This window comes from Meles meles, chromosome 6, assembly GCF_922984935.1.
Source record: "Meles meles chromosome 6, mMelMel3.1 paternal haplotype, whole genome shotgun sequence".
Taxonomy (NCBI): Eukaryota; Metazoa; Chordata; class Mammalia; order Carnivora; family Mustelidae; genus Meles; species Meles meles.
Genome location: NC_060071.1, coordinates 11,464,015 through 11,607,761, shown reverse-complemented (window position 1 = coordinate 11,607,761; position 143,747 = coordinate 11,464,015). Strand labels below are relative to the sequence as shown.

Genomic DNA, 143,747 nt, shown 5'->3' with positions numbered 1-143,747 from the left:
GTCCCATTACTGGCAACTCTCACTTTTTATTTCTAACTCCTGGCCCAGCTTCCATCCTGGGCCACACAGTCTCATCTCCACATTTAACAGCCAGAGCAATCCTGCCCAGAAACTTCAGTGGCTTTGTGTCTGGCTCCGAGTAAAAGCCAACGTCCTTAACAATGGCCTCCTCCATGGCTGACTCCCTGCTATCCCTCAGATACCCCTGGTTTCCACTGCTGTGGCCACACTGGCCTCCAGCGATGCTTTCCCCTGTGGTGGCTGTTTCTCTGCCTGAAATACTCTCCTCCCAGATATCTGTCCGAATCGTTCCTTCAGGTCTTTGCCTTCCCTGGCCACCCTGTCCAAAATGTCCACCTCCCTCTGTACCCCGCAGAGTATTTCCTTTCCCCACTTCCTGCTCTCCTGACACTTGTCATTATCCATGGACCGTATATTTCACTAGTTTGTTTATTTTCTGACTCTTCTAGCATACAAGCTCTGCTGGGCAGGTTTCTGTCTGTTTTGTTCACCGTGCTACCCCAATGCCTAGACCAATGCCTGGCAGATTAGCAGGTGTCCAACCGATGGTTATTGGATGTATGAATGTACTTTGTAATCCAAGGGCCCACTGAATGAGGCGAACGGAGAGGCACGGGTTTTAGAACGTGTGAAGCTCTCGCTTATTCTAGATGTGAGACTTTAGGCAAGTCTCTTAATTTCTTCACCTACAAAGTCAAATTATAACACCTGCCCGGAAAGGTTGTCATGAGGATTCACAAGGGCCTTCCCAGCACGTAGCCGGTGCGCAATCATGTCATTCTGGGGCTGTGAGACACGGCCCGGGCTCTTCTTGTTCTGCTAGCACCTATGTGAAAACCACGCTGGTCTTTCCTTCCCTGTATATTTTAAGATGTTGTGCTTTTGTGTTGATCATCAAAACATGATATTTGTGTGTATATGCATATATACATTTTGGAAAATCTGGGCGATCTTATAACGGAGTTTGGCTGTGAGATTTCAGAGCTTATCATCACATCGGTTTTTAGATGTGAAAGCCAGCCATTGATGTTCACATTCTATGAACGAAAATTTCACAGAAATTCCAATGGAGAAAAATCAGTGGGAGAAGAGGGTCGAGCGTAACGTATGGTGGCAAAAGCCCGCCGAACTCGGGAGGAACGTGACCTGCGGCGGAAAGGTATACTCACATTTCAAGAGGGAATTTGGTTCAGCAAAATAATAGAGTCCCAATGGCCTATCATGCTGAGTTAATGTTATTTTGAATTTTATTGTTTTTATTGTTATGGAAGAGCCCTGTGCTTATAGAATTTATACTCGGTTTTATGTTTGTACATATTTGGGAATGTAGCGGGGGTTCCACGAGGAAAATAGAGACTACTCTAAATGTTTGAAACAAAGGCAGCTTCACGCAGGGAAGCGGTACACAGGGGTGGGAATGTGGAGACCCAGATGGGATGCGTGTGTGCTCTGGCCGCCGGCAACAGCAGGCAGCTCCCTCCACTCGAGGCTGGAGGGGCAAAACATAGCGGTTTCAGAGGCCAGCCTGGGGCCCCCAGATGAAAGCCGAGACAATGAAGGGCCCATCTGGGGCACCTGGAGTTTTGCAGGAGATCAGCTCTTTCCAGAGAAACTGCCCAAGGCAGGTAGAGACAGGGAGAAATACTATGGTTTCTCCCTTTCCCTGGCTTTCATTTCTTCAATCATGTTTCCCATTGGCTGAATCCAGCGGAAACCAGTTGACATAGGAGACTGGGAAGTACATTTTGGGGATCAGCTCCTCTACACACACACACACACACACACACTTCCCATCCGCCTTGTGCAGCAGCTAGGTTGACTGGGTGATTTTGGTCCCCCAGCTCCAGGGGTGGACACTGACGGGTTTCACTGTCTAAATCGAGAAGGGTAACCCCACTCCCTTTGCCATGGTGATCGTTTACCTAAGTCCCGGTCTAAGACGAAGAACTCAGCACATCCTCAGGCCTCACTGGTTTCAAGCTAGACCACACTGTGTGTCCCCCAGCTATGAGCAAGAAAGCACAGAAACTCCAAGCGATCCCAGCAGCCAGTCCTCTGGCAGGATCGGGACAAGTGTGAGGCTGAGGCACTGTGCCAAGTCTCTCTCACACACACACATACACACGCACGCACGCAGAATCAAAGACTGACTACACAATTCTGGAAGTCATTATACTCCAGGGGTCCTCATTTGTTTGAACTACATTAGTTCCCTTCCTTGTTAAAGCCAGTTTGAATCACGTTTTCTGTTGCAACTGACATAATAATAAAAATAATTTAGGTCAGGATTGGGAGTTCAAAACAAAACAAAAAAAGTATGCTAAGGGGAGGGGTCTGCACCTTGTTCAAGTTTGAGAACCACGGTCAACTCCCCAGAGCTCACTCGTGCCATTTCTCCACTGAAGGGGAACATGAGTCCTGCCAAAGCGTGGTGCATGCTGGGACATGAGGCCTTTGCGGGCCAAGCTGAGACACGTAGTGCTTCTGCAGCAGCTCTAAGACTCACCCTTGGTTTTGAGCCAGGAGAAGGAGCAGATGCGTACGCGGTGAGGTGGGGACCTTCCTAATGCCGTGCGTGGAGGGCGCATCAAGTGTGGGGAGCCAGGCTCTCCTTTCAGCCACGCGGGCGAAATGGGATCCCCGTCCCCATGCCATTCTTCTCTCTTTCGGGGGAAAAACCACGTGCTCAGAACCTGAATAGGTTAAAAAGATTGTCTCACTTAGTAAGGGCCAATGCTTAGCTGCTGAACCTACTGACAAGAATGTCTGGCCTGAATTTCCTTAAAAAAAAAAAAAAAAGGCTCATTGAGATGATTTGCTCCTACCAAGAGAGGCCATGGGTCCTGTGATTCCTGGTGAAAACTCCTGGGCTCAGCTCCCGGTGAGGGAGGGAGAGTGGGTTGAAGCATTTCCAAAGCTGCTTCTGTCTTTTGGCAGCAAAGGATTCTAACCAACAAGTGTGTCCCTCTCTTCCCTGGTCTGGTTGCTGTGGGTTTCCTCCGGAGTAGCCCAAAGCGAGGGAGAGGGGTGCAGGGGAGCAGAGGGGCGTGCAGGCCTTCCTTGGGGAGCAGCAGCCTTTGCATGGAGGCTTGTCATGGAATTCCAGCTCAGTTTAACCTTTCATGTACACCTTGGAGGTCTAGGGTCTCCTGGGCTTTAAGCTAGCACTTTTGCCTTTGATGTGCCCAAAGGGCAATTTTACACCGGCAGCTGTCTCTGCAAACTCCCTCGCTCCCAGCATTTGACTTTGATTCAGGGAACTTGAGGGAACTTGGAACTGACCGCTAATGCATCCACGGAGGGCAGGGTCGGCTAACGTCCGTTTTCGTCTTCCTTTGTGGCGGTGGTGGAGAGACAGCAGCTGCTGGGCAGGAAGTATGACTTGGGGAGCCAAGGTGACAGGACGTTCAAGAGGCACGTTGTTCAGTTTCTTCTTTGGCTCTGCGTCTGAGTTCCCAGGGCATTGCCCTAGCATTTTGGCTTGGATTCTCAACCCCTTCCCCAGTCCCTCTCCGGCCGTGGAGTCTCACTCATCTCTGAGCTCAGGAAAAATTCATTGACTCTGCAAAACGTTTTGCAAAAGACATCAGCAGTCCAGACGCTGTGTTGCTGCTCATACAGCCGGACCAAGAAGCCCGACATCACTCTGAATGAGTGCAGGGACCATGAGGTCCGGCAGCGTCAGGACTTGGGTGCCCCATGGGCACCGGAAACCAGAGTCTGCGAGCGGTTCGGCGGCCGACCACCTGGGGAGACGCAGCCTTTCCTCTCTCGGGGTGGTTAGTTTAGGAAAACCATGAGTTGTAATAATAATAATTCACCATTTCCAATTTAGGGATTTTTTTTCCTCCTTCTTTGTAACTTCTCTTTACTTTGCTCCCACTGAGGTCACTAGGCCTTTCAGGCCTTTTGTTTAGAGGCTAACAAAAAGGAGCTTTCTGGATTTTATTCTCCCGAAGTGTGAGCCCCTAGGGAGATACTGGACAAGATGTTTGGTAGGGACACAAGAAAGAAAGCGGGGCTTCTTCTGCTTAGTCCAGAGTACGTGTGGTTGGCCTGGGAGGAAGAAGAGAGGTAAAGGGGACATAGACTATTTTTGGGGGGTGGGGGCTATCCCTGTGTCTTCTCTCCCCTGGGGGAGGCAGCCTGACCTGCGGGGGAATGGCTGCACACGATCCACGCAGACAGTTTCCATGCTGCCTCTGGACAGGGAGGGCCTTAGAGTGTTACCCAGGACATGGCATGGAAGGGACAGAGTAAGCCTCAGGACGTGGGGGAGATAGGCACCAGCAAGAGAGCGTCTCCATGAGGATGTGTGTAGGCAGATGCCCAGAGACAGATGAGGCACGAGTTGGTGGATATCTGCAGAGACAAATGACTCGGGGCCACAGAGTCAGCCTTTCTTCCCTTCCCCCACCCCATCCCCTACCTACCAGGTGCCTGGCACTGAAGCCCCAGAGAATGTTAACTCTATGCTGACCCAAGCTGGGGAGACCCTCCGATCGCATTAAATCTACACTTCTCAGCTGCCAGCACATTCCGTGTGGTTGCGTGAACTACACGAAATGCCTCTTTTGGGTGGTCAAGTGCCAGAACGGCGCCCTTCCCCTGGCTGAGCCAGCCCCATGTCCGAGTGCGTGGCTTCGCAGGCAGCACCCGCTGAAGGCCTCTGCTGTGTGCTGCTTCAACCTCTCGGCCGCATGCGGAGGCCCCGTGGGGGCTGAGGGCCACACTCTCTCTGTGTGACTTTGGGTCCCCTTTAGCCATGCACAAATGAGCATTTCTTACCCCCCGTGAAAGGGAGAATGATTCAGTGATGTTGCAGTTATACTGGGCTGGAAATGAGAAGATTTAGTCCTGAAATGCCATTTGCTCTCAGGGTGGTTGGAGGACAACAGTTAACCTTGGAAGCTCAGTTTCCCCATCTGGTAAATGGGACCAAGAGCTCCTACTCTTCCTCACACTGCTACAGTTTGGGTCCAATGCAGAGAGAGCCATGAGACTGCTTGGGGAACAGTGAAGTAGGGCCAGACCCCTGAGGTTCACGGAGCCACCGAGGGAGGGGAGATGCTGGTGTGATCCTTTGTGTGCAAGATGTGAGGGTCGGGGGGCGCCTGGGTGGCTCAGTGGGTTAAAGCCTCTGCCTTCAGCTCAGGTCATGATCCCAGGGTTCTGGGATCGAGCCCCACATCGGACTCTCTGCTCTGCGGACAGCCTGCTTCCTCCTCTCTGTCTGTCAAGTAAATAAATAAAATCTTAAAAAAAAAAAAAAAGATGTGAGGGTCGGGAGCCATGGAATCTGTTTAGTGGCAGACTTGGGGAGACTAGAGCAGGGAGGAATGAGCAGGAGCACCAAGGGGAACCAGGATGTGTACGTGTGTAGGGGGGTCAGCCTTTGCTGGGGCAGAGGAAGTCTGGGGCCACTGCTATTTGGCTATAGTATAAGCAGGTCCAGTTTGTGTCAGACGGCTTGTCCTAAGTGCCCACAGCTTTGGGGAGGTGAAGGCTGGAGACTGACCACAGCGACCTGGGCCCAGTCAGGAGAGAACAGCCATAGGCACAATAAGCAGGGGAAGCTGAATTTGGAGAACGATTGACCAGGGTGACGGAAGAGCTACAAGGTGTGCGGAAGGTGCGTGGTTCCCTCGGGCTGAGGGCGTCTAGCCAAGGAAGAGGTTTGGACCTCCTTGGACAGGGGGACTGGCCACCCAGTAGCAGAAGTTGACTGGTTCAGCCAGGCTGGAGTGGGTCGGGGTAGCTGGGCAAACACGGGCCACCCTTGGAGCGCAGCCATCGTCCACCGACGGCTGAGTGTGCAGGGGGAGACCCAGCACCTTGGAGTGGGAGGCTTTGAGAGCATGTCACCTGCCAGTATTGTGGCTTTGTTTTCCATGTCTAAGGGCTGCAGAAAGTTCTCACCAGACCAAGACTACCAGGCGGCAGAGGGACTGCGTTCTGAGCAGTGGGCAGTGCATGGATTGAGGGGGCAAGTTCTTAGATGGCCTCATGCCTCCTCCCCCTGGCTAGGGAAACCGCCGGAGATCCACCTCCTCAGTGTCCCTCCAGCGCCCTCTGCTGAGAGAGCTCATCTTGCGTTTATTGTGAAGGACCCTGTGCCCTGGGCCACCCTCCCACTTTTCACCCCCACTAGCTGCCTGCTTGGCCTAACCTTTCCCAAGCCAGCAGTGAGGCTGCTCCCGATTGTGCTCTCTGTGCCCAGCACAGGGGATCAGATCAATGCACGCTCTGTCTGCTTCTCCTCCCAGAAAGGGAACAAGGTCCATACAAGATTGCTCGGACTACACCATATACGCAAACTTCATAATTTTTCTTGTGATAGGCATGGTCCAGGTGGACCGTTATTTGTTTTTTTTTTTTTTAAGTTGACTCACTTTTTAACCCTTAATAAAATGACTTGAAAATGAAAGTCTGTAACACTTTCATTAATGGAAAATCAGTATAACTTGCTTCAGAGAAAGCAACTGCAAATACATTGAAATCAGTCTTTGTAAATCAGGCTACATACGTGGATAGTCGAAGACATAAGCGTGAAGGCTGTTGCTCCTTCGTAAAAAAGGGACGTTGGGAAGAAGTACCGATCTCTCGTTAATTGGCTCAGGAGGGCTGAAAGAGAATCGGAAAGGGATACTTTTTTCTATCCAGTATCCAGTGGTTTAACATGTGGTCACAGGTCCTGTCACCGAGTCCTTGGGTCATTTCAGATACCGTGGGAAGCCTGGACCCACAAAGTCTGGGACTTGGAGCCACACTTATCCGTCATGGATTCCTTTCCTGGGACAAGGGGCAAAATATTGAACATATTGGTGGACATGTCATTTAAGGAACTTAAAAAAATTGGGCACTATCTCTCAGGGCTTGAAAATACTCCTTAATTCAGAAATTGATGTGTGGCTGTGTCATATAGAAAGAAAATCAGGGAACTGGGAGGATAAAAGTGCAAAGATATTGATTCCAACGTAAAGGCACAAACAACCTCTATGGTCCAAAAGAGACAGATGATAAAATAAATTATGATACTGGGGCGCCTGGGTGGCTCAGTCAGTTAAGTGTCTGCCTTCAGTTCAGGTGATGATCCCAGGGTCCTGGGATAGAGTCTCCCATTGGGCTCCTTGCTCGGTAGGAAGCCTGCTTCTCCTCTGCCTGCTGTTGCCCCCTGCATGTGCTCACTTGCTCTCTCTCTGACAAACACATAAATAAAATCTTAAAAAAAAAAAAAAGTTATGATACTATCATAAAGTGAAGTGCAGTGTAACTATTATAAATGATATATATATTTAATCTTATTGGCACATTAAAAGATTTGATGTGTTGAGGATGAGTGAGGAAATGGAAAATTTTTTAAAGATTTTATTTATTTATTTGAAAGAGAGGGAAAGAGCACAAGTGGGGTAGGGGATAGAGGGAGGAGGGAGAAGTAGGTTCCCTGCTGAGCAGGGAGCCCAATGTGGGGCTCGACCGCAGGACCCTGGGATCATGACCTGAGCCGAAGGCAGACGTTTAACCGACTGAGCCACCCAGGCGCCCCCGGGAAATGGAACTTTTAATACGCTTTGGTCTGGGAGACAAATGGTAACACCTTTAGAAGGGTCAGCTGGCATATTCAGTGGAAATGTCACATGTCTCCTGTCCACGACCTAGCATTTCTAACAGGACCCTCTCCTACAGGGATATGTTTGTGAGTATCCACAAGCATGACTTCAGACAGGAAACCACAAAAAGTCCTACATCCCTTTCAGGGGGAGAAGTTGAACACGTTACGTACCTTCCTAACCGGTGAGTTTCTTCCACTAAACAGAGCACGCTCGGTCTCCTGTATGTGCTGACATGGAGGGGTCCATGCCACATTGTTCAGTGAGAAAGACAAGCTGCAAAACGAAGATGGCATCTTCCCATGAGAAAATGTAGACACGCATATATCGTGGGTTCTGTAGGAACGCAGGAACAAAGATTGGGCTAGTCCACGAGTCCATTCAATGGGTAACAGTGATCGCTTGTGGAAATCAGGATTGGGGAGGTAGGATGTTGGGGAAGTAGACCTACATGATGGCATGAGGGGTGACTCTGAGTACTGTTTTTACACCTTAAATAAAATAATCTTAATAGGGGGGCCTGGGTGCCTCAGGCGTGAAGGTCCTGGGATCGAGCCCCACATCGGGCTCCCTGCTCAAGGGGGAGTCTGCATCTCCCTCTCCCACTCCCTCTGCTTGTGTTCCTGCTCTCATTGTCTGTCAAATAAATAAATAAAATCTTAAAAAATAAAATAATCTAAATAAAGTGGCATGCTATCTCTTTCAGGTTAGATTTCATTTTATAAAATTCTGTCAGTAATTTTAGGAAAAAAAAAAAAACCCCAGGGTCATGTGTGGAAATGCACACACACACACAGACACACACACATGGGTGAACTGACCAGGAAAAGGGTTTACATTTATAGCATAAGTTAAAAGAGAGAACCAGGTCACAGAATGCTATGATCCCGTTTTTGTCTAAAATAAGTCTATATCACTATATATGTATAGAAAAATCACTGCACAAGTGATTTTGCAAAGAAATGTGAGAGTTTTTCTCTAAGGGTATTACAGGTAATTTTTGTTTTTCTTTTTGTTCATCGGTACTTTCTGGTTATCTGTAATGAACTTAGATTAAAAAATAAAGGAAGGAAGGAAGGAGGAAGGGAAGAAGGAAGAAAGGAAAAGAAAGGAAGCAAGACAAGAACCCAGAGCCGAGCCCGACAGGGACGACAGGTGCAGAAAGCAGGTCTCCAGCACAGGTGGGAATCTGAAAAATCCTGGCTGTGTTGTCCTCGCTCGACCTGCTCCAGCAGAAATGGCCACGCTGTCCTTGGGAGGTCCTGCCACCCACGTTCTCAGAGGCATGTTCTGGCCTTCATGTCTCTTGCAGGGACAGCCGTGGCCTCGCACATCCCTCAGGCTGCTGGCGCTCTGGGCCATTCTTCCCGGCTCCTCAGTGCGCAGAGGTGTGAAGAGGAGGCCGGAGCTCAGTGTGTTTGGCCTGTCTCCGCAGGTTACACTTTTATTAGCCACAAACCTAGGAAAAAAACCCCCCAAAACAACAACAACAAAAAACTCAAGCCGGGGAAAGATTTCTATTTGGGGCTGGGAAACTAGGCCACTTCTAAGATCAGTGACCTACATTTGCAGCTATAGAAATTTAAGATGAAAAGGCAGCTGTGACTGTGTCTGGTGGTGGGGGGGTTGCAAATCTCCATCAAGGGGCAGGGCGGCGGCGGGAGGAAGGCAGGGAGGAAGGGACAGAGAGAGAGGGAATTCTGAAGACCTTCTGTCTTTGAAATCCTTTTCAGCCGAGCTCCCAATATTTAGTCACAGAAGAAAAACGAGTATCCCAGCTGTGTATTTGTTTTCCTGGAAACGCTGTGTTTGCTAACTTGCGGCTCTGGCGGCAGGTAAAAAGAAAAAAAAATCCATTCCCACTCTGAGGCCTGTTAGAAAAATGACAGCTTCCCAGGCCCCCTCCAGCCATCCACAAAAACGGGCCTCGGTGCCTCGTGCTGGCTGCTTTGTGTGATAGACTTCTGAGAAACTGTTTGCTTGACCACATCGATCCAGGACTCTTGACAGCGGACCCCGTGGAGCATCGAAGGTTAATGGGCTCTCAGGGCCCGAGTGCCTATGAATCTTGAGGTGGTGGTGGTGGGGCGTGGGTGGGGAGCCGTTGCCCAGAGGAAGGGAAATACAATGACAGCTGTCCACGGCGCGTCTGATTAGCCACAGCTGCCTCGCGGAGGCGTCTGCAGGGTCAGGGCTGATGTTTGGAGGGCTAGATGGTCACCCAGGCCTGGTGGTTAGCTCCGACGGGGGTTCTCTGCCTTCGCTAAAATGTGGAGGCCAAGAGGGGGCAGGATTCAGAGCCACAGAAGGGATTTCTGACATCCTCGAGTCTCTGCTTCGTCCCTGATCCTGGTGCACCGAGCTTTGCCACGTCCCAGGACAGGGGTTCGAGCCATCGTGTGCGGCAGAAGTAACTCACCCCGAGAGCGGTCCTCATGGAGCCCAACCTCTCCAGACCCACCCCAGGCTGGATGGGGTTGGTATGAGCGAGAACGGATCTGTTGTCCTTTTCTTTTTCTTTTTTAAAAGATTTTATTTATTTAATTGACAGACAGAGATCACAAGTAGCAGAGAGGCAGGCAGAGAGGGAGAGGGGGAAGGAGGCTCCCCACTGCAGAAAGCCTGATGCAGGGCTCAATCCCAGGACCCTGAGATCATGACCTGAGCTGAAGGCAGAGGTTTAACCCACTGAGCCACCCAGGCACCCCTGTTGTCCTTTTCAGTCTGTAAGCCTGGCCCACCAGAGGCAGCGTCATAGCAACGCATTCCGGAAACCCCTCATAGTTTTGGTCAGGCAACTAAAAGAGCAGAACAAAGGAAAATCAAAACAAAACCCAAAACATGGATGAAGGCGCATGTTCCTGGAGATACAGCAGGAAAACCTGAGACCCGGCCTCTCCTCTCCTGGAGCTTCCATGGGAACACAGGGACACATACCGGGCAGCGTTCATTCCCTGACGTTCTGTAATGGATTCCCACAAACTCAGTGGCTTCAAACAACAGGGATGTTTTCTTTCTCCCTCTCTCAGTTTGGGAAGCCAGAAACCAAGGAATCAGAGGGCCACACGCCCTCCCAAGCCTCCAGGGGAGAACCGGCTCTTGCTTCTTCCAGCTTCGGGGAGCTGATGGCATTTCTGTGTCTGCCTCACCCCAACGATACATCACTCGTGGTCACTTGCCTTCTCCAGATTTCCCTCCGCCCTTCTCTTATAGGGACACTCGTCATGGGGTTTAGGGCTCAGCTGGATAATCTGGAATGATCTCATCTTAAGAGTCTTCATTACATCTGCACTTTTTCCAAATAAGGTCACATTTCCAGGTTCTGGGTGGACACATCACTTGGGGGCCACCCTCCAACCCACCCCGTGTTTTCTCAGTGCCGGCTGTGAGGCCACGCAGTGTATGTCCCTGAATTACGGCACTGATCTCAGTAAGTCTCTGCAGTAGGTATCCTGTGCCCATTTTAAAGACTGTGGAACTGAACTGGCTTTCAGGGAGTTTAAGTGACTTGTCCAAGGTCACACAAGAGTGGGAGCCAGAAGATAGACAGACTTGGGTCTTATTTCTCAAGCCTGTGGAGTTTTAGATACACCCAAATAAGGGTCATTTTCTCCAAACCATGGCTGCTTCAAGTCCCCTTTGCTTCAAAACTGTTTTACAATCCACACAAGAAGGCCGCCTCCTTATAGTCTTGTCACAGCTAGTATATAGGTGGTTTTAGGCAACTGTATTTTTGTATGACGTAGCACCCAGAGGAAATTCTGCTTCCAATGAACGGGTCCCAGGGTCTGATGAATCATAGCCTATGGACCCCTCAAAGCACCGATTCCTCAAGATCGAAGTAACCTGGTTAAACCCAGCTGAGGGCTCTGATATGCAATGGAGAAGCCGAGGTGGAGGTAAGACCATGCAAAATGCCCCCCAGGGCAAGGAGGGTGGTCACACTGCTGGCACAACCCTTCTGCTCTGTCCCCTGATGTCTGGAAGGCATGCAGGTGCAGGCCCATGAACAGACCTAAGCATATGGAGTCCGTGTGTGAGCTTGCACACCCGCAAATACATCCTTCCTGTTCCCCCTAAATTCAGTCTGAGCCACGCTCTATGGATTGTGCCCACCAGCTGTCTTCTTCTGTCTCCTTTGCTGGCATCGCGCGCCCCCCTCCCCCTTTTTGCTAGTGGCCATGTGACATCTGGAAATGCAGGCGTACCTGGAGGGGAAACAATTGTTGACCTCCTGGAGACTTGAAACGATGAAAGCAGCTGTGATAGGACACCGCTGTGCCTAGAGATCCCTGCCTCTGGATGCCCTGGGGGTAACTGGGGCCATTATCTGAATCTGGTGCTACTTACACACTGTCTGATACCGGGAATTATTACAGCAAAAAAGTAACACGTGTCATACCATAGCAGGATGCATTGGGGACTTTTCACCGGTTATCTCATTTAATTCTCACCACAATGCTATGAGGCAGGTACTGTTGGTTCCATTTTATAGATGAGGACACCAAGGCACAGAGATGTGGAATAACATACCTGAGGACACACAGTAAACATGAGAGATAGGATTTGAACTCAGAGCCATGTGCCTAACTGCCACACCAGGCTGACTCTCAGTTGAATGGGCATCAGGGAATCCCGCCTCTCTTTTCCCCTAGGAAGGCCCGTTCTACACCTGCTTTGCTGGTTCTTTCTGGAATGGAAAGGGTATTTCTGCTGAATAAGTATCCTCAGCTCCTAGGGCCTTGGGCACAGAATAGATATTTTCCCATTGGAAAGAGGATGGTACATTTAGTATTTGGGAAGAAGGAACATTTAGAATGCCTTGCTTCTTTTGGAGCACTGAGTTGAGCAGGATCCTTCAGCTCTGATCAGCTAGTCATGTCTGCAAGAATGCCTTGCTTCTTTTGGAGCACTGAGTTGAGCAGGATCCTTCAGCTCTGATCCGCTAGTCATGTCTGCAGGGGGCTTGGGCAGGATGAAAGAGCATGAGTGCTGTGTTTGCCATTGCTGCCACGGTGACCAACGAGACATTCAGTCCAACAGAGAAAAGGACTTGACTGACAAATTGGGTGGCAGTGGAAGGAGCATACTGCTTTTAAGTTAATTTTACTCCAGGTGTTATTCCGTGGGATAAAAAGAGAGAGAGAGAGAGAGAGAATGAATGTGTGTTTGGAACAATATGATATAAATGGCAAGGATGGTGCACCTGTGTGAGATGGTTTTTCCATGTCTCTTGCTATCCTAACTACCATATGGCGGGGGAGCCCTGTTGCCATAGGTTAAGGGGAAGCTTTAACTTAGCCCAAAATAAATGTCTGCAGACTGGAGATTAATTGATTTTGATCTAATGGGATTTTACTGTTTGGTGTCTATCTAACAAATATTATTTCTTGACGAAGGCATTCTGATGTAGAGGCTTAAAAGGACACTTGATAAATTGCTGAGCCAGCTGGTGGGTTTCTATTTACTCTCCAACTCCTGCCCGTATCACTGCTTGCCAGCACATTTCTTGAAACTGTCTTGTTTTATGCGTCCTGATCATTGAGAGTTATTGGTTCCTTGGTTCACCAGGAAACTGCAGTTCTAGTTCTGGTCATTTTTGTGGGAAGAGCTCCTTGAAAAGCTTGTTTGGGAGACACTCCAAGAATAAGAATGTGGCCTATTTCAATGCCCTGGAAGTATGTTTCTTGGTGGGGTGTTGATGAGCTGGAGGTCACTGTCAGCCTCCAAGGTGGTTCTCCAAAACTCAAAATTATGCTCTTAGAAAGGATAAAAACCACATGATCATTTCAATAGATGCAGAAAAAAACATCTGACAGAGTACAACATCCATTCATGATAAAAACCCTCAACAACGTAGGGTTAGAGGGAATATACCTCAACATAAAGCCTTATATGACAGACCCACAGCTCATAGCATACTCAATCAGGAAAAACAGAGAGCTTTTCCCTAGGGTCAGTAACAAGGCAAGGATGTCCATTCTCATCACCTTTATTCAACACAATACTGGAAGTCATAGCCACAGTAAGGAGAAAACAGAAAGAAAAGGCATGCAGATTTGAACAGAAGAAGTAAAAACTTTCACTCGTTGCAGATGACATGATACTATATATAGAAAGACTATAGGCTCCACCAAAAAACTTCTAGGACTAATAAATGAATTCAGTTAAGTCACAGGATACAAAATCAATGTACAGAAATCTGTTGTTTCCATATACCAGTAATGAGAACGCAGAAAGGGAAATAAAATCAGTCCCATTTACAATTGTACCAAAAATAATAAGATACCTAGGAATAAACTTAACCAAGGAGATGAAAGACCTGTACTCTGAAAACTATAAAACACTGATGAAAGAAATTGAAGATGACACAAAGAAATGGAAAGACAGTCCATGTCCATGGATTGGAAGAACAAATATTGTTAAAGTGTTCAGACCACTGAAAGCAGTCTACAGATTCAATGTGACCCCTATCAAAATACAGCAGAATTTTTCACAGAAGTAGAAAAAAGAGTCCCTAAAATAGCCAAACTAACTTTGAAAAAGAAAAAAACAAAACTGGATGCATCACAGTTCCAGACTTCAAGTTATATTACAAAGCCATAGTGATCAAAACAGTGTGTCACTGGCATAAAAATAGACACACGGATCAATGCAACAGACTGGAAAGCCCAGAAATAAACCCATAATTATGTGGTCAAATAATATTTGACATAGCAAGAAAGACTATGCAATAGGGAAAAGGCAGTCCCTTCAACAAATGCTGCTGGGAAAACTGGACAGCTACATATGAAAGAATGAACCTAGACCACTTGCACCTTACACAAAAATAAATTAAAGTGAAAGACCTAAATGTGAGATAGGAAACCATAAAAATCCTAGAGGAGAGCACAGGCAGTAATCCCTTAGACGTTGGTTACAGCAACATTTTTCTAGATATGTCTCCTGAGGCAAGGGAAATAAAAGTGAAAATAAATTATTAGGACTATGTCAAAATAAAAAGCCTCTGCACCAGGGCACCTGGGTGGCTCAGTGGGTTAAGCTTCTGCCTTCGGCTCAGGTCGTGATCTTAAGGTCCTGGGATCAAGCCCCACAGTGGGCTCTCTGCTCAGCAGGGAGCTTGCTTTCCCCCCCTCTCTGCCTGCTTCTCTGCCTACTTGAGATCTCTCTCTTTCTCTGTGTCAAATAAAAAAAATCTTAAAAAAAAAAGCCTCTGCACAGAGAAGGAAACAATCAACAAAACTAGAAGGCTACCTATGAAATGAGAGAAGATATTTGAAAATAACATATCTGATAAAGGGCTAGTATCCAAAATAAATAAAGAACAGATACAACTCAACACTCCAAATAACTCAATTAAGAAATGGGCAGAAGACATTAACAGACATTTCTCCAATGAAGACATCCAGATGGCCAACAGACACATGAAAAGATGCTCAACATCGCTCATCATTAGAGAAATACAGATCAAAACTACAACAGGACCCCATCTCACACTTGTCAGAATGCCTAAAATAAGCAACACAAGAAACAACAAGTGTTGGCTAGGATGTGGAGACAAAGGGACCCTCATGCACTGTTGGTGGGAATGCAAACTGGTGCAGCCACTCCGGGAAACAGTATGGAGTTTCCTCAAAAAGTTAAAAATAGAGCTACCCTATGATCCAGTAATTGCACTACCGGATATTTACTCCCAAAATACAAAAAACACTACTTCAAAGGGATATTTGCTCCCTACATTTATTGCAGCATTATTTACAATAACCAAATTGTAGAAGCAGGCCAAGTGTCCATCGACAGATGATGGATAAAGAAGATGCAGTGTACAGATATATAATGGAATATTATTCAGTCATAAAAAATGAAACAGCGTGTATGGAGCTAATGAGTACAATGCTAAGTGCAATAAATCAGAGAAAGACAAATTCCAGGTGATTTCACTCATATGTGGAATTTAAGAAACAAAAGAGGAAAGGTAAAAAAGAGAGAGACAAACTAGGAAATGGACTCTTCATTATAGAGGACAAACTGACGGTGACCAGAGGGGAGGTGGGTGGGGAGTGGGGGAGGGCACTTGCCGTGACGAGCACCAGGTGTTATATGGAACTGCTGAATCGCTATATCGCACACCTGAAACTAATATTAAACTGCATGTTAACTAACTGGAATTAAAATCTTTTTAAAAAAGATTTTATTTATTTATTTGAAAGAGAGAGAGCAAGCGAGAGAGCTCGAGCAGGGGTAAGGGTAGAAGGAGCAGGAGAGGCCGACTCCCCACTGAGCAGGGAGCCCAATGTAGGGCTCGATCCCGGGACCCTGGAATCATGATCTGAGCAGAAAGCAGAGACTGAACTGACTGAGCCACCCAGGCTCCTTACAATAAGATCTTAATAAAAAAAACATGCTCTTAATAAATGAAAGCTAGTCCTGTCTTGCTACTAGCAGTTTCCAGGGTGTGGGTCAGAGAAGCACGCCACACATCTCCAAGGTGTGTTGGGATTTCATAAAGCTCCAACGTGTTTGTCTTTGTTTCCATTTCCTTCTCTGGCTCCCTTTGCCAAGGATCCTGGCAAAATTGAATATAACTGATGCTTTTCTCCCTAGCCTTTCCTGCTGTAGCTGTTGCTCTCTGTAGAAGCTGTCCACAAGTCTTCTGGGGAGAGGGTCTCGAGACCCACCACTTTCAAGGAGTAAGGCCTGCCTTTGCAATTTCTATTCTGTGAACTCACTTTAATTCTCTCAGCAAATCTCTGCGCTATTTTAGAGAGAAGGGAAACCGAGGCCCCGGGGAGGTCAAATAACATCGCTGGCTTCCTCCAGAATGAGAACTTGCGTTCAGCACGGGTCTGAAGTCCACACGCCGCCTCCCTCCCGCCCGCTGACCCCTGTTTTCTCTGGCTGCCCCCTACAACATCTGCTTTCAGCAGGCTCTATTTTCCTAGCCATTATCTTTTGTTCTTGTTCATTTTCTATTCCATTATTTCCCTCCATGGCAGGGTGCTGCCTCTTTAAAATACAAGTCCCATCACACTGCCCCTTAGCCTAAAATTAGTCATGTTTCTGCACTGCTTTCTGGACAGAATCCAAGTATGGTCTCCCAGGCCTGATCTGGCCTTTGCTTTTCTGGCCATTTATTTCTGGCTCTGCCCCTCCCTTCCACTCCCACCCAGGACTCTCTTCCCCTGGACTCTGCACAGGGTGGTGGGCAGCACCGAGGGTTCCCTGACTCTTACCATCATTCCTTTGCCCCGGACAGTCTGTCCTGCCTAGAATGAGCAAGGTTCTGCCCAACCCTGAAGATTCAGCCAAGGAGTCACTTCTCTGGCAGGCCATTCTCGTGGTGGTTGCCCCCCTGTGCTGGGCTATTCTGGGCAGGACCCCTTACAGCCAGACAACTGGGCTCTGATCACCCAGTGCCCGTGCCCTCGTCGGGATCATGCCCTGAGCCTCAGGGCCCAGGAATATTCTATTCACAGGGCTCCTGCTTGCTTCCAGGGCCTGAGAGGTTGGGCTGCACATGTTGAGGTCAGAGAAACGGTTGCCTTTAGGAAGTCATGTGGACTTACACTTATGGGCTGGGCAGGACACAAGTGTGCGTGGGAGGCCTTCTGTGATGTCCTATGAGGTCACGATGGAAACATAAAGAGGATAAGCTGGGCGTGGGGAGCACCCTTCTCCTGGGTGCTGCGAACACTATGCTTAGTCTGCACGGACCACTGATCCTTTTACCCTCCCTTCGTCGTCCGTCTGTCTGTCCGTCCCTCCCTCCCTCGCACTATTCCTCCCCTGTCTCCCTCCTTCTGCCCCTCCTTCCTTCCTTCATCATGGTACAAAACACATAACATAAAATTTACCATCTTAACCCTTTTTATTTATTTTATTTTTAAAAAGATTTTATTTATTTGACAGAGAGATCACAAGGAGGCAGAGAGGCAGGCAGAGAGAGAGGGGGAAGCAGGCTCCCTGCCGAGCAGAGAGCTTGATGCGGGGCTCGATCCCAGGACCCCGAGATCCTGACCTGAGCTGAAGGCAGAGGCTTTAACCCACTGAGCCACCCAGGCGCCCCAACCCTTTTCTTTTGAATAAGGAGATGAATAAGGAGACACTTGCGGCTGCGCTCTTTAATGTAAGCGGCAGCAGAAGAATTCTGGAGATCAGACCAGACCTGAGCAGCTAAGGCCAGGGAGTTCAGTTGTGGTCGAGAAAGAGTGAAGTCTGGATCCGAAGGCCAGTTCTGGGTGGCTGGATGAGGGGGCCTTGTTCAGAATGCAAGATCAGAAGACAGTATCTTTGAATTCTTGTCAGTATCTTGAAAAGGGACTTTTCAGTTGGGGTCCGGGGAGGGTTGTGGCAAGGGCCAAATCCTTGCCAGCACCTTGCCGCTGATGGCTATGCCAGGAAAATCACCTCCTTACTTGCCTTGGCTCACTTTCCAGGACCAAACTGGGTTTGTCCCTGGTCAATACACTTTAAGAGAAGAAGTGACAAGCCTGGGTTTTCAAGAATAAGGTAACAGGGGTCTGGGCCTGTGCCATAGAAGGAGCTGGAGGTATTTGTTTTGACGACAAGATTTAGGGGGCCAAGGTAATTGTCTTCAAATCAATGATGTATATATAATTCATATAGAGCAATAATGCTATGTAAATAATGAGGGAAAGAGCTCAATGTTGCAGAAATATAATTAAATTTATTCTTAGATACTGTCTATATGCTGACAAATGTTGTCAATTGTGTACTGTTCTAAATTGCATCTTTTAAAAATACATTTTGAACAGTTTTCTGGTGGAATATAGAAATTAAACATGTTTGTATTTTTTATTTATTCATTTTTAAAAAAGATTTTATTTACTTATTTGTGAGGCACAGAGAGAGCGAGAGAGCATGAGCATCAGGGAGAGGGAAAAGTGGACTCCCCACTGAGCAGGGAGCCTGATGTGGGCCTTGATCGCAGGACTCTGGGATCATGACCTGAGCTGAAGGCAGACGCTGAACTGACTGAGTTACCCAGGCATCTCTATTTTTATATTTTGAATTCAAATCTGGTAACCTTAAACTCTCTCATTAATTCTAATTATCTGTAGAGGCTTTGAGTTTTCTACATACTTCATAGTCTATTCTCTAAACCACAATGGCTTTGTTTCTTCCTTTCTAATCCTTGTTTATTTTCTTTCTTGAAGAAAGAAAATTCTTTTTATTATTCTGTTTTTTTTTTTTTTTGAGGCCTCAAGAGCAGAGGGTCAAGTTAATTATGCTTCTTAGTTCATGGTGCATGGTGAATTATCATAATTGATTCATGCAAGGCACCTCTCTTGAATTATTTATTTATTCCCCATTTCTGGCACTCCCACTGCCCTCCCCACACTCCCGAGGCAACCGCTCGGGCATGGTTAATCTACGTGTGTTCCTTTGTATATATTCTTGGAAGATAGACATTATTGTTTGGTGGGAACATTTTTAATTTACACAAATACATTATATTATATAGGTCATTCTGTTTATTTTTGTATTAAACAATATATGAGAACTTAACCTATAGTTTCTAAGTGCTTCGTAGTAAATCTATCATATTTTGCTTCTTCCGTTTCTCAGTAATGGATGTCCAGAAAAACCTTTTGCCACACAAAGGTAGCCACAATAAACATCTCCATAAATATCCCCTTATAGACCTGCAAAAGACCATATTTGGAATTTGTAGCTGGGAGTGGACTCATGGGCTCCTAGGGATTCATATTCCTAATTTGATGAAGTAGTCCACACGGTACTTGTGAACACTTGCCACCAGTCATGTATGGTGTTTCTGTGTCCACGTGACCTCCAATCTGTGGCATGTGCCATTTTCCTAATGGCGCCAGTCCAATACATGTAAAGGGATATTTCATTGCTAATTTGCATTTCTTTACCTAATGAGTTTGAGCATATCTTCACATACTTCACTTTTTTTTTTAAAGATTTTATTTATTTATTTGGCAGAGAGAGCACAAGTAGGCAGAGAGCCAGGCAGAGAGAGAGGAGGAAGCAGGATCCCCGCTGAGCAGAGAGCCCAATGCGGGACTCGATCCCAGGATCCTGAGATCATGACCTGAGCCGAAGGCAGAGGCTTAACCCACTGAGCCACCCAGGCTCAGTTCGGGGCTTTCTGTTTTATAAAATGCTGACTTTTATTTTTCGTCATTTTTCCATTTGGTTCCTGTTCTTTTGTTTCCTGTTGATTTATAGACATTCCTAGTATATTCTAGATATTATCCCCTTGTTGATTTTAGTCATCGCAAATATCTTTTCCTATTCGGTCCGCTTCTTAAGTTTGCACATGATGTCGGTTGTAAAACATAAATCTTTCATTTTGATGAATCAGTTTTATCTATGTGTTTGCCTTATGATTTATATTTTTGAAAATTTGTTTACAAAGTCCTTCCTTGCCCCCAGATCATAAGAATTTTGTCGTGCATTTTCTTTGATTAACTTTATGTTCATACTACCTTTCATATTTAGGTCTTTGATCCATCAGAAGTCTACCTTTGTATGGAGTAGCAGGTTTAAATTCAGAGTTAAGGACCCATTCTTTTCCAGCTGATTTATGGTGGCACTTTTGTCACCTATTCCATTCCTAAACACACCCATGTGTGTGTATGTGTGCATTTATACGTGTGAGTATTCATGTGTATATGTACATAGGTTTAGCCTGAATCTGTGGGTTTAACCTGAGCTCTTTATTCTCTCCCATTGGCCTATTTATTTTTTCTCTACTACTAAAATATTTTTGGTTAATATGTAAGTATGCCTTTGTAGACTGTCTTACTTAAGTTAAGCCAAGATCCTTTCTTAACTGTACTTTTAAAAGGTGATCTACTGGGGCAGTTGGGTGGCTCAGTTGATTAAGTGTCTGCGTTTGGCTCAGGTCATGATCCCAGGGTTCTGCAAAGGAATCTTGTGTAGGGCTCCTTGCTTAGCAGGAAGCCTGCTTCTCTCTCTTCCTCTGTCTGTCTCTCTGCCTGCTCTCTTTCTCAAGTTCTCTCTTACAAATAAATAAATAAAATCTTAAAAAAAAAGTGATTTACATATTCACAAATCTTCATTCTTATATGTTGTAAAGTAAATTTATTGAATTCCTTAAAAATTCCGAATAGAGTGGTGTCTGGGTGGCTAAATTGGTTAAGCGTCTGCCTTTGGTTCTGGTCATGATCCCAGGGTCCTGAGATCAATTCCCCTATCTGACTCCCTGCTCAGTGGGGGCTCTCCTTCTCCCTCTGCCCCTATCCTCCCTCATGATCTCTCACTCTCCCTCTCTCTCAAATAAAAAAATAATCTTCAAAAAATCCAAGCAGATTGCATAGGATTTATACATTACTTTGGTCAGAGTGTATATTTTGTAATAATAATTTATAGCATTCAAGAAAATGAAATGCCACATCTCTGCATTTAACTAGATACCTTTAAATATTCTTTACTGAATTTCAAAGTTTCTCCATAAATGTATGTTTTTGGCAAAGATTTTTCTTTCTTTCTTTTTAAAGATTTATTTATTTTGTTGGGGGGGGCATAGGGAGAAGGAGGGAGAGAATCTCAAGCAGACTCCTCACAAAGTGGGAAGCCCCATATGGGGTTTGACAACCACCTTGAGATCATGACCTGAGCCAAAATCCAGAGTTGGATGCCTACCAACTGAGTCACCCAGGTGCTCAGCTTTTTTAAGATACTTTCTAGTTGTATTGATTCAGGGAATTTTGTCTTATTTTTAAATATATTTTCTTTATGGTTAGAGGGTTATGTAGAGAAAGACTCAAGCTGATCAATCTTGTAGGTTATGTCTCTCTTCTAGGCTCTGATTAGATGTATATGAGGCTACTCTTGTCTCTATATTTCTTATATTTTCTTTCATACTTACCACATGTTTCTCCATGTGCTGCCTTTTAGATAATTAATTCTCTCTTCAGCTGTGTCTGAGGTGCTCCGTCTCTGCATGTACTTTTAGAAAAGAAATTTTTCTGGGGTGCCTGAGTGGCTCAGTGGTTTAAAGCCTCTGCCTTCGGCTCAGGTCATGATCCCAGGGTCCTGGGATTGAGCCCCGCGTCGGGCTCTCTGCTCCGTGGGGAGCCAGCTTCCTCCTCTCTCTCTGCCTGCCTCTCTGCATAGTTGTGATTTCTCTCTGTCAAATAAATAAAATATATATATATAAAAAGAAAATTATCCCAATGTTATCTTTTTTCTAAAGGTAGGTTTATTGAGATATAATTTACATCCAGTAAAATTCACCATTATTAGTTGTTTGGTTTGATGTTTTGACAAAATTATACAGTAGTGTAATCATCGCCACAAACAATACACAGAGCATTTCCATCCTCTCAAAAACTTTCCTCCAGATCTTCCATAATCAATTCCCTCTATCCTCTCCCAGCTCCTGGAAGTTACTGAAGTATTTTCATTCTTTATAGTTTTGTCTTTTCCAGAATGCCCCCTAAATGGAATCATATAGTATACACAGCTTTTTATGTTTGGCTTCTTTCACTTAGCATGCTTTTGAGATTCATCTGCTTACCAGTAGTTCATTTTACTTTATGGCTGAATAGTATCCCATTGTATAGATGTACCACAGTTAACTGTTTTTCAATTGACAGAATTTGAGTTATTTTCAGTTTTTGGCTATTATGAATAAAAAATGCTGTGAACACTTGCTTGCAGGTATTTGTGTAGACGTAAGTTTCACTTGTTATGCATAAATACCTTGGAGTAGGATTTCTGGATCGCAGGGTGAAGGTATGTTTAACTTTATAAAACACTGTTAGAACATTTGCATTCCTACTGGCAATGTATGAGCATTTCAATTTCTCCAAATCTATGTCAGCACTTGATATTGCCAGTCTTCTTAAGTTCATCTGCTGTAGCTGGTGTATAGTGTTTCTGCAATATATTTGCAATTTCGATTATTTTTCATTCTAGATGTTCTGTTCATTTTTATTCAAATCTGCTTCATCCTTTTTAGCTATGCTTGTTCCTTGACTTGCCTTCACTGTTGAAAAAACAGTGGCTCAGTTGGTTGGACGACTGCCTTCGGCTCAGGTCATGATCCCGGAGTCTCGGGATCGAGTCCCGCATTGGGCTCCCAGCTCCACGGGGAGTCTGCTTCTCCCTCTGACCTTCTCCTTGCTCATGCTCTCTCTCACTGTCTCTCTCTCTCTCAAATAAATAAATAAAATCTTTAAAAAAAACATACCAAGCTTACTTTATATTCTGTGTCCAATAATCCCCTTACCTACCATGTTTTTTGGGTCTCACTCTGTTGTTTTTTCAGCTAGCTCCGGTTCATGATTACTTGTTGTAGACGATGAACTCATATTATTCGGATCTTTATCTAAGGAAATGCTTTGAGGGCTGACTTCCCTCCAATAAGGAAGTCATTGCTTGCTGTCAGGTGTCTGGGGAATCACTAACCAAGGACTATTTGAACTACATTCTCTCCTTGAGGTTCTTCAAATCAAGCAGGTAATTTTCTTTCAGTCTGAACCTGCATGAGTCAGATTTGAGAATACAAAGTCTCAGGGGAGATGTTCATTCTTCTCTACTCGCTGCAGAGGTTTAAGACAAGTCATTTTCCTTGTAGTCCTCAAGGAGTGGGTTTGTTTCTAGATCATTCTTACACTAAGGGATAGCTTTTAAGGTCCCAGCTTTTTGTTGGGGGTGTCAAATTACATGTTCTACTTTGAGGGAGACCTGGGCTTTGTCTGCGGGCAGGAAAGGGAGGAAAGGAACAGAATTGGGCAGACAAAAAAATCCTGTGTGCTGAAAACACTATCTTACATGAAAATCACATTAGGGGCACCTAGGAGGCATAATCGGTTAAGTGTCAACTCTTGGTTTTGCCTCAGGTCATGATCTCGGGGTCATGGGATCGAGCCCCATGTGGGTCTCTGTGCTCAGGGTGGAGTTGACTTCAGACTCTCTCTCTGTCCCTCCCAACTGTGCTCTCTCTCTCTCTCTAAAGTAAAATAAAAGAAAATCACATTAAACACACTCCCAATGTGAGGAAAAGCAAAGGCCTAGGAGTAGGAACAAAATCCTTACAAGCTTACCTAAAGGCACGGTGTGAGTTGCCTCTAACACTTCACCAACATCTTCCTGCAACAAGACTCCCACATCATTTTCTTGTTCTAGAACTGTTCCTCAAGTTCTTCGCATGGTGCCAGGAGAGGTCAACTAGCAAAGCATTTAATTCCCCCTTTCCCCCCAATTAAATATGACTAATATATGATGGAAATAATATGGTAGAAATTAACAGCTCAGATATGAGAAAACATCTGGGACTGTCAGTTACTGCCAATTCTAGTAGAGACTGAGGACTCTTTCAATATAACAGGATTCTGTAAGCAGGATGAATTTCTTTCTTTCTTTTTGCCTGATGAACTTGTTAGGATAAATTACCAGAAACAGAATCATAGGGACAAATGTATGCTGATTTTTAAATTTGGAGAGGTAGCACCTAATTTTTCTTCAGTTACTGTCTTATCAGCAGAGTATGAGCATTCCTTTTCCTCCATATGCTAGTCAAATACCAAATAGAATTTAAAATTTGCTTATATAGACTTGTAGTCTTGTAACATCTCTCATGAGTTAGTTCTCGCATCTATAAATATTCAATCAAATCCTATGTTCAAAGGTCTATTGGGCCAATTTTTCTTCTTTTGAGTGTTTTTCTCTATTCTCCATCTTTTCAAGATGGCGTCTGGGTATAGGTATAGGTGTATGTGATATCATGCCAATAAGGCGTCTTATTGCCATCATCTGGATTCTTGATGACTGCCCTGGAGAGGATCTTTGTGCTGCCCAGTCAGTGGGTATCTTACTGGTATCTGCGCTTGTATCTGTCAAAGGTGGGGCCTATTTCTACCCCAAATCCCACTGGCTAGTCCCTCCTTGGGATCTTGTAGACCTTGTAGATCTCTCTTCACTTTTCATCTGAAAACTCTGTCTTCAGTGGCTCACCTTTCTTTCCCTCTGTAGGGTCACTGCAGGCCTGCTGACTCACAACGTTCTACTTCTTTCTGCATTCCTCAGTGGTGAAGGTTCTGGTTGCTTTCTCACTGGAGAAGCATCCCAAAGTGGCCAACTTATATTCTTGGAAGCAACACAGATAGACTGCCCAGCTCAGCACTTAGTAGATATGCAAACGATGTTGATTTTCCCTCCCTTCTCTTTCTGTAGTAGGCAACCACATGTCTGGCTCTGATTCTCTTACTAACCCAACATGCTAGAATAGTGGATTAAAGAAGGAAAGGAAATGGATTCACTGCTCAGAGGTAAACAGCCCTCTGTCCCCCCCCCCCCCCCCGCCCCCAAAGCTATCCACCTCTAGACTTTCTTCCTTGACTGTATCTCTATTTTAGCATGGTGGTAGAGGGAACCTCCTTTCTCTGCTCTTCATGTTTCCATGTCATAAGACCACTAGAGGAACACTCCAGCTTTTTTCTAATGCTTCACTTAGTCCTCTGAAGATGAGGGGCTTGGAGAAACTCAACACCTCCTCGTTCCTGAGACATGCAGAGCCCCTCCTCTGCCTTGGGGCTCCCTGCTGTAAGTCTTATAGGGACAGGATCTGGTCCTGCTGAGCCAGCCTGTGTTTGCTCAGGGTCACCTGTGATCCGGTAGGCAAGGCAGTCAGTGGTGGGGTTCTGTACTGGGGAGCCATAGTCAGTATCTCTCCCTGTTTCTCTCTCTCTCTCGTATAATCCCCCGTGGATGCATTAAGTTGTTTTCATGTTTTACTATTAAAACACAGGCTTTGTAAACATTCTTGTACATATTTATTTCCTACTTGTTTTGATGAACTCGTTAAGATAAACTGCTCAAAGCAACATCACAGGGTCAAATGTATGCTAATTTTAAATTTGGAGAGGTATTACCTAATTTTTCTTCCGTTACTCTCTTGCCAGCAGTGTGGGAGTTCCTTTTCCTCCATACCCTTGCCAACACTGGCTGTAATTAATTAAAAAAATCTTTGCTCATCTGCTAGCTGAAATATTGTTTTAATTTCCATTCATTTTATTACTAGTGAGCTTGAACATCTTTTTCAATTTGTTTTTCTTCCTTAATTTGCTTGTGCATGTTCTCTGCAAATTTTTCCATTAGGGTGGTTTTTCCCTGATTTGTAGGATTTATTTTTGTGTTAGGGATCTTGGTCCTTTGTCGATGGCAGATTAGAGGAGTGGGTGAGAGCTTAGGTTTTCAAGATGTGACTTTGGGCTAAGATGCTCAAAATCTGCTGTTACTTCTTCATCTATAAACTAGTCCTTATTTGGCAGGTATAAAATATTACTCTTTTCCCCTCACACGTGCCACCTCAACTACACCCCTCTGAGGATAACTGGGAGATTCGGTGTTGGTAGCAGTCATGATGGGGCATCTACATAATAGTGACATATCCAGAGAAGGCAGGACATATAAAGAGAAGAATCAATGCGGGGGAAAGTAGAGCAAGAAGATTGAGGGCAACAGCTCCACTCTGGGGTGTTGGGAAGATAGATGGGCTAAACATTTTTTTTTAAACATTGTTTTCTGGGTGTTGTATCCCTTCCTTTGTAGACTCTGGTTCTGCCCCCTTCTCTGAGCTATTTATTCAATAAAATCCTTTTTCAGAGCTTTGATTCAGAGCTGCATTTCTTTAGTACTTACCTCTGTGTGATGCTGGATTTCAGGAGAGCAAGAAGGCTCACCTGACCAGGGTATTAACTGCGACGGGGCACGTGAGGTGCACTTTGCAAACATTTTCCTTAATCTGCTATTAGTCTTTGTACTAAGTTTATGGCATTTTGCCATAAAGGAAAAACGTGTTTTAACTTCAGATACTTAAAAATAATATCTCTGAAGCTTGTGATGATGTATTTGTCCGCAGGTAACAGGAGACATAACACAGAGGGGCTTACACCATAAACAGATGTATTGGCTAATATAATGGGAAGTCTAGCTGTGGGATGGGTCTCACACCAAGTGTTCTTTCCACCTTTCAGACTATCAGAAACATCTTAAGGCTGATTTCTTTTGTTGATCTAGAACTCCTGCCGGTGATTAGGTCTTCACTCTCCTCTTATTCATGTTCAGGGCAGGGGGTGAGGGGATAAGGACAGAACAACTGACTTGCCCTGTAGATCTTTCTTAAAAGAAGAAAATTTTCTTCCAAAACACATCAAACATCTCACTGTATCTCAGAAGGTGCGGATGCTCTATCACATAAGCCAGCATTGGCAAAAAAGAAGGGTATTATGCACTTGGCTTAAATGGGGTTCTCATAGTGTGTTCCCAGACCAACAGCTTCAACCCTTCTTTGAAATGAAAGTTCCCAGGGCCCCACTGCAGATCCACGGATCAGAAATTCTCTCCAGCTGGTTCCGATGCCCCATCAAGTCTGAGATCCACTGGCTCAGGGCCCACCACTGGAGCTGTGTTGGTCATGTGCCTTGAAATCACATAGAGTAGTTAAGGGAGTAATAGATGCCGCCCCAGACAAAGCTGAGTTTCTGTGAGGTGGGAAGGGAGAAATGAAAACTGGAGAGATGCCAACAAAGTCCACTACATGGGACAAATAGGCCATAATTCAAACCCCAGATGACCTTTTATTTTTAATTTTTTAAAAGATTTTATTTATTTATTTGATAGAGACACAGTGAGAGAGGGAACACAAGCAGGGGAAGTAGGAGAGGGAGAAGCTGACTTCCCATCTAGTGGGGAGCCTGATGCGGGGCTTGATTCCAGGACCCCGGGACCATGACCTGAACCAAAGGCAAGCGCTTAACCGACTGAGCTACCCAGGCGCCCCCTCCAGATGACCTTTTAAATCTAACTTTTTATGATGTGGGGCTTAATCCTAGGACCCTGGGATCATGACCTGAGCTGAAGGCAGACCCTTAACTGACTGAGCCACCCAGGAGCCCCTAAATCTAACTTTTTAAATTGAAAAATTAATACATGCACATAGCAAAATTTTCTAATTGTGGAAAGGTATAGAGGTAAGCATACAATGCTCGTGGTTCTATACTTGCTTTCCTCATTCAGTATATCAGGGAGATTGTCTTTTGCCCACACCCATAAATCTGTCTTTCTAAAAGTTGTATATTATTTGCTTCACGAATATGCCATAATTTATTCTGTCAGTCTCCTACTGATGGGCCTTGAACTTTTTTCTAATCTTTTGTTAATATAAACAACGCTACAATGAACACCTATATCCGCATATCTATGCTTGAGACCAAATGTCTACACGTGCAATTTCCAGCTCAGGGAGAGGTCTATTTCAAAGTTTGATACTTATTTGCCAATTATTCCCCATTGGAGTGGGACCAGTTTACATGCCCACCAACAGTGTACAAGATCCATTTTCCACCAACTCCAGGTAATACCACACTTCTAGATTTTTGGTTATCTGAGAAGCAAAAATTTATTATTTTAATGCAGATCTTTTTATTTGTCATTTAAATCGGCACTCCCTTATATATAAGGAAGGTTGGGTTAATTTTCCATATTTTCTTATGCGTAAAATTCATCTTTACATCTTCCTCGAGGGGCCAGCCGCACAGATAATACATATATGTGGTTTCCTCAAAAGTTTCTGGCTTAAGCGTCACGCAAAGAAGGGTCTTTTGAACTCTAAGATTTTAAAGTGACATTCTAATGGAAAAGAGAGTAAATAAATTGGAGTGATAAAGAAGGTCAGTGCTGTTCTATTTGCAAAAATACGATGTTGGAGAGGCGAACCATAAGAGACTATGGACTCTGAAAAACAACCTGAGGGTTTTGAAGGGTCAGGGGTGGGAGGTTGGGGGAACCAGGTGGTGGGTAATAGGGAGGGCACGTATTGCATGGAGCACTGGGTGTTGTGCAAAAACAATGAATACTGTCACGCTGAAAAAATAAATAAATAAAAATAAAAAAAATACGATTGTTCAAGACGTTTCAGGAATGCATGTCTTGGGCACAAGCAGATTTCTTTACCATCCAAATGCCTGGGTATGCGAAGCTCCATTGATCACAGATGTTCTACGGTTAGTCTGAGCTTTCGGTGGAGATCCGAGTTCTCTGTCTGTCGGACGAGGTGTTTACCGTGCTGGTGGCATCCCCCACAGGACGCCCCCTCTCTCCCTGCTGTTGTTTACTTCCCATTCCTGGTGCCTAGCTGGTCCTCTGTAGGTAGCTTTCAAATACCAGCTCCTCTGGGTCTTGTTAAAATACTTTATCAACGCCCATCTTTCTCTGCAGGGGTGACCTTTAACTCAGCTTTGCTGTCACTACCTGACTTGGATAACCTCCAAAGGAAGGTTGCCATGGCGATTCCGCATTCAGCTCAACCAAATCTGGCTTCTGTATCTTATTAAATGTTCCCTAAAAAGGAAATCACACAGAGATACGGACGATGAGGGTCATTCACATGTAACCAGGATGCGCTCTCCCCTGTCTCCCTTCCCAATCACCAGATCACCATCCTCTACTCTGATACCATGAATTCAGCCACCGCTGAATTCCTCCTTTCCCTCGTCCCAGCTGTTGTGGTAAATGCTTACATTTTAGGGGGTGAAGGGGTCGGGGATGATTATGGCAAATGTCAATTTGCCTTTCAGAAGACATTCTTTTGCGGTTCAATTCGAACACAACTGGCAAATGTCAGAAGTGGATGCATAATGAGGCCGTGTTAGAGACACTAATTGGACGGATATTCTTTTTCCTTCCATCTTCTTCTTCTTCTTCTTCTTCTTTTTTATTGTGGTATTTTTCTCCTTTTCCTGGGGACTCTGTTTTCACAGTGACTCTCATTAAATCTGAGGAGATAATCTCCTCTACATGACCAGCTCGGTGCTCCTTGTTCTGGGAGAGGAGCTGGAATGCGAGATTGCTGCTGGGGACTTTGAAGAGGTTGTTTTGTATTCCCCCCATGGTTGAAAGAAGAGGGGAGAAGGCAAGAAATATGTGACCCGCCAGCGTCTGCGGGAGGATAGATCAGGTTCTCAATCCTTTGCTAACAGTCTTTCTGGCGTAGGGGATGATTGGGCATCACGGAAGATAAAGGTCACTCCCGGAAAGGGCAGGTGCTGCCTATGGTCCACGGGTCCCCCTGCCTTTAGAAGCAGAGGCCCCACATCTGCTCTGAGAGGAGGGAAGGTCTGACTCTCTGGCTGGCACCCAGGGCAGAGGGGATGGGCATGTGGGCAGGAAGAAGAGAGGGCTCCGCTGGTCCTCACCTGCTCTCAGAAGGTCTTCCCCCCATACTTCTCTGCTAGGGCTGCCGTAACAAAATACCACAGACTGGGCAGCTTGAACACCATTTATTCCCTGGCAGTTCCAGAGCCAGAAATCTCAGATCAAGATGGCAGTCCAGTCCTTCAGAGACCTCTTTCCTTGGCTTGCAGATGGCTGTCTTCTTGTGTCCTCACATGGTCTCCCAAGTGAGTATCTACGTCCTAATCGCCCCTTCTTATAAGGACACCAGTCATATTGGATTGGGGCCCACCCCTAGTACCCCATTTTACTGTGATTACCTCTTTACCAAATACCGTTGTATTCTGAGGTGCTGGGGCTTAGGACTTCAACATAAGAAATTTGGTAGGACACAGTTCAGCCCCAAATAGTCATCTGCTCCTGACCAGCCCTCTTTTCTAGGCCACTCTTGTCTCCATGCTGTGTTTTGTTGGGAGGAGCAACCAGCATTTTATTCTGGAAGCATGTCTCAGAAGCAAACCAGATCAGTGTCTGGGATCTCATTTTTACAGATGTCAGTTGCCGTTATGATGAAATGCTACAAAATTCGATGTTTAAATGATACAATGATCTGCTGTTAAAAATAGAGCATAATAGGGGCGCCTGGGTGGCTCAGTGGGTTGAGCCGCTGCCTTCGGCTCAGGTCATGGTCTCAGGGTCCTGGGATCGAGTCCCGCCTCGGGCTCTCTGCTCAGTGGAGAGCCTGCTTCCCTTCCTCTCTCTCTGCCTGCCTCTCTTGTGATTTCTCTCTGTCAAATAAATAAAATCTTAAAAAAAAATAGAGCATAATATAATGTTCCAATAAAATAATTAAAGCTGTAGGTTAAGTCCTTCATTATACCCTCTCTTGGCTCTCTGATCTCTTCTGCTGTGTTCTGCAGAGCCCTAATTAATACACCACATGAAATATTATTGGCTTATTGTTTGTTTGTTCCTGGTGTTGGAAGCTTCATCTGGGCAAGAACCGTGATTGGTTTCTTCACCCTGTATCCTGACCACTTTACACAGGGCCTAGTACATAACATACGTGCTTCAAAACAAATGGTGTGTATGGACTATTACGCAGCCATCAAAAAGAATGAAATCTTGCCATTTCATTGGATGAAATGAAGGACATGGATGGAGCTAGAGTGTATTCCACTAAGCGAAACAAGTCAGCCAGTGAAAGACTGACAGTGAAAGATACCATATGATTTCACTTGTGTGGAATTTAAGAAACAAAACAGATCAACATAGGGGAAGGAAGGAAAAAAAAAAGAGGAGAGGCAAATCATAAGAGACTCTTTTTATTTAAAAGATTTTATTTATTTATTTGATAGAGAGATCATAAGTAGGCAGAGAGGCAGGCAGAGAGAGAGGAGGAAGCAGTTTCCCCACTGAGCAGGGAGCCTGACGTGGGGCTCAATCCCTGGACCCTGGGATCATGACCTGAGCCGAAGGCAGAGGTTTTAACCCACTGAGCCCCCCAGGCGCCCCAAGAGACTCTTAACTATAGAGAACAAACTGAGGATTGCTGGCAGGGAGGTTAGTGGGGGTGGTGGGGTAAATGAGTGATGGGTATTAAGGACGGCACTTGTTATGATGAGCACTGAGTGTTACATGTAAGTGAAGGATTACTCAATTCTATACCTGAAACCAATATTACACTACCTGTTAACCAACTAGAGTTCAAATAAAAACTTGGAACAAACAAATAAATGCTAAGTAAGTGAATTCATAGACACTCTTAGTCTCCCTCTGTTAGAAAAATGACCACAACTCAGGTGCCTCTCTGGCAAGTCAGCGTCCAACTTCTGCACACATCTGGAAAATCTACCCACAAGCTCGGAAGGAGGACCTTCCACTGGAGGGGGGGTCGCCACCTCGTCCAGCTGCCTTGGCCCTGGACTTAAACCCTGGCTCTTCCCTTTGTCTTCTGAGGGATGAACACAAACATGCATCTGTTTTTAAAAACTTCACCAAAGCTTGAAGGATTTGTGCTAAAGAAAATGAAACCCTAAAAGTGGTCTTGAGGTTTCACTTCCTCAAAGTGTATCATCTCCAGGTCTCTGGGTTCCTGCCTCCAGCCCCCTCCCCCCCACCCTCCCCAGAGCAATCTTTTTACTGAGCCCCAGGCCTGTCCCCAGGTTGTAAGTCCCCTCCTTCCACAGTTGAATCAATCTGGTGTTATCACCTCAGTTCTGGAGCACCCCCCCACCCCCCATGCCTGGCAAGGCCAGAGCTGTTGTCAAAACTGTCTTTGGAAGGGGATCTCCTGCCTTCGGTGAAATTCTCCTGTTAAGCTCTTGCACCTAGAGACCCACATCCCGATCATAGCATTTGCTTCTGGACACTTACATGGGGACTTGTGTCTGCACCCTGGAAAACAGCCAATGAAATGGCTTTTCCCAACACCAGGCAGAGCCTGCCCCAAAGAATAACCACAACTTCTGCCCCCAAACCCCTAGACATGACTATTCCAGGTTTTGGCTTCTAGCTCTCTGAGTCCCAATCAAGATATTGGGGTTCAGTGTCAGGGACCCTGGTTTTGCAGGTCTCTTTGCCCATAAACTTGGGTCAAGCTGATATTCTAAGACATTAAGGGACAGCGGGCTGGCCCAGAAAGTCTCAACTTATAGGGGCAGTAGGATTGCCCAGAGAGGCATGGCTGGCACAGAAACAGCATGGTCTCTGTCCCCTGATGCTTAGACGGGGGACTTAGAACATATCCCCATGCAGAACTGAGTAGGGAAGAAGGGAGGGTCCCAGAGTCAGTCCTGGATGGTCATTACCATTCCCACCCCTTCTCTTAACTCTGCAAACACAGGACAAAATCAGGGCTCACCGTGTCAGGTCCTAGAGACGGCTTTTCTGGGGACAGGGGTAGCTGGGGCTAGGCCCTTCTCCTCGGAGGAGTGGAGGGGATCTTGGAGAATCCATCTCTGGGTCTGCCTGCCCAGGAAGAGGGGCAAGGAAATGGACTGGGTGTAAAGCTAGCGATTATGACATTGGAATTACCTGCATTCTCCGGGTCATCAGCTTTCACTGTGTTCCCAACGCTGTTGAAGGATTGCACACAAATGTTCTCATCCCATTCTTACAGGTAGCTGTGAGTTACTAAACAGAGAAATGAGTGATTCCAGGAGACCAAGCTCACACTGCTAGGTTGAGTCATGGCAAGACTTGAAGTCTGGATCCCTTGATTCCAAAACCTGCCCTCTCAAGGGTTCTCAATGGGTTCTCACCACTCTTCCTTAGTGGGTGGAGAGAGAGGGCTCCTGAGAGAGTTCTTAAAAACTCACACCTGAGAGGAGGAGGCTGATAAATAAAAACACTTTCATGGCAACAGCAGCCATAGTCTCAGTTCCCTGGGTCATTGGGAGGACCTCGGGAGTCTACAGGAACCCATCCTGAGCATCTGCTGTGTGTTGTGTAGGACGAATGAAGGTACTAGCTGTAAGGGTTCCAAGTCCCTTATGAGCTCGCCCCATAAATGACCAGCTCTGGGGAAGGCCAGCTCCATCTGCACAGGAACATCCTTTCCAGAACTACCCCACCGCCCATTCTAGTTTACAACCTGACTCGTAGGGACAGGGTCACCCCTTGTCCCCACCATGACCCCAGGCAGCCCCGTCTCCCCTCCTTTCAGGCTTGGTTCACCTTCTAAAGATGGTAGAAAACAGACCCCACCCCAGCTTGCTGCTCGTGACCACTTAGAGGGGGACATCCTATTTTTAAAAGATGTTAAGGTCTCATCCTGTTGTTGTCACTTAACAATCCCTGTCTTTGCGGTCCCTGCTCCACCACAAACCACAACAAGTCACCTCAAACTAAACAAGATCAGTGGGGTCCCACAGGCAACTCCATTCCAAGGGAGTCGAGAACCCCAGGCAGCAAGTGTGTTCATGGACACACTGAGGGTAGAAGCTGGAGGCTGGGTGACTACCCCTAGCTGCACCGACCCCACCCTGGGGCTGGGAAGAGCAAAATCATTCCTGGGCCTTCTGCCAGACATAGACGCAGTGGAGAGCTGGCCTGAAGGACATTGAGGAAAGGGACAAAGGAAATACCAGCAGATGTCTGAGTTGACAGTTGACACCAAAAACCAGATGGCATCCCCACACCCACCACAGAGGTCCTCAGGATTTGGGCACAGTCACAGGGAGGTGAGGACATTCTGAACTGAGTCAGAGTTTCTCTCAGCCTTAGGCTCGAAATAGAAATAAACCCGAGTTATAGACAGATAGGCGAGTCTCGTTACTTGCACACTGATTGAGGGGGGACCCTTGTTGCAAGATTTAAAGGCCCTTTCTTCAGGAAGCAGAACTCCAGCCTTTTACAGACTGGATGTCTGAGCAATAAGGAGGGGCCGGTCCTGAATTAGGGGAGGGGGACACAGACTTGTATGGGTAGAGGCAGAGTGGGAATGGGGAGGGAGCGCTTGGTGGTGGTGGTGGGAAGGGCAATTTCATGTTTTTATCCCAGGGCAGGGGCTGAGGAGACAGAGGCCAATGTCTCAGCATAATGTAGATTATCCAGGACATAATCTGCCGTAATGATTTTCTTGTAGAATCAGGAGAAATCTCTGAACCTGGCCAGTCAGGCCCCCTTCCTGGGCCGCCAGCACTGCTCTGCATCTCCTGGTTCACATGGCTTCTTTGCTTTTACAGCCATGCCTCTGGAATTTGCCTACATTGGCACTTGCTGGGCCAGCCTCTGACAAACAGCTTCTCAGTGAATGCTCCGATAGGTGTGCTCTGTGATAAGGGAATCTGAAATAAATTTGCTAAGCCTCAGTCAAAATGAGGAAAGAGAAAGAACCAGAAAGAAAGAAAGGATAAAAGGAAGGAAGGAGGGAAGGAAGGGAGGAAGTCAGTCCATGATTTTCCAGCAAAGGAAATCCACGTTTTATTCTTTTAGAATGCATTCTTTTAGAATGGATACCGGAGAGCTAAATCTATCTTTTAATTTCTTTATGCCTTTTATTTCCATCTTGAAAACACCAGAAGACATAGAACAGGTGCAGCGGCTTCCATGACCTCCTTCCTATCAAGTAACGAGCGAGGCAGGATCGGTTTGCACTTGCCGCGTGGCCTGCCACAGAGGGAAGGCTGCTCCTGACCAAAGTGTTCTACTAATACTCTCTCTTGGAAATGATTCAGACGGGAACTCCCTTGAACGCCACTTTTTGTGATTGTCTAGGATGGTGTAGTTTGCTTAATGTGTGCAATTATGAAAATGGCTCTTGTTAACAGTAAGCCTGGCTGGTTTCCACAACAATTCTGTTTTCTTGCAAGAAGCTAGGGGATGTGTCCATGGCTGGTCTATCAGGACCCTTACAGCTAGAAGGTGGAAAAAAATGGGTCTACAATGATTTCCAGCCGTGGTGCTTAGAACCTTTACAATCCTTAGAATCTTCAGAGTTTGTCCTTAAGAGGAGAAGGAAGGCAGGAAGCCCCTCCCCCACCACTTTTCAAATGGAGGGGTTCTGTTTGCTGATTTGATTTGGAGGGGAAAAGATCTAGGTTGCTGAAAAAGGTTTAAAAGCCATGTGGCTAGGACAGCCATGAGTGGACCATAAAGCACAAAGTCTTCACTCCACAGGGAAAGATGGAGTGTCGGGTTTTTGGTTAACTTTGGCCTTGATCAGAAGTGTCCTGATCGGAGTCACATAATATTGTGGAGGAAGCCAGTCCCCTGGGTGGGGAATGACGCCATGGAAGTGATGTGCCCTCTTCTGCTGGTTCTGCTTTGACTCAGGGTTATGACTAGATAGAGTAGCCCTGGTCTGAGTCAACTGGTACTTTAAGCAGGCTGGACCGTCCCATTGAAAGACACAGCAGCTTGGGGGGTGGTATGTGCTCACAGGGCCAGCCAACCCACCTTTTCCTGTTTGATCCCAGCATAGGCTTTGGGGTCAGGAACACCAGTTTTCTTGGTCGGCCATTCATCGACTCTGTGACTGTGGCAACTAACACTTTGAACTTAAGCCTCTTCATCTGAAAAGGTGGGGAGGACAGAGCCTACATTGTGAAGTTACCGTAAAGTGCAATCAGATCACTCACATGTAATGTGCAGCATGCTTTCTGGCAAAAATTAGAGTCCCACTGAATCATCATCATCATCATCATCATCATCGTCATCATCATCATTATCTCAAGAGTGGATGGCCTCTTGTTCATTGCCTGAGTGGTGCGGGGGCTGCAGTGAGCCCTTGGGGATGTGAAATGTGACACATGGGAGCACAGTCCAATTATTCAAGGATGAACTCCAAATTCTTTTTTTTTTTTTTTTTTTTTTAAAGATTTTATTTATTTATTTGACAGAGAGAGAGATCACAAGTAGGCAGAGAGGCAGGCAGAGAGAGAGGAGGAAGCAGGCTCCCTGCAGGGCAGAGAGCCCGATGCGGGGCCCGATCCCAGGACCCCGAGATCACGACCCGAGCCGAAGGCAGCGGCCCAATCCACTGAGCCACCCAGGCGCCCCTGAACTCCAAATTCTGTCTTGCTCCTTCAGGAAGGGCAAGTTCTGCCCACTGGTCCCTTGATGATAAGTGGCCCTTGGACATTTGCTGGAGAGGCATGAACAAGATGACTCTATTAGGCAATTTTTTTTACAAAACTGAGGTAAGGGACGCCTGGGTGGCTCAGTGGATGAAAGCCTCTGCCTTCAGCTCAGGTCATGATCCCGGGGTCCTGGGATCGAGCCCCGCATCGGCTCTCTGCTCAGTGGGGAACCTGCTTCCCCCTTTCTTTTTGCTTGCCTCTCTGCCTACTTGTGATCTCTGTCTGTCAAATAAATAAATAAAATCTTTTAAAAAATTGAGGTTAAACTGGTATACAAGGTTATATAAATTTCAGGTAGATGACATTATAATTTGATATCAGTGTGCTACAGAACGATCGCTCTAAAGAGTCTAGTTACTGTCCATACCCATAGCACTGGCACTCTTTACTTGTTTCACGTGCCCCCTCCCTTCTCCAACCCCCATGCCCCACACTCCCACTGGTAACCACCAATCTGTTTTCTGTATCTATGAGTTTGTTTTTATTCTGTTTTTTAGATTTCACATAGGTTTGAAATCATATGATATTTGTCTTTCTCCATCTGACTTATTTCACTTAACGTAATACCCTCTAGGTCCATCCATGTTGTCGAAAATGGCAAGATTTCATTCTTTTTTTAATGGCTGATTAGTATCCCATTGTATAAGTGCTACATCGTCTTTATCCATTCATCCACTGGTGGGTGGATTTAGGTCCTCACCATTTCTTGGCAATTGTAATAATGCTGCCGTCAGTGACGGTGCCTTCGTATTTTTGAACCAGTATTTTTGTATTTGGATAAATACTCAGAAATGAAATAGTTGGATCATATTGTAGTTCTAGTCTTAATTTTTTGAGGAATCTCCATGCTGTTTTTCATACTGTCTGTACTAATTTACATTCCCACAAACACTGTATGAATGTTTCCTTTTCTCCACATCCTCTCCAACACTTGTTCTGTCTTCTGTTGTTGGTAGTGGCCATTCCGATCAGTGTAAGATAGTATCTCATTGTGGCTTTGATATGTATTTCTGTAATAATTAATGATGCTAAGCATCTTTTTCTGTGCCTTTTGGCCATCTGTATGTCTTCTGTGGAAAAATATTTATTCAGGTCCTTTTTTTGTAGTTGTGTGAGCTCGGATATTAGCTATATAGATATTAGATATTAGATATATGTATATATATCTAATATATCTATTATAGATATATATATCTAATATAGATTATTATTATTAACCCCTTGTCAGATGTATGACTTGCAAAAATGTTCTCCCATTCAGTAGATTGCCTTTTCATTTTGATGATGGCTTTTTTCTCCCCAACTACACAGAAGATTTTTGTTTGGTAGAGCCCCATTTGTTTATTTTTGCTTTTGTTTCCTTTCAGTCTGGAGTCAGAGCTACAAAAATATCACCTATACAATAATGTTGAGGAGATTATTACCTATGTTTCCTTCTAGGAATTTTATGGTTTCAGGTCTTACATTCAAGTCTTTAATACACCTTTGACTCCATTTTTGTATATACTATGAGATAGTGACCTAGTTTCACTCCTTTGCAGGTAGGTATCCAGTTTTCCAAACACCATTTATTGAAAAGACTGTCCTTTCTCCATTGTATATTCTTGGGTCTTTGTCATAAAGTAATGGCCCATTTACATGTGGGTTTAATTTTGGGATCTCAATTTTGTTCTGTCGTTCTGTGTGTGTTTTGATTGTTATAGCTTTGTAATATTGTTTGAATCAGGGAGCATGATACCTCCAACTCTGTTCTTCTTTCTTAAGATTGCCTTAGCTCTTTGGGGTCTTTTATGGTTCCATGCAAATTTTAGAATTATTTGTTCTAGTTCTATGAAAAAATGCCATTGGAATTTTGATAGAAATTACATTGAAACTGTATTATTTCTTTGGGTAGTATGAGCATATTAGCAGTAGTAATTCTCCCAATCCATGAGTATGAAATATCTTTCCATTTACTCGTGTTTTCTTCAATTTTTTTCTCAGTGTTTTATAGTTTTCAATGTAGATATCTTTTACCTTCTTTGTTAGATTTATTCCTAGGTATTTTATTCATTTTGATGGAATTATAAATGGGATTATTTTTTATAATTTCCCTTTATGATAATTTGTTATTAATGTACAAAACCACAACAGATTTCTGTGTGTTGATTTGGTATCATGTTACTTTAATGAATTCATTTATTAGTTCTAACAGTTATTTTGGTGGAGTCTCTAGGTTTTCTAGATATAATATGTCATGGGCAAATAGTGAGTTTTACTTCTTCCTTTATGATTTGGAAGATTTTTTTTTTCTTATTACTATTTCTTTGCCTTGCCTAATTGCTGTGACTAGGACTTCCAATACTGCGTTGAATGGCAGTAGCAAGAGTGGGCATTCTTCTCTTGCTTTGATCTTAGAGGATGATCTTGAACATCATGTTAGCTCCGTATTAGTTATATATATAAACATATATATATGTTTAGCTATGGTTCCTCTAGAGGTTCCCTCAACAAGATGGGTACCTGGTTGAGAGTTTTTATCCTAAATGGATGTTGAATTTTGTCAAATGCTTTTTCTGCATCTATTGAAATGATTATGTGGTTTTTATCCTACACCATTTTGTGGTATACCATGTTGATTGACTTGCAGATGTTGTGTATTTTCTTGTTGTAAAGTAGTGTTTTTCTTTTCAGTTTAGAGAAGTCCCTTTAACATTTCTTGTAAGGCTGGTTTAATGGTAATGAACTCCTTTAGCTTTTGCTTATTTGGAAAACTCTTAATAACCTATCCTTCAATTCTGAATGATAATCTTCTAGGGTAGAGAATTCTTCACTGGAAGCTTTTACCTTTCAGTACACTTTCTTCTGGCCTACAAAGATTCTGTTTAGGGGCGCCTGGCTGCTCAGGCTATGATCCTAGGATCCTAGGATCAAGCCCCTTGTTGGGCTCCCTGATCAGTGGGGAGTCTGCTTCTCCCTCCTCTTCTGCTCTGCCCCCCTCACCCTGCTTGTGCTCACTTTCTCTCTCCCTCTTGCTCTATCTCTAAAATAAATAAATAAAATCTTTTTTAAAAAAGTCTGTTGATAGCCTTATGTGGTTTCCCTTGTATGTGATAAGTTGTTTTTTTCCTTCCTGCTTTTAAGCTTCTCTCTTTATCTTTAATTTTTACCCATTTAATTATATAGTGTCTTGATGTGGCTCTCTTTAGATTCATCTTATATAGAACTCTCTGTGCTTCCTAGACCTGTATGTCTGTTTCCTTCTTCAAATTAGGAAAGTTTTCAGCTGTTTTTCTCAAATAAGTTTTCTGGTCCCTTCTCTCTCTCTTTTCTCCTTCTGGGATCCCTGTAGTGCTAATGTTCTTTCATTTGATGTTGTCTCAAAGTCCCCTTGAATTCTCTTCATTTTAAAAAATTCTTTTTTCATTTTGTTTCTCTGTCTGGAGCTCTATTGCTTTCTTTTCCAGCTTGCTGACCTGATCTTTGGCTTCATCCAGTCTGCTGTAGAACCCTTTTAGGGTATTTGTCAGTTTAGTTACTATATTCCTCAGTATTATTCTGTAACTTCTGTTTGGAACTTTCTTATATTTTCTATCTCTTCACTGATGGTCGTACTCTGTTAATTCTTCTCCCAAGTTCAGTGAGCGTCTTTGTAGTCATTATTTTGAGCCTTTTTCAGGTAGATTGCATATCTCCATTTTATTAGTGTATTTTTCTGTTGTTTTGTCTTGGACTTTCATTTGGAACATATTCCTCTGTATCCTCATTTTGCCTTTCTGCATTTGTTTCTACGTGTTAGGCAAATCAACTACCTTTCCCAGTCTTGAAGGAATGGTCTTGTGTAGAAGATATCATATGGATCCCAGAAGCACAATCATCTCTGACTACCAGAGCATCGCTCAAGGGATGTCCCCTATGTGGGCTGCATACGCCATCTGTCTGAGGCATAGGGGCCATGTCTATGGCATAGAGGTAGGTAAGACTGGCACCTGGCTTGGCTGTAATGTGCAGTTGTGCTATGGTGTCGGGAGAGGCAGGGCTAGAGGCTGGCCCATCTGCGACCTGCTGTTGTGCTGCAGAGGTGGACAGTGTTCTCAGCTGAGTAAGCCCACCAGCTCTAGCATGTTAGAGAAATCATTTCAAAATGGTGCCTACCATTGCCAACATTAGCAAAATAAAATGAGGTTGTAAATATGGTGTCCACCAATGACTCTGTCCCTGGAGGAAGTCTGAATAGTTTCCTACCTCTTTGGCAGGTGGTTTAAGGCTAATAAGGGGGCCTTTTTCACATACAGTGAATTAATGCCTAGAACTTATGCTGAGTCCTAGGGTGAGAAAGTCTGTGCATGAACCCTTTAAGACTGGTTTCTCTGTTCCCTACAATTCTATGGTTTTCCTAGACATAATCCACAGTGTTTTTCAAAGCCTGGCATTTAGGGAGCCTGTTCTTCTGGTGAAGGATATAAAGGTTGAGTTATCTGATGTGGAACATAAACCCCTCCTCCTCAGGATGAAGTTCTGTGTTTTTGAGACCCCTCCCAATTGTGGATTGCCATGTTTGGGATGTTGTTTTGTTTTAGTTTTTGTCTTTTTGGTGTGGTAGTGTTTTTATCTCTCCTACCTCTCTTGATACTGTCCTTTTTGGCCTTTGTTGTGGATGTTCTGTTCATTCAGTTTTCTGGTCTTTTTCAGAGGTAATTATTCTATATATAGTTGTACATTAATTGTATCCATGGGAAAAAGTGAGTTCAGGATTTTCCTACACTGCTGTCTTGAACTCAACTCCCCATTAGGCAGCTTTTAAAAGAGCATCTTTTGAATTGTCTCTCTCAGCCTGGTCTTGGGGAGTTGAAACAGGATCAGCTGTGCCCAGTGTTGTGAACTTCATCAAATCTGGCCTATTATAGAAGCCAAAATGCTTAGTGGATTTCCTGGGGGGAAACAGCACAAAATAACAGAGAGTGGCTTGAGAGAAGAAAAAAAGGGATTTATTCCTTCAAGGAGAACATTGAACATTCAGTCCAAACACCCCCGTAACTAATTCATTACTTTACACCAAGCAGACATCTTTTAAATTAGGCGGAATACAAATGAGTCTTGTTTTGTGCCATTAATTTCAATGGCTTTACACAATATTTGAATCACTGGTTTTTCTTCTCCTTTGGAGGCAGACCAAATCAGGCTGAATCTACTCACATTAAAAGCCATTCATGGGACCCAGCCAGCCCCATCTTGCAGATGGAATGCCATATGTTTTGGCTTGCCCCCCCATATGGAACAGTAATATGCAATCCAAGAATAGAATGCACTATTTCTCCATGTCTGCATTGCCGGTCACCTCTAACCTGTAAGCACTTTCTATTCTGGACAGAGGTAGACAAGTTCATCTGGAAAAGATTCCGAAAGATCCTGAGAGTCTGAAGAAATGGTTTTTGTTTTCTTTAGCCCCTTCTAGATTCAAGACCTCAAATGAAATCAGTTCGAAGAGTTTAGTGCATCTGTAATATGGCACTTGGAAGTATTCCATTTTTACTTTTCCAGGAACATGTTAGACCTTTAAACTCGAAAGCATAACATTTGACTTTTTGTTAAGGTCTGGAGTATCTATAAATAATGAGTTAAATTGTTCTGGGATCTCAAAATGGAAAAGCAGAAGTAGAGAGACAGGTAAATATGGCATATGAATCATATTTATGATTAGAATAAACTTTGAGTGTTTGGAAAGACTTGACAGGAGGAACAGAGAAAAGGTAGTAAGGGGGTAAGGGCTCATTTTTCTGTTCACCTAAGTTGAGGTGGTTGAAAGAACATTGAGTAAGGAGTCTGGTCTTTTCTGTGCTGTTGACTAACTGTGTGACTTGGAGCAAGTGCTAGGATTATGTTCTTCACCTATAAAATAAGAGGATTAGGTGACCTTGGGTGGCTCAGTCGATTAAGTGTCTGCTTTCAGCTCAGGTCATGATCCCAGGAACCTGGGATCGAGGCCCACGTTAGGCTTCCTGCTCAGCAGGGAGTCTGCTTCTCCCTCTCCCTCTGCTCCTCCCCTGGACCCCCGCTCATGCTCTCTCTCTCTTGAATAAATAAAAATCTTTATAATAAAAAGAAATAGAATAAGGGAATTAGGTAGAATTGGCAATGGTAAGTAGATTTCATCTCTCATGCTCTTGCACTGCTGGGTATTGGCTGAGGCTGGTCTTAGTGTTCACAGTGGTGACACCAATCAGATATTTGCGATGAGCCTGGGATCTAAGAATGAGCACGGTCACCTTTTATTTGGTTCAAATTGAATGTCTTTAAGGTCCCTTTCAGCAATAAAATTTTGTAGCTATGTAACTATGATTCGGTTTGTTCAACAGTTAACCTTAAGAAGACAAGGTACCATTTGGAAACCTCTCAGTGACTGAAGAAGTGTGCTTGAGCTTCAAACCATTCTCTAACATGTGGAGTGCCTACAATACAAAGCCCTACGTCCATCCACTCATTGCTGTGAAGCTTTACTCCTGATCTAGGAACAGTTCTAACAACAGACTGATGTCATGGAAACACAGATGCAGCTAATCTAGAATTCTGATTTTAATGAGATTGTAAACGAAAAGCAAAGGGCAGATACTGGAATCTCATTGTTTTCCAGATCACCAAGGTGTGGCCCACATCTTCTTGCAGCTCTCTAGGTTTCAGTCAGGCATAATCATGGCCCTTGAGCTACCAAATATCTATTTTCCTGGTTGTTAGAGATTGAGGTTTGAGATAGCTAGGCCCCTGAGATTGCTTGACCCTACAGGATGGGCTTTCAGGCAAGGTACCTGAACCATTACTTTCATCAGTGTATTACAATGCAACTTTCTGTCTCTCTCCCTCTCTCACTTTTTTCTTTAAAGATTTATTTATTTGTCTGAGAGAGAGAGCATGAGTGGAGGAAAGGTATTGGGAGAGACAGAGAGAATCTCAAGTAGACTCCCAGCTGAGCAAGGAGCCTGATGTGGGGATCAATCTCTCAATCCGGAGATTATGACTTGAGGTGAAACCAAGAATTGGATGCCCAAACAACTGAGCCACCCAGGTGCCCCTGCCTCTCTTTTAGCTGAGATGCCACAGGCTAAGAACAAAACAAAAGCAGCCATGTACTCTTTCTTTCCAAAGCCAGGATCTACATATCTGTGTAGGACTTCCAAAGGGGCTGACCTAAAACCAGGTCCTGATCCTTAGCCCATCACCCATCTCAAGGGTATAGAATTGTTGAAAATGGCAATTGCAAAGAGACAATATTTTAAGGGAGAGTTGTTGGTATGTGATGCGACCTGCCCCATACCCTAATCCACAAACAGCAGGAGGGAGGAGGCAGAAGTGAGAGCGGCTTCCGGAGGACCGCCTGGAAAGCTATTCTTCCCTGGAATTGAGGGACACAGTGGACTGTGCCCTGATAGACATTAGAGTTGTGGATTATGGAATAAAGATTAAGTTAAAGATTGAGGCACCAGAGCTGAGAGGATAGAGGCTGCTCGGAGGCAATGTTATGGATTTTCCAGGAGTCCAATGGATGTGAAGAGGAGATTTGGTCTGGAGACTTTGCCCAGGAGTTACCATTGGAAGGATGACGGACCAGATGTCTGGTCATCCTTGAGTCCTTTAGCACTGCAAACCAAAACAGCATTTGAAAACTCGTGTTTGTGTGTGTGTATGTGTGTATATGTGTACGTATGTATGTGTGACTTTGTGTTAGTCATGAGAGACTACACTTATGCTTTTTTTTAAATTTGAAGATCTAATTAGCTTTATTAAGCAATTTATGAATTGGGCAGTATCCCATTTAGCAAATAGAGGGGAGCTCCTTTAGACTTATGTCTGGAAACAATCTCCAGTGCTCAGTGACTTAACACAACATACTCAGTGAGATTGCTTTAGAACTTTGCTCCACACTCAGGGACCTGGGTTGATGGAGGGTCCGTCATTCTCTGGTTGCTTCATCTGGGTCCTGTTATCTCTCTGGGCACCCTAGTACAGGAATAGGTAGCCAGATGGTTGCGTGTGTGCTGGTTCTTGTATGTCTTATTCCAAAAGTAGCATGCCACTTCTGCCTATAGTCAATTGGCCAGATCTAGTTCGAGTTAGGTTCTGCCTCACTGCAAGTGGGTTGGAAAATGTGGGAGAGCAGATGGAATGCATTTTGACCATCTCTGCCTTTGCCACAAGCTTTTTGACTATGGGCTCCAGTGTGCAGTGATCTGACTTGAGCTGGTCAGAGTCCCAAAGAAGTCCTTCTAATCTCTTATTTATAGAGTGAATCCTTGTAGCTAATGCTCTGGGAGGAGAAAGAAGGCTAAAATGGGATGTGTGTATTGGGGGAACCTCAGCATTTAATATGCTTAGAGTCACTTAGTCCCTCTGTGCCTGGTATCCACAATTCTTTGGATTTATTCTCTCCAGTGTTAGGTGTGTGAGGAGCCATCACCCAGTTTCCCCAGAGGGGAGATGAAGTCAGAGGGTTTAATCACTTCCTTAATATCTCTTAACCAATTTTCCTGTTTTTAGCTGCATCTTCACCCCCACATTCATGGGCACGTGGTGCCACCTTTTCTGCTGCCAGCTTACAACATAGTTCAGTCAGTTCCCATTCTTCCATCTGCTTTTCATCTTCCAAAATTTCTCTTGTTTTTTTTTTTTCTTCCATTATTTATGTGCCAGAAGATCTGTATCCTTTTTGAAAAATCATTTTAATAGGGCTTATAAAGCAAGTTGAAGTAAATGGGTGCTTTCAATCCCCATCTTTATGCAGAAGACCTATTCTCACAATCCTTATAAAACTCACTTTCTTGATCCATGGTAACACCTACAGTCTTACATACATCTTATCATTTCAAGTTGTTTTCACTAGAACCTGGGGCAGCTCGGTCCTGTGCCCATTCAGGAAGCAAAACAAGGCCCTTTACTCATCCTGTCTTCCTTCTCTTTAGTAAGGGTGATAGGTAGGTGTCTTAGCTTTGGAGCATTTTTTGTAGATGATCGGCCGTAGTGATTTCAAAGAAGCTTGGTAGAGAAGGACTGAACGTGGAGAGGGAGTTTTCTATTTTCCCACCTGGAACACAAATTCGCCCACTGCATATGCCCTCAAGCCCTGAAACTGTTGTGATGCGACTCTGGTATCACAAACCTTCAGGGTGTGAAGAGTAGCATATTGTGGCTTTATGACGAACTTTTTCAACTTAGAAGAGGCACAGTGTCTCTTAATGTTTTAAGAGTTTATTTGATGGTTTATTGAAAGCCTGATGAGAGCCCACTTTGTTCTCTTTATAGGGAGTTATAAAAGGCATTATTTCCAGAAAAGCATTGTAATTTATGTTTCTTTCTTTCTTTTTTTTTTTTTCCCCTTGGGAGAATATGGCAGAATGAAAGGAGGTTTCAAGGGGATGTCTGTGGAACACAGGCATACTATATTGAAGGTAGAGCCTGGAATAGGCTCTCACAGGCCTTATTTTCTCTCCAGTAGAAGTGGGTGATTGTTTGTGCTTTCCAAAGGGAGGACAAACACATGCTTTGTGCTTGGGATTTGGCCTCTCAGCCCTGATCTAGCGTTTAGAAGATGGTTGGGACTCTGTTAATCAACTCTGCTTTTAAACATACTCTGGGTACATATGAGTCATCTTGGGCTCAGCCCCTACATACAGATTTACATGCGAACATTTGACATTATCTGGTCCCCTGGTGTACAGCTCAGGCCCTTCTGAATTAAGCTCTGGTGGCAGCTGCCCTGTGTTAAGCACAGGAAACATGGGCTGGAATTATGAGCTATCTAGGCCAGCTTCCCATCTCTGCCACAGGCAGACGGAAAAGTTTGATTCGAATCTAGTCTATGACTTAGTGTTTTCCTGGGAATCCTTATTGTAATTCCATAACGGAAGTCCCATTGTTTTAAAAATTCTCTTTCATGACTGGCAGGGACAATGCTTGAGTCAAAAGCAGACTAGACTCCTCTTTGTCTCCCAGTTCTTGAGAACAGCTAGACCCCCACATTGTGCATGCTGTTTTTCAAATTAATTAATTGATTAATCAATCAATTGATTGTTTAATCAATCAATCAATCGACTGATTAATTTTAAGTAAACTCCACACCCAGTGTGGCACCCAGTGTGGGGGTTGAACTCATGACCCTGAGATCAAGACCTCGGCTGAGACCAAGAGTTGGATGCTTAGCTGACTGAGCCACCCAGGGGCCCCATGCATGCTGTTTTTAAATAGGCTGAGTTCAAAGTCACCATCTGTTGCAGACAGAAGTGTAGCTCGTGTCTCCCTTTGGGAATGAAAGCAGGGATGAGCCCTGCTGGCACCTGCGTTGTTGGGTGTGAGGTCGTAAGCACCAGCTAAATGCCACCACTAAGCCATATGTCTCTGTGTATTGATCTCACCTCGCTCCCTCTCGCGTCTTTTCACCAGTCTTAATGATTGTCACGTCAGCTTATTATCTTACATATTTTGGAAAATGTGCCACATTGTAGAGTGGATTTCTCTTTTGTCCTCTGCCCTTACCTCCCGATATGATTCTGGGTAGACTGTCTTGTTAGTTTCCCCTTTCTTTTTAACCAAAGGAAGCAAGCTGTGAGGTGCCCCACTCTTTGCCATTTATTCCTGCCACCTGCCTCTTCCTCTTATAGGTGGGGGAGCTCAGATTTAGGACCTTGTCACATATCCTTCATGCTCACAGCAGGGTAAGAGTAATGCCCTCATTTGGGATAGGACATCCTGTCTTCTTGAGATTCTGGTGAGCGTGGTGGGATCCCAACAGTTGACATCATTAGGTGCTGAGGCTGTTTCTCATACCTAGGTCTTTTTTTTTTTTTAATCCAGGGATGAAGAAAAAGTGCAAGAGCCTGCTCACCCCTGGAGCTTTCACCACTTTCATCCTTGGCTCCTCCCTTCTATCCACTTGACTTCCACTGGTGAGCAGCAAGAGGCTTCCATCTTCCCTGAGAAAGGTCAGGAGAAAGCAGATCTGTGCCTCAATGGCCTGCATGGTTACCAGCACTCCCGGGAAGCTGTGGCATATCCTCGAGGACTGGGCCAGGGACTGGTGTTACAGTGCAGACTAAGGAGGCTGTGGATAGAAGGGGGACACTGACGTCTCACCAGCCACACTCTGGAAGAAGGTGAAGTAGAAAAAGGATGAGGGCATGAGGGGGGACTCGGAAACAAGCTGCCACTGCATGTCTTGGGCATTTTGGGTGGGCATCTGCCTGTCCTTTCACCCCTGGCATGGCGGACTTAGTGCATTGCTGGTTCCCAGTGTGTCTCCGCCATGCGGAGGAAAAGGACAGAGCAAGGGTCTCATACATCCAGGTAACCTCACGTGGGGGTGGCCTTTTGACCTAGAGGGGAGGCTGGACAGGTGGCAGCAGGGCTTATTCTCTTGGTGGCTTTTGTAAATTGGTGGGATCAACAGCAGTGTGGCAGTCAACTGCCTTGGGCACTTTGCCCTCTGGGGTCAAAGTGGTGGGCCTTGACTTCCTTATCCATAAAATGGGGACAATACTATTGACCTCAGAGGGCAAAGTGCCCAAGGCAGAGGAAGTCAGCTCCCTGAACCTTCACCCCCTGTCTTGTCCCTCGCTGCTGCTGAGGAGGGTAGAACCATCCCAGAGGGGATAGTCAAGAGAGTCAACATTCAACTATCAAAATCCTACTCATTCCTCAAGGCTCAGCTGTTCTGTCATCTCCTCTGTGAGGTCTGCTCTGAATCCCCCCAGTGACTTGGGCTGGTGTTTCCCTTTTATTTCATTCTGCCATTGGTGGTGCATAATTGTTCCTTCCATCAGACCTGAGCTTCCAGGGGCGGGGACTGTGTCTCCCGCAGCGCCCGGAGCAGAGCTCGTCCATTTCCAGCTCTCGGTGTGTCTGATGTTGAATGAACAGCTAGAAGCAGTCTTGCTTAGGCACCTCTCTTTGTCCTTGTCCCATTGGTGAGCCCAACGGTGGGGGCTGTGTTCTGTGTGCTGTGTAGGTGAGCTATACCCCACGGCCTCTGAGCTGGAGGGTCACCAAGCATTGAGGGTATGGGGAAGAAGGGACCAGAGTGTCCCAGCCCTCACTCCCCTTGTGGTTCCTGTGTCTGTAGAGGAAAGGAGAGTCATCTTCACAGGCACACGGTCTCAGTCCCTTGGGCATGTTTCAAAATTCCACTGCTCCTCTGGAGTGAAAGGCATCAAAGGGAGAACAGACAAGCAGGAGAGGAAGGAGCTGACCTGGGTGGGCTGGAGAATTAGCATCAAGGGGAACACTCACCTATGGTAAGAACTCAAATCCTTCCTCTTCTGGGAGCCTCCCCTCCTGGGGTCCTTCTCCTTGGTGTGCTCTCCCGCAAACAGAGGTCCTCACTCTTTTCTCTCTGCTCTCCCGGGGCAATCTGCTCCTTCCCCTTACACGTGCCCTTACAGCACTGTGCCCCGTGTCTGCCCTCCCTCACCCACTCCTGTCGCCGGACCGGGAGCCCTTCAGGAGCGAGGACAGGCTGCTCATGTGCCATGGTGGTTCATGGTTTGTTTGTTTCTTTTTCTCAACAGATTTTATTTATTTAATTGAGAGAGAGCACATGAAAAAGAGGGAGAAGCAGGCTCCCTGCTGAGCAGGGAGCTTGATGGTGGGCTCAATCCTGGGATCCTGATATTGTGACCTAAGCCAAAGGCAGATGCTTAGCCAACTGAGCCACCCAGGTGCACGTGCCCCACAGTGTTTCTTAAGTGGGTGATGAGATGAATGAGTGGGGGGGGGGCGTGCATGCATGAATGGGCTCAAACAGCTGTGTGGATTAGGTAAGGAGACATTCTGAGAAGAAATTCTCCCTCTGAGTGAGATCCCAGCTCTGCCATACTGGGCATCTGATAAGCGGTGGGCCTTGACTTCCTTACCCATAAAATGGGGATAATACTATTGACCCCAGAGGGCAAAATGCCCAAGGTAGCAGCAGGCACACGATAGACACTCAACAAATGGCAGGTCTCAAGACAACCTGAGTCAGGGTCTTGTTGCAGGGACAACAAGACACTTAGGAAAAGGCCTCTTCTGGTGTGCAGTGGGGAGGGAATTTAGGGGCGCCAGCTGGCCCTCAAAATTCCTAGTTATCTGCTGCTCTACTATGATCCCAGCTGTGGCTCTCAGGGAGAGGAAGGCAGAGGAATGCACCTCTTTTATTCAGGAATGAAAACAAGGCTGGGGAGCCCCTCTGCTGAGTAGCTGGAGAGAAGCAGTTTCAGGAAACTGGGAAGCATTCATTCTCTCAACAGATATTCTTTCATTATTAGGCACCTACTCCATGCAAGGCCCTGCCACTCACTTCTGCAACAGGTAGGGAGCCAGGATGAGCCATAACTCGTCACGGACTGGTCTTTGCCCACTTGGCCTGAGCCACCCAGAGAAGGCAGCGAGTTGCCACGTGTGGCTGGCCTTCCGGGGGTGAAGGACTCAAGGCGCCTTGTCAGGCTTAATCACAGGAGCACCTGAGCAGGCAACTTCTCAGTTTGCCAATGGGGAAACAGAGATAGGAGAAGTGGCTGGACCCAGGTTGCTCAGATAGGATGCGGTGGAGGAAAAGTTGGGACATGGGTCATCCGGGGTCCTTCGATTTCCTCAGTGCCCTCAGGGAGGCCTTGAGGTCCCTTCTCTGCTGTAACCCAAAGAGACTTCCGTCCTCTGCTTGCTGTTACTTCTTCTTTCCAGGTAGGCCTCTGCCAGAGGGCGCTTCCACGTTTTCCCAGCAGCCTGTGGCTTGGCTGTCCCCCCTCTCATCCCCAGACACTGGGCCAAGTGGCCCGGCATGTGCAGACGGTCATGTCCAGTCCCGGCTTCCTCGCCAAGTTCAAAAGGCAGCAGCTGCAGCCTCTTGACAGCTGAGCCTATCACCGTCCCTGCATGAATGAGCGATTCCACTCAGTGGGCCTGGTGGCGGCAGCTGGGGGTGACGAGGGGCCGGGGGGCTGGGTCTGCGTGGGTACGGCCCCCATGGGAAGTGGCCACGTTACTGGGCAACAAGGCAAAGGCAGCCCCCAGGGCCTGGACGTAGGCGATCAAGGTGAAGTTGAGGGGCTTCCTGTACCACTTTGCAAAGTGTGGGCTTAAGTTCAAATCCCGGCTCCACCACTGCCTAGCTTTTTGACCTTGGGCAAGTTGATAAACCCTTTGAGACTTACTTTCCTCATCTGCAAATTAGGGATAATCATAACGTCCACCCGCAAGGGACCTCTGTGAAGATGAAATGAGTCCATCCTCGTAAAGCACTCAGTGAGTGTTCGGTGAACAAGCCTGCCTTCTTGGGTCCTCTGCCGCTACCTCTGTCCCTGGCCCATCTCCCACTCTCCACTGCGCCTCACAGTTACTCTTCAAGGCAATCATTTCTAGTGACCAGTTTTTGCTTGGTCACTTGGCAGTCACTTGGCAGTCTTGCCCTAAGATGCCTCTTCTGCTTCTTACGCCTCTCGATGCTTCCACAATTGAATTCACAATCTGTACTCACATGAGCTGAATATCTGCTCTGGGTCAAGGCTGTGTCCATGTCCATGGAAAACAATGGAGGAAAGCCAGCCACTTCTCCAGGCCTGGCTACCATGAACACACCAGTGAGACAAAGCTCTGGTGTCCTGTCCTTTGGTCCAGATGCTCAAACTGCCCTCTTGTCTGGAAGGTCTGGGAACAGGAGATGATGGGTGAAATAGTTACGAACTCAGAGGGGTCACGGCCGGTTAGCACGGACTCTGGTCATGGTGTCAGAGCACGGCACTCTTGGGGAGTCGGGGGCCTCAGCGCAGTAGCTTTGAACCAGCAGGCAAGGAAGTATTTTTTTTTTTTTTTTTTTTTACGTAGAAAAGCAATTTATTCCATTATAAGCACTTACACAGTTAGTCATGGAGAGTAACAGGCCTGCTGGTGAAACAGGTCACCCAAAATAGAGATGGTACCAAACTAGTGGTCAAGGACTAACTCCTCACTTGGCTCTATCCTTCCTCACTTTAGCCTTTACTTAAAAGGAGTCTGTAAAACTTGGGGATATAGCCCAAGAAGAAAAATAACCACACCCAATATTCCCCTTTCTGTGGCTACTTTAGACCTTTGTTACTAGAAAATTCCTGAAGAAAATTTAAATATAAGTCTGTGGCTTTACTGAATCAAGTCCCCCAGTTAATATTTAGAAAACACCCTCTGTTTGGGCTAGTAACATTGTTGATGGTACCTATCATAGAGGGATAGCCAAACAAAGTCTGTGTCTCAAAACCAGTGTTAAATCAATCTCAGGGTTGAGAGGGGGAAAGAAGGGGAGTCTAAAATCACAAGAAGTGCAGACATATCTAGGACCCTTGTCCTTCTGGATCCACGCTTCCTTCAGGATCTTCATCACTGTAAATGTTCTCTGCCATTTGCCACACTTGCATGATATTGTCTTCTGATACAGAACAAATCACCCAAGGTTCATTGGGATTCCAGGAGAAATCAGATATCTTGGCAGTGTGACCGCCGTGAATAAACAACAATTCTGGTGGCCCATCTTCTGCATCTTCCGGGGATTGTTCCTCTCCAATTTTACTTAAATCCCAAACATTCAGTCTGCGATCAGTACCACTGGAAGCCAAAATGGTCTCATTGTGAGGCGACCACTGAACCTGGAATATTTCATCCTTATGCGATTCAAAGGAATGCAACTCCAGTTTCAGATTTCTCAGATCCCACAAGGCAACAGTCTTGTCAGCTGATCCTGTGGCCAGCATGAACTCACTGTAAGGACTGAAAGATAGGCAGTTTACTCCAGCAGTGTGAGCATCGACTGAGTGGCTTGGTTTGGAAGTATTGTTTGAACGAGTATCCCAGCTCATAAGTTTCTGATCATCAGCAACTGACCCAAACAGAGACTCATGGAGCAGATGCCAGGAAACATCTTCTACTACTGCTGTATGCCCTGTAAAGATGGTCTTCGCATCCACAACTTTTCCTTCCTTTGGAACAGCACTGATGTCCCAGAGGCAGATGGTGTGGTTGTCTGAAGCGCTAAGTAAATGCCTACTGAGATTTGGGTTCCAAGAAAGTCCATAGCCTTCCTTCTGATGTCCACGGAGACGCAAGTCTGGGTTGCACTCTCCAGAAGGGTCTGGTTTGGAAGGATGTTTTGTATAGTCAAAAACAAGAACATCACTGGATGGAGTCTTTGTCGCAATGATGCAAGGGTTCTGGGGCATATAACGTGCCCGGTTTACTTCTCCTTCATGGTTGATCTTGATCTCTATTTCAATTTTTCCACTAACTGAGCCAAAACCTCCAAATTCTCCTTTCTCACTGTTGTAGTGTGAAGCATCAAACTGAGCATCATCGTTAGGGAGCTGCACACTGGCTATCACAAGATGGTTTTGTTCATCGGACGTGTGTGTTCCCAGGACAAGTCGATGAATGCTGAAGTCTTTCCCTTCTGGTCTGGTTACATCTGGAAGCCACTGCGCAGTTAGGCTAGGCCACTCCAGGGCATGGGTCATCACCAAATCGTAAAGAAAAGGGGTGTTCTTTTTCCATATTTTGTACTCTTCGTTGATCACACGTTCTTCTACTGTGTCATCAAAGGCTGCTTCCTTGTCGGCCATGGCGGGCAGGCAAGCCGGGGGGATCCCGGGGTCGAGCGTTGTGGGAGGGGCCAGGCAAGGAAGTATTTTTAACAATTGACATTGTCACGCAAGTGTGTCCTGGGTCTGTAGCAGCTCTGCCCATGGGAAGGGCCAGTGAGAGCAGCAGCCTGTGACCAGTCTGGATGGAAGGAGAACCAGTCTAGTCTGTTGTCCCCGTGTCTCCTGTATGCGAGCTCACCCTATGACCAGATAGTAGAGGTTTGGGGGCCTGGTGCTAAGTGTTGGCTTTGGCCTCAAGCCACCCACTCAGGATCTTTGACATCTTGAGCAAATTTTGAGCCTCTGAGAACCTGGGTGATCCGATCAATAAAATGCAGGCAGTGAAACTCACAGGGCTGTTGTAAGGATAAGGGTTCTGGAAAACACGGGGCCCAGAATGCAGGACCGAGCAGAGCACATGGGAGCAGCCCCTGCCCTCTGCAGGAGGGGTTCTTTCCATTACGTAGGAGTCCTCCCCACTCTGGAGGTCCGTGGGGTGCTTGTCTCCCTTAAAGCACCCAGGTCCATACTTTCATTCAGGCAACAGGAGTTTATTAAGTGCCTGCTGTGTGCCACACACAGTTCTAGTGGCTGGGAGTGCTCCAGCGAAACTGCCAGGCAGGTAAGTCCTCGCAGAGCTTATATTTTGGAAGGAGAGACAGGAAGTGCCAGGCCTTTCCTCCTGCTGCAACGCACACAGAAAAAGCCCAAATTCTGGAGGTGACGGACCCATCAGCAGCAACAACAGAACCCATCGGCCAAGCTCAGATTCAAAGAAGGAAAACTGCAGAAGCTGTAAACAAAGGAATGACCTCCAACCTGAGGCCCGAGTGAAGCTGCCGTGGAAGGAAGAAGAGCAGGGATTCCGGAGCTGGGTCTGGGTCAGCTGGTCCCAGCCGGGGCTGCACATCAACACCCACCTAGGGGGCTTCTACCTGCCCAGGCCATGTCTCAAACCAATTGCATCAGAGTCCCTACAGGCAGGTCGAGGTATACCAGTGGGTCTGAGACCTTCCCCAGTGCTTGCTGCAGGGTGGGGCTGGGAATCTAATGGCTGCTCAGACCAGGCATGAGCCGGGATCCCGAGTAGGACAGGAGTCGTGAAGTTCTTTGAGTAGGTGAAAAGGACACTGGATAAGCTCCACCCACCCGCTAACAGGGTAAAAGGCTGACCATCTACCTGGGGCTGCAGGGGACAGAGTGTCACTTGGAAGATTTCAAAACCGGTCTGTGCCTCCTAAGAGTTCCAGGGAAGTGGTCACATTGCCAGCCCATTGCCAGAACCCAGGGCCAATGCATTAACCATAACCTACTGCCCAGGGCACAAGATACTGCTATAAGCAATGAATTCCCACTGAACATTCTAGAAGGGCAGGCAGACAATAAACAGGGGAGCAAACATGTCATTGTTTCTCAATCCTGGCTATGCACTAGAATGAGATTTTTTTTTTTAAGATTTTATTTATTTATGGGGAACCTGGGTGGTCTCTTGTCTGTCAAATAAATAAATAAAATCTTTTAAAAATATTTTATTTATTTATTTGACAGAGAGAGAGAGAGAGAGAGATCACAAGTAGGCAGAGCAGCGGCCAGAGAGGGGGAAGCAGCCTCCCCGCTGAGCAGAAAGCCCGATGCAGGGCTCAATCCCAGGACCCCGAGATCATGACCTGAGCCGAAGGCAGAGGTTTTAACCCCCTGAGCCACCCAGGCGCTCCTAGAAGGAGATTTTAAAAAGTACTAATGTCCCTGATCAGTTTCCAGAGATATGGATTAAACTTATCCAGAGTGTGACTTGGGCATCAGAGTCTTTCATGAAATTTCTCAGGACTGAGAACTACAAAATAACTGAGATAATTCAGATAGTTTATATAGGCCAGCTGGCAGGATATGGGAAAGATAATAAAGAGTGATTAGCTCAGGGGGACCAGGGATGGATTTCCCAGGAGGTGACATGCAATATTAAACTTGAAAGATGAGCAGGAGGCAGCTTGCAAGGAGCAGGGGAAGCAGCTTTCCAGGCAGAGGGAAGAGAATGTGCAAAGGCCCTGAGACTGGAATAAGGCTGGAAAGTTTTAGGAGAAACAAACCAGCCCATGTGGCTGGAATGTAGTAAACCAGAGGGGAGGCATTTTCAAGACCGTGTAAGACATGGAATTTTGCAGGCTTGCAAACATAAGCATTTTTTTCCAAGAGCAAAGGAAAGCCACGAGCATATTTCGGCAGGGCAGTGACATGGGGAGAATCCTGCAAAGTCACAGCTGTATGCGCTTCATCTGCTTTATGGCCCAGAACCTCCTCCCCACCCAGCTTCTCTCTCCCCCCCATTCTTTATTTGCATCATTCACAGTGACTCCGTGGGGGAGGTAGGTAGGTGTCCTATCCGTGTTACAGATGAGACGGCTTCCTTCGTGAGATGCTGCTCCTGAGTGCAGGCTTCTGGATCATCTGGTGCCTGTCCCAGGGCTCCTGGGGGGAGACGGGTTGCTGCGGAGTGCCAGCAGCCACAGTTGTCACTACAGTGACTTACATTCTTGCCACCCCTGGTTGGAAGAGAGACACACAATGCTGGGTCTCCTTGAGCAAAACAGCTTGCCCCCAAGTGGTCTCCTTTGCAGCACCCAACTTCCGTGAAGAGCGAATTGTTCTGATTGTTAGTTGTTCCTTCATAGATTATGACCAGCAGCTCTACTGTGCAAACCTCATTTTAGGAAACGAAGGTGCTGGGAACCAAATCGAAAAGCCAAATCCGATGTGACTCACCTCAGTGTTTCGCAGTGGGATCCCCACTGCTGAGTCCACGCAGGCCTCTGGGCAGCTGCCTCACTGCTTGGCTGTGGGCTCTCATTTTCTATTAATTCCCCAAGGACTGGCTGCTCGCAGCTGTTGCTGGGTCAGTTGTGGAGAACCTCTTTAATATTAGAACATGCAGTCACGGTTGGAGCATTTGGGTTCTTCCTGACACAGCCCTTGGAACCCCCCCAGAGACCCATGTCACACTCCAGGTTCTAGGGAGGGGAGGGATGTTGTGAGGAAGACTGAGAAGGGCCACAAGTGACCTTTCATGATCTCACTGGGTGGTTCCTCGGGGCTGTGGCTGTACACAACTGGGATGATTCTGGAAACAGGATGATGCTGGGCTGGATGGCTCGATGCACAGTTTGTGGAAACTGGCCCCACCACCTGGATCACTAAGGTGAGATATGAAACTCCTACCCTCACCATGAAGCCCAAGGGCAACAAACACATTGCTTCTGCATAGTAACCATGGAAACCCTGCTACCTGCCCTCTGTTGTGGATAACCTGGCACTGAACAGATCCCTGGTGTTTTTGCTTCCTGGAGAGATGGCACCGAGCGCTCCCCAACTCCTCCCTTCCTGCCATCCCACCCCTTTACCCCAGTCAGGGCTTAGGTTCCCAGGAAGAGGTCCCTCGGCTTGCCAGGCTCCTGGTGGATGCCGACGGGAAGAGCCCTGGGGAAGGGCAGCAGAAGGATGGGAATGAAGACAGGAAGGAATGATGACATCCAGCAGTGCTGGTGAGAGACAGGCAGGCTAGGGCAGGCTGGTGGTGTCATTGGGGATGCTATTAAGGGCATTCACGAGGCAGCACGCATGTCTGGAGTCCCATCTGATCGGCATCAACAAATGTCCCTGTTCCATTCATTCTGGAAGGGGAGCTTTAATTAGGCATGAAGAGATTTATCAAACAGCAGCCCCTTGGAGCTGTTGGTCTCTTTGCCATCTGGACGGATGGCTTCGTACCCTGTGACAACAGCAGTGGGAATGATTTATGAGGTCCCACAGCCCCACCCCCTGGGCCTGGTAAAACCTGAATGGCTTTTGTCCTCTCCCAAAAGGAGGGAGATTTTGCCTTTGTTGATGGGCACACAAGCTAGGGTTCATGTTGAGGTATGTCTGACTCTTTGAAGGTGATCCCAGACCCATGGCAGGCAAGACAGTGCTTGGGATTGGTTTCCAGTTTGCAGTGAACCAGCCACAGGGATTAATAGACAATACCATGGAATGGGGATAAGACTGGGGTGCAAATTCTGCCAATGAGCTATGGGCTTCACGCAGGGTTTTTTTGGCCTCGATTTTTGACCCATCCAGTAAGAATAACGATTTCTGCATCTGCCCAATACATGTGATTTTTTTTTTTGGAGAGTTTTATGACATTACAGATGCAAAATGACTTCATTAATTACATAGCCCTCCACAAGCATTAAGGATTTAACCCAACAAACATTTATTGAGCAACTGCTGTGTGCTTTGCGCCGCTCCTGGTGCTGTGATGGACACAGATGAATAAAACACAGTCCCTGCCCTTGGCGAGCTTACAGTCTAAGAACGGTCATAGGACAAGTGCACAATAACTATAATACAAGGCAGAATATGGTAAGTGCCATGAGAAAGGTACAAATAAAGTGCTACGGTGGTTCAGCGGAGGGAGAGATCCCAGTGGTTGGTAGATCAGGGAGGGCTTCATGGAAGATGTGGTTTCTGCACCGGCCTTGAAAGGAACAGAAGAGAGGGTCCCAGGAGATGAGAACAGCAAGACCAAAGGCACAGAGACAGGAAAACCAGGCATCCCTTCCAGAAATGATGATTCTCGATGGACCAGTGCAGGGAATAAAGAAGTAACAGGTCCTTATCCGGTGATCTGTAATGTCAGGGTGGTGACTTGTACCTTGTTTTGTGGGCCAGGGGAACTTTTAAAGGCTTCTGAATGGCTGGAGATAAAAAGCACTGTGCATATGCAGGATGGGTGGGGGGTGTGTGCAAGCATGCCCAGAGGGAAATGGGGGTACGGGGAGGGGGAAGAGAGTACTGCTAAAATTGTGCAAGCAAGGGAGAAGCCAGGGCAGCGCTGGTGGGAAGGGTGACAAGGGAACCCATGGAGAAGAGTCAAAGATGACTTTAGGGTCTCAGACTTGGGTGGCTGAGAGGCTCACGGGGCTTCTAGCAAGAAGAGGGGGGGATCGTGGAGGAAGGGAAAGCAGAGATGATAAGCTTGGCTTCAGAGGTATGGAGTCTATGGCGCCCCTGGAGCAGGTGGTGTGGGCACACAATGGAAGGCACCAATGTAGGGAGTGTCCGTGCAGTGGGCAAGGTGGGAGGTGGGAAATAATGGCCTGACCCATCTCGGGTCCTTTTTAGAACAAGGGAAGGGTGGTAATAAATAAATCATAAATACATAAATAAATAAATACATAAATAAATGATGAAGAGACGTTGGGAAGGGAGGAGAAACACCACGAGTACATGGCGTCCTAGGCACGGAGGGGACGGGTGTCCAGCAGGGGTCGCTGTGGAGGCCAGTGATGTGCGGAGCTTGGTGGTGATGAGGGGTTTTCTGATGAGGCAACGTGGAGGGTGCTGAATCTCCCGTCCCCGGAGCATGGAGAACAGGAAGGTCGTGGGGGACGGCACTGCAAGCACTGGAGACCCCTTCCTGGGGCTGATGGTGCAGGGAAGGGGAGCGAGGGAAGAGGCTGCAGGAGCCGGGATGGGTGGGAGAGCGTGTGCTGTTGGAAGTGAGGACAGAGACGGCAGAGGAGTGGCTGGGGTGTGTGGGAAAATGTCACTGCCCAGAGGACGGATGTCACGTCCTCAGAAATGGCCGGAAGGAGAGGTGTGTGGAGGAAAGGGATCAGGAGATCTGGGGGAGAGATAGTGTTTCTCGTGGCTTCCCTCTCTTTAGCCAAGGAGGCGGCCGATAGAGGGGGTGGTCATTTGGGGGCTTGGCCAGCATGCAGGTCTCAGAGGATCCAGTGTGGGTGACGGTGGGGTGATTGGGGATGGCTTAACGGTCAACAGGAGGTGACCGTAAGGGTCTCCTGCTCCCAGGATGGCTGTGACCACTGCAGTTACAAGGCGGTGGACGAGGGTGGCGGGGACAGGGTGCAGGCTGGGATTCCTCGGGGCCACCTAGGCTAGCTGGCTTGCGCATTTAGCTGCTCTCAATGGGCAGAGGGAACGGGCTGCCTCCTGACTGCGTGCCCAGGTGGAGGAGCAAGAGGAGGTGGGGGAAGCCCAGGTCCTGGAGCTCTGCCATCAGGCGGCCGATGCGTTTGGGCAGCGCAGGACCTGTGAGTTGGGGAACAGAGGGGGTGCGGAGGGTCCTGGCTTCCCAGGGCAGGTTGTCAGGGCTCCCTCAGTTTCAACAGCCACTGGTGTCCATTTAAGGAACCTAGACCAATATGGGACAGAAGGAAAACCAGCTCTTCCACGGAGTTCTGGCCTTCAACTGCCCCATAGGGCGGACTGCTGGCTGGTACACGGAGCGTGGGGCCAATCCAGGACCTGATGTCCCAGCTCCCCTCAGGACTCACCACTGGAACGTTCTGGAGTCCAAAGCCCTGGTTAATCCACCGAGTCCCAGGCAATTCTACCTGTTCCCCAGGGCACTCCCAGCTTCAGACATTAAATGTCTTCCAGGGCCTTTGAGATCCTCCAGATGAAAGAAAGGTTCTGGAGAAGTGTGAAATATGATACTAATTATTTCCATTTCCTGCGAAGAAGTCCAAACCACGCAGTTCCCACAGAGGCTGTTAGGGCTGTTGCTTTTTAAATATTCATTTTATAACGCAAATCCCAAATCTCAGACTTGAAGCATCCACGGCAAGGACAACAAGAGAAGAAAACACAGAGATGCACAGTGGCAGTCACAGCCACGGCTTGGACACGGAGCACCCACGTGCAGGTGAATGGTTCTAACATCCTCCCATTTGCTGCCTGCCAGCCATTAATTTAGAGCAAATGTCCTGGTCTGAATTGCTGCTGATTAACTATGTCCGGTCTCATGTGCTTGGGAGCAGATCTCAGTTACTTTTCTTAACTCCCTTCACCTTCCAGATAATGGTTTTTTACTTAGCTTTCAAATATGTTTTAAAACACTTATTTATCAGGCAAGGGAATAGATCCAAACCGCCTAATGCTTGTCTATAGGTGACCTCTGATTCCAGCCCCTAAGTGATTGGCATGGAGCCCAGATTTCCCCAGGGAAGATTATGCCCAGTATTTGGATACTGCATTTGGATTTGGGTTAAAAAAAAAAAAAAAAAGTCTTTACAATTAATCTTCACGGGGGCAAAAGGGATTTTGTGAAATTCTCAAATCATTGCCTCCGTGGAGAGGATGGGTAGGTGGGGGTGGGCAGCAGAGCCTCTCCCTGCAGACTGGAGAGGCTCAGTGTTGGAGCGCAATGCCAGCTAGTGTGACCATTGGGACAGGAAAGTGACGAGAAAGGGACATGGATGCAGCAGTCTGGCTGCAGAGGCCCCGTGAGCACACGATGCAGGAAACAGAGTGGTTGCAGAGAAATGAAGCAAGGTGCTTAACATCCTTTTAGGTCTCACACTCTGGGGCTCTGTGAGGCACCCAGAAAGGCAATCATATGTACTTTAAAAAAGGATGACATTTATCTTGACGGTGCCCTTTCAAGCTTTGGCTGTGGCTTCCCTGGTGGCAGAAGGGGACAGGACGGTCCCTCATGTGACATTCTAATAGAGCAGGAAGGGGGCTAACCCAGCGGGTGACATCCCAGGGTCCCTTCCTCGTTGGTGGACTCTAGTCATTTTAAAGAACACCCACCAGACTACCACGTTCTGGACACTCTTCTGCCTTATTGTGGAGATTTCAATTTTTCCAAAACGCCAGGTGAACACCCCCCGTGGTCTTCAGGGTCATCGGCCTGCTCTGTCCAGGTTCTTGGTGGTTCTTGCAAAGTCTGAGTATGGACTGTCCTTGGTTTCTTCTCCAGCTGTCTCTCCATAGCTGTGGAAGCCTGTCTGGAACAGGTAGGTCCACCGTGAATCATCCCTTGGACAGTTAAACTCTAAGTTTGTGGAACAAGGCCCGCGGCCCTGAAGTGGCCTCTGCTTCTTGGTGTCCTTGTCCTCCTTTGCCAGGCTGAACCCCTCAACCTCCTTCTCCTCTGTGAACAGCACCATTTTAGACTTGGGTCCAGTTGTCCCCTCTGGGTCTTGGCTCACCCAGAATCCACATGTCTCAGAGGCTCAGGGCAGCTGCCAAGAAGGAGCTCTCCATTCATCCATGAGCCCAAAGATCTCTCCAACCCAGATCATCCAAAGTCATGGGACTGGCTTCTTTTCATGTCAAGTCCTTCTGCCCCTGAAGATAGACTGAGTCTCAATCCGGTTCGGGTGGGTTCTCCACACCTTCTTCCTGTGGCTTATCTGCCTAATGCTAGATGAACACCACACAGTTATAAATACTCAGGTCAATATATATATGCAGGTATAGATATATATATTCTGGTCACTGTTTTACACTTTAACAAAGAAAACCACTAGCCTGCTTGTTCTATAATTTGCGCCACCCCGACTCCCATCTGCCTGTGGTGTAGCTGGCAGGAAATGTGAGCCACTGAGTCCCACGGGGTGCCCACCTTACGTGGCCCCATCGCACTGGCCAACAGTCAGTTTCAAAGCCCCCTGCTCATGCAGGCTCTTGAGGGCCTTGAACTCCAAGGGCATGGTGTGAGGGCTGGCCTGGGAGGTGTAGCCATACTTGAGGCTGTCGTAATAGTGGTACTTGACGGGGTTTTGGTTCTGATCTAGTGGAAAGGGCCAGAAGCCGTAGAGGTAGATCTGGTTGCAGAAACGTGTGGCCAGGGTATACATCAAGAGACCAGTGGTGGGTCTTTTGATGTGGACCTTGTTGGTTAGCCAGTATCTGGGGGGGAAAAAAAAAAGAAAAGAAAAAGAAAGAAAAAAAAAGGAAGAGAAAAGAAACGTGAGTTTGTGAATCATCCTTTCCAGGAAGAGGACAATTTTAAAGCTGTCTGCCTTGTCTTCACCACTCCAGTTGCTGCGGAGACAAATCCAGCCACGGACCCGTGGTTCCTTTCACAGAGGACTGACTACCTACCTTTATTAAGAAACAGAACAGTTCCCTATGCTGTGAGCTTTCACATATATGATTTTCATGGAAACACGAGGAGCCGGTTAGGAGGTACAGATGCAGAAATGGGGCACAGAGACAAAAGGGGCTCGCCCCATGTCACCTCGGTAGAAAGGGCAAGACCTTGACCTGGACTTAGGCCTATTGAAATCTAAAGGGGGAACGGGCAAACTTTTTCTATAAAGAGCCAGCTGGCAGATATTTTTGGCTTTTCAGTCACGCTCCTGGCCTCTGCTGTGGGAGCACGAGAGAGCCAGCCACAGAGAACTCATGTGGGTGTGGCATTTTGCTGCTCGGGCCACTGCATGCAGACCCCCTATGAAGGGGCGGCTCTTGTACAGTGCCCCCCCATCTTCCTTTTGTGGAGGGTCCCATGGTGCTTCCCTCTGCATGTCACCATTCCAGACTCCAGCAGAGACTTCCTTGTCTCTTGAGCATCATAGGATTTCCTTCCATCCCTGCCTGCAGGACCCCCACCCTCTAATGCGGGTTGCCCACCTCTGACCATGGGTGGCTGCCTTGAGAGTTGAGGAGACACCAGAGGGTGCTCTGCCTGGTGAAACCAGGTTCTGCCATGCTCTCTTCTCAAGGCCTGTCGTGGCGCTTGGTGTATCTCCTTCTGAAATGGGAGTTCCCACTTCCTACCTAGGAATCTGGCAGGGGTAACAAGAGGAGCTATGGAGAATTGGGAAGAGCACGGCGTTGGGCTGATGGACACCAGTGCTGGAGGAGGCACTGAGCTACCTCTGCACATAGAAGGTCTCAGTTTACCTTAACCAAGACAGCATTGAGGAAGAAGCCATATCCATTCCGCTGACGAGGAGATAGAGGTCTGGGGGAGCTACCAACGTTTTAGACCTGCGTTTCAAGTGACAGTTCTGTTAAAAGCTACCTGCATGCCTTTGGACTGGTCACTTCTCCCTGCTGGACCTAATTTTTCACATCTATGCGATGATGGGCCATAGACTAGAGGATCTCCAAGTTTCAACACAGTCTAGACCTTTCTCCAGAAGCGGGGAAACGTCCATTCTCTTTGCCGCCATTTTGGCTTTCCACTATGGTTCTTCTGCTTGGATTTAGAACTCACCGGGATGTGTGGTTTAACCTCTTTATTTCTCATAAAAAGCTTCTGCTAACCCTACGCTGGATCCCTTTAAATGCAATGCATATGCCGTGGTGGAAAGATGGGGTTCCTTATCACCAACTCCTCACTACTGTGTGTCCACACCAGACACCAGCCATGCTTTTCTGCCCTCAAACTCTGTGCGCCTCATTGCACCTGGTCCACCCGCCACTGTGAAAAACATCCCCTCCCCAACCCCAGCGCGGCTCCTGAGGACACCTCAGCCCAGTGACAGGTGTGACTTTATAGTCAAACACACCAATTAAATTCATGCCAGAAGCAAATGTATGCCAGGCAAAACATTTACATGTTGTTGAAAGTTGAAACTGTCTCATATTCTTCACAGTTGGTGGGCGGGGGGAAGATTTTCCAGAAGCTCCAGCACGCCCTTCCTCTTGCAAGTGGTTCTTTCTACCAACCCAAAAATGAAACACCAAGACATTCCAGAAAGTTCACCTTAAATCCTTTTTTTTTTCTTTTTGGAGGAGATTAGCCTTTGAAACAGACAAGGTTACAGATTCCTAGTAACCCATATAATTTTAGTAAATAATGTAATATTTTATATAATATTTAATATTTTAATAATTATATATAATATATAATTATATATTATATATAAATTTATATATTTTATATAATTTATATAAATATATAAATATATCTTATTATAATATATATTATATTATATATTATATATTATAATAATATATAATATTTTATATAATGAAACACATTTCAAGGACTCCTCACCCCATCCTGTGAACATGATTCTCAGAGGTACTGTGCCGACCTCCAGGAGAGCCCCTAGATAACCAGTCTTTTGTCATAAGCTTGTCAGTTGAAGACCACTTTGCTTGTTTCTCCTCCTGTTTCACTCTGTCTGGGCCAAGAAACTTCCCTATGGGTGAATTTTTCAACCCAGAATCAGATGGAGGGGACAAAGGCAGGGAGCAAGACAATGGGTCCATTAACCACAAACACAACTGGGAAATAATAAGGAAAAGCCTGTGTGGACATCCCGCAGACCTTCGTCAATTCTTCCCTGAATTGCTGAGAGGCTTACTCCCAGCTGATATGTGGAAGGCACGGTGCTTGGCTCGGGGTGGGGGGGGGTGTCCGTGGTTGAGGCTCACGAGATAAGATGCCCTTCCTGAGATCACTTGCACACTGTAGGTTCAATGTGGCTGAACTGAGCTTGGGAAGGTGCTGAGGGGCAAAGGCAGGGAAATGGAAGGAGGAAAGAACCCCAGGAGAGTAGCAGCCGATGTTTTGATCACCCCACACATCCTTGCAAAGTGCTCATCCACCTTGGTTTAACTACCTGTGATGATGGGAGCTCACCCCCTCCTAAAGCTAGTCCATTGCATTTTCGGTTCTAACTCAATGCTTCTCCACCAAGGCTGTACACTGAATCACCTGGAGCTTTAAGAGGATGGATCCTGAGTGCAACCTCAGGTACAGGCTGGACACTGGGATTTTTAAAACCTCCCCCAGTCATTCAAATGTGCATCCAAGGCCAAGAAGCCCTGCTCTCACTGGTGGGTGGTTCTGCTAAGAATGAGGTACATTTAGAGAAAATATGGGCAAAGAGAAAGGCTCAGGAATAGTCATCAAGTTTTAAAGATTGAGCCCGGGGAACTTGTCAAGCCCAGTGGCCTGGCAGGAGATGTAACTGAGTGAGCTGGGAGCTGGGATGTGTGTAGGGAAAACTGGTGCCTGGCCTCAGGGTTGCCAAGGCAATAGGGAGGGTCTCCTGGTGCTGTGGCATCTAAAGGGGTAGCCAGGTTTATTGTTGTCCAGTATAGTGGTGTCAACGTGTGTATGAGAGAGCTGGATTTTTATGCCATTTCTCCAAATTTTTGAATGTTGGCAACTAATTTAAAAAAATTAGACACATCATGTGAGATCCCGTTGGGTGAGTCAGCAGACCATATGTGTGGTGATCCATGGGCCTCCCGGATTGAAATTGTTCTCTTGTTTCAGGTTCCAGAAGGAAAACAAGAGAGTCCAGGGAGACAGGCCCCAGTAGAGGCACTCCTCGAGCTGCTGGAAGGCTTAGAAAAAATGCGGTGTAGCCTCCCCACTCCTGGTTTTGGGCCTTTTCCACCCCATGGTGATTCTGGGAAGGTCATGGCCCGACATGAGCTGGCTGTTGACCCTCCCGAGGGACGTGCAAGCCACTGCAGTGTCCCTGCCTGAGAGCACAGCGCTATTTGCTCCCTGAGCAACTTCAAGCCCTAACACCGATCACAAATGCCTTATTAGGGATTTATGGTTTGTTTGTTTTCCTATTGTAAGGCCTTAGCCTGAGAGGGTGTTCAGAAATGAATTTCTTTTCAGGACATCAGTGCTGTGCTCAGAGACATGGAGGGAAGAGTTTGATCTGTGGGAGGTCTGAGGTTACTCAGACACATGCCGTGCCCTGCCTGCAGGTGGGACTTTCCTCCTCCTGTCCCCAAGGTGAACTGTCTTCCCCTCCCCACCAAAACTAAGCACATGAATTACATCTTCCGGGAAATGTTCCTTTTGTTCTGCCCTCTTCTTCCTAGTTCATGCTGAGGTAATCACTTCCACCTATTGTCAGGAACTTGGCTTCTACTTCTGCTGTTGTGCTTGTCAATCCGGCCTGATAATTCACCATTGTATGGGTTGGCCTCCTACACAGAACAGTGCTGGCATCTCCCCGGGGGCAGGGGTCATGCCTCACACTCCTGGTAGGGGGTTCAGAGGCACCTGCCTCCCTGCACGGTGCAATCAGGGCACTGTGGCACGGACAGAAGCACTCAACAAACACTCCATGGGCCCTCCTACATCTCCCAGCATTCCTTGCAATGGAGCTGCAGTCACATGACCAGTTCTGGCCAAGAGGCTGTGATAGGAAGTGTGTCCTTTGGGAGCCAACTTTCTCCTCTGCCTCAGGGACCCTCCAAGCCTCCCGTAAAGATGGTGTCAGCCTAACGAGGAAGAAGCCTAGATCCCTGCACAACCGGCTGGAAGAGAGCCAATGCCGACCTGCATCACACTTCTAATGAATGAGAAATCAGCTTCTTGTGCCAAACCGCGAGGGGCTGGGAGTCGTTACTGCCGCGCAGCCTAGAACCACTATCATCCAGGGTTCCAGGTGCTCAGCAAATGTCTGACTTATATGGAACTGAAAAATAGGAAGAAGTCAAAAAAGAGGAAGAGGGAAGCCAGCAGGGCACACAGGTTTGTACCTGTGGCTGGCAGGGACAGGGAGAGAGGGGCCCAGCCTCTTGGATCTGCTGCTGGTTTTCCCCCAAGAACCAATCACTGGGAGAGGTGTTAACAGCCCAGGAGGCTCCAGAATGAGTGGAGAGCTCAGTGTCATGGAGGGACTGACTTATTTCCCATCCTGGCACCACAGGTGAACAAGAACACTCCTGAGCCATGTCTGCCTGGGACGCGGGGGCGCCGTTTAACGAGCAGCTTGTGATAGCAGCTGACTGAGTTACGTGGGAGCAAATCACCCTTGATTTCCTTTCTATCCCCCTCAGCCACTCTGGCCAGCTTAGAGACTGCGTGTGTGGCCGACTTGTAGACGATTTCCTTCCTCAGGGTAACAGCTGGGTGTTAAAACACAAACTAATTAATTTTGCCTTCCCAAACGAGGTTAGCTGGGTGCATCCGGGACGTCGTATCGACAATGCACCTTTAATATCCCAGTCTTGAGATTTTAATTAGAAGGCAAAGTAATCTTAAAGAAGGCAGTAATTATTTCCCAAATTGGTTATCCCAATTGTCAAGACGATTAAGCGCCGTATTTTATGAGCATGGACAGCTATAGACGAGGATCTCCAAAATCGTCTCCAAAGCACGTTTGTCTTTCTTTCTGAATTCCTGAGCTCGGTATGTGGCAAGCACAGTGGCTGCCACTGCGGGGAAAAAGGGACCAAAAGGGCCTTCCCTAAGATGCTAAAAGCACTTTGTGGAACATAGCTCATACTGTCCCTTAAGGAGCAGGAATGCCTTACAGGTGGTTGCCATGGCACCCTTGGGGACACTTGGTGCGAGATGAGCAGCGAAGTTGGGGGCAGGACCCTCAGACCCCTGGTCTCCCATTATCCACACCAGCAGCCTGGGCTCTGGTCTGGGGGTCCATAGCCCATTGCTGTCTTTTCCTTGGGAGCACTGCCTAGGGCTCTTGTCTCCTGGGGGAACATCTCAGGATGAGGCTGCCCAGCTTTGTGAGCATGGAGAGCTGGGGGTTTTGTCTCAAAATTCGGAACTGGAGTGCAGAGCTGACCAAGTCCTGTTGATGCTTGAGGTCGATTCCCGGTCCCTAAGCCTCAGCGCTTATCCAAACCAGCGTCCTTCACTCAGGTGAACAAGGTTGACTTGAAGGATGACCATGCCACCAAAAATTCTCCAGGGACTCTTGGAGTCCCGAGGACAATACCCAGTGGCCTTGGCCAGGCTTGGGAAGCCCTTGTGACCTGGGACTGAGATCCCTCCCACCACCTGGCCCTCAGAGCCAGATGCCATAAGGACCTTCTTGATTCCTACCAAGACATCACCAAGTCCCAGCTCTCCTAGCCAGCAACTCTGTCTTATGGTCTCAGCTTTGATGTCACTTCCCAGACCTCCCCAGAGGGGTCCATTTTATGTTGTTCTTTTCCAATCAGAGCACTTATCGTACTATGCTATCATTATTTACTTGTCTTTCCCCTCCCCTACAATTTACAATTCTGTGAGCCAGTGGACTGACTTCCTACTACTTATATAACCCCAGATCCTCATAGCTCATGTGCAAAGTGGGTGCACCACAAGTCTCTAGTTTATGAAGCCAGGAGTGAAAGTGAGCAAGCAGAGGCTAGTGTCCCCTTGGGGGACACTGGCAGAAGCCAAGGAGGCTGGCTTTCCTGCAGACCCGCAGGTTTGAACATGGGAAAGGAAGTCTAGTAGTGCCTTAGATCATTTGTTGCCAAAAGAAAGGAGAAAAATCATGATGACTGATAACTTCAGAGCTTCCTTCTCCTTCATGGGGGGCCCCTGGGGGAGTTGAGAGACTGTGACTCACTCACAGGGATCACCTCTGGCCCAGCAGGGTTTCAGAAAGTCCACCTCTTGGGGGCTGAAAACTCGTGGCTGGTTGGATTCTGGAATCTAAACGGATGCCACTCCAAACAGGAAAAAAAAAAAAACTATAATTAACCTCATTTATAATGAAAGGAATCCAATTCCACACAAAAATCAGATGGCATTTTCCACTGGATTGGCAAAGAAAACAAGTGTTGGTGACCTACCACGCTGGTGAGCTGGGGAGGCTATCGGAAAGTGGGCATTTTCAGTCATCGGAGGTGGGAGTTTTACTTGGTACCTGCCTCTAGGGAGGGCAATTTGGTAACCTCTATAAAAACTAACGATGCTTACATGCATCTCTTTTTAGCAACGGCATGCCTAGAAGTGAGCCTCTAGATGCACATATGTGTGCGGATGTCGGTATGAGATGATCACTCTAGCACTGATTATACTAGCAAAAGACTGGAAAAACCTGCGATGCCCACCCACGGCTTCTGCTCCCATAAATTATGGCCCAGACGCTGTGAAGGAGAGCAAGGTAGTGTGCTTTGATGTGGAATAATTTCCAGAATTTAGCAAGGTACTATGTTTAAAACATGCTCCCTTATGTGTAGAAGTGGATATTTCTGGAAGAATACACACAGAAAACCAGCGTAACAGGCTGCCTCTGTGGAGGAGGGCTCACTCACTCTTCGCTTTAAATCCTTTATACTGTTTGGATTTTTCTTTTTACTATGTGCATTGCTGTTTGAAAAAAAAAATTGAGACAATCTATGAAAAATGATGAAATGCCATCTGTGCCTTAATACCACAGACCTCCCTATTTTTCTCTATGTAACACTGTGGTGGGATATACTTCTGCACTGTGTGTCCCCTGGAGGAGACCAGAACCCGGCTCCTGGACTGAATCGGGGACATGCTCTTAGGACCATACGATGGCCATGTCTGGGAGGAGGGTCCTCCAACCTGCGCTGGTCTTGGCTCTGATTCTCTGCACCATGCTTACTCTCTTGCCCGTCCAGTGTGCAGGTTTCTGCTCCCCACTGCCAGGCAGCAATGCCCACAATGCTGATCTGCTGCTCCAGCCCTGGCAGGGATGCCCGCTGGACCACTGCCATCCTCGGGCTGACGTTCAGCACGTTTGGTACCTAATTAAGCACCAATTCACAGGCTTCCTCTGCACCAGGCCTGTGGTCTGGGTGGCTAAATGGGCCAGGCAGCGGGCTGCTTTCCTGCCTGAGGGCCAACCTCTCCATGGGTCACAGCCTTCCCTATTGTCGTAATTGAATCTGAGCCATTCACTACCATCTGCAGACCAGAGTTTTCCCCTTCCTGCAGCCATATTCAACTGCCGGGGTGTCCTTCCCCTGGGCTGTTCGCTTCCCTTGCCAACAGCCAGCCGGGGCACTGTGCCACTCTTGCAGGCTGGCAGAACCCAAAGCCCCCTGGAAGTAAGATTCAAAGGGTAGGTTTTCTCTGCCCCACACTGCCCCCTCCCTGCAATGCCCAGGTCCCATAAAGGCCCCAAAGTGTCAGGAATCTCCAGAGGACCCAGTGGTTAGAGGTTCTGCTGGCATAGGTGTGATGAATCAATGACTCTCCGAGTGGAAATGTTGGACTGTCTAGCCCAACCATTATGGGTTGAATGATATTCTCTCAGAATTCAGCTGTGGAGGTCAACCTCCAGTACCTCAGAATGCGACCTTATTTAGAGATAAGGGTCTTTACAGAGGTAAGCAAGTGAAAATGAGGTTGTTTGACCTCTATTCCAACCTATTCCAACCCAACCTTATAAGCAGGGGGGATTTGGAGATACACAGGCACACAGAGAGAATGATGGAGATGGTCCTCCACAAGAGAAAGGCCTGGAAGAGAGTCTTCCCTCAGCACTCTGAGAAGGACTTCTAGCCTCCAGATCTGCAAGACAATAACTTTCTGTTGTCCATTAAGCCACCTGGCCTGTGGTCCTTTGTTACAGCAGCACTGACAGACTCATACACTAACTCTGTAGGATGCGGAGTGCCCAAGTCATGGCCCAGCAAGGAGCCTTCACTGCTGCCTCAACAAGAGGCAACCAAGCTCATTTCAGAGAACCTGATTTGTTGGAATGCTCTTCTCAGCACCCAGATGACGTCAGAATCCTTGTTGAGGGGCACCTGGGTGGCTTAGTGGGTTAAAGCCTCTGCCTTCAGCTTGGGTCATGATCCCAGGGTCCTGGGATCGAGCCCCACATTGGGCTTTCTGCTCAGCGGGGAACTTGCTTTCCCCTCTCTCTCTGCCTGCCTCTCTGCCTACTTGTGATCTCTGTCAAATAAATAAATAAAATCTTAAAAAAAAAAACACAGAATCCTCGTTGATCCCTTCTCAACCTTGGTTCTACATCTGGAGCCTTGCAGTCCAAATCTGTGAGCCGCTCAAGGGCAAAGGCCTTGTTTCATTGATTTTTGTGTTCCCCCAGCACAGGCCCAGGGCCTTCTAGGTTATCGCAAATAAATATTTGTTAATTGAAGAAAGATTGCTCCCATGCTCCTTGGAGACTTCTCTCCCCAAACCTTTTGACTTTCGAATTTCTCTGCCCCTGTGGTCCCTCTCCAGTCTGGGACCCAAAACTTCTCCAGGTCAGATTTGACCAAGGTCATTTCTGACCTCCTTGAGTCTCAAAACATTATACATCCATCGCCGTGATCTAAGATCATCTTATCCCTTTGAGAAACCACATGCCTGCTGCTGATTGGTACTATTCATCACACCTGTACAATTGTTCAGAACCTAAGCACAGGATCTTGCATTCATCTGTATTAAATTTCTCCCTCTTAGGTTAGCTCATTGTTTCAGTCTATCAAAAGAAGTTTGGATTCAACTCTGAGGCCCCAATTATTAGGAATCCCCCCAAAGTTGTGTCTTCTGAAAACTGGCTAAGGAGACCATTGATGCCTTCACTTAAGTTATTGGTAGAAATGGGGACAGTTGGCAGTACAGGAAGCTGGTGGTGTGTTCTTAGAGATCCCCATGAAGTCAACCTTTAATTAATTAGTCGTTTGGGTATCTGTGGTCAACAGACAGTGGCCAGTCTGTTAAGGACAGGAGAAGGGGCATGGCAGTAAGCACAACTGAAACCCATACAACATGGATTCTCGTCCCCCTCCTCCTCATTTGAGTTACCTGGTCTCTGAGCCTGTTTCCTTGTGAGTAAAACAAGGGTGAAAATAGTATCTATCTTACAAGGTTTCTCCAAGAAGAGACTTAACATTTGCTCCCTTTTACTCCCTGGAATGTCACAGTTCTCCATGCTGCTCAAGAAATATTTTGTCAAAGTATCTGACTTGAACCAACATATGAAAATGACTACACCGATCCTGGGTCTACCTGTCTACTACCCTCCTCAGAAGAGCAGACTGGGGCAGTGTGCCAGTGTGCCCTGCTGCTTTCCCATAAAGACATCTGGTCTTGATATTTGCTTCTTCATCTTCTGGTGTTCCTGAGCCATTGCACTGATAACCATTTTGAAACTCTGGCTTGGCGTTGACAACAAGTTCACTGAGTCCATCTTTTCCCCTTGTTTAGAAAATTGGGGCATAATTAGGGAAAGATCAGGGCCAACTGCTCAGTGGTCTTAGTGCATAATATCTCCTGAGATATTAGTAGGTCTTGGTTTTGTTGAGAGTAGAGGTTCTCAAACTTATGCTGTACATCAGAATCACCAGCGGTGTTTGTTAAGATGTAGATTTCTGGGCCTCAAACCTGCAGTTTCTGATTGAGTAAGCCTGGGTTGGGCCTGAGAATTTGCATTTATACAAGTACCCAAGTGATGCTGATGTTGCTGGTCCAGGGACCATGTTGAGAACCACTGGTTTAGGGCAATTAAATGGGATTACAAGTAATGATACCAAAAGGCTACCAGGTAAATACCAAAGGCTATCCAGGTAAAAGGTAAAAGACAGCTCTCCTTTGCTGAGAAGACAGGTGAAGAGAGGAACCAAGAGTCCCGTTCCCATTTGTCTTTTGTAGCCTCTACACTGCCTGCCCTTAACTTTTTTGTTCTTTTTACTTGAACGATAAAATGCAATTTCTGTTTTTCTTTCTTTTTTTGGGAGGGAGGGGTGAACAGAGAAGGAGAGAGAGAATCTTAAGCAGCCTCCACACCCAGCGCGGAGCCTGATGAGGGGTTTCGTCTCATCACCCTGAGATCATGACCTGAGCTGAAATCAAGAGCCAGAGGCTCAAATGACTGAGCCACCCAGGTGCTCCCTTTCTATTTTTTCTTAATATTTTCATAAGCTCACATTCTGGCTTTGGCCTTCTGACATTATTCTTCTAGGGTCCCTGTCATTATTTCCTGGTTATTGTCACGCGGCAAATGGGTGGTGATCAGGAGCAAGGGAGGAGTCCTGAGTCTCACTCATGAGCCATGAAACCTTGTGCAAGTTTCTTACCACCTGAGGCTCACTTTGTTGTCTTTAGCATAGGATGTTGGTTCTAGTTCTCTCATTACATGACACAATGCTTAGCATGGTTTCTAGCATAGCAGTGTTAGGGATGGTCATTTATGCCCCTCATCTACTCTCCTACATGTCTTTCTTCAATCTGAGGTCACTGGGGACCCCCTGACCAGTCACCAGAGGCTCTCTGAGTATCAGGCACTACGCAGGAGAGAGGAATGCAGCACAAAGTGGCAGTATCCCAGCCTCAAGGCACTGACGACTTGAACAATTAATAACAAGAAGTAGGTTAATGACCACAAATGTGTAGGAGGAGACTGTTTAGCCAGGAGAATGGAAACTGTGCTCCTGTGGTCCCTTCACATGAAGCCTGGCTCTACCACGTGCCAGCTTGTAGTGCTAGACAGACTTAATATGACCAGCACTGGGCTTTAAAGTGATTTATGGAAAGGATTTCATTTGGTCCTCATGACAAGCCTATTTGCTGTTACTAGAGCATCTCATGGTTTTTTTCCCCCCATGAATGGATGGACTGGGGACACTAAACCAGTCCTAGGAGCACAATAACTTGTATGTGGACATGTTTGGGCATTTCAAGCCACCCAGCTGCATTCAGAGTGAGTGGACACACAGCTGCTATCTGAGGATGGCTGTTTTCCTTTGGAAAGATGGCTTGGCTCTGAAGGAGCAGTCAAGCAAATGAGGGAGGCAAAGGCCAAGGCAACATCAAGGGGCGAACAACACTGAGAGCCTCAACAGGGGGTTCCATAAGACTGTGTCAAGCCTCAGATGCCAGAGGGTGTTTGAAGGGACCCTGAGGTGTTCTGACCTTTCAGCTTGTTCTGCCTGGTGGGAACACTGTCCTAGACTCAGAAGAACTGCCGTGCACCCAGGGAATCCTGATATACCGCTGTATGGTCTCCTCACACCACTTCTCTGGTATGACAGCACCCGCCCCACTGAGCTGATGGGGGCCCCCAATCCAGAACTGGCTGGGTTTGAATTTGCTGCCTCTAGTGTCCTGGTTAGAGTGAAGTGCTGTGCTTCAGTTCCTGGTTTTGCCCCTTACTGGCTCAGTGGCTTCCTACTCATCACCTGACTCATCTGGGCGTCAACTTCCTCCTTTGCAGAATGAACACACTAAGATGTCTCAAAGGTGATTCTCACTTGACATTCCCACCAGCAGGCACAAGGGTTCCGACTTCCTCACATTCTCACCGACGCGTGTTATTTCCCACGTTTTTGATGGCGTCCATCCCAGTGGGTGGGAAGTGGTAACTCACTGCGGTTTTGACTTACAACTTCCCAATGATGAGTGATGTCGAGCATCTTTTCATGTGCTTATTGGCCATCTGTATATCTTCTCTGGAAAAAAAGGCCATCCAAGTCCTCTGCCCATGTAAAAATTAGGTTGTTTGATTATTTATGGTGTTGTTGAGTTGTACTCAACATATACTCCGGATATTAATCCCTTATCAGATACATGATTTGTAACTATTTCCTCCCATTCTATGGGTGGGTTTTCCCTCCCTCATACTAGATTGGCTTTTTGGTGCATGAAAAGTTTTAGTTTTAATGAAGTCCCTTTTATCTCCTTTTTTTCTTTCATTTCTTGTGTTTTTGGTGTGATACTTAAGAAACCATTGCTAGACTCAAGATCATAAAGATTTTCTGCTACATTTTTCTCTAACAGCCAATTACTTCTAATCGAATGGTGTACTTGCAAGTGGTCAAGATGGGTTCCTACCAAATAACAAGTTGGCAAAGATGTGGTGGAATGGAATAGCATGTCGGGGAAAATGTGGGGAAACTGAATCCCTTGTGTGCTGCTAGTGGCTCGCAACATGGTGCAGACACCATGGAAGACGGGATGGATGTTCTTCAAAGAATTAAAAATGGGATGACTATATGATCCAGCCATGGAAAAAAGTCTCGAAGAGCTATCTGCCACACTTGTTAACAGCAGCACTATTCACAACAGTCAAGAGGTGAAAACAACCCGAATGTCCAGCTATGGATGGACGGACAAACAAAATCTGGCAAACGTACAAGAGAATATTATCCAGTGTTCAAAAGGAATGCCGTTCTGACACAGGCTATAGCATGGATGGACCTTGAGGACGACATGTTAAGTGGAATCCGTCAGTCACAGAAAGGCAAATGCAGTATGAATCTCCTTGAATGAGGTATCTAAAGTACCAAATTCATGGAAACTGAAGTAGAAACATTACTGTATCAGGGGATGGAGGGAGGGAGGGAGGGTTGGGGAAAAAGGGACGTGTTGTTTAATGGGTACAGAGTTTCAGACGTGCAAGATGACGTTCTGGAGATTTCTTTCACAACACTGGGAATATACTTAATGCTACTGAGCTGCACGGTTAACAATGGTTAAAGTAGTAAATTTTATGTTGTGTCTATTTTACCACAATAAAAAATGTTTATCTCCTGTACTTCATAAAGAGAGGGTTTATTGACAATAGATTTTTAAGTATGGAAACAAGATTATTCTGTAAACTACAGTCCACATTGGAACTCTGAGGTGAAGACCTCCTGACAGGTGAATCTGACTTTTGTCCACTCTTCTACTACAGAATCCTTTATCCAATTGAGCCTAAATATACCCTCCTCCCTGTGGTTTCACCCTCCGGTCCTACTTCTACCTCTTAAGTCTATAGGGCGAGTCCAATCCCTTGCTGGGTGGTTGGTGGCAGTAGGGATGACTGACTGACTGTGTGTCTCCCTTGGCCAGCTCAGAACACAAATTCGGATGTAGACAAGAGACAGAGAAAAGCAGGGCTCAGGGAGGTAAGGGACCTGTTCCACCACCTGAGTAATGGAGGTGGGATTTGAACCCAGGTGTCCCTAACTCCAAAGCCTATGGCTCTCATGCTAGACTGCCTCTGGGCCAGTTTCCTCTTCAGCCATCTTTTCTACGAACCCTCAGTCTTTTCTCCTGTGGCTTTGTTCTGCCTCCCCCATCCCTTCAGCCCATTCTTCCTCTTGCTGCAAACCACCAGGTAAGTTCCCGCCAAGTCTGGGTAAGGTTTTGTTCTCGCTATAGACACTGCCCACATTTCCTGTAATGTCTGACCAGACCCGCACCCTGCAGAGGGCCACTGGCAGAAATCCATCCCGAGGCCCCTGAAGCCCTCTTCCCTGCCAACTCCTCCCCTTGCTAAAAGCAGAAACCAGTCCCGTTCTCTCCTGCAGTATTTCCTCCTGGGAGTTCCTGCAAGGGAAGATGTTGCCGTCCCAGGATTAACAGCCTGTTTGTTTAAAGGGCTTATTACTGGTGCTTAATGCTATTTTGACAGATGAAAGTGAGTCAATTATAGCTGGAAATAGCTCTGGCTGTATACGTTTGTTATAGGTAGTAGCCAATTCCCTGTCTGAGGGACTATTTCTCTTTACCATGAGCTAGTCCTTCCCCTTCTCACATCTGCTCTGACCCCAAAACCTTTCTTCCTTCCAGGCAGAGACAACATATAAGGCATGGAGCCTAGACTCCATGAGATGGGGGGGGTGGTTGCTGAGACAGGGAGGAGGTGGATGTTCAAAGAAGACCTCACAGGTCAACCTCCAGGATAAGGGATGTGGCCCCAGTGAGCCCTCTGTCCATCAGGTGTCACTCTGCTCCATCAGCCACCAGTGTGGCCACCTCTCACTGAATGTTTCGCTTCGTTTTTCTTGGGGATAATGGGTTTCCGCACTGTCAACACATCCTAATGAGATCAGGGCTGGTCACAGGCTTGGGGGTTTCGGGGGTCACCTTTGTGAGGACAGCAAGAGCCTTTGTGGGTTGGACAGAGAGCTTTCTGGGGGCCACATTGAGTTATGCTTGGGCCCCAGGAAAGGGCATTTCAATGTCAGCATGGGTCTGTACAATGCGCTCGCTTGTACCACTAGAGCAGGACGGTGAAGTGCCATGTGTCTGGGTGAGGTGGATACAGGGCTTGATCGCGAGCTGCAAGCTCAGGAGTGTGGACAGGCGTATTTGTAACAGGCATCTCAAACTTAATACGTCCAAACCTAATACCCCCAAACACGCATGGGCTCTCCTCTCACAGAAAACGGCATCACTGTCCACCCATATGCTCAAGCTCTAATCCTTTTTTTAAAAATATTTTTTAAAGATATTATTTATTTATTTGATATATAGAGAGAGGTCACAAGTAGGCAGAGAGGCAGGCAGAGAGAGAGGGGCAAGCAGGCTCCCTGCCGAGCAGAGAGCCCCACACGGGGCTCGATCCCAGGACCCTGAGATCATGACCTGAGCCGAAGGCAGAGGCTTTAACCTACTGAGCCACCTAGGCGCTGCTCAAGCTCTAATCCTAACAGCGATTCTGGATGCTTCTCTTTCTCTCCCTCCTTGAGGTCCTCAAATAGAACCCACCAACAAATCCTGCTGCCTTTACACCAAAGTTTCCAGCTAATCCGAGCGACCTGTTGCGTATCTGCTACCACGACCCCAGTCTTAGCCACAAGCAGTCCTGACGCAGGCCATTGCAAGAGCTTCCAGCCCATTTTCCTCCTTCCATCCTTGCCCCTCATGGTTTACCCCCCCACGCAGCCCCGATGGGAGGGCCGTTCTCAACCCAGCTCTCCGGGAGGGCGCTAGGATTGGTCAAACCGGGCGTGCCATGGGAAACCCACTTACTAGCTCCAGTTCCTTTCTCCAGGAAGGGAACTGCAGGAAGACCAGGGCGATGTTGAGGTCACAGAACTCACAGGTGGTGAGCTGGGATGCAAATGCATCTGGGCAGGGAATATCGCCCACCAAGCCCCGCCCAGACTCCGTGCCGGCCCCCTGCCCACACCGAGGAGAGGCCGCTCACCCGCGGACTGCGTGCAGCAGGCGCAGAGAGGGGTACGCAGTACGCACGTTGACGCGGTGCTTCAGGATGAGCTCGTTGACCCACTCAACGCGCTCCTTGCCGCCCCTGGCCATGAAGGCGGGAATCCACAGGATGCTGCCGTTAAGACTGTGCAGCCGCTGGAGCAGCTTCTCCCGCCACGTGGCGTTGACCAAGTCCTCAAAGGCCCGTTGGATGACGGAGGGGTTCATGGTCACCAGGTCCGTCTTGAGCCCCACGTCCCGCGCGTACTCCTGCACCGGGGCCAGGTTGCACCTGCCAGAGAGAAAGGTGTCACGGTCCTTTTGGGAAAGATGAGTCGCTGCTGCCTACAGTTCATTTCATCCAACCTTTACGTCCGGTCCCCTTCTCCTCAGCTTCTAGCACCGTCCCCCAACTCCATCATCCCTGACTCCCATATTTACTAGGCTCTTACCACATACACGCTGGCCCCTCGGGCTGTACAGTGTGTGCCTTCTGGAGTTCCAGATCTAGTGGAGCAGGAAGGAGGCGAGGAAGCCAGCCCTCAGCCCACAAGTCGACCATGCTACAAGACGGTGCAACCTGGCCACGTTAGGTAACAACGAGGAATCTGAAGGCACACTCCCAGGTTTAGGATTCACTCTGCTACTTTCTACCTGTCTGTTTCTGGGCAACCTGCTCAACCTCTCTGAGCTTCCCTACAGCTAAGGAATATGCACAGTGGTCTCTTTTGCTGTGATGGAGATCCCAAGAGCACCCCCTCCCAGGGATTAAAGGAGTCAGCACATACCCAGTACTCAGAACGCTGTTGGACCACACTAAGATCTCACTGTGATCTCATCTCACGTTACTACAGGAAGGAGGAGCATTAGATGGTATTCTCAGAGGCGGTGACCACTGAGGGGCATCTGGACGGAGCGAGGAGAATTAGTCCCTTTGTGGATGAGGCAATTAGAAGAGTGTTTCTCTAGCTTGTCAGAGTAGAGGAATCACCTCAGGTGGTATTTAAAAATACAGATTGGGGGGTGCCTGGGTGGCTCAGTGGTTTAAGCCACTGCCTTCGGCTCAGGTCATGATCTCAGGGTCCTGGGATCGAGTCCCACATCGGGCTCTCTGCTCGGCAGGGAGCCTGCTTCCCTCTCACTCTCTCTGCCTGCCTCTCTGCCTACTTGTGATCTCTCTCTGTCAAATAAATAAAATCTTAAAAAAAAAATACAGATTGGCCGGGTCTCTCCCCTGGGGACCCAGATTCAGCAGGTGAGCCGAGGAACTGATAGTTATTTTTACAAGCCCGTCAGGTGATTCTTATGACTAGGCAGTTTAGGGAACATTGCGTTCTGGCATTATAGGCACAAGAAATGTATCTAAGGGTGTAGAGGTACAAAACAGTATGGGGATTTAGGGGGAGGCAAATAATTCTCTCTGCCTGGACATATTGTGTGGAGGAGACAAAGCTGTAGAGACAAGCAGAGCGTAAATGTTGGGCATGTTGTTCCAAGGGCAAAAGGGAGCCACAGAAGATTCTTGAGCAGGAGAGTAACATGACAAATTTGCATTTTAGGCAACAGGTAGGCAATCAGATAAAATTGTAGTAGGTATTGGATTGGATAGAATTGGGTCTGGGAGGACAAACTAAAAAGGCCATTGCAATCTTGTGCTGAACTAGCCAGAGACCCTAGGTGGGCAACCTCTGATATCTCACCAGAGGCCTGCTTTGTGGGGGACCTTCCCACCTTCATGGGTTGAGCCTGGGTGTGCATACTGGGACCTCTTGCCTATGCTGCAAGCTAACGGACCCGGGCTGGCCACAGGGGAGGCCTGGCTGCTTACTGCACAGAGGATCTGGTGGTGGAAGAGCCCTTTGGCCAGTGGAATTAAGTCTGAGGAACTAGAGTAAGTATTTATAGAACAGAGGCCGGAGATATGAAGATCTGGGCCATAAGTCATTGCCAAACGATGAGACCCAGAGAGACACGACTCGCCCTCCTTGCAAGCCAGGACTTTTCTTCCTTCAACATTTGAGGAGGAAAAGTAGGATGATCAGAAAGAAAATGAACATCCTTGTGCTCCTGGTGTGTGCCAGCCGCCGGTCCTTTAACACAGGTCAGCTCAGTTCATTCTGACTCTGTGTTAATCACCCTCATTTTACAGATGAGGAGCCCAGGGCCAGAAGGTGCAATGTAACCTGCCCAGAGCAAGTAAGAGAAGCCCCAGGATTCTGTTTCTGATGTGTCTGACTCTAAGGCCTGTTTGGTGCCCAGACTAGACCCCCTGAAATACCCACCGTCCTCATTCCCACCCTGGCCTCGCTCTCTGTGATTGTGGCTACACACTGCAGGGGGTAGAACTGGTCTGCGACAACTTCAAGGGCCCTTGCCTCGGACCTCAGAGGAATGGAGTGCCATTATCCCTGTTGTCCTGAACCCCGCTGAGCCAGGTTTCCAAGACCTTCCTGAGAGCCCGGGGCCTCCCCCGGGCCAACCTCCAGATCCTGAGAGCAGGGGGAAGGGAAACGGATTCAATGCAGTTCAGATCTGCCGAGTCTACCACGGGCCAGTGGGGGCTGCGGGAGAGGCAGAGAAGGAAGTGATGTGGAGCCTGCTCCCCCGACAGGCTTCCAGGTTGGTCAGGGGAGGGAAAACGGGCTTGTGCATGCTTAGCTACAATACTGGTCAGTTGGGGTGTCGTCCAAGTGCCCTGGTGGAGACTCTCGGGAGCTCTGGGACTTTAAGCAGCCTGAGGCGGGCTCCCTACCTCATTCAACATGGGACCCAGCTCATGGCTGGCAGGGGAGGGCTGTGAGGGCCGGGCTATGCCCGTGACCATGTCTCAGGGCCACTCCTTGAGTGAGGATGATGGAGACGGCTCTATCCTGCTGTACCCCTCCTTCACAGGGCAGTTTTCTTTATGGGGGTGATCAGGATGGGAATAAGCTTGCTCTAACAGCAGGCCAGGCCTCCCAAAGTAAATTCTAGGGGGGCTGTCGGTGCTTTGATGGGCATAACTCTGGGTTGGAAAGGAGTCTGTCCCTTCCAGAAATAGGCATGTCCACAGGTCCAGGGGGAGAGGGAATCTGCTGGAGAGAGCGGCAGCTCATGCTTGGCTCTGAGCCATACTGCCTGGGCCCATAGCTTGAGCCTGGCCACCCAAGCATGCTATGGACCTGTGGCTCTCTGTACCTCAGTTTCCTTCCTGCAAAAGCCAGCCTAAAATGGAACATTCCTGATAGGGTTGTTGTGAGAATCACTTAAGTCCATTGACATGAAGTGCCTAGAATTACACTTGGTGCATGCTAAGTGCCCACTGACCGTGACAATGAGAGTGATGATTTGTCTGTGAGGGGGCATCCATTCATTAGGTTCTCCCTATTGAAGGTGAGTGTGTGTGTGTGAGAGAGAGAGAGAGAGAGATCGCATGCAATGAAGTTTTGATTCCCAAACATCTGGGAACTTATTCTGTACTAAATGACCCCGAGTTAGGCAGTCCCCTCTGCCTGCCACTGCAGCCTCATGGGGACACTGCGGGACCAGCACTCCTGTCCGGCCCCAATTCCCAGCAGCACTTTAGGTGGGCAGCCGGTGCTCAGTCAAGCCCCAGGCTCTACGATCCATGAATCTAGTCTCTTGCATCCATGCCTTTCCTCCTCTGCTTCCTCCTGCTCACCTTTTTCATTTGCTAACGTCTGCTTCTTCCAGAAGCCTGACCTGAACTCCCCTCAGGAATGCAGAATGTTTTGCAAGCTCACTGCATTTTGCAGGCAGGCCTGTCTTCCCACTGTTCAGTGTAGAGTGTTCTGAGAGGAAGAAGGTCTTGGGGTCTCCCAGGGAGGGGAGGGGCCCCATTACCATGGAGCAAGGCAAAGTGATAGAAGACTTCGGATGACAGGGACTGAGACCATCCCATCAGGACCCTTCTGGTGTCTGTTATCTCACAGAGCCTGGAGCCCGAGCTCAGAGTCCCCTGTCTGTGCAAGGCTCAGGCTTGGACTGGTGTCCAGACATGGACAGGAGCAGCTTGCTTTGGGGAGCTCATGGTCGGCATCGGGTAGGTGGGGCAGAGACACCGGATTCCTGGAGATCTCTTTCAGACAGGCCAATGCTACAGGAGAGGTGGTGTGGAATTGTGGGGTGGCCTCCCCGCACCTCAGGGGAAGGCAGGGCAGGGAATGAACTCTGTGTGCTCTATTGTGGGCAACACCGTCTAGACACACACATGCCAACTCAGGCTGTGGCCACAGCATCGCACTGCATTTCCTCTCGGTGAGGGCTGTGGCCTATAGGATCCCCCAGAGGGAAGGCGGGTGGTCCCCCTAAGGAAGAAGAGCCCACGGGGCCCCTGACGGCAGCCAGGGCTGTCACTCGGCATCAGGAGGGGTGTGTACACAGTGCGCCTTTGTAATTTTGTCCTGAATTGCCAGGGCAGGGCTGGGTGGACCATGCAAACCTCACTGCTGAAGCTTGTAGCAAAGGAAGAGGCATGGCTTATGCGTGTGACCCCAAGTCAGGAAGGCCTGGCACCCCCACTCTCACACTCTGCCCACACCTTTAAACCCCGCCACGCAACCCTCACCCTTGCCCTGGCTTCCATCAGACACCTGCCCTGCTTCCTTCCCCCTTGCCTTCCCCCTCCGTCCCTAAGTCTGTAGACAGGAGGGCTTGGAGAATGGGGGCCAAGTCCTGGGCTACACCAGGCACAGGCTTGATCTGGCAAAGGCTACCAAGCTAAACCAAGTTTGGCTGCGAGGCGGCCCTTGCGCTTCTGTCACAGCGGATGCAGGAGTCAACACAGCGTCTAATCCCACGGCCTGAGGTCGTTTCCCAAAGCCCCAGGACAAGGCTCGCTTCGCATCAGGACAGCCCCAGAGGAAACGTGAGATGCGGTGTGCCCTTCTGCCAGGGCTGGGGCACTGTTTGGGGGCGAAACTCGAGGCTCCGTGTGCCCTACTTCTGACCAGGGGACAGCAAAGCCTTGTTCCCAGTCCATCTGGGTTGGGGGTCAGGTATCAGGGCCGTGGGTAACTGAGTCCAGTTGGGTCCCAGGAGATTGAACAATGAGAGCTGACATTTCAGGGAGAATGATGGGCAAGTCCAAGTTTCTCTGCCACCCCCTCACTTCCCAGATGTTGACTGCAGGATAATAGTCACCAGCAGAGCGCCGCCTTCGAGAACACTTGTACGAGGTTTGCAAACGTGAACGGACAACTGGCTGGCCTAGGCTTTATCTAGGGGTCGGCAGACTTTCCCCGTAAAGGGCTAGGTACTATTTGCCGATTCTGGCATATGCTCTCTCTGTTGCTACACTTCAACTCTGCCCAACTAATTTAGCCATTGAGGATATGAAAATGAATGGGCATGACTGTGTTCCAATAAAACTTTATTGATAAAAACAGGCTGTTGGCCATAGTCTGCCTACCTCTGTGCCAGGTTAGGGATTCTCAACCTCGACGGTACACCAGACCATTTAGGTTTCCTCGGCTACATCCTGCTGACCCCTCAGACGGACTTAAGCAGTCTGGGGTGCAGTTTGGACACTGGGACTTCTAAAGGCATCTCAAGAAATTCCAGTGCACAAAGGCGAAATGGGGACTAACCCAAGCTTTTTCTCTCGTTTCAACCTCTTGGGACAACTGGCCGTGTGCCACTTAAACCTGCTTGTCACTTGGGGCCCAGAGCCCCTGCTGCGGTTACCTGATGACAAAGCTGTGTGTATCGATCTCCTGCCCACAGCCGCTGTTCAGCAAGACCCCCGAGTTGCCCACAATGGCACAAGTCCGGAAGTGTCTGTTCTTCAGGGGAGAGGTTCTGGGGAGGAGATCATAGAGGTTCTGGGATACGTTCATCGTGCTGTCACGGTCAAAGATGTAATGAATGATGTCTCCGGGCTTCAGGGTCCCCTTGAGGACAGAGATGTCCTTTTCAGCATCCAAGAACTTCAAGATTTGCTTCCTACGGAAACCAAACGCACATGAGGAACAAGTTTCCCTGTGGCCAGCTGCCCTTAGTCAACCTCCTGTCCTCTGTGCCCCCGTGGCCTGACGCAGCCAGCACACAGGCGAAGCTGAGTTCAGGTGCCCTCTGAGAATGCATTCTCGGTGGGGAGTATCAGAAATGGCCCAGAGGCGACTATGGCGAGGGCCAGTCTGGTTTTTGTGATTATGGCCTCTTCCTATGAGAGGTGGTTACTGCCCAGGGAAATGACTCTATTAGGACATAGTGAGAGCTCATCACAGAAGGCCCTGGGAGGAAGGGTGTCCCACCATTCTGGTTTGCCCAGGACAGCCTGCTTTTAGCACCGAAAATCCCATGTCCCAGGGAACCCCTGTTTTGGACACTTCCAGTATCACCAGATATCACCCTGCCTCTCAGTGCGATTCGGGGCCAGCATCTGACAGGGGGTCCTGAGCCAGGATTAGGAAGCCAGGATGACACATGTCCCTCATTCCTCAGCGGTCTATTTTCTTCCACAAAAATCTTCTCTAGGAGAAGGGATATGCCATGGCGTGAATGGGAGTGTAGATACTGTGAGGTGTCTACCTTTGAGAGACCGAGAACGTGGCCGGCCATCCCTGAGCTGGTCCATTCTGTCGACTGGGCTGCTCTGCCCCCCACTGCTGTCTAGTTCGAGGTTATAAAAAGGGATCCTCTCCGGTCCCTCAGAGACATGCTGTTGCAGAACAAAGGTGAGCAAAGGACAGCTCCCTAGTCTCCAGGATGACTTTGATTTAGGGGGAATGTTCTAGAATCATCTAGCAAAGTACACAGCTAGAATGGGGTGTGGTCAGAAAAAGGACAGGTGTCTTCTCAGAATTGCCTGGGGAGATTTACTTAAACCACTCAGACCTAGCTGAGGGATTCTAGCTGGGGTGGGGGTGTTTACTGTGTGAATCTCCTAAAACATCTTTAGAAATGATTTAAGTCAGAGAAAGAAATTGGGTCCCCACAGTAGCCCTACATGAACTTCATTTCCTGCCGCAAGCCCCTTTCGAGCATAGATACAATGATGCCAATCTTCTTTTCCGCAGAGCCCTGGCAGGACAAAACTTCTTCCTGCACTTTGCGAATGTGCGAATTTGTAAGACGGTTGCTGCATTGTGCACATGGTAGCGTTGATGCCTGAGAGCCTGTAGCTCTGGAGATGTTGGCCACCAGCGGTGTGTCCCAGCAGCATGCCCATTCAAGCCCCCAGGGAACTATAAAGAATTCAGAAGCGTTGGGCTCACACCTGAGAAATCCTGACTTTGAGAGCGGTTCAGGCTGTGCGTGCTTCCTAACGCTCAGCAGGGAGCTTTAACGTGTGGCTGGATTTGGGAGCCTCTGGCGTAGCCAAGGTGTGGCTAGAATGCTTGGTAGGGCACACTGGAAGGAAGTTCTTCTTCCACTAGTCTTATTAATGACCTGGATCTCTTGCCATCACGCAGGGAAGACACTCCTGGCTGAACAATTTGTATCTCTTGATTGGGAAAAGAGGCATTATATTTATTTACCACCCTTTACCAAGGCTTCTACAACTTGACAAACTGATACAGCATGGAGATTGCTAAAACCTCTGCAATCACTTACCCCAAAGTATTTAAAAGTAAAGAGAGTCCCTAGAAAGTCCATAAATAAACACCTCTGTGAGTGAATTGATTTATACCTAATTATGAGAAATTACTATCAATTATTAAACATCATTCCGAATCACTCACAGCATCTTTTATTAATAATAATTTGGGTGATTAATTGACGGGAGTTGAAGGAAATTCTTTTTCCCCCTGGATGAAGGCATGTTGTTCCTGCCAGTGTGGCTGTGTTTGTAGGCTGTCATGGTCTGGTTGCCTCTGAATGTGTGTGAGTGTGTGTGTGTGTGTGTGTGTGTAAGTGTCCATCTGTCTACCCAGTGGCAGGGGAAGGGCCGGGGCATGCAGGTTGGCTTGTGCTGGTGGGAGGATTTCACTCACAGATGGTGTGGTGGGGTGCTCGCCCCACCGGATATATGTCTACTTCCTAACCCTCAGAACCTGTGATGTGACTTTATTTGGAAACAGCGCCTTTGAGGACGTAATGAAACTAAGGCTCTTGAGATGGTCCTGGATTACCCGGTGGGCCCCAAAGCCAATGACAAGTGTCCTTACAAGAGGTGGGAGAGGGAACCACCCAGACACAGAAGAGATGGGGACAGGGATTGGAGAGATGAAGCCACAGGGCTGAGGAAGGGCTGAAGCATCCCCCTTCCCCCCTGCACACCCCCTCCCCCGACTCCGCCATGCAGAGGGAGCACTTGGAATTCAGGCCCCCGAGCTGGAAGAGAATATGTTTCTGTTGTCCTGAGCCACCAAGTGGCTGGGAATCGGTTAAGAGCAACCCAGCCCTGGGAGACTATTGTACATGATCTCACAGATGGGTCCAAGGGCGCTGCTGATCCAAGGGTGTGTGATGTAGGCCAGTAGCTGGTCCAGCCAGGGGGCCTCAGAAGGAGCACTGGTGAGTGTGGCAGAATGGTGGTGCCGGGAGTCGGTTCCTTCAGGTGGCTTCTCAGCTGCTCGGTCCCAGGTCTCATGTGTCTCTAGCTCCCACCCCCATTCCCCCTCATGTCCCCAATGAAGCCTTGGACTAGGGGGTGGGGCATTTCCATTCCGACAGTGAGCCTCCCTGGAGGGAGCACCTCCCTGCTCCTTGTGGGGACACCTGGTAGCTCTGGGCCCCCTGCTCTCCCTCCCCAGGTGGAAGGCGAGAGAAGTTTGGCCGCCATAGTCCAGGCTTTCTCCATCTGGTCCAGGCTACCTGGACAACCTCCCCACCCACATCCCGTACCTCCTACTTCATGCCCCAGCAGCACAGGGCACGGACTCCGGATGCCAGGCTGTGCGCACGCGGGACGAAGCTTGGCATGCCTGTTAAACTCCTAATTACCTTTCTAATCCCGCCGCTCCTTTTCTGGCTCTCCTGCTTCATCCCCTTGTTCTCTCCTCAGTGTGATCTCTGTATTTCCACTGATTCATGCGATGCAACACCACCTAATGTGTGTGTCACGTGGCACTGTCCTGTCTTATATCTGTGTCTCCCCATTAGCATGACTGCTTTATGTTAGCACCCCGCGCCCCCAGCACGATGCCAGGGTTCTCCTGACCAAGCTTGGGTGGGTCAGTCATGGCTATATCAACGTCAAGTACTCAAAATGTTGACGCTGTAATTCCTTCTTTACAGCTCTCCATCCCTGCCACCTAGCAGTGACTGCAGAGCTCTGAGGTATCATCCTAGAAGCTCAGGACAAGAGCTCCTCTCTGGCTAAGCACACCTCTCCTCTTTATGTCAGCTCCTGGGTCACCCACAGACGGCGGCACAAGTGCCAGAGAAGGACCCTTGCTTTGGATCGCCTGGGAGAAGCCACCTGGGGTCTCCACCACTCAGGCTCCTGCTGTTGCTGACCCGAGAGCCTCACTCCTTCCAGAACCCACGACCTCGGCAGGGAGCTCCTGCCACCTCCCCAGCCCTAGTTGCTGCACACACGTGGGCTGCTGGGCTTGTCTCGGGTTTTTATTTCCAATTGATTGCTTACGGATGAAACCTGCCTCAGCGGGCGGTAAACATTTTATTTCTATCCTGACTTCTTTAGATGATGGAGAGCGGCAATTTGCCGGCTTGTGCCAAAGAAGGCCAAGGCTCTCTCTTGTCCTATAGGTAATTACCACTACCTGATCCTCAGAGAGAGCGTCTGGTTGTGCCTCCATTTGGCCGAGGCTGGCTGGATGTTGTGCTTAATGCTTTCATTACTTCTGTCAACAACAGCTGGCGACGAGGAGCCATTTATTACAACTTCAGCTCTGGAAGGAAAAAAAAAAGAGAGAGAAAGAGGGTAGACATGATCTGTTAGCATGCCAATGACAAGTCTAATAGTTTTGTTTTTGCATGGGCTTGGATGTAAACTTCGGGAGAGCAGAATTGCAGTTATTACCTGAGAAGGGAAGGAAGTCTATTTATCTTCTAGAAGGCACAAATTCTCTCCCTCAGGTATACAGTACATACAGTTTGGAGACAAGGGAGGGGGTGGTAGAACTCTCTTTCTCCCCATCCCCCACCCCAATGTCTCCTCCCAGTGAAACCTAGCTGTCACTGTTGGAATAGCAATACGCCTTCAAGTCACTTTTGCAAAACTCTGCAGTTGAATTAGCAGCTAGGGGGCATCAGATGGTCTACAAAACTTAATAAAGAGAAAACACAACTCATACCAGGGAAAAGCGAAGCAGCCTGTGGCTTTTCCCTCCTCCCTCTTATCGTATCACTGCCCTGTTCATACTATCAGATGACACCTCACACCTTGTTCCACAGTTCTCGGTGCTCGGTCTCCCTCTCCCGTTGTCTGTAAGCAGGGGAGCTCCCTCATTCATTTCTTTTTTGTCTAAAGGTCTAACATAGCAGGTGCTCAATAAATGTTTGTTGAACTTCACTCTGGGGGGAGCCTGGATGGGTGAAGGAGCTGGTTGGCCCTGCATGTCCGGGGCAAATCACAATTCTGGCTGCACAGCATCTCTCTACCTGACTCAGGAACACTAAGCATTCAGGACCCGCTTGAATTCTGAGGTTTGAAATCTATGCTAGTAGGTTTCTAAGAAACTAGGTTACAATTACATCTCTAAAGGCAGTGTAGTCGCCAGCCTGCCTCTATGAGATGAGTACAGATGCATGTGGGTCACGTCAGGTATTGCTTTTGTCTGTGCTGACAGCAGATTCTCCCACTTCGAGTGATAAGTGGATTTGTGATGCCAAATTTTGGAGCTATAAAGAATTCAAACCAAACATCTATGTCCTCAGCATTTATCTTGAAACAGCCAAGTTAAAAGAGATGCGGTTCTTTTAATGAAGTCTACAGCCGATGCTCTACTTTGCTTTTTGTAGGTAGAGAAGAAATTCAGTCGGGGGTGCAAATTATCTCTGCACATTCTCCCCACACACCTCCATTGCTCAATATCCCTGACTCCTCTGGCTGATACCTCCTGTTTTGGATTCAAACATATGTAACTTTTGCAGAGGACTAGAAGAGGAAACAGAAGACCCTTGGAAATTTTGTTGTTTTCATGAAAGGAAGAAGAAGGTATCATGGAAAGATTTCACAAGCTGTGTGACTGTGGGTAAATCATTTTACTTCTCAGAGATTCAGTTTCCCCATTTATAGAAAGAGGAAGATATCCAGCATTAAGGACCTAGAATTCTGTAAGGACCACGAGGTCTCCTGCACCTGTCACTGACTGCCCTCTCATAAGGCCGCAGGAGGAGCTGCTTGTGGTTAAAACCCTTTGGCACTGCCTCCTTCTGCACAGGCCACAGGTAGGAGCAGTGACACTTGGGACCACAGATCTAGCTATTACACCTCAAGATCCCAAACTACACTGTAGTCAGACAGTATTTGTGATAGAAACACTTGACTTCTGGTGATGGGGACTTGTTTTCCAAACAGGCTAGCTGATGTTCTCATTGGTAATAAAGGATCAGAACCTGGCATCTTATGGCTTAATGTGGATTCAGTCTTAAGGTGAAGCTTCCTAGAAACTGTGGCACATTGGTTGACCCCAGGCTCTCTCAGGCCAGAAGGATCTGCAGAGGTACCAATCCTGAGTGCTTGCCCAGGGAATTTTCTTGGGAAACTCCAGAAGGAGTTTCCAGGCTTCTCTGGGACAGAGTGGTAGAGGGGAGGAGGGAAAGAGATAAACACTGGCATGACTAGTGGTAAAATTCCATTTCTGTCTCCACTTCCTAGTGAAATCTTGGAGGAGACCTTATGCCTCTAGTTGTGGTCTTCCTGGAGTTAATCCTGGCTCTGTGGTTGTTGAGCTGGGGGACTTGGTCAAGTCACCTTGGGTCTCTGTCCTCTGCTTTCTTCTCTGTAACATTGGAGGGATGGATTAGGTGACCCAGGAGCCAACTCAAGTCACTGGTTTTACATGCTCTCTGTTGCACAAACTCAGCTGGATTAGTGGGTCATTCCAATGCAATGAGGAAACAGGTTCAGATGGGAGAAATAATTTGCTCATGGCCCCAACTAACAAGCACGGAAAATGAATCCTGGTCTGCCTGGCTCCCAAGGTTTTTTCTTCCTGCTTCTCATACTTGATTTTGAGGAAGACTCTTCCTCCCTCAAGTTACCATGGAGCACAGCTGTGGCAAGATCATGGGTCAAGATGTTGTTTCTCCAAAAGGAGACATTTTTCCACAGTAGAAAGAGAAGAACTTAGGGCCACATGGCCTCCTCTTTTATTTCTGCATTTTACTAGGCATAGTGCAAGCTTCATTTGTAGCACCCAGGTGGTTAAGAGGGCATTAGAGAGTTAGAAGGAATGATGTCAGGAAGAGAGGGGTCACTCTCCTGAATCATGTGGGGTCAGGAATGGACATACTGAATCGGTCTGATATGGTCAAGAGACCCAAAAAAAAAAAAAAATCTATGGAAGGGCAAATAAGAGACCCTACTCCAAACCATTTGGATCTCTCATCCCCAGACTGATCACAGTAGGATATTTAGAAAGTAAGACAAGGACTTCATTTTCAGTAGTAATGTTTGTGTCAAACAATGTGGCATTCTTTCTTCCTTCCAATGTTCCTTAAGCTCAGGCTCATAGCCTGTAGGTCAGAGCTATGGGGCAGTTGTCATCAGTGGAGAATGCGGACTCAAAAGCATGGTCCAACCATAGCCAGTGGCAAGTGTGGGTTTGTTAGCTGGCAAAGCATTGCATCAAGAAGCCTCTGGCCAAGGATCATCACAGGAAAAACTCACTTTCAGAATTTAGATTGTGCATTCACAGTCAAGATGAACATCACTGAGTTGGCTCCCTAAATATTTTTAAGAGGTCTTTGTGAAGTTCCTGAATGTTTTATTTTCCATCTTAATCTCCTGGATAAGCCACCTACCACAATGAAATTGAGTGAGAGACCTGATTCTCTTTAGAGCTTCCACTGCTCAGCAAAAATGCAAGTTATGAATAAGCACATTGGTGGCTCAAGTGCTTCAAAATGTGTGGGCTCTTTTCCAGAAAGTAGCTCTTTCCCATCTGAGTTTTCCGTCTCTATATCCTCTAGACCTTGGGCCATTTCCTGGGCTCTTCTATCAACAGCTCCTCCCCAAAAGTGATTAGGGAAATGCAAAGCAAAAGTGAAACAAAACAGATCTATTTGCTAAGTAAGAAGGGCACCATCCAGCAAAGAGGAGAAGCAGATTAATAGCTGCCTTACAGCAAAAACAAATGAACACAAAATCTAATTTACAAACCTATTAGATTTGCTATGTAAGCTGTTCACAGCTGATCTGATTGTACCTCTGCCTCCAGAATCCCTGCAAGACAAAGGAAATGCATTATTTATAAACCCAGCTCTTCTTCCCAAAGCCCTCTTCAATCACCAGGAGATCCCGCAGCCCACCCGGAGAACTGTAGAGGGAGGATGAGATCTCACTCTGGCTTCTCCAGAGTGGGCAACATCCTGACACAGCCACAGACCCAAGCATTTTACAGGGAAGTAGGCCTCCCAGATCTTTTCCCCCTGCTCCCACTTGAACACTGTTTCAATTCATAGGAGTGTTTCCACTGGAGATCATTTGAGTCTTGAGACTAACTTCTTTGAGATGAATCTCCCCTAGTTAATCCCTCAGCATGACTCAGCATGATTCAGCATCTGCTCTAGCATGACTCAGCATCTGCTCTAGCATGTCTTAGCATGACTTGGCCTTCACTCTAGCATGATTCAGCATCTGCCCCTGGTCTTCTCTTGCTCTCACTCACGTGTTAGGATGTCGTCCCTCACATTCTAAACCTGAGACACCAGAAGTTCAACAGAAGACTGAATGTGATAATGATTTGCTTTTTTGGTGGCAGGAAAAATAATAAGTAGTGTCACTTTGTTGGGGGCAAGGAGCAGGAGATGGGTGATTAATAGGGTCATTTGCTTCTTCCTCTAGAATAATAGGTTTTTGGAGTAGAAACCTTCTAGGGCCCTTTCCAGCCCCACCACCTATTCAATTCTGGAAAATTCCATTCTGAAGGGGCCCTCTAGGGCCATGAAATGTCACCCTGCTTTGCTCTCACACAGGGCCAGGGAAGAGATAAATTCATCTACCCTCAGTACCTAGTCCACTCTGTGCCCTGTGTGTGTTTTTAAAAAGTTGTGAGACTAATGATTTTTATTAAATTGAATATTTTTTTTCTCCCACTGATTTATAGGATGTGTGGTGGAGAAGCTCTTTCTTCACACTTTTCTCATTTCTAAACTTCCATCTAGCTTTTCCGTCAGGGTGTTGGAGCACTCCAGAGAAACGATTAAATCACTGGCAAAGCTGTGTGTTTCAAGGGATCCTGTGATTTAATGAGAACTCTTTGGGGGATGTGAATGCCTGTGTCTACACTGTTGAGTCTGGATTTTTCTGTCTGCTTTCTTTAGGGTTACCTTATCTGTAGTATAACGCTGTGTGTGGGTTTTGTATATGCATGTGTGTGAAAACATACATGCCTTTTACTGATGGACTGAAACATCTTTTCAGCATTATTTGGCAACAGGCAACATTTTCCCACTTCACAGCCAGATAATCCGACAACAGGAAGTATGCTATGTCCTGCCCAGAGCCGCCTCCCTTAGGTCTTTCCTCAGGTCTCCAATTTCCATCCCTCCTGGTCTAGTTCTTGATTGCATGGAGTATCATTGGTTCTTCACATTTTAAATCAATGCCAAATATTTCCTTTTGGTCCCTCCTTGTTTCTCCCTGGGAAGACAGAGCTCTGCTCTGGCATTTTAACTCAGGGGTCTGGGAATATTGGGTCAGCTCTGGACATGTAACTACATCTACTCAGATCAAACCCCAAGGGCTTTCCTGGGTGTACTGCTGTCCACATGTCACTGACTTTGCACATCCCCTCATCCTGACCCCTGTCCTCAAAATCAGTACTCTTTGTGGGGAGGGAAGACCTGTGGGGCCAGATACTCAGTCAAGTGCAGTAATTAAAAGTGTGGTAATAGCTCAAGGCTAATGCAAGGTTAATGGAACAAAAAAGATCATCCAGAAAGACTTCATATAAGAATTGATACATGACTTTAAAAAAAATCATGATCAATGAGAAATTCAGTAAATGGTTTGGAGTAGTTGGTTAACAACCTGGAAGTGAGGTGGAGGGGAGTCAGTTGAGTATTACTTTAGTCTGCACAGCAAAATGATCTCAAGAGATTTAACTAGCGTTTCCTAAACGCCAGCCATTCTCTTACCACCAGTTCGCCGTGTTTTATCACTCACACACGACATTACCTCCTTAAGTTTTAAAACTGAGTCGTCTTAGTTGAAAACTCCTGATCCTAAGCAATGCCGTCTGTGAAAATACATGTTTGATAGAGTGATTAGATGGCATTTGAAAAGAACACAATGTCATTAATACAAAAATATTTATCAATGGAATTCCTAAAGCCATATTATCCCCGAGAATACTTCTAGGACCTTCTGAAAAATACTAAATTGCAGAGGTACCCATTTGAGGAAGGGATCCCATAAGAAACTGGTGAGAAAATGGAAGAGAATATTTATCAAATCTTTGATGAGGTATGAAGAGTGTATGCAAAGGACTTTTTAAAATTCAGAAGGGTAAGAAGAAGTCATAAGAGAAAATATAAGACAGATCTGACTTTATAAAAACTTAAAACTCGGCTTATACAAAAAAGCAATCCTCAACAAACCCCATGCACAGTGTCTTTCATGAAATGGAAGTGGGCATCAGGAGAGCGAACACTGTCTCCATGCAGCTCTCTGGTTTAATGTGACCGGGGATTTGGAGAGAACCACGTGCCCTACAACAGCTGTCCCAGGTCTTTCTCTTCTGCCTCCAGGCCAGGTCTCAAGTGACACCAAGACCTATGGAGTTCCGCAGCATCTTGGCCTCCATCACTTTATGCCAACAGCAGCCCTTCCCCCACCACCCAATTTATGACTACCAAAAATGTGTCACCAGACCTCACCAAATGTCCCCTGGGTCAGGGGGGCAAAACTGTCTCCATTCAGAATTTCTGCTCTAACTCTTGTTTCTGCCCGGGCCCCGGGAAGAGGGATCTCCCACCCGCCAGCCCATCTGTTGTCACCTTCCTCAGCTGACCCCCGAGGCAACATCTGTCTTTCCCGTCCAAACCCTCCCATTTTCATTTTTCTGTCTTTTCCTTCTCCTCCCAGAGCATGCAACTGTCTTACAGCATTGGTGACTTCTGTGCTGTATTTAATTATTTCAACTATTTCATGAACTGACAGATGGGGGGGGCTTTAAAGAAATCTCATGTGCACGATCCAAACTCCTCCTCTTAGAGTTGGAACCGGGGCCTGGAGATTTGGTCCCGGTTGCAGTTTCCTTGGCTGCTCACCACCCTAGAACATCAGCCCCTGGAGGGAGGGCATGCATTAGCCAGGTCTTTTATTTTCTGTATTCTGAAGCCTTGTAGACTCTGGAGGGACTGACCCTCCCAGGGTTAGCCAATTCCTAGAGACAGTAAACAGCTCATTTGAGAGTGCACCTTTCAAAGGCAAACCAACCAATCTAGAGCCCACACCACACCCCTGTTATCTCCCTTACTGGTCTCTCACACTCTGGGCTACTATCCCCCTGCCCTAATCACCCCAGAGCCAGGTACTAGACAGCTACGGGCAACCCCTATGTCCCAGAGCCTGCTGGATTTATTCAGCCTAGCCAGCCTCAGCCTGCTTGCCCTGCCTCACTCTTCCTTCCCATGACAATGACAATAAAGGCTCTTGTCCACAGTCTTCCCCATCTCTCTGCCTCCTGGGTCACCTGGGATCTGGAAGTATAATAAACTAGCCTTTTAGTGGCAATCATCCCCTGACCTGTTGGCCTGACCGTACCTAAATAATGCTAAAACCTGTATTAAAAGAGGGGGACCCTGTCTTGTTCACCTTCACAGCCTCTCCCAACTGTGGCTTGTTGAATCAAATCTAACTTCCAGGTTAAGTGGGACTTTTCTTCCAAAGTCTTCCCTTCCCAGTGAGCATGCCATGTTCCTGCATACGATTTACACCTGTACAAGACACAGTCCCCCCTCCTCATATATCCATAGAATGGGGCACACCACCATTCCCAGACTGCAGATGTTTAGCTCAACAAGAATCACATGAACTGACAAGGGATTTTTTTTTCTGATTAGGATTTTTCTTTAATTTATTTATTTAATTAATAATAATTATTAATTAATCACATAATTAATTAATTAATTAATTAATATTTATTTAATTTATTATTTAACTTATTAAAATAAGTTTGACTTCCTTACAATGAAGGAATGCTGATACCTGCTTGGTTGAGTGATATAAGATGATCAGGTGAGAAAAATTTGCTAAAGATAATTCACAGTGTGCTGAAGTCATAGAAACAAAGGCACTTGGATCATCCAAAGGAGAAGACATATGGAAAAGCACTTTGCACACATAAAGAATTCTACAAGGTATAATACTAGTAATAACCACTGTGCATTTGACCCTGTTAAATATTCTCAGCCATAGTGATGATAGAAATTGATTGCTTTACAGCCCTGCATTTTAGGACAGTGATCTCCTTTCCACTACTGACCCAATACTCCCTCCGAGTAGAGTGTACTTGGTAAACTAAGACAATGCATAAAAATGATATGTTGAAAACAAAAAAGGCATCACGTACAGTTAGCTCTGTTCTAGTGAAAAGCAATTAGCAAACCTGAAAGCTGCATTTCTGTGTTGTCTCTTCGCCCAAGCCCAGTTATTGATGGGTAAGGGAACATCCAGCGTGTTGGGGTCCTGTAGCTGTTTAGAATCTCCTGTGTTCTCTGTTTCTCACTGGAGAGTGAGACTCAGCAAACAAACTGTCAGCTTCAATTAAGAGTCTAGACCCAACTTAAACAACTGACTAGTCTTGAGAATAAAAGATTAAACTAAAGCACAAATCATGAATTTGCATATGGTTCTTCCTTCCTTCCTTCCTTCAGAGTTTTGGAAGGATACTGAATAGTATTTTTTTTTCAAAAATTTTGAAAGATTTTATTTATTTGACAGAGAGAGATACAGTGAGAGAGGAAACATAAGCATGGGAAGTGGGAGAGGGAGAAGCAGACTCCCTGCTGAGCAGGGATTCCCCACATGGGGCTCGATCCCAGGAGCCTGGGATCACGACCTGAGCTGAAGGCAGAGACTTAACCAACTGAGCCACCCAAGGGCCCCTTTTCCTTCAATTTTTGCATAAAACCACTTGGGGTTCCTACCTGTTGTCTAAGGGACACACTATAAATATATGGCCCCAGAAATGCATGGCGGGGAGGACTGTAAGAAAAGGGATAATTCATTTGGGGTCAGTCATATGGACAGAGCTAGGGCTTCTGGGTTCAGCGTTAGAGGATAGGTTTCTTTTTAATTGTGGCAAAATATACTTAACATAAAATTCCCATTTTAACCCTTTTAAGGTGTACAGTTCAGTGGCATAAGTATATTCCCAATGTTGTGTAGGCACATTACCACTATGTAGCTCCAGAATTTTTTTTAATTGCCCAAAGAGAAACTCTGTACCCATTAAACAATACCTCCCTAATCCCTTATCCCCCCACCCACTGGTAACCTCTATTCTACTTCCTATCTTCATAAATTTGTCTATTCCATATTTTTAATATATATATTTTTATATATTATATAAATTAATATAAATAAATTAAATAAATTATATGACTTATATAAAATTATATATAATTTATATATATAAATGATAAATGTTATATATCTATAAAAATGTAAGTGGACTCATACAATAGTTGACCTTTGTGTCTGGCTTCTTTCACTTAGTGTAATTTTTTAAAGATTCTTCCATGTAGTTGCATGCATTGGAAACCTAGCTTTCGATGCGACTGTTTGAAGGAGGCAGAACTTCAGAGACAAGAGAGGGAAAGACCCCTCCCAAGTATTTGTGTCTTGATCCTTGAGCCCCTGTGATTAGAACAGGAGCAGAGGGTCTACCAGCTGACCAGTGCTTGGATGGGTCAGGGACTCTCTGGCTCAGATCTTACTTGGTGAGGAGCTTCCTGAATTTGTTGCCAGAAAATTAAGCTTTGCTGTCCATCTTCTCCTTCGTGGAGCTCATTGTACTTGGCCAAGTGCTCCAATGGGCAAGGGGCCCAGCCTTGTTGATCCAGTGCACAGCCTCACCACGAGGCTGGCAATAAAAGTATTTTCAGTTGCCCTAGCACAGTGGGAAACATGGCACCCCATCCTTTGGACCAGGCCAATTTGCATCCCTGAAGACATTCTGTCACTGGTGTCTGATTCACTCTGAGCAGAAGGCAGTTACATGTGGTGTTGTCCATAGGCTTAGTCATTTGTTTTGAGTTGGTCACCGTGAGACCGCCCCCTAACACCTGTATACTACCTGCATTCATGGGAACTTCTTCCCAACATTCTAGCCATCCTGATCTAGGGCATCTTCAGTAGATACCACCGGGTAGTCCTTGATGAAGGACTTGGACCCAGTCACCAGCTACTCAGGAGTGATGCAATGGCTGGGTTCATCAAGAGACCTGCATTTCAAGGTCATACTTTCCAAGTTCTAAGAACTAGAGGCTACTGCATTCATGCCATTTGTCACCTTGTAAGGGTAGCCAGCCTTTCTAGTCACATTCCATAGCAACTCCAAAGTTCTGTATTCTGTGGGATATGAGTCAGCAAACTTTTCCTTTAAAGGGCCAGACAGCAAAATATTTTGGGCTTTGTAGACCAAGAGGAAAAATGGAAGGTTTTACAATGAGAAGAATGCAATTCTTTCAGGGGGGAGATTGGAGCTTGATTAATTGAGATTCAAAGTTAGTAGTCATCATGATAGAAAGGTGGCATCATTCCTCTATAAAGTCTTCCCTCCCGCGAACTCATCAAAATGTGTATCTCGAGTCTCTCTTGGACTTCTACTTTATCTACACTTATGGGGTAGGAGGACCTTTCATATGGGGATGCAAGTTAAGAGCACAAGGCTCTGTGATAAGACTCCCTGGGTCTGAGTTCTAGCTGAATTAATCGTTAGCTGTGTGATCTTTGACTATTATTTAACCTATCTAGAAGCTTCTGTTTGTTTCCTGGTCTACAGAATGAGTAACCACTTCACAGGGTTTTAGTAAGGAGTGCACGAGCTAATGAGTTCCAGGCTTTAGAACACTGCAGGACAGATTATAAAGCACTCGATATTAGTGTTACACTTCCTTTGATTTTTTTTTTTCTCCCAACCTTTAAAAAATGTCAAAACATTCTTGGCTGGAGGGCCACGTGATAATAGGTTGGTTGGATATGACCGATGAGCCACACTTTGCTGACCTCTGCTCTTGGGAGTTAAGAGCAAAATGCCTCTCATCCCCCACGTGAGAGGCGTCTTTGCCATATTTCTTTTTGACGACGTCCTTCTGATCCAGCATAGGCTTCCTGAAGGCGCGGCTCCAAGAAGGAGGACCAGGAACTCCTGCACTGCCAGCTCTTTACCAGCGTTGACAACAACCGTGGATCACACTAGAGCTGGAACTGGCCGGTCACTTCTGGACCGCCAGCCAGGACTCTTTGTGACTCTAAAGGTCACAGCAGCTTCAGTTGTATAAGCAGCAAGTGACGCTTCTGGCTTGGTAGTTCCATCAGATTTAGACTTATTCCCAGGGTCACCCGTGCTTGTCACCAGTTTGCCTCTCTCTTCCGGTTCCAAGAACTCAGCTTCTTGCTCATCAGGTCAAGCCTGAAGCTCTCCTGATGGGCTCACCAGTCTCTGGGACACCCTTTCCTGGATATCGAGTCTTATTGGACAGAAGCCCTTGAATCTCACAGATACTGAAACACACCAGGCACAGAGCTCTGAAGAGACCTGGGTAGAGTTCAACCCTGACAATGGTGTTTCCATGACGATCGAGATCTCTGCTGTTGGTGTCAGGCACCAGGGTGAAGTCAGGGAGCTTATGGGTGTCTCTCTTATGCCCCTGAGCTCTCCTCGTCAACCGCCTCACTCCTTTCTTGGCTGTCCTCCCTTTTTTCACTTTAAATATTAGCGTATTACTAAATTATTAAATATTACCCATTTGCTTGGATTTCAGCAAACTTTTGCTTGCGAATCAGCTTCCATCAGTGTACAAAAAGGAACCAGCTCACTCCTGGCTCTTCCCTTTGCTCAAGTTCAGAAAGCATCCATATGAATTTAGGGCTTTGATTATGTTCCAGGCAATTTCTCTAGTCTTCATATAAAAGCACAGATAGGGATCTGCACATCCAAATTCAAGTAAATAAGTCACTTGGATGCCAAATATTTTGTACCCGGTTTATTGCTGATCCTTTCTCATTATGTAACTGTCACCTTTGATGGGGTGGGGGAGAAGGGGACCATATGTTTTCTCACTCAAACCAGAGTCTCTTTGGAGGAAACTGATGTTTACCAATCCACATGGGACTATCCTAAAAACCCATACCCATTTTATAAAGGAGATGGACTTTATAATAGAAAGACTTCTGAGAGAATGCTGCATTCCAAAACCCTGAAAACACTCAAAAACCCAGAAACCAAGGCAGTTAAAACTCAGAGGTGAGACATATTTATTCTGTGGCTTGAGCTGGAGACAGTAAACCTATCAGCCGAGAAGACTTCTGTAAATCATTCAAGGCTGTAGAGACTTTTCTGAGAGCTCCCTGACCCCATCCTGAAGTCCCTGCTTTACAGCGAGCCAGAGCGCTTGTCCTACTTCTGGGTCCTGGTCCTACCTGCACCACGGTGCTCCCCACCACTGCATTGTCACCTAGCACATGACTTTGCCAGACCGCAGCCAAGCATAGGACAGGGTCCTGCTCATCTCCGTGTTGCGGGGGTGGGGTGTGTCTCTCTTGCACATCAAACATGCCCAGGGCTGCTGAATGAATAGATGAGTCAGGAAGGCTGAAGGTGTCCCTCCACTGTAGAGAAGGGGACTCAGCCTCCTAGAAGCATGGCTTAGGGAGGGAGAAGGGAAATCCTAGACTTACTGCCACCACTCCTGCCCACCTACCCATGTCCCCCTCGGGGGTGCTCCAGCCTCAGCGCTCTCGCACTGGCTGTCCCCTTCCCTGGAACACTCTTCCTGTAGATCTCTCCATCACTCACTCCCTGTCCCTTCAAACCTGGGCTCCGATGTCCCTTTCTCAGAGAGACCTTCTCTAACTACCCCATTTAAGACAGCATCTGCTCTGTTACTCTCTCCACCATGGCCCTCTCCACTCCCATCTCCTTTTGTCTTCTTATCACCATATGCATGTATTAAACGCCCTGTCTGACTCTGCCCCCGGAATGTAAGCTTTGTGACGGAAGCGCCGTGTCTGTCTTGTTGCGGCTGCACCGCCCGTGTTGGGCACGGTGCCTGGACGTCATAAGGGCTCAGTGAATATTTGTAAACAGAAGTCTGCCTCCTCCCTCCCTTCTTACAAGAGAAGAGCTAGCTGTTCTCTTATCCAGACCTGCCTGTGCTCTGAATCGCATCCCTTCCTGCCTTGGAGACTCTTGTTCTATCAACTACTTCTTCTCCCTTCCATATCTTCAGCAACATCCCTTCAGCTCTGTCGTACTTCTGGTATTTATCTTGGACCTCACAATAGCCCTGTGAGGCAGAACTGCTTACCCAACCCACGTGACAAGACACTCAGGCATAGAGAAGGTGAAATACTTCCTAGGACAGCACAGGGACTAAGTAGGGACACCAGGGCTTGGACCCAGGAGGTGGGCTTAGGATCCCAGCTCCTGATTCCTCGGCCATACAACTGGCTTATACCCACTAGCATTTATATGTATTTTTAAAAAAGATTTTATTTATTTATTTGACAGACAGAGATCACAAGTAGGCAGAGAGGCAGGCGGAGAGAGAGGAGGAAGCAGGCTCCCCGCTGAGCAGAGAGCTCGATCCCAGGACCCTGAGATCATAACCTGAGCGAAAGGCAGAGGCTTAACCCGCTGAGCCACCCAGGTGCCCCTGCTTTTCTCATCTTAAATAAACAACCCAACCTTAATTCCATGACGTTTCTGAACTTTCTCTATGTCTTGCCAGCACTTAGCAAACTTCTTAAGGAATCGTCTACACTAGTCATCTGTGTTCCTCATTCTACCCTCTCTTGGCGCCTCTCCAATCTGGTCTATGTCCCCCATCAAAAGAGCTCTCTTAATGAATGTTACTCCTTCCCCACCTTATTGGAGCCCCATCCTTGTGTGATGACAGTGGCTGCTTCTTCCATCTGTCCATCCTGGATGGGTAAAGTCAGGGCTTCCTCGGTCTGGCCATGGGACAGATTTCCCTCTAGAGGAAATACACTACTGGGAAGGGACATAATGAACAATCCCTACCCAAGAGATGGCTTAGAGTCCTCAGGTCATCGTTAAGATTTCTTCTGGCTCAGAAAACCCATTATTATATTAAGTCATCTCCACTCAACACTTTAGGGTTCCACTTACATTGAATAAAATCCCTCCCGGAATCTCCCCACTCCCCCGAGAGAGGGTACCCCCAATTAAAAGTCTTGAATTTTCTCTATTTTCACACCCAGCAAGGTTTTGTTCAGCATGACTTTCTACAGTTTTTCTTACAGACTATTCATTTTATGAAATTTTCAAATACAAAATATACTGGAATATGGTGTTTGTTTTGTTTTTTTCAAACGAATCAGCCTCTCTTTTCCCCACAAAATTTACTCCCTAAATGTGACGCCTTCACCAACGCAGGTGAAAATCCCTGTCCCCGATGGACAGGTTACAAGAACATATTTCCAGGAAGCGGATGCAGATTCCAAGAGATCAGTGAAAAATGTTAATGACCTCTTTTGCTTGACCCCGCAATGTGCAGGGCTCTGTAACAGGGATCTGTTAATTTTCACATTTTAGTTTTAAAAATAAAACACACAGGCCCCCAAAGGTTAAGTCGATTGTCCCAGTGAAAACACTGGCAGGGCAGGAACTGGGGTCTCCTGTGCCTGGAGAATGGTGCCACCCCGCCCTTCACCTGCTGCAGGTAAGGATGCAACATACTGTCAGGGAGATGCCAGGGAGTTAAGAGGAAGCAAAGGTTAATCCCACAAGTAGTTGTGAGATAGTTGGTGAGCGGACTGGAGAAATAGGCAAGTTAGAATCTTCACCTGTACCACACCAGTAGGGAGGAAATGTGATCCAGGAGTGGTTTTATATGAAAATTCATTCAATCTTACTGTCTCCGTCCTTTTGGGCTGCTAGAGCATAATACCAGGGACTGGTTGGCTTATCAACAGAAACGTATTATTATTGCTCACAGTCCTGGAGGCTGGGAGTTTGAGATCAGGGAGGCAGCATGGTCGGGGGAGCCTCCCCCCATATCCCACCCCATCTGGGTCTGATTTCTTGTTCTAACCTTATGTGGTGGAGGAAGTGAGGGAGCTCTGGGGGTCTCCTGGACAGGGCACTCATCCCATCATGATGGCCCCGCCTGCACGACCGAATCACCTCCCAGAAGGCTCCACTTCCTAACAGCATCACATTGAGGGTTAGGGTTCCGACATATGAATCTGGGGGGACACAAGCACTCAGACCCTAGCACCTCCACTGGCCAGTTACTCAGTGTCCATTGATCGGCAGTCCCCACGCCTCCTGCTGCAGACACAGTGTTAACCTCGGCTGTCATTCCCCCCTCTTGCATTGCATTAGAAATAGACTCCTGCAAAACCCCTGAAGTGGGATCTTGGCAGCTCTGAAAGCCTCTCCTTTCATTCATGTGGCCTGCCATGGATAAATCTGTGCTCTTTAAAGAGAAGCAGAATGCCCAGCTCTTGAACCCGCCTCGCCTCGGCAGCACTTGAAAGGGCTCTACCTTAAGCCGGCCTTTCTTCCCTCTCTTTTGTTCCCTTCTTGGTGGAGCTGCATTCAGAAACAGCATCCCCGTTAATACCAGCCGCAGTCTTTCCCGGAGGAACCCCCCCGAGGGCACCAACGTTGGAGAAGACTTTGAAGTCCTGTCTCTTCTGGGTGTCAGATGTGTCCCCATCCTGCCTTTCCGGAGGTCACCATGTAGGGAGTGTGGGTGTCATGCAGGAGGAGGACGGCCAGGACCATCAGTTAGAGGACTGGGGTTCTGGCTCCTGATGGTTCTGGCTTTGCAGCTCTAGACTCTCTAGGGCTTGATGTCCTTCTCGGTAAAGCGGGGACCTGTTGTGGGACTGCAGTGAGAAGCACTCGACGGACAGGGACCTCAGTTTTTGTATTAAGGTGATGGCTGCCGCCCTCTGGATCAGAGAGAACCATTGCTGGGCAAGGACTCTGCCAAACCCCCATGGTACAGCTGTCCTCAGGGAGTCTGCCTTTCAGCAGTACAGCCCTCGAGGGAGAAATGAGGACCAGGAGGTAGAAGAAAATGCGTGTGTTCCCCACGGCAGAACTGTGGTACCTGCTGCCGTTTTCTTCTCTCCAGCAAAGAAACTCCCAGCTAAACAGCAGGAAGCGCCTCTAGAGGTCACAGTGTCCAGAGCTGGGCGTGGTGTGTCCACAGGCTAGCAGGCTGTGCTGGACTGAGCTCCCAGGGGGACTCTTTGCAGAAACTCCCGGAGTACCGACTGGTCCTTGAGTGAGTCCAACCACACGTTGGTTCTTTCTGCTCTGCCCCTGGACTGAGCAAGACCCAAAATATGCCGCGAGCCACAGACACTGTCCTCCTCCATCGAGTGGCCTCACGTCTCCAAGTGTCCCCTGAACCTTTCCCACTGCTTTCTCCCAGCTCTTCCCCACCTGCCCGCCCTCCCCTCCATGCTGGGGTAGCTCAGAGCCCTGCTGAGCATGGATCACTTGTCCAAACCCCAGCTTCATTGCTTGTCTAGATGCCATGACTGACTGATTCCCGGCAGGCATGCCTCATTTCCAGAATCATGGACATCCTGGATACCTCCCTACACAACTCAAACCTGACCAGGATGGCAGCCTACCCAGGTCATTCAGAACCCAGGTGGCATCTATATTCCCCACACGCCCTCACCAAGCTCTGCCTTCCAAGACCACCCAGGCTTCAGGTGCCGACCTTCATGGCTTCAGGTGCCACCTGCTCCAGGTGCCGACCTTCATGGCTTCACCCTGGATCATGGCTTGGTCTCCGTATTCTCTCCCTTTCTGTCTTGGAGAGGCATTCTCTGCCGGCCCTTCCCACACTGGACCCAGCGTTCTGAGATGCAAATTGCAATCTGGCAGTCCCTCCTTGAAATTCTTCAGGGTTCCCTTACAGACCCTCCCAGCTTTCAAAATAAGGAGCATAGATTAAAGAGCAGAGCATAGGAGACACTTTCTGGGGTCGCCCTCTCCGTCTTTGTATTCCATTTTCCCTCTTGCCACTTGCTAACTCCACCAAGGGAAGTTTCTGCAGTGTGTGGGTTGGATCCAACCAAGGTCATATCTTTGAACATCATGCTCTCCCTCAGGAATCCTTTATTCTATCTGCATTTACTAAATTCCGAGTTTATGAACTGCCGGCCCCAGGTCGTGTCTGACTTCAATATGTGTCTGGGTGGGGGTGACTTGCATATTCTAAATATTTTAAAAATCAGAGGCCAATATTTTAAAGCTCAAGGGAATAGTTATTATAAAGCATGCTAATTTCTGGATCCTTATGAACAATCAGAAGATCTGGCCACACTGAGTCAGAGTGGTTGGTTGAGTTGAGTTGAGAAGCAGCTGTGCCTCAGGTTGGTGGGAGCAGGGGCGGGGGGCAGGCGGGAATATGTTACATTTCGCCACAGTCCTCACCACTCCCTCTTGTCTTACCCTGAGATGCCTCACTTATGTACGCATCCTCCCTAGACTCTGTAGTTTGAGATCCTGGATTGACTCTTTGCCACTCACGTAGCAGAACAGCCCATGTCACCTTCTCCATTAAAGCCCCTGACTCAGAAGCCCCTCAGAAGCCAGTATAGCAAGCCTGCTGGGCCTGAGGGTGTGCGGGGAGTGGCAGGGGGCACTGGCTTCTTGCTCCTTCTCAGTGACAACTGACAAGGTGCTTATTGATAAATTCAACCACGAGCAGAAGAAGAACACCCAGAGGCTGAGTCCTTTGCCACCTGTAGAAGCAAAGATGCTGGAGAGGAAATCTGGGAAGTTCCTTCTTCCTACCATACAGTGCGAGGCTACTGCCCAGGGCTCGCTGATTGAACTTCCAACTAACAGAACAGTAAGAGGAAGCCAGCCCGAGCTCTGGAAGGATACTCAGCTCCTATGACTCCAGCCCCACCCTTACCCTGTGTTCTGGAGGAGTCTGGGGGCTCTGGGGAGGAATCGTGGAGGGGTTCTGCCCGTTGGGTTTCCCTGTGATCCAATTCCTGATCGCCTTGGAGAAAAGCCCAGAGCTGGTGCTCAGGATGGAAAACACGACCTCCCACCACGTTGAGTTAGGGCATGGAAAATGACTTCACTCAGTAAACATCCTTGTAGCAGGTGGGGGTGGGGTCGGGATGGGCGTCGAGAGGATGGTGGCACCCAAGCCTGTCAGGTTGATGCTAGAAACAGGTGTCTGGGTGGGGACTTAAGAAGGACTTCACTTGGATGACAGAGCCCAGAGGAGTGACCATCCTGAGTTGCTCCTGCCTGGGTACCTAGCATCTGGCACTCACAGGCCACGCCCTCACTGTGGATTTTCTCCTTTTGTCTCTATCATAACCCTACGAGGTAAGCATTTTTAGTAATCCCATTCAGTTAGAGACGTTAAGCATTGAATCCAAGGATTTACAGCAAGGAGGAGCTGGAGGCGGGATCTGAACCTGGCTTTGTCTAACAGATTGTCTCTAAGTTGGGAACATGGTGCAAGGGGTTGGGGGCAGGGGTGGTCAAAGCCTGAGTGGAGTCAAAACTGGGGTTTTATGTAATTGGAGCAAACCCAGAAGAGAAGACAGAGAGTGGGGCCAGACAGCAATTGTACCTGGGACCTACACCTGACTCCAGACAGATGCCCAAGATGTCCCCTGGCAGAGCCAAGAGAAGGAAGCAGGGAGCCAAGTCCTCCAAGGGGTGTACAAGTCCTCCAAGGGTGCACGGGGACCTGGGGTTGTCTATCCCACTGGATTCCTACTTTCTCATTCTAGGAGGGTTTGGTCCTAATGTTTCAAATGTTTCTAGCAGTTTTTCAGGGAGCCTGGTTTCTGCTGCAACCACACAAAAGTGAGAGGCACAAAGATGGACTGGACAAGTACCCCTCCCTTGCTTTCCCTCTTGCTCTGAGCATTAGTCCGGACTCCCTGGGTGCGTGCGGGATGTTCTGCCTATCTGCCTCCAGGGTCTGGGTTGGTGCCTCTGCATGGTGCGCTGCGGACAATGGCTCAAGGTAGCATTTCAGGCTTTGGACTGGAGCTGCCTTTGAGCCTGATCCCTTCTCCACTTCTCCTGCCACTAAATTCACCTAGAAAAGGCCAGGGAAGAAGCCAGGGGGGAGTGAGGCTTAGTCTGCCCCTCCTTGGACTTTAGAACAATCTAGAGGCAAAGAGAATTCTTCACCAGCTTACTTCTCCATGTGACCACAGTGGACTGGACAAGTGGATGGGAAATTTAAGCCTTCTTAGGCTCTTGTAAAAAACACCCTGGCATGTAAAGGGCTTTGCATGGGCACGTTCAGAATGGGGAGCAGTGGAGAGAGGACGCCCAGAACCTCCCCACCCCCTGGAAGAGGGAAAGCAGGAAGGGATCTAGCCTCTCTGCATTTTTATTTTTATTTTTTTGACAGAAATGCCTCTTTGATTCAATACTGTCAAAAAAAGAGCGAGCAGAGTATTTAAAACTGAGCCTCCTCACTCCTTAAAGTGAGTAAACTTTGCAGAGTAAATGAGGTAATGAATATATACAAACAGCTTGGCAGATGCTATTTCAATTTTACTTCTATTATTGTTCTCATTAAAACTCTTCTGAGAAGAGAGACAGGTCATGGCTGGATTCCTTTGCCTTCCCATCATTTTCTTCCAATTAGCATGCACTTACTAGGCACCTACTATATGGCAGGCCCTAAGCTGAGCTCCGGGGGCACAATGGGGATAGACAGTAACCCGCCCCCCAGGGTTGAAGGTGCTTAAAATCTAAATTTGGAGGTACATCTAGGTGGCTCAGTCAGTCGAGTGTCTGCCTTCAACTCAGGTCATGACCTCAGGGTCCTGGGATCGAGCCCCGCATCTGCTGAGCAGGGAGGCTGCTTCTTCCTCTCCCTCTGCCTACTGCTCCCCCTGCTCGTGCTCTCTCTCTCAAATAAATAAATAAAATCTTTAAAATAAATCTAAATTTGGAAGCGCACACATACCCATACGAGAAAGACAAATATCTCAACAAAGGAAGAGTCATAAACATGTGCTCGGTGGCACCAAGAGGAAAGGAGGAGGACAGTGACGGGTGTGGAGGGACTGGGGGCAGGCTCGGCGGGAGACAAGGAAGAGTTACCGAAGGAGCCGGCACTCCATCAGCATCCTGGAATCTGAGCGAGAACCAGCCTCACAAAGGGCTGTGGGAAGAGCCCCAGGCAGAGGGATCTGCTTCGGCAAGAAGAGCCTGATGGGTCGGTGGATCCCAGATCTTCCCTCCTTTAAAATTCACGTTTCTGGAGCCTCCCCAATCCAGAATATGGTCTCCGAGCCTTCATCCCACTCTTCCTCTCCCCAGCTCTGATTATTGGTCTTGTTTTCACTTCAACATGGTAGCTTTATCATATAACCTCTCCTTTCCTTCTCCCGCTCCTTGTTTCTCTACCTTATTTTTACAAATGCGATCTTCCCTTTGCAAACTATTCTCCTCCTGCTGGCTTTTCACACCCCTGCCCTGCTTCTCTTTCCTTCTCAAACCTCGGGTGCAGACAGACGGTAATCACCACCTCTTTGATCAGGGACGTCTCTTTGAAATCGTCTTTCATCTCATCATTGTCCCAAATGTCACCAGGGACCTGCTGATGGCTAAGTCCCGGGGCCCCTGAGCACCCTCAAACCTGCCAGGAGCACTTGCCTCTCTTGCTCACTGCTTTGGTCTCTTGGTTCCCCTCTCATCTTTGTCCACCCTTCTCCATGGACTTTGCTACCTTGGCTTCTCCTTTCCACCCTCTAAATGAGGGCAATGACCAAGGCTTAATCCTGGGGTCTCTGTTTCTTCTCTTTGTCTCCATTCATGGCCTCAACTAACATCTCCCCACAAATGGCTTCCAATCTCCATCTCCATCTTCCACAACCTCCCTCCTAGATATTGTTCTCTTATGGCTTGGTCCCAGTTGCCCGCCATGTACATGACCATGGACAATCTCTTCCCATCTTGGGACCTTTGTTGCCATACTTAAAGAATAAAGGAAAATGGGCCAGCTAGCCTTTTGGCCCGATGCTCTGATAATTGTTGATTCAGGCAGTGATTTTTAAATGTCTTCATTCCCACATAGACAAACTCCATCCTTGTATAATCACCATGTTTAAGGCCAAACCATTGTCCTAGCCACCACTGATGGTCCCCCGAGTGCCGTTACTTCTCTGTACAATGATGCCCTAACTCTCTCTTCCTTTCCATTGACACAACTGCAACCCTAACCCTCCACGCTCCTCCTGTGGATGACATGAGTGGTCTCCCCAGCTCGTCCCCCTCTCAGCAGCTCACATGTGCTCTGCACAATCCTGTTCAAAACCCTTCAAGGTTTCCTACTGTCCATAACATCTTCTCTTCAGCTTTATGGATCCCTGTGAGAATCCTTGAGAATATATGGATCCTTTGTCCAGAAAAATGCCTAGAATTTCAAGAGGTTCATTGATCTCCTGAGATCAATCACAGACTGTTTCGAGGTCTTTGGACCCCAGCTTAATCCAAAGCGGCTCCCAAAAGAACCAAGTGTGATAGCGTCAGCACTGACAGCTTGGCTCTGAGCTCTCTGTCCTGCCATATTTCCCGCCACCTCCAGGCACTCCTGAAGCCTCCACTCCAGCCCAGCTCCTTGCTGTCACTCACCCTTTCCTTGGCTTGGACCATTCTCCCCATCTGGATCACCACCTTCATTCTTTTTCTGGCTAAGTCCTTGGACCCATCCTTGGACGCAGGTCCCATCCTGACCCTGCCTCCTCTGCGAAATGTCTTTCTTGTCCTCAGCCCTCTTTGGAGCTCCTACAGTATGAATCATCAGTACCATTAGCACAACAATGTCACTTTCATTTTTATTACAAGGCAGGGCTCACCGCTGAGGACAGGCACTGGCATTACGCACATGAGAGGTTTGTTGGTGACCATGAATCTTCCTGATAACCAAAGGAAGAACGCTTCCAAAAGTCCTCCGACTTAGCTATATTTGATAATAGCTTTTTATATTTTATTACACACACTTAGTGCTTTTCTAACACATGGAATATGGGGCATAATTGATCTGGAACACCAATCCTGCTGTAATATAATGATTCTCCAAGTGGTACTGAAAGACGGGAAACAGTGATGCTACTGAACCTCTCTTGCAAGTTTATAAGGTGCTTCGTTGGGATGTGAGAGTGTCTACTGCAGTGCCTGGCAGGGAACAGGTGCTCAGAATGTTAGTCTGCCTTCTCCGGTGGTGGCCGTTTTTTTTCTGTTTAATGTAGAGCAGCTGGTGGGTGAAAATAGACCAGCACCTATTTATTGCCCTGTTCTAAAATTTCAGGGCAAGGAATTCAGAGGCATAACAAAAGGATTTGCTATTTCCAGTCAGTCTGGACTCCATCCAACAGGGAAGCCCATCAAGGGAGGCACCCAGCTGTGAGGCATTGGAGCTAGAGGAGACCTGTGGGCTCATCTCATGCTCATTCTACAGATGGAGAAACTGAGTCCCAGAGAGCTTTGGGTCTGCCCTTAAGGTGAATGGCCTGGAGGTGGCGAATCCATAACCAAAGCTCCGATTCCCAAATTGTTGCTCACTCCAGACACAGCTGTCATCAACCCCTAAGAAGTCTCTGACCCGTTAGACAACAACCGCCTTGAGCCTTTTTTTTTTTTTTTTTTCCTGTACTGGGTTCAGATTTGCATGGTGCCAGCCTCCAACACAGGGCTTGTGAGCACCTGTGGACGGTGAGTCAGATCCATTTGACTCGTACAGCTTTGTGGTAAGCACATGAAGCTCGCAATAACGGTCACAGCATCTCGGTACCAGGGACGCTTTTGTCTGGGGGCACCTCGAGTGCCTTTCGAGGCTGCTATTTCTGCACCTCGCTGGGAGCAGGTTCAGACAGTGGACTTCTCCATGGTAGGTAGTGTGTGCGGGTCACGCCGAAAGGTGACATTCGAGAAACTGGTTCCTGAGCATTAACCACGCGCCATGCACCAGGGGCACGTTGGTGAACGGGGCGGAAATGGACTCTTCCCTCGCGGAGATTGTCTTGCAGTGGATGAAAACAGTAAAATCAAAACTGAATAACCCCACCACTTCGTCCAGGCTGATGGTCTCAGTGGCTAATCTCTGCTGATTTCCAAGACAGAAAATAAAAACAATGCTACACAATGGCACTCTGATGAAGACTAAAAAATCCCAAAGTCAACACATTTTACTTTATTTTCTCTCCATTGATCTCAACTCCCAAGCGCTCCAGCTTCAAAAGGTAAGATTAGGTACCATTAAGCCAGCCAGACCAGCATTGATTTAAAAACCCTCCTTCGTGCTACAGGATGGAGGGGGTTGCAGACCCTTATTAATCTCCGTGTTATCAGCTTGATCTCAGCCTGCCAGCGGATTCCTGATTCTGGCCACATCCCTCCAGTCCTCTGGCTTCTGTGTACAAGGCCATGAAGACTGTATAGAACCTCGAGTTCCCCTGCGAGGGATACTTATGTTAATGGGGGGGCTGGTCTTTCTCCATGGAACCAGCCAAAAGGAAAGTGGGCTTCATCTGTAAGTAGGATGGCACTTAATGAATTTCGAATCAGACAGTTCTTTGGGCAGGGGGGGAGGCTTGTATAATTCACATTTTCTCTCCTTTGGCCATGGAGAGAAATGTAGACACGATCTCAGGATGTAGGCGGTAGGGGCCTGTCTAGGCCTCAAGGAAGGAATTCCCCCCTTTCCTGTCCTCTCTCCTTTCCTGACTTTGCTCTCCAAACCAGGGCTTAGTCTCTGCAAGGCCCGTGCAAGGAGCTTGGAAGCACAAGGCAGCACAGGTCTGCGGTGGCCCCAGCCTCCTGCGGCTACCATCCCACAGGCAAGAAAGGGATCATGCAAGATACACGAAGCCTAAGGTACGGCGCAAACCAGAAGCACAGCATGCCAGGAAACAGTGAGATGGGGCTCTAACCTTGTGGCATTGCTGGGGGTGAGGGGTTTCTCAGGCTTAAATCACCCTTACTTTTCAAAGCATTCACAAGACTGTTTCTTTGGCCAATTCCTTATTTGTACCCTGGGCAATTTCCCAGGTACTTTGAATAAGTGTCTCTGTAACCAGGCACTTTCTAAGAAGATTAACTCTCTTCCTCTTCCTATAGAATTTTTTTTTAAGATTTTATTTATTTATTTGACAGAGAGAGATCACAAGTAGGCAGAGAGGCAGGCTGGGAGATAGAGGGAAGAAGGCTCCCTGCCGAGCAGAGAGCCCGATGCGGGACTCGATTCCAGGACCCCGAGATAATGACCTGAGCTGAAGGCAGCAGCTTAACCCACTGAGCCACCCAGGCGCCCCTTCCTACAGAAGTTTTGCAAGGACTGTCACAGCTTTGCTACCAAAGAGGCAGAAAACGATCACAGGGAAGAAGTAAGGCCAGTGCATCATTGCACAGACGTTCAGTCTTTTCCTGGATTTTCCTTCAGGGGTTCTGCTAACTGCACTTTATTGACTTAATACTTTTCTTTACAATGACTCGCTTAAAAACGTAAATGAATTTATCATAAAAGGAATCTTTTTATCAGTGCCACAAATAGAATACCAATATCCCTTGCCCTAAATAGAAAATGATGGTAAGAATAAATACAATTAAATTCTTGGCTACCAGCCTGCCCAGAGGCTGTCTTTACCTGAAGGAGCAGGCTGGTTCTAATGGCTTTCTTATACCTGCCTTTGATCAACCCCAGTGGCCTCCCGCACCTCAATTCCTCTGCTTTCTATAACAGAGCACAGTTTGGGATGAGACTGTAGGCTGAGTAAGCCACCCAAACCACCCAGAAAACCCAGGAACACCAGGGGTCTGTTACTGCAGATACCAGCTGGAAAAGGGGGGCATTTCCTGTATGAAAGACCACGTCCAGGCCAAGTTCATGAGTGGGGCTTAATGATCCAGCCAGGGAGGGCCTCGCTGCCCAGCTTCTCCAGAAATTTCAATCATGCGCCATAGCCCAGGGACGAGGTTGTTTCTGGTATAGACACAGTGCTGTCTCTTTAAAGACTGATTTCTTAGATCAGTTCCACCCTTGGTTGGGATTTCTCCTTGCCTTGCCTCCTGTCTCGGGCCTCATCTGGGAGAGGGGCAGAGAGAAGGAAGCAGGCCAATTTCGGGGACTAAATCTCTAGCACCGGGAAAATGGCCAGCTAGACCTTGAGAAAATTCAGTTCTCTTTCTCTGTGTTTAGGAAGCAGTTACTTTACTGGAGTCTCAGTTGACTCCACAAAGTGGAGTTTTCTCCACTTTGTGGAGTAATCTCCACAAAGTGGGTTTTGTTATTTTTTAAAAAATTTTTAAAAAGATTTAATTTATTTGACAGACAGAGATCACAAGTAGGCAGAGAGGCAGGCAGAGAGAGGAGGAAGCAGGCTCCCTGCTGAGCAGAGGGTCTGATGCGGGACTCGATCCCAGGACCCTGAGATCATGACCTGAGCCGAAGGCAGCGGCTTAACCCACTGAGCCACCCAGGTGCCCCTTGTTGGGGTTTTATAATAAATGTGTAAAATAATGTATGAAAAGCTCCTGGTGCTTACACAGGCATCCAGTAAGTGCCTCTAAGAATAACTATTAGTAAGTTTTTCTGACATCCATTTGAGGGTAACTCTTGGCCAACTCTGTAATGGGTAACAGTGATCCTACAACAAGTTTCCCTGGTCTGATGGGCCGGCCACACTGACTTGGGCTGGGGCTCTGCAGAAGGCCAGGAAAGCAGCTGTACCTACCAGTGGAGTGAGTGCGCATATGAATCACCTGGGGTCTTGTAATGATGCAGATTCCATTTCATTAGGTCTGCTTCTGCGGTGAGGCCCAAGATTTTGCATTTTTACCAAAACTCCAGATGATGCCATGTCGCTGGCCCAAGGACCACCCTTTGAGTGACAAGGCTCTAGCCCCATGGTTCTCCAAATGTGGTCCTTGGAGGGACCAATGGTAACAGATCACCTGGAACTTGTTTGAGATTCGGACTCTCAGACCGCGCTCAGATCTGCGGAGTCAGAAACTCTGGCCTGGGCTTAGCACTGTTTCTTACCACCCTCATGGATGCTGACCCGCAGCTTCCGCACTTCCTGCCCCTGCAATCCATGGCACTCCCTCATTCCTCCTGTGTTCGGGGAACCGTGTGGCCTGAGCCTAAAAGGGAGGCAGACAGCTGTATCTCAGCCTTCCCTAGGCCAGAGAGAGCCACATCTCTGGGGGTTAGCATTTGGGGTTCTCTTCTTTTCAGATTCACCATTGACCCAAAAACACTAACCGAGGCTACCGGGATGCAGATGGTAAAGCAAGGGACAGCTAGGAAACTAGATCTGGGCATTAGTGTGGCTTGGGCTGTCTATCCTCTTCCCTACCTATACCTCCCACCACTCCGTGCCTTCCGTGCGGCCTGGGCTGCTCCCACTGAACTTAAGACAGGCCAACCATGAGACCAACAGGTATTCACAGAATGCCACAAAGAAATTACGTGTTTGCAATTCCCACAATTCCAAATCCCAGGTGCTGGGTGTTCGCCCCCTCCAGCAAGCGGTTTGTATTTCTGTAAGTCTAGCTCTATATTCCTGCTTCCCTTTCTCCCTTGACTTCCTCCCCACCATGCTTTTTGGTACTATATTATTTCTTGAATTGAAGAATACTCCCACTGAGGTTGCTTGGTTAAGACCATAACTACCCTCTTAAAATAAATCAATGTGCTTTGAGCACCTGCCCGGTGCTTTTTGGCGGCTTGCATCTGTATGCATGTTTTTAATTCTGGTTAAATTACACGTCATATAAAACCTCCCATCTTAACCATTTTTAACTGTACAGTTCACTAGTGTTAAGTGCATTCAGGACGTTGTACAACCCATCTGCAGAGTTCTTCTCATCTCACAAAACTGAAACTCCGTATGCCTTAAATAGTTGCTCCCTCCTCCCCCAGCCCCCAGCCCCGAACAACCTCCATTCAGCTTTTTGTCTTGGGAATTTGATGACTCTCTGCACCTCAGGGAAGGAGAATCATTCAGTATCTATCTTTCTGTGACTGGTTTCTTGCACTTAGCATAATGTCCTCAAGGTCCATCCATGTCCTAGCCTGTGTCAGAATGTCCCTCCCCCCACTTTTTTTTTAAGATTTTATTTATTTATTTGACGGACAGAGATCACAAGTAGGCAGAGAGGCAGGCAGAGAGAGAGGGAGAAGCAGTCTCCCCGCCGAGCAGAGAGCCCGATGCGGGGCTCAATCTTGGGACTCCAAGATCATGATCTGAGCCATAGGCAGAGGCTTTAACCCGCTGAGCCACCTAGGTGGCCCCAGAATGTCCCTCCTTTTTACAGCTGAATAATATTCCCTCATACCTATATGCCATACTTTACTTTTCACACATCCTCGGACATCTTTTGGCTACTGCAAATACTACTGAATGCAGGTGTACAAATACCTGTTTAAGCCCCTGCTTTCAATTCTTCTGGGTCCACACCCAGAAGTGGGATTGCTGGATCCTATGGCAATTCTACTTCCAAGTTTTTGAGGAACCGCCATACTGATTCCCATCATGGCGGCACAATTTTTCATTCCCATGATGTATGTTTTATTTAACCCTCTGAACACCGTGAGTCAGATATTATTCACCCCGTTATTTAGATTAGGAAGCTGGGGCTCTGAGAGGTGAGGTCACCTGCCTGAGGTCACACAGGTAGTAAGTGTTTCTCCAGACACGAGAGCCTCAATCTTCCCATGGTGACCTTCGTGCTGGCAGCTGGGAGAAATTGACAGTGAAGACCTAAGCGAGTTATTTTGACACCGGTGGAGGTTAGAGCTTTACCGGGGGGCATCAGACAGGCTGGGGAAGGGGCTGCAGAGGTTGGCTGGTTCCAGGCCCGAGGCTGGCCCGCCGTGGTTCTGTCCTTGTATACAGCGGCCTAAGAGGTATCCCGCCCTGGGCTGGGGTGGATATGGCATTGGGGATTTCTGTCTTGCCCTTCTCTTTGCTTCTCCTTGGAAATCAATCTGTGGATCCTGGTATAGTCAGACGTCGTACATTGTCCTCTGAGTGTCAGTCCCCAAGTTTTGGGAACCATGGAGGTGTGGTCAGAAGGGCTTTGCTCCTCCTTCTTCTCTTCCTCCTTTTTTTTAAAGCTTTTATTTATCTACTCAACAAATAGCACGAGGGAGCGCACGAGCAAGCCGAGAGGCAGGCGGAGGGAGAGGCAGAAGCAGGCTCCCACGGAGGACTCGATCCCAGGACCCTGGGATCATGACCGCGGCTGAAGGCAGATGCTTCACCGACTGAGCCCCACTGGGCGTACTGGACAGGCTTTGCTTCTTCCCAGTGAACAGCAACTGAAAGTCCCTGGCCCTATCAATTTACCAGCTCATTTTCTCCGGAGATCATATGCCTCCTCCCTTCATTATTTAAGCCACGCTGGCATTTGCCAAGAAAGAAGGTGTGACTTAATCCTGGGTATCGTTCCTCCGAGCGCAGCCAATGTTCTTGTTCTGGAAATCGGAGATGGGGAACTAACAACCCAAGCCCACGACTCCCTGGGCAGAGTCCGAGGGTGGCCGCCCCTTCCTCAGCATCCACTGAAATGGGGCACCTGAGGGCAGTGGCCAACGTTGTGTCTGGGGCGCTCCTCTGACCTGCTGTGAGCCTTCCCTGCAGTCTCAGATGTCCCCAGCTTCCCTTTGCAAACCCTCCGTGTGCTACAGAGGATCCAGAGGAGGACTCGGGAGCTGTTGGACCAGGAGCAGCAGCCCCATAGTTCCAGTTCCCGAAAGTAGCTAAGGCCTGCACGCGCCTGCCTTTTAGGCAAACCTGCCTAGGATTCCAGTGCCTCAGTTTCCCGCCTGTGTGACCTTAGCAAATCCTGGAACCTCTCCCGCCCTCATCTGCAAATAGGCAAACCAGGTGGCTGTGGGGGTTAAGGGAGGGAGCTATGGGGTCCCCAGCAGAATGGTGGGCACGAGTCAGTCCCTAGGAAACAGGATTCCCCGGGCACGTACTTCCTCCCTGCACTGGTCTGGCCTGTCCCTGCCAGCTTGCTTCCTTCCTTCCTTCCTTCCTTCCCTCCCTCCCTCCCTTCCTTCCACCCTTCCCTCCCTCCTTCCTTCCTCAAAGGGCCCCTCCCAGCCCGAGGGAGCTGGAAACACTAGCCCTTCTGTCTTTCCCCAGAAGGAAACTCCTCCTGGCCTTAATCATCTGTGTTGTCTTCCTCTTCCTTCAGTGTGTGTCAGTGTCTCTGGCAATGAGACGGTCGCACGAGGCCATGCTCCAGAGCCATTCTGAGGAGACTCGGTGAGGGCAAGCGGGGTCTGGGGGAGGCACCATCGTGCAACAGGTGACTTGGAGCCGGCAGCCGTACGGGGCATTGGCTCACAGGCCGCCAGGATGCCACCCCAGCCTGGCGCTAGCACACGGCCCTGGAGCTCGCTCTCAGCACCGCTGCTCCCCACAGACCTTCGTGTTTCCCAGTGTTAGCCTCCTGCAGACTTGCCGCACTGGATGCCATTCAGTACGTGGTTTCTGGATCGTTCTCCTTGCTTCCCGCAGCCTGGGTTCAAATCCCAGCTCTGCAGCTCACTAGCTGTGTGACCTTGGTCATGTTCTTTAACTGCTCTGTGCCTCAGTTTCCTCCTCTGCGCAATGGAGGACACAGCGGCACAGACCTCACGGGACTGCGGACAGGGCAGGTGCGAAGAAGGCTAACGGGCTTCGAGTATCATTCGGCGCAGAGCAGGCATCCCAGAGCGATGCGTTACTCTCTGTGGCGTCGGCCTCTGAGAGGAAAGGATGTGTGAGGAGTGAAGCTGTGCTTCGGGGAGCGATCCCCTCTGCTTACCCTTCAAGGCAAACTCGGACCCCAGACTGTCAGATTTCAGGGGTCGGTAGCATCGGGGAGTCCTAGGGCCACCAACCTCTTCGGCCACGGAAGACCACCACTCTTCTCAGGAAAGAGAGGACACCTTTATACAGGAAAAAAGAACACCATCTCACAATACAGGAGACTCATTCTCAGGAATGGCAGTCGGCAACCCTCGCCAGCATAATCATCATAGGTACGTTGGGCTTTATCTTTTTCTTCTTTCTTTTCTTCTCCCTTTTGGATCCCTGACCTTCTGCGGATCAGCCTTGGGGACCACTGACCTCAGGGTCATTTTGATCCCCCAGCCGCTGACTAAGAGGCCAGAGGAGGAGGAAATTTTGTCACCTTGAGGCTCAAAAACGGGCTGGGAGGTAGGGCTGACGGGGCCTCTGGATTCCCCCAGGAAGAACAAAAAAGGTGCTGGGGAAACTCTCGACAAAGCATGAGCCTCCTTGCAGAGCCATTTAGGAACACACACACACACACACACACACACACACACACACACACAGTCCGCAGGGCGGGACTCAGAGTGGAGAGCAGCGAATCAGGATTCCAAGTGGACAAGCATCGGGAGGAGCAGCTCCTGGCGTGGAACATGGATACAACGGCTTGTCACGGCCACTGCTCTCTCCCCGGATGGAGCAGTTCCCTTCGCCCCCGCGAATCTGTGACAGATGAAGCTGAGAAAATGCTGGGACAAACAGGTCCCGTCAGGACACCGGGGCGGCTTCCTAGCCGAGTGACGGATTGCAGGCCACTGGGGAGAATTTAAAACCAGCCCAGCTGCCACCCAGGAGAGTGACTAATCTCAACACTTAAGGACAAGCCCCAGACCGGCAGTCATTCAGACGCAGGAGATGGGTTTCCTGGACGCAGATGGCACCCAAGTGTCTCGCCCTGGGGCTTGTCTTGGAGAAACGCACCGACCCCACCCCTTGGCCGGATACGGTCACCTGATGTGCGACGCCCCCCTGCAACCCCCCATGGCCCGACCTCATGTTTCTTACTCTCTCAATGTGTCAAACATGCAACTTCCAGCACCCTTTCTGGGGACCAGCCCTTGGAAGGAAACAGTTGGCTCCCGGGTAAGTCTGCTCTTAAGGCCAGTATGAAAGCATGAAGGTGACAAAGGCAGACAGAGCTGGCACGTTCTGTCCCATCAGAAGGACGGTGACTGGGGGCAACAGAAGGGCTGGAAAGGGTTCCCTGGAGAATAAGAAGCTGAACAGAGGCATGGGGTGGGTCTTGACAGCTTTGGTTTTTATCTGAACGGGCAGTTGGAAACAGAACCACTAAGTCCTCTACTTTACAGACTAGAAAGGGCTTTTCCACTGGCCGGCCTCCCACATTCCAAGATGATGAACAACGCCCTTGATGGAGCTTGTGTCCTCCCTGTCGGATACAGAAGGCAGGCAAAGCGGAAAAGCAGGACCTTTCAAGGAAGCAGAGGGCATTTACTTGTTATTAGAAGAGTATAGGGGCCCCTGGATGGCTCACTCAGTGAAGCGTCTGCCGTCGGCTCCGGTCATGATCCCAGAGTCTTGGGATCGAGCCCCACATCAGGTTCCCTGCTCAGTGGGGAGCCTGCTTCTCCCGCTCCCACTCCTCCTGTTTGTGCTTGCACGTGCTCTCTCTCTGTGTCAAATACATAAATAAAAAATCTTAAAAAAAAATAGTATAGGCCTTTGGGAGCAGAAAGACTGAAAGCTTATTTTGGCCACATCTAGTCCAGAAAAACGTATTATGGCTTTCATGCACTAAGCCATATGCTCCTCACCAGGGGCTGGGGGCAGAGAGAAATAAAACAGAATTGCTGAGCCCTTCTCCATGGGTGTAGATACTGGCATGACCACGTGATAAGGGTAACACGGCCATCCCAGACCGTCCAAGGAGGGAATGGGCCCTGGCAATGCTTTACAAAGGAACTACGACTAGACCTTAGCCTTGATGGTGGAGTCAGGGGAAGGTAGCAGAGCGTGGGGTGGGAGTCAGGAGGGACAGGGTGTGCAAAGAGGTTTCTCCTGAAAGGAGGACAAATGTGTTCAAAAGCATGGAGGCATGGAGCCATGGCTCATTCCAGGAAACTGTGAGCAAAACAGAATGGCTAGAGCCCAGGGAGGCTGAATCAGGAGGCTGGGGCCAGATTATGTATTACCTTGCACACCGCGCTCAAAGCATGGGAGCCTTTCTAAAATTCTACTCGCTCTGAGAAGTATTTATAATTTACAATTTACAATATCTCCAATTTGTAAAACCTAAACAATTTAAAAACCTAGCAACCCTGCTTTCTAAGGGGGAAAGAGGCCCTGAGTGGTGAATTGGTTTCCAAGATGGATATCTATTTACAATTTAAATTTGATGCTAGGAACAGTTGGCAACAGGACTTGGGCGAGTGAGTTAAAAACCAGAGCCTTCTCTCCTATTTTATCCTCCAGGCATGTTTACACGAGAGGGAAGTACACCAGGATTGGGAAGAAGAATGAGCTTTTTCCAAAAAAAAAAAAAAAAAAGAAAGAAAAGAAAAAAGAAAAAAAGATTGCATCGTCTTGAGCAAATATGTATTCTCCTGACAAGGTCCCTGCACTTCAGGACTCAAAGACAAGCTCGTTTTCTTCACATCAGCCTGGACTCATCCACGACCAAAAGGTGCACCTCACCTCACTCCTGGCCAATGGCCACAGTGGCTGTCTCCTTGCAGACCTGGTCACAGCCAAGGACCAGAGCTAGCCCGCCCCCCATCTTAATTCTCCACACTTGTGGTCTGATGTCTGCTTGGGGTGCACTGGGACTCCTGGCCAGGGTGACTGGATGGTATCTCTCCTGACCAGTCAGATGTCCATGCCAATAGGCCAGTACTCACAGGGACCCACTGTGAAATATCTTTACTATCACGCCTACTCCAGGCCCCCAGACACCCAATCATACATGTGTGTAGATGCCAGAATTCTCTTTCAATTGACATCTAAATCAGATTTGCAAACGGATAGGAGTTTTCGCTCCAGAAGCTTCAGCCCAAGGTCCCACCTGTGAGTCTAGGATGCTCCTGCTTGTGGCACATGAGTTTGTCTGGCCAGCCCGGGGACAGATAGTGCCATTGTCTGTCTTCTGGCATCACACTGAACTTGATGGGACCAAAGGGCCATTTCGGGGAGACAAGCCCTCTGTCCTTCCCACAGTCTCCTTCACTCACCTTCCCTTTTTGCAAGCTGCTGAGGCCAGACCATGGTCTTAGGAAAACTGTGGGCCTGTGCAGCATCCCTGGGAAATGAGTGAAGTTCCGAGACCCGTTCTGTAGTATTACCACAGGGTAAGAGAACCCAGAAGACAGGGCAGTCTAGCGAGGCTTCTTACAGAACTAGGGTCCCTCGCTTGATCACCAAATCTCTCTGAGCCTCAGTTTCCTCACTGACAATCTGGAGATAGCCACAGCACCTAGCTTAAAGAGATACGGTAGGATTGAGCGAAGTAGTACTTTAAAGCAATTAGCCCAGTGTCTGGCACACAGAGTTTGGCCAGTAGGAGGTCTTGTTGCCCCTGGGGAGGTGATCACTGTGTTGCCATGACGAAAAGGTGTGTTAATATCAATGAAGCACTTGGAAGGGCTCTTGGCTCATAGCCAGTGCTCGATAAATCAATAAATGCTAATGACCATCATCACCTTCACCTTCACCATTATAGTGATTATTACTATTATTACTATTTACCTTCTTTGAAACCAGAGACTGTGTTCAAGGAACTCATTCAGGGATGAGGGCATTGGGTTGCAAATAAGGAGACCTGTGTAGGCCTGTCCTCTCTTTACCAGGTCAGAGTGTGATATTGGATAAGTGATATTGCTTCGCAGGGTCAAATTTACACTGACTTTAAAAAAAAGGGGAGGTTCCTGGGGGGGGGACCTCACAGGTCCTTCTCATCCTAAGGATCTGTGGGTGTCTGCTTTGCCCAAAGATGGTCTATGTGCCCATCATTGGGCCAGTGCAATAGAAGTTTATTAAATGTCTCTGTGCCCTGGATTTGGGGACATCTTGGTGGGCAAGAGAGTCATGCCTCACACCTCTCTCTTGTAGGTTACACTCAAGACTATAAAGTTCAGGGGACAATCAGAAAGAAACATTTTAGCTTACAACTTGGACTAAAAATTGGGGCACTGCATGAATTGATGGGGGCTGTTTTATCAAAACCCCACCCAATGTCTGATGTAGAATTTGAATTCACTCTTTGTTTGAGTGCTTTGCAGAGAACTCATCTTTCTACCTTTCCTTTTCCTTCTTGACCCCAGGGAGGCATTTCCACAAGCAAGCAAGTTAGAAGTTGAAAAGCATCACTGAGGAAAAGAAAGGAGTCTCTCAGAAAAAGCTTCAGGAGGAAAAACCTGCCCCTCGCAACCCATTGTATTCCTTGTGCAGGACAGGACCTCTGAGACTACCATACCAGAAGCTTCATTTTAGAAGAAAGGGGTACAAGAGCTTAAGAAAAGTGTATCTCACTTTTGTTCCACCAGACAATGCATGTGCAATCTCTTCCCTCATTCACTTTTCATTCCTTAATCCTTGACTATTGAGTCCAGAAAGAAATGTCTTCCTTCCTCCCTTCCTGACAACACCATGGGGTCCCCCCTTCCAGAAACAGCCATCCCTGGTGCAGGTCGAGATCAAGTTGGGGAAGGGCGGGCATGGCTGGGGCAGTGGCACCATGGTCTGGAATATGCGTCCAGGTCTCCCAGGAAGGAATAAGATGAGGAAGACAGAGCCCTGCTCCTGGCACCCCTCACTGGCCACTGTGCCAGGGCCCTTAACCCACTGAGCTCTGGCTGACCACTCAAAGCTGGGGTGGTTCCAAGGATTAAAGTGACTGAGCTTGGAACCTGGCCTCTAAGCACCTGTTGGGATCCTGGTCCTCTGCCCCATATCCTTCCTCCTCCAGCCATGGCAAAACCCAGATATGCCTCCCCTCCCCTTAAACATGTGTGGGACAGATTGGGAGTGGGACTGGGGGAGGGAGTGAGTGGGGGAGATGTTTCAAGCCTGGGTCAAAACGGGTCTCGCTGGGGATCAGCCTGAGGACAGGGACACCAAGAAGGAGGGGTGATGCCACAGAAGATTACACATTTGACCCGTCTGACAATTTTTCCCAGCATCAGCCCAAACAGATACTCCCCTCCCCAATGAAACAGGTCCAGGGGCATAGCAAGGGAGCCTTCGGTTTTAAATATATAGGTAAAGGCCCTTCTTAGCTCTGGCCTAGGAGCTTATTCCTGGATACCCTGTTGAAATAACCTGATGTGGGGGTAGGGGTGGGGGGGGGGGGGTTCTGTAAAGCATTTGGCAGGAAAGTGAAGCATTATGTGCAAAGTGATTTCCTGATTGCATTTTAAAAATTAAAAGTCCCTGGCATGTAGAAGCTATTCAGTCAAAGTTCAGTGAATGGATAAGCCAGGGATGCCTGAATGGGCTCCGCACTTCTTATGTTTCTGTAGCAGAACAATGGGCAGCTGCTGGTCCTTCCCTCTCACCTGTCAAGGTCAGCAAGTGGTCTGGGCCAAGCAGAGCCCACAGCTGGGAGAAGGGAGGGAGAACCGAGAGGAAGGCCCTCCCACCGGGCCATCCATCATCCAAAACTTGGCTTACCCGCTTTCCTCTCCCACCCTGTTTTTTGGGGCAAACAGCTGGAAAGTAACGTATTTCTCTATTTCTGCGTGGGAGCACGTCACATGTTAACTGAACAGTATTTGCGAAAGTTTCCCGAGCTCGTGGGGAAACCGAGGACGGGGAAGAGGAGGAGGCAGGCAGAGGGTTCATGAAAGGTCGTGGAGCTCATAGAAGGAATTCTTGGGTTTCTGAGAGGGGAAGGGGCCGGGAGAAAAGGAGAGGGCAGGAAATGGTGCCTGCCCCAGGTTTGGGTCCTTAGGGCCTTGGGATCCTGTCATTTCCTTTTTGTGGGACCTGTCAGCTTAGCGGGCCCTCAACTCCAGCGGATAATGAATGAAACAAACGGGACAAAGGAGGGGGCGCACGCGGCGCGGGCCTCGAGTAGGGCGCCAGGCTCGGATGCAGCCCCAAGGAGGAGGGGACATTTTGCCCCCTCGGCGACCTCACCCTTTCCCAGCCCTGGGCCAGAAAGCTGTCCTCAGGGCCCCTCAGAACCCTAGCTGCCTCCCCACCTGCCCGCCGCGGATTGGACGCTCTTTGTGGCGCTGAAGCAAAGAGACCCGGCGGGGCGCGAGTCCCAGCCTCCCCGCCCGACAGCGGGTGCGTCCCGCGCCGCAAGTGAGCACTCCTGCAAGTCCCGCGCCAGGGCAGGGGCTCGCGGTCCCGCCCCACCTCTGGAGAGATCGGGAGAGAAGCCGGGGCGAGACCGCGCTCCTGGGGGCCCCGAAGACGACCCCGCGGCAACACAGACTTTCCCGAAAGGTCTCGGTCTCCGCGCTGAGAGCGCACGGGAACCCGTGGGCGCAGAGGGCGCCGGGGGTTAGCTGAGCGTCCAAAGCCAGGCGAGGGAGAGAGTCTCAGCCCAGCCCCGCGCACTTCGCCTCTAGCGGTACCAGCCGGCGCCCCAACGCTGGGATCCCGGGCGGGCGGGAGGAGCGTGTGCCAGTCGGTAGGTACTGAGGACACTTCCCTTCCAGGGAGCCAGTGCAGAGCCCCCGCCCTCCGCTCCAACCCAGGGATCCCCTCCCCCAGTGCAGAGATCCCCGCGCGCCCCCTGCCCACTTTGCCAAGGCGAGAAAGCGGCCGAGCTGGAGACAAAGAAACTCCTGCCTCCTCCACTCTCGGCCCCTCCGCCCACCCCAGACACTCCCCGGCGCCCTCCCTCGACCCCGGCGACATCGTTCGCGGACACGCTAGGGAAGGGGGGTGGGGTAGGCGAGTCTGCTCCCTGACGCGGGCCAGCTGGAGGCTGCCCGTGCTCCCCCCTTGGGGACACCCCACGGCAGCCGCGCCCCCATGCTCCGCGCCCCAAACCGTCCCAGTCCCCCGACACCGCCTCCCCGGGCCAAAACCTTCCCCCACTTCTCCAGCTGTGCGTTAGGGGGGCGCGGCGCACACAAAGCGGGTGTGGGGGGCGGAGTACCGGGGTGGGAGAGATCCCGCCAGGGCTCTGCACGGGCCCGGGGGCAGCTATTTACCCGATTTCTTCTTCGATCTCCGAGATGTCTGCGAAGATGAGGAAGACCACGAGCAGCGTGAGCGCAGCCAGCATCCAGCTCCGGAACTGCAGCTGCATGGTGGGTTCGCGCCCGCCGGGACCCGCGCGGGCCGGCGCGAGGAGCGGGGGCTGGAGGGCGCAGCGGCAGGCTCCGGAGCCTCCGCGCGCGGCGCGCAGCGGGGCAGACACCCTGCGCTCCGGGCGAGTGCGGGCCAGCGGCGGCGGCGGCGACAGCGGCAGACAGGGGTTGCTCAGGCGCGGCGAGCCCGCTCGCTCCCTCTCCGCTCTCGCCCGCCCCTCCTCTCCCCTCCCTCCTGCTCCCCTCCCCTTCCCTTCCCCTCCCTCCTCCGCCCAGCTCTGGGCTCCGAGTGCAGTTTGACAGCTTTGCTCCGCGCCTCTGCTTGCCTCCTCCCACCCGAGTCAACTCCTGTGTCCAGCCATCCGCCTTTGCTCCTCCAGCCTGGCTTCTTTCAGTCCCGGAGGGCGCTGGGTTGTGGCCAGAACCCGCGACTCCCCGCCTAGGGAGGCCGGGCTCGGGGCACGGCGGGCGTCCGGGTACGGAGCAGAGCCCCGGGAAGAGCGCGCACCGCCCGACGTCCCCAGCCGGCTGGCAAACGCCCTCCCGCGCTCGCTCTTTGTCCAGCGCCCTCGCTTTCTCGCAAAGTTTTGGCGACACAAAGACCTACACCTGGGGACAGTCCCCAGCGCTCCGCGAGGAGGCGGTTTCAATCAGGCAGATGTTTCAGCAGTTGACGAATTAGGAGGGGTGGTGGGGGAAGGGGAGGAGAGAAGAGATATCCGAGATAGGCCAACTTCAGCGGAGATGCTGATTGCAATCCGTGGGCGAGGCGCTCAGCCCCCTAGAAACCACTCCCTCCGGGCGGTCATCTTGGTCACCATTGATAGAACCGAGAGACTGGATCCGGAGAGGCTCCCTGAGTTGCCTGAGGTCGCGCAGTCTTGGCTAGAACTCTGGGCTCCTGCTGGAGCGGCTGCTCTACCCACAATGGCAGACTCAGCGTCGGCCCTGCCCAGCCTCTGCCCTAGCCCTTCTGACTCTGGGCTGGGCTTCCCTCTCCAGCTCTTACCATCTCCTAGCAAAATCAGTACCCGCCCTCCCCCCACCCCAGGGGAGGCTCCTGTCTTGATCTAAAGGCCTGCTAGAAATTATGGCTCCCACAAGGGGTAGTGCCCCTCAAGCCGAATATTTTTCGCTTTCCCAGCCTTAGACAATTTAACTGAAATTACATTCTGCACCAACCATTAGCCTGGGAAGGGCCCCATTAAGTTTTACTGGAATTAGATAATTACCTATTTTTTTTTCTTGCACTAATTGTAACAAGCCTCAAATCAGGAAATGTAACTTCCCAGAAGTGATCATCCGGTTTATGAAAGGGTCCTTGAGGTCTGAGTTGGGGAAAAGGGTCCTGTTCGAGAAGTGATATGGGGTATCCTAATGGCCAGAAGTGATATGGGGTATCCTAATGGCCAGAAAAGGACTCGGGAATGACTGGGAATGGTGCGGATTAGCTGTTTTCCCCAGGACCACCCACACAGAGCCAGTTCTCACCGGGGTTGAGGAGGGGGATGTCAGTGGCTAATTCCCTTCAGGGGTACCTTGGGGAGGTAAGAGGGCTGCCTGTGCCCAGGATCCTTCTGCCTCTTTGAGTGTAGGAAGGAGGATAGGAAGTCTTCCAAGCTAGGGGGCTGCTGGATGGCTCTTGTTGACCCTGGAAGCCAAGATAAGATCTTTCCTGTAGGAGGAGTTCCCATTACCCTGCCTGGAGAGCCGGAGAGGGAAGCAGCCCAGAGAAAGGGGAAAGGCTCTGGGCATGGGGTACCGATGTCTTTTCCCCAGAGGAGGGGTGTACCAATCCCCATGACAGCACTTCATTTCTTTTCTAGCCCCTCACAACATCTGTGCACCTCCATGCCTACGGGGAGCTCCTCCAGAATACCACTTATTTTTCTTGGGGTGAGATTTGGTGAGGCTGAGTACCGTGTTGGATGTCTGTCTCCCGGGCCATTAGAGGGGGTAACAGGCATCAAAAGAGGGTTTACCATCAATGTGGCTGGCCATGTGGTTTAACCATCACATCTGCAAGTTTTCTGAGTGCCTTGATCTTTCCCTTGTCCTACTTCATGGGTGGTTAAGGAGTGGTAGAATTGTATTTGTTGTTTTTGTCTTGTTTTCCTGAATGGTTGTGATATCTGAACAGAGAGAGGTAAGAACAGGGTACACCTGTTACACTGCTCCATATTTCAGTCGCTCATTCATTGATTCTGTTACTCAGTGTGTTTGTTGAGCACTTACCCTGTGCTAGACACTCTGTGCTTGGGGCTAGAGCCACAAAGAGGACAGAGAGGGGGAGAGAGAGAGAGAGAGAGAGAGAGAGAAAGGGAGAGAGGGAGAGAGAGGCATTTCCTGCCCTCTAGTGGCTCATGGTTTAGAAGGAAGACAGATGTAATTATGGTACGGGATGTGAGCAAGCTACAGTACAGCTATGCTCTCCTGAATAGCTTATAATCGATTAATAAGACCACACAAGAAAGCAACAAGAAACTGGCTGGCCTGTCTCTTTGCTGCTCTCTGCTTCTCTACCAACTCTTACTGTGAACATCATGGAGAGATTGCTGTCATCCTAAACTCATCAAAATTGCTACTGTTACAACAGAGTGTATCCATCTCCTGTCAGGTGACCCAGTGGTCATCCCAGGCTCAGGGTCTCCCTTTGGACTCAATTAAGAAGAGTCATTTTGAGTAGACAGGAAACATGGAAACTGTTGAACCTGTCCATCCCTTCTAGAGAAATCCTTGTAACCAGTCCCACATAGAACAACATCCATCACGTACAACCTGCTGGGAAAGAGTTCTCTTTGTAACATGTAATCCTTGCACTGAGAGCCACTGAGACAGGCTTTTACTTGGAGAGTGGTAGGGACTCTTGTGATAGTTGACCACAGGACACTGTTTGGAAGCAGCACTTGCGTCTGAATCCGAATGGGCCAGGTCCTTTTTATGGTGGTCTGTGCACGCCCACTGCCTCGAGGTTGTCTCTGAAAACCGAGTTTGTTCCTGGGGTCTGGAAAGAGGGAAGATGATTGAATTGGCAGCAAGTGTTACGTCTGCTGATGCTGTGTAAACAGCCACGTGGGCACACACTTGGCTCAGCCGTCCTGATCTCTCCACTCTTCCTGCCAGCTCTATTCAAACGAGTCCCTTTTCCTGCGTTGGTCTTTCTAAGAAACAGTAATCGCTTCTTTAGGTTAAATTATTGAGTGTTTGGGTTCAAATACAAGAGTTATATGGGAGTGGCAGCAAATTAGAAGTCATTACCACCCATTAACATTTTAACTCAAATTAATAGAGTAGATTAGCTATTTAGGCAACTGACAAGGCTCTGGGAGGTTCATGTGAGTGAGGGATAGAGGAGGAGGGAACTCTGCAGGGCCCAGAAGGGGTCCAGTGGAGTCACGTGAAGCAATCGGGCAGCCCTTCCTTGTCTCTGACTCTGACTAAAGGTGGCTTCTCCTTCCAGCTGCTGACCTCAAGAGTGGGGACTCCCACCCAGAGTTGGAATTCCTGAAAACCCAAAAACCGTATGTATCATTGACACATCCACTAACCTCTCCACACTTCTCACTCCGGATACGGAGTGTTTTCGTCTGAACTGCTTCTTGGGGGGTGATAAAGACTTCTCTTGGCGATCCTTTACACAGTTACCATCATCTTCATCTTACTATGGAGGAAACTGAGGCTCAGAAGGGGCTTCATTGCCCAAGATACCTCCGTGGGCAGAGAGGGAGTTTTAATGCAGCTAGCCTCCTCTGAGCCTTGGGGAGGGACTTCTGGGATTGTGGGAATGCCAAGGTCCTCTCCAGCACAGTTCTAAATGGATTTGTAAATAGGCACCACCTTTGATTTTTGCTGAATTACCTTCATTCTGGTACATCAAGTTTAGGGAAACAAACTTATCTTCATTCACTGCCCACCCTCCACCGTTGGTGAGACTGTAATCGTGAATTTCAATTGTCATCTGGCCACACAGAAGAAACCAGTCTTTTAACCCAATCTTTAAATAAAAACCACAACAATAAATAATAATTTTTCTTATCCCAAATTTTGAGACAAGGCACTGAACCACCCTTGAACTCACTTGGAAAGCCATTTAGAATGTTTGAGAAAAAACTAGAGTGGTAACAGTTTTGCTCTATCATCATCCCTGAAGGAGGAGCTGTGGATTCTTAGTGTTGGGGGTCATCTGGGGGGGAGGTGTTAAGTCACAGAGTATCTTAGTTGGAATAGACTAATAGGCTATTGTGTTTCTGCACCTCCCATAACTGAGAGAACCAGCCTTCCCTTTTGAAATTTACACTAAATTTGAATGTTCTCACAAATGCAACATTTCCCCCTTCAAAATCAGAATCCAGCGATAACAATATGGGAAAATAAATGGGCACATTTGCATTCCATTTGTAGCTTTTGTAAATAGCAAAATTGTATATTAGCTGAAGAAAGAAAAGAAATATACCCAGGCAAGTGTTGTAAATGTTTCTGGGATTATCTGCAAGAGACCTTGGGAGGGACGTGGGCATAAGTTCCATGGGGAGCTGGAAGTGATTAGCAGAGGGTGGGGGGCAGAGGTTCAATTTTTTGCTGGGATTTTTCCAAATTCTTCAGTCAGGATTAGAGATGGTTTTGAACCAGAGCTTGAAGTCAAGAGTCAGATGGCAGAGATAAATGAAAAGGAACGTCCTCTCACGATTCTCAACAGTGCTTCAGTGAAATGACGACTAGGATCTCTGAATCAGCTCATCCAGTTTTGCCCAAACTCCAGCATGACCCTCCCCAAGACCATCTAAGGAAGCTGGCCTTGGTCAGCCTTCCCTGGCTCTCTGGCTCTCTGTCTTGTCTCGTGTCACTTTCTCTAGCCTCTGTTTGGATCATGGACCTCTGCATTCTCAGAGCTGGGGCATTGGGCAGAGAGGGTGCAACCCTGTCCCTTCACTCAACCATGGCGTGTCTCGAATAAACTCTAGGCACAGTTTCTGCCCTAATGGAGGTTGGAGTCCTGTGGAATTTTTACAGATGGAAAACCCTGGGACCCAGAGACCAAGAGATGGCCCACAGGTCCATTGCTAGTTTGAGAACCGAGAGCAGAATTCTGCCTCTCCTGTCTCCAAACTGAGCTCTGTGCCAGATTTCCCGTACCTATACTCTTCCATGTCATTTTCCATGACAGTTCAATGAAACTGAAAACTCCCAAGAGGCAGGGAGATTTATTCCTCTTCTGGTTCCACATTATTCAAAGAATACATGTTTCCCCCATGGTCAATTTCAAGCCACCACCATCATGTCACTGAAAAAAACACTGGGAAGCGTGTGCCCTAACCCGCCATGACATGGATGTCTACCACATACGTACAACAGATGAGTCATCTCAAGGGGACGCATAATGGTAAAAGGTAGAAAATAAAGTTAGGAAGTGATGAGTTCTGAGCATGTGTGGCCTTTGTCTTAATAAATTTATGTTGTTGAAAGTTTGCTGGCTTTGATTCCTAATAATGGCTCTGTTTCACGATCAGCACAAGCTGCCTCCAGCACGATACGATACTGGTGACCACTGGCAACAAGAAGTTGGCATCGTCCCAATGAACTGGTGATCACACTTGGCAAAATACCGTTTCTAAAGGCAACTCCAGATGGGAGAGTCTCCAAAGCCACGGCAGCATTCAGTAGAATGTGAACGTGCTCCCATCCTGGCACAGCGCACTGGCCGGAATAGAGTGCCCTGGGCCCCAAGTAGGCTTCTTGTAAAACGTCCCACTGAGAGTCGTCTTCTACATCCCCCCACCCCACATGGAGTCTTTGCGGTTGTTCATCCTCTCTTTCCAGTTCCCCCAGTCTGGTTTGACAAAGTAGACTGGAAAACCATAGAAGGATCAAGAGACAGTGAGTGTTTTTGGATTAGGTAAAGCATGTAAACCCCAAAGGCCAATGGCTTCTTCGAACAACAAGTTTGTTTCTCTCTCATGTGCAAATGCCCCCAGTAGGCGGCTTGGGCTGGTTTGGCCACAGAGCTCCCTGAAGTTTTAGGATTCAGGTCCTTCCAGCTTTTCTGTGTGCCATCCCTTTGATGGGGCCCTTTCTCACAGCTCATCACCTCCAGATTCCCAGGGGTAGAATGGAGGAAGAGATAAAAAGAAAGGAAAGTTCTGGAGACCTACGGCACAGGGCTTCGGCTCACTCCCCTTGGTCCTGAACACTGTCCTGTGGCTACACCTCGCTGCAGGGGACTCGGGCCTTCCGTGCGCTCAGCTGAGAAGCCCATTGTGGAAGAATGGAAGGGCAGATGTGAGGGGCAGCTGGCGGGATCTGCCCCCATGGAACAGAAAAGACCACCACAGGGTTTTTCTCTCTGCATCAGCTCTGCCTTAAGATGACTGTGTCTTGGGCAGAAATGCCGGGTGCAAGAGCTGTTTGTGCAGCCGAGTTTCATACTGTCATAGTTCTCTCTCTCTCCATTTCTTTCTTTCTTTCTTTTTAAAGATTTTATTTATTTATTTGGCAGACAGAGATCACTAATAGGCAGAGAGGCAGGCAGAGAGAGAGGGGGAAGCAGGCTCCCCACTGAGCAGAGAGCCTGATGTGGGGCTGGATCCCAGGACCCTAAGATCATGACCTGAGCCAAAGGCAGAAGCTTAACCCACTGAGCCACCCAGGCGCCCCAGTTCCCTGTTTCTTAGTGCCCTATTTTGCCACATTCTTTCCTTGTTATCACCCGAGGGAGGCATCCTGGGAGGCATGATTTGTACTAAGCAGATCCTTCTAGTCTAATGCGCTGACATCAGGACCTTCCCTGACCTTGGAAACCGCTCTCCCAGGGCTGGTGAAACCCAGAGAGAGTAAGGGATTTGCCTGGGAGTGTGTCTTCCATATGCAAACCAAGCCAATCCATTCCCACACCCCACCCACTTCCTGTACGGGCTCTCACTCTCTGGGCCAGTATCCCCCTGCCCTAATCACCCCAAAGCCCTACACCAGACAACCAGGGACACCCCCTGTGCCTGAGAACCCACCGAAATTACATGGAGTGAATCCTAAACCTGTTTACCCTGACTCGCCTCTTCCTTCCCATGACAACCAACTGGGAGCCTCTTGCCCATGTTTTCTTCCCTGTCTGCCTCCTGACTGACCCAGGAGCCTCTCCGTGTGTTCCTGTGTGGCATGGCCTGTATAACAGATTATCTTTTCAATGGCCACGGCCTCCTGATCATGGGCTTCCCTTCCCCACAGCTGAATTATAACAACACCTACATTTATTTTTTAAACTTATTTATTATTTTTTTTTCAGCATAACAGTATTCATTGTTTTTGCACAACACCCAGTGCTCCATGCAATACGTGCCCTCCCTATTACCCACCGCCTGGTTCCCCCAACCTCCCACCCCCGCCCCTTCAAAACCCTCAGGTTGTTTTTCAGAGTCCATAGTCTCTTATGGTTCGCCTCCCCTTCCAATTTCCCTCAACTTCCTTCTCCTCTCTATCTCCCAATGTCCTCCATGTCATTAACAACACCTACATTTAAAACAAGGTTTTTAGAGCTGAACTTTGCAAACTACTTGTGGTACAGGACCAGGGTTTTTCTTTGTTTTTAAATCTCATTGACTGCAGGGTAACAGGTGTCTGACCACGTGACCAGCATGCATTTCACATCATGGACTCCTCACCACGTGCGTCAAGCACAGCACTTACACACGCTTCATTGAGGGAGTCACTGATCACGCAGAGGCCACAACACGTGAAACTTCTATGAACGTTTCTAAAGGCTTGTCTTCAATGTCTAGACTCATCTCAGCGTGGCCCAGGAACGTCCAGTTCACACATGGTCCCTGGACCACACTCCAAGTGGTTCTTGCTCTGAGCTGATTTTGAGACCACACAGATGGCTGTTCGGAACTTAGCTTTTTGTGTGATCTCGATCTAGGTTCCAGTTTTCCCGATATTAAATGGAGAAGATAATAACACTTAGCTCATGAGTTTTGGTAAGAATGAACTAAGATCGTATAACTCAAGTACTTAGGAGCATGCTAGCATAAAGGAACTGTTCATTATATATGGACTTCTGCTTATTATTTAGGATAATGCAAAAATAGAAAGGATATACATATATATATGCATATATATATATATATATATATATATATATATAATGCAAAAGCAGTTATCTCCGGATGCTGAAATTTGGGTTGATCTTTATTTTTCTCCTCACTTTTCTCCATTTTATCAATTTTCTATGATGACCATAAATTGCTCTGTAATCAGGAAAAAAAAAAAGCCATTACAATTTGTGGTACCTATTTGCACTGCACTAAATTTTTTTTTCTGCCAGAGTTTAATATTCTTTCTTAATAACCCAAGAGAAACACACATATTTAGTAAAGAAAATTGGTTTTGCAAACAATTTCCAACCTTTCTTTGATGTTTTGTGAGCAGCTGCCCAATATTCCTGAGGAAGGAGAACACGGTCTACAGAACTTAGCCTGCTGGCATTGGGAAGCCCCGGAGATGAGTCCCTCTCCTATGTTCTCACCTGATGTCACTCAATGGTCACCTAACCTGGGCTTCTCTGTTGATTGCTCTGCGTCATGGGCAAGGCCCAGCTTTTGGAGCAAAGGGGTGACTCAGAGAGATGTGTGCAGGGAGAGCAAGCGGTAGCTTCACACCCACATGGCACCCCGGTCTCCCCAGCTCCCAGCGCTGAAGGGACAGACTCTCCCCTCGACCTCACTGTGGCTCAAACTCTGCCGCCCATGGTTTTGTGCACGCAGTGATACTGAGGATACGTTAAAATGAGGGGCAGAGGGGAAAAGACCAACATGAGGGTCATAATCAAGGGTCATAATCCTTCCTCTTCAAGTCATTACATAAAGTCCTTGGCTTTATGTAATCATCAGGTCACTTTACTGTGCACAGCTCTCCTTGAGAAGAATGACCCTCACCTTGAAGTCAGCTCTGTGACCACTTCGTATTTTCGAATATCCACTCCCCCACCCTTTTTTTGGTGGGAGGAAATTTATTGAAATGAAAAAGAAGGCAATAATTTAAGTTTCCCTAGACATTTTTTTTTAAAAATCCAAACTGTAAAATCCAAATTGTCTCAAACTCTTTCAGATTCTAAGAAGGCATTATTACTACCTAACATTTATCATAGTTAACATTTTGAAGGGGGAGGGAGATGATCTTTATGACCTAGTAGTGTTGCAAGTTTTTTGTTTATAAATATTTTTTGGAGAGCATTGGGATCCTGCATGTAACTAAAGCTTAGGGGCGCCTGGGTGGCTTAGTCGGTCAAGTGTCAGTCGGCTCATGTCATGATCTCAGTGTCATGAGATTGAGCCCTGAGTGAGGCTCCATGCTGGGTGTGGAGCCTGCTTAAGATTCTCTCTCTCTCTTCCTCCCCTTCCTTCTCTCCTCCTCTCTAAATAAAATAAAATAAAATAAAATAAAAATCAAAAATAACTAAAGCTCAGAGTAAATGTTTGTCAACAGGGAGATAATTTGGACAATTCCCAATGATTATTGAGATTTATGGCTGTGTACTGGCCTTGGGGTCAACATATTATTGGTAATAGCCATGATTTATTTGCTTCCCAGACCTAGATCAGTAACAGAACCCCAGTTACAGATTTGATCCAAGGGAGGAAACACCGTCCATTTTGCAGGTTTCTGGAAATTCACTGAGATGACAGATAAGTGGTGGGTCACCCTTTCGGTCAGAAAGCAGTTTAATAAATTTTCCTGAGTGGCCCTGGGAGCAGCCGTGGCCTTCAGTCATGTGACATCACGAGAGGCAGACGGGGCACATAACAGCACCCCCCGTGAGCATGGAAGTTACTCACATACTGAGTCAGAAAACCGCTATGTGATTTTTCCAATACAGCAGAACGTCCAAGAGGGATTAGGAAGCTTGATCTTTCCGTTTTATTCCAAAAGGAAAATGCCAGGGTCTCAGATCCAGAAAGGCCCCATAGTGGGTTATTACACTTCTCTAAGTGCCCATCAGATCCTTGGCCAAACGCTCTAAATTGTACCGGAGGGACCCACTGGCTCCCTGCACCGATTCAGCTGTGTGCGTGGATTGTGGATCTTGCATCCGTAGGGAAGGTCGAAAAGGCACCGTTGACAACAGGACTCTGAACACTTTCTTGACAATGTCCTTCCTTTCTGCTCAGTCTCTGTGTGAATAATCCCCAGTGTGGACCATTCAAGACGAGTCCTGCGGTACTTTGTAATTTAAAAACTTGGAAGGTTTAGAAGGGACTTCGTCAGGCTTGTTCTAAGGACCTCTCCCGTTTCCAGCACTGCCCTTCTCCCTTTCCACCTGAATTGCCCACTTCCTGACTCTCAGGTATTTCAGGAAGATTTTGAGTTCTGTAGCGAGGCTCATGTCAAAAGATCATATTCTCAGGGCGCCTGAGTGGCTCAGTGGTTTAAAGTCTCTGCCTTTGGCTCAGGTTATGATCCCAGGGTCCTGGGATCGAGCCCCGCATCAGGCTCTCTGCTCAGCGGGGAGCCTGCTTCCTCCTCTCTCTGCCTGCCTCTCTGCCTACTTATAATCTCTGTCTGCCAAATAAATAAATAAAATCTTAAAAAAACACAATATTCTCTTATGGTTCCAGGCCCAGTAAAGGGGAACACATATTTCTCTCCCCTTTCTTCCCTCCTGTTGGCCAGCCTCTGGGAGGGGTCAGTGCCCTTCCTGCAGGACGAGCATCCCACCGCTCAGACTACAGATGGACCCTGGCCGAGGTGTTGCCCACAAACAAGGAACCAAAACAACATAGCATTTATTTCAAGATCCATTAGGGGCTCACATGGCATGAGGAAACCCAACGGGAAAGATGAAACTGGCAAGAAAAGAACTTCTATTCTCTCTTTCTAGAATGGAATTGACCACAAATAATGATGGGGTGGAAATCATTCAGCAGCATCTACTTAAAAGGTGAAGAAATTTAAAAATCACACCAAACACACATTTTTGTTGTCATTACCAAAGCGTAGTTTAAAAAAGAAAAAAAAAAGGATAATTGTCATTTTGTTCTTTATTCTTTTTCCTCACCGGCAGACGACCTGCGGGGATCCAGGACTGTAGCACGCAGCCGGCCATTATGAGAGCCAGGGCCCTCCCTCAAAACAGGAATTACCCTTCCAAGATGGCTGCAGTCATTTGAACCGATAAACTCTTAAGTATCAATAATATTGATGATTCATCATGATTTGCTAGATAATAGAAAACCGTTTTACAATCTTGCTTTCAGAAGCCAGTAAAGAGAAGGCTTCCGTAGGGAGTGGTTAACCACTCAAAAGTAATGCTCGTCTGCTGACAAAATACAATAGAAAAGGTGTTTTGAGAACAGGCGTGGAGAGGAGTATAGTTTTGATATTTGTAAAATGGTCTTCGAAGAATCAATCCTTTCTGTGCTTTCATACACCTTGGGAATTTATGGGCCATTCCTCAAAAGGAGGAATCTCTCTCTCTCGCTTTCTGCGTCATTTGATTTCTTGCATGGGTCAATATCAGGTATATTCAAGCTCACCACCCAGGTGGTGGTCTTCCCGTTTTTGTTGTCCTGTTGCAACAGCGGAGAGGGGCCACCAGGTGGCACTGTGCTAGACGAGGGTCTCCAAAATGAAGCGCCATGACAGGGCTAAGCCTGTGTCCTGTAGACGCTGGGCCAGGACGGGTCAAAGAGAAATAGAATGAGAACAGAGAAAGGACACAATCACCCAGAGGACGCAAATCTTGTATTTTGCTTATTGACCTGTATTAGACCCATGGAAGCCAGCTCCCATCAGCCAGTTTCAAGCATGTAACTGGAGTTGAGATTAAGAAGTAGACACACTATCTCAGGATGTTGAAAGCTATCAGTATTCAAAGTCAATGAAACAGGGAAGGACAGGAATCACCAGAAACTCGTTGGAACCCTGCAGAGGGGTTCTTTTCTTAACGCCTCTTCTAGCCTTGGTGAAGAAAGGAAATTTGAGCAGTTCTTTGGATAATCAATAATGGAAATCAATGATAGATGGGCACATTGCATGATCAGTGAAAATCAATGACTGATCACTAGCTTGCCCTGTCCCTGATTTGGGCGCAACTACATAGATGTGCATTTCTAGCTGTTGAAATTGGAGAGTGAGAAAATATGAGATGTTTCCACTTCCCCAGCTATCCTGACATATTAATTAGACCAAGAATCAGCCTTTCTCTCCCTGCCCCTCCCCGCCCGCGGCAGGTATATAAAATAGAAAATCCACTTCCTTGGGGATGGAGGAAGAGCGTGATATTTGTACCACCTGTGTCCTCACAGCTCACGCAGGGGCCAGGAGGCGCTGTTCAGTGCCCTCCCTTTAGGAGTCCAGCACTGCACCCAGTGCCCTGATAGGAAGAAATAGACGCTGGAGATTTCACCCGAGTCTTTGGAAAAGATCCCTGATGCAAGTACGAGGTGATGCTTGTCACATGTCGCACAGATACGGCTGCACCCAACCCCTCATTAACTTAATGGATTCATATAGTCAGTCCCCCAGAGATGCGGAGTCGAAGCGACTTCGACTCACGGCAAGGGTGGGAGGATTTATAAGTGTATCTCCCAACTGCTCCCAGGCTCTGAAAGCGGTGAGATCTGCTTCTGCAGCAGATCAGGAGGAAGTGAACACTGTACCCAAGAGCTGTCTTCGTTTGTTCGTTCATTTATGCTTCTTATGACACCTGCTTTGCTTCCCAAGAAGAGAAAGCTTATTAATGTTTGTGCCCTTTGTCCATCTTGCAGTACCTACTGGCCCATTTTGTATGAGACCTTTTTTTTTTTTTTTTTTTGTAGTAAGGATATATTGCTTTTGGGTCACCGGTATGAGGCAATTGGCTTTGCTTAGGCAATGCTTTTTTTCCCCCCAATGTTCAGAGGTAATAACTGTTCTCCACCAACTTTCTCTCAAGTGTAAATCATGGATCATAAACTCACAGCTCAAGTTTAATCTGAGCCCCCCAAATATTTTCTTGGACCAGCAAAGTGTTTAAAAATATTTCTGATGGGTGTCTGGGTGGCTCAGTGGGTTAAGCCTCTGCCTTCCGCTCAGGTCATGATCCCAGGGTCCTGGGATCGAGCCTCACATGGGGCTCTCTGCTCAGTAAGGAGCCTGCTTGCCCCTCTCTCTCTGCCTGCCTCTCTGCCTACTTGTGATCTCTGTCTGTCAAATAAACAAATAAAATTTTTAACAAAAAAGTTTTTTTAGTCTGGAAATCTTTAGGGGACCACAGACTACCCAGTTTTCAACAGGCTCCACCACACATTTTCTATCTAGTCTGATTCATATACTTGTGATCTCTTCCTGGCTCTAAGGGCATCTAAAAACTGAATCAATGTGAAGCCCATACTATTGGGAAAAAGAACCCAGAATGTGCATACTTCACTGATGATGGGTCAGCACCTTCTCTTATAATAGATTTTCAATAAATGGGGAGATTCCCATATACTGTTCACAGGAGGGTAGATTGGAACAACTTCTCTAGAGGTCAGTTTAGCGATATACAGAAGCCCTGTTAGAGGAGACACTTGTTCTGTAAGGTGAATGAGTGGTCAGTGGGAATAGAAGTATGCAGCCCCCCGGAGGCCTGCTCCTCCTGCACAGCCAGCATGCTCTGAGAGCAGTTAGCCGTATGAGTTACGGAGACGGATGGAGGCCTCTTGTTAGCCAAACAAGTCCATTAATTGCAGTTGGAAACATCTCATAAAGTAACAGAAGTCTTTAAAATGTACATGCCCTCAACCCAATAATTCTGTCCATCTTTGGAAATTTTTTTCCTAAGGAAATAAATAAATGAATGTGGATGTGTCTAGATACAAAGATGTTTATAACAAGGTCATTTATAGAAATGAAGTATTGAGAACAACCCAATGGCTAGCAGTAGGCTTGAGTGAAAAAAAATCACATGATATCTATTCTGTGGAGTACCCCGTGGTCATTAACAATCATAACTTGGTGATATTTGTGTATGTAGAAGTTGGTTTGCATGTTAGGAAGTTGGAGATTATAAAACAATATGATCCCATGTTGCAAACATTAACACGCACATATTTGCATGGTCCGGTAGGTGTCCTCCAAGATGGCGCCCAGGGACGTCTGCCTCCTTGAATTCACAGCCTTGTATAACCCTTCTGCCATGAGTAACTTGTTTCTAACCCGCAGAATCCAGCAACATTGAGGGGAGGTCAATTCCATGATTAGGTCACAAAAGATTGTGACTTTCATCTTGCTTTTGGGCCTGTTGCTTTTTTGGCTTGTTCACATTGATAAGGCAACCAGTATGCCAGAAAGGCCCACCTGGCAGGGAAGGGAGGATGGCCCCTAGCTCCAGCCAGTGGAGAACTGAGGCCCTCAGTCCAATAGCCCACAGGGAACTGAATCTTGCCAACAACCACTGAGCAAACTTCTCCTGTTGAGCCTCTTAGGTGAGACCCCACTCTGGACAACATTTTGATTGCAGCCTGTGGGAGACTCTAAAAAAAGCTGTGCCTAGATTCCTGACCCATAGAAACTGTGAGAAAATAAATGTGTGTTGCTTTGAGCTGTTGCACTTGTCATAATTTGTTACGTTACAATAGATAGCTAATACCCAGGGTGGGAGATCTGGAGGTATATATAGGAGAGTAGTGGATGTCAGGATGGCTGGATGGCATAAATGTAGCATTCTTAAAATGTTTGGGGACTACACATCACTTAGACGAAGTACTGGCAGGCTTTTCCATTTTATTCTGATGAAAACATTGAGATTTTGACACTGTCATTGAGTAAACAGAAGGGTGACTTAACAGTTTACAATTTATTTGGCTGATTTCATATACTTATGACAGAGCTATCATGTCTCTGAGACACACTCTGTATTTATGGTTGGGACTATGATTTGGGGTGACTTTAATTCATATTTCCCCCTTCTCTTTGCTGCAGGTTGAGTTCTCTGAAACAGAGTTTGGGTTGCAAGATGTTTATTAGGGATCAACACCTGTGAAAGGAGGAGGAGGGAGCAGGATTGGGCAGAAAGTGATTTGAACTGCAGTGCAGGCCAATACAGCCTCATCTAACCGGGGTGGTGCAGGGGTGGGGGGACTCTGGAGCAAACACCGTCCAGGAGATGTGTCTTGAATGGGGCTGAAATGGCAAAGCTTCTATAGCTTTGCTGGCTGAGCTGCTGGATGCAGGCTGCCCCCAAGAGGGGGCTGACTTCTGCTTGGTGACTCTCTGTCCCTGACACAGACCTGGAAGGAGCTAGCACTGGCGGCTGCTGACTGCACCTTCCACACTGGACACCATGTCCTTCCTTGAACGGGATTCTGGGCAGCTCATTTGTCTGTGAACCACCATGGAAAAGAGGTAAGGGAAGCTGGGCTGGGCTGTTAGTAGGGGGGTGGAACAGCTATGTGGGCCTAATCAAAGCTTGGCCAACCGCATGGAGAACCTTTGACCATATTTGGCCAATCAGAGTTTTTCCCCATTGAGTGGAAAATGCTGGATATTTATACTGCCCACAATGGGTCATTGGATGTGCTGCCCTAAGAAAGGCATGCCCTTGGCTGAGAAAAGCATGTCACTTTCTGCAGCTGAGAAAGCCTGGAGGAGCTGGTAACTAGAAATTGTCCTATGACAGCACTTCCCGTAGCTGCAACAGGTCCTCTTTTTTTTTTTTTTTAAGATTTTATGTATTTATTTGACAGAGAGAGCTCACAAGTAGGCAGAGAGGCAGGCAGAGAGAGAGGAGGAAGCAGGCTGCCCACTGAGCAGAGAGCCTGATGCGGGACTCGATCCCAGGACCCTGAGATCATGACCTGAGCTGAAGGCAGCGGCTTAATCCACTGAGCCACCCAGGCGCCCCTGGGTCCTCTCTTTCATAGGGACCTTGGAGGATGGCTCTGGGACCATGTTCCTCTCTTTGTACTACTCAGATCCACTTCTTCATATACATTCTCAGGATCCCAGTGTGCTCCTCCCTTCCTGTGGGAAACATAGGAGAAGATTAGAAAGACCTGTAGCAGCTGGTCCTGGGGCCCACCTGGAGCTCATTGCTCTCTAGACGTCCTTCACCATCAGCTAGCACCTCTGCTGGTCTCGAAGGCCTACCTGCCACAGTGACCCAGAGGTCTGAGTCCTTCATCACAGTTCCTTCCTCAGGCCAGGGTCATGCACTTATCCTCTAACCTTCCCATTTGTAAAAGAGGGAGGACTGACTGAGAGGCACCATGCAGACCACCTGGAGCTTTACCTCTCCTCACATTCAGGGACAGTTTTCTGTTGAGATGGTGATTCCTTGCTTTGGCTGTTTGTTTCTGGATGGAAGGAGTTTGAAGCACCCTTACGGTGACCACAGCTTATAAATCAATGAGTTTCTTGCTCTGGCTCTGGCAAAAGTGTGCCCCCCTTGGGAAACAGTTCCTCTGACTCTGCAGAACCCAGTTATAGGGAGGGAAAACACAATTTTTTTCTCCAGGGGGAGGGATATGAAATAGGGTCATTCCTGCTTCCATCTCTTGGTTCCCAGTCCCATGCATTCTTTCCATTGGGCACCCGGTGCCATATACAGGGCTCTAATTCAACGTGCATCCTGCATCCTGGAGAATGGTACCCCGTCCTTGGGGAGTGTTGCATCCAAGGGTGCTTCAGTGGAAACTTCAGAAGCCATTCCATTGCTCTATAAGTCTGGCACCTTCTGGGTGGTGCATTATGTGTATGAGCCAACTTCCTCACCTCCTTTGCTGCAAAGTGTGTCTCTTAGGATGCAATGTTACGTAAGATCCTACATTGGTGGATCAAACATTTTAAGCCTCTGGAAAGTGGTGCTGGCCAAGGCCAGATGGGCAGGAAAGGCAAATTCATATTTGAAATATACATCTATTCCTCCTAAAAGGAACCTCTAGCTCTTCCGGAAGGGAAGAATTGAAGTGGCCAGCTGTATTCCTTAAAGTTTGCTGCCATATTAGGCACTCAGGGTTTTCTCTGTGTCTGGCAAATGGATTCTCAGAAGCAGCCGTGATTTACGAGCTTTGGTTAAGTGGGATCCCATGCTATTGGGACTGTGAAGAACATCCACCCCTCTCTCTGTGGCCACTCTATTCATGTGACCAATAACCTAGAGTGGATGATTCAAATGGCTGAGTCATTTTGTCCTGGTGGCTATTTTGTGCCTCATCCATTGTGGATGGTAGATATTAACATTTGATATAAAGATCTTCACACCTTATGCCCACTGCCATATGTCCATCCAGATGCCACTACCCAAATCTCTCTGTTTTTAATTTCCAAATCTTCCTGTCCAGACTCCTGACTGTCCAGCCAGACTAGTCACATTAGCCATGAGCCATATATACCTTCTCACCTTTGGTCATTTCTCCTTCCATGCAAAGCAGACAATGAAGCAGAAGCCTGGAAGTGCCATCCATTGGAAGAATTGTCCTCACCACTGTCTTTCAAGGCATCCCCACCCCAAGTGAGGTGCTTGTGCAACTGTCATCCATTTTTGGCTTGCACTCACATACCAAGCTGTCTTAACTCAGCCCATTACAACAAAATACTGTGAACTGTGTAGCTTAAACAATAGACACTTATTTTCTCACAGATTCAGTGCTTGCCCAGGCTCTCTTCCTGTCTTTTAGACAGCTGCCCTCACTCTCTATCCTCACATGGCAAAGAGAGGGACTTTGGCTTCTTCTCCCCTTAAGGACACTTATCCCATCACAATGGCCCTACCCTCATGACCCATCTAAACCAAATTACTTCCCAAAGACTCTCCCCACCCCATACTATCACATTGGGGGTTAAGGCTTCAACATATGCATTTTGAGGGAACCATAGAAGCGATCCATCTATAAGCCAAGGTTTGGCTCTTTCTTCCTTTAGCTAGCCACCCATGGTTCTGATACAGCTGCGGGCATGGGCTGAGGGAGAAATCATGGACATCTGGGCTCTCTGTTCATGTAGCTTGCTTGTGCCCCCCTGGACACATTGTTGTGCAGTAGTATCCTTTTCCATTTTGTGATGGATTGCTGCTCGGCTCACCCAACCTTAGGATATGGCAGGTCTGACAGGCTTAGGTCATAATGGAAAGTTCTGGACTCATGGTCACCTGTGATGTTTCCATGGTCAGGTGCTTCCTCTCTGTTAGTAGCTGTTGTCAAAAGGTATGCAGTTCTCCACTGTAGATATCAAGGCCTTGCCCAAATCCGAGGGACCTGCACTGTGGTTCTTTAACTGGAATATACCATCTGTTTCACACAGCAACTTTTCCCACCATCAGTAACTCAGTATTATAGGTTCTTCTGGGCCATATGGCAGAAATAGCAATGTGCTTTCACTATAGGCCAGCCCAGGCTCTGGGCTCCACTCAAAGTATACAGTGTTCAATTTACCCAGTATATAGGCTGGAACAGTGCTGCAAGATGTGGGATATGATACACCCAGAACTTGGTGAAGCCTACCAAGCACTGTGTTTCATTCCTTCTTCAAGCCTGGAGATATAAAATGTAATCTTTTATCTTTGACTTGGAAGATATCTTGGCATATCCCTGAGCACTGTAACCCTACAAATTGTATTGATGTAGCAGGCCCTGCTTAGGCATAGTTTACCTTCCACCATTAGGACCATGTGTCATACCAACTCATCCAGTGTGCTAGCCAACTCTTTCTTATCTGGCCCAATTATCACAATGTAATCAACGAGGAAGATAGATGTGGTGCTCTGTGGGATGTCCAAATCATCTACAATCCTTTTATCAGGAGGGTTCCTCTATCCCCGGAACAGAACTATGAATTTATATTGTTGCCCATTCCATGTGAATGCAAACTGTTTCAGTTCCTCTTTTCACACCATACACCTGAGGCCATGTTTATTTGCCCTACCAAATCGATACATCTGACGTAATAGCTGCTATTAGGGCTACTTCTTGGTTGAGCTTGTGGTAGTTTATTGTCATTTTTCAGGATCCACTTGGTTTTTGCCAGGGGCCAGACTGATGAATTCATCTGAGGTATAATGGGGATTGCATTCCCTGCAATCCTAAAATGAAGACTTAGCAAAGTTTTAAAGCACCAAATAATAAATATTTTAGGCTTTGTGGCCACATAATCTCGTTATAACTGTTTAACACTATTGCTATAGTACAAAAACAGCCACAGACAATGTATAAACACGTAAGCATGGCTGTGTTCCAATAAAACTTTATTTAGAGAAACACGTGGTGGGCTGGGTTTGGCCCGTGGGCTGTAATTTGCCAATCCCAGCTTCAGGTCTTTAAAAGAGTCACTAATTCCTGCCATCCTGAAGAAAGATTTGCTATCTTGTGTTGGAGAAGGAGGATGTGTCAAGTCAAGCAGCCAAGCAGTTCCTAAAATTTGCTTTCTCCATTTCCATAAATTTGGTAAGAGAACAATGAGGCAAAATGAATTTAAACAATCTATTAGTCATGGCACCATACGTTTGCATGGATTACCATTAACCCCCAAGTTCCATGGGGGTGATGTGGGCTGGGCCTAGTGGTTGCTGCACACGGAGGTCTGGTCACAGCCAAGAAACACTGAACTTAGGAGAGGCTAAATCTTATAACGGTTGCTGGCAAACATGCCCATCTTTCTATCCAGAGAAAGATTAGACTTACTATCCTGGAAGGTAAGAAAATCCTCTCCTGGGAGGAGGGAGACTTTATTATCCTGGAATGTTTCCTAGGATTTCTATCTTTAGGGACACTCTTTCTAGCTCTGAAGGCTGTCTGTTATAGAAACATTTTTTTGCAGGGCCTTTGGCTCAAAGGATGAGCAGAAATGCCAGAATTATGGAGAATTACCTCCAAACAAGAATACTGTTCCAGAGGCTTCCGCTTGGTATTCCCCACTATGCTAGTTCTCACCCCATAGATCAAGAACCCAATATGGGGGTTGCATCCATTCCTGAGTATATAAACCCTAAATATGCATTTGAGTTCCAGAAGTGACTACTACAAGGGTTCATGGACCCAGAGGACCTACTACAGGCCAG

The 143,747-nt window shown here is 47.7% G+C and overlaps 2 protein-coding genes across 2 annotated transcripts; both read right to left on the bottom strand.

Annotated features, from left to right (window-relative positions):
- Positions 1-51,350: 51,350 nt before the first annotated feature.
- LOC123944188 (histone-binding protein RBBP4-like) lies at positions 51,351-53,021 on the bottom strand. The gene has a single exon (XM_046009058.1). The coding sequence runs from the start codon at positions 52,984-52,986 to the stop codon at positions 51,709-51,711; it is 1,278 nt and encodes a 425-aa protein (XP_045865014.1). The 5' UTR covers positions 52,987-53,021; the 3' UTR covers positions 51,351-51,708.
- A 4,259-nt stretch (positions 53,022-57,280) lies between these two features.
- On the bottom strand, positions 57,281-123,744 carry ST8SIA2 (ST8 alpha-N-acetyl-neuraminide alpha-2,8-sialyltransferase 2). Its single transcript, XM_046007261.1, has 7 exons — positions 123,647-123,744; positions 122,841-122,945; positions 90,609-90,671; positions 87,043-87,171; positions 83,057-83,314; positions 77,370-77,663; positions 57,281-61,704 (listed from the first exon to the last, which is right to left on the bottom strand). The coding sequence occupies exons 1-7, from the start codon at positions 123,742-123,744 to the stop codon at positions 61,419-61,421; spliced, it is 1,233 nt and encodes a 410-aa protein (XP_045863217.1). The 3' UTR covers positions 57,281-61,418.
- Between the last annotated feature and the right edge of the window lie 20,003 nt (positions 123,745-143,747).

Coding starts and splice junctions, on each gene's coding strand:
- ST8SIA2 (XM_046007261.1), bottom strand. CDS start 123,744: ATGCAGCTGCAGTTCCGGAGCTGGATGCTGGCTGCGCTCACGCTGCTC. Junction 122,946..123,646: donor GAGATCGAAGAAGAAATCGG/GTAAATAGCTGC, acceptor GTGCGCTCTCAG/CGCGGAGACCGAGACCTTTC. Junction 90,672..122,840: donor CTCTCCCGATCTCTCCAGAG/GTGGGGCGGGAC, acceptor TTTGTCTTGCAG/GGATTCTGGAGGCAGAGGTA.
- LOC123944188 (XM_046009058.1), bottom strand. CDS start 52,986: ATGGCCGACAAGGAAGCAGCCTTTGATGACACAGTAGAAGAACGTGTG.